The sequence below is a fragment of the Dipteris shenzhenensis genome, chromosome 27 (assembly GCF_047967505.1).
Source record: "Dipteris shenzhenensis isolate YYH24624 ecotype China chromosome 27, Dip_SZ_1.0, whole genome shotgun sequence".
Lineage (NCBI taxonomy): Eukaryota > Viridiplantae > Streptophyta > Polypodiopsida > Gleicheniales > Dipteridaceae > Dipteris > Dipteris shenzhenensis.
Window position 1 is genome coordinate 36,238,236 of NC_141622.1, and position 144,179 is coordinate 36,382,414.

A 144,179-nucleotide genomic window follows, 5' to 3' on the forward strand; every position below is an offset into this window, starting at 1 on the left:
ATGAAACTTATATCAGCGCAAAGCGCATCTCAAGTGCATCTCTTTGTATGATTGAATCTTTGATATCATGTGTCTACTGAAAGTTATAGGCCTCTGTGTCTAATGATAGTTTGTAGAGTGTTTTGAGCTAAGTATAAAGGTGTCTATGAAGGAGGTGCAATGTTTCCTCGGAATTTACCCATCCGGCCCAATCAGCCCCTTCAAACTCCTCGATATATATTAGTTCATGTCATGTTGAGCCACAAGATCTTCTTTCAACAACGTATCACTCTTCTCTTTGGCACAGACCGGCTCGCTGAGATTATGGCCTCTACTGATCCTTTCCTTCTCCCTATGCTTGATTACAACATCACTTGGGATGTTACCATCTTCATTCTCATCTGAGGGAGGAAAGTATGGTGTGGTATCTTGGCATAAAAGCTTCTTTCTAATGTCCCATTCTCAATGATAAATATCTTTGGCAGTCAGTTCGAAAGCAGGAGGAAGTAAAGAGGTGCGTGAAGTTTATTACCCCCAACTTCATGTCACATCTTTTGGTGGAGACGTCGGGTACACTTGGTATTGGATTCATCCCACCTTACTAAACGGTCTCGGGTGTACTTGATTGCATGTTATGCCTAGAAGAGGCATGTGTTTTGATGAGATAAAGGAGATGCCTAGAAGAACTCTATTAGAAGAGATTGCAACCCGTTTAAGAGAACTTGAAGATTGTGAAGGTGATGCTCAAGCTATTCGCACAATCACCATGATCATATCCTTTATGTTTGCACTGTTGAATATGTTCGTGAATCGACAACGTCGGCAGCAGGCACAATGATAGATTGGGGATTGTTCCATGTAGTGGCAGCTTGGTGTAAAGAAGAGTTGAGTCTTTGGGTAGTTTTCGACTATAACAGTGGAGTGGTGATTCTTAATGCTTTCAACTTCTTTTGCTATGCAAATGATGAAGAGTACAATATCTTGAAGCTTTTATGTGCACTTCCTATTGTGAGAAGGGTGATTCTAGAATGCATGTATACACAATGTTTTCATGGTGCTGGTTGGTCACTTATTTTTGAAGATTTTGTTGAGGATCACATTGTGGAGGGTTTTCAACAAGTGGTTATGCATAATAAGTTGGTCTTGGTATACTAAGGCTCAGTGGGATCTTGTTCAGATCTTGTTTGGGATATTATTTGGATCTTGGTGTTTCCTTTTTGTGTTTCATCATGATGAAGATTCCAGTGTTTCGAGGGACCCAAGGGGAAGACCTGGAGTCTTATCTTCGGGATTTTGTTCGAGGATGCCAGCTTTCTGGATGGTCCATGAAGGATCGGTCGGGCAGAGATTTTGCCTGATTTTCTTGAAGGTGTAGCCTTGAGTTGGCATGAGACCTTGCCAGACTCTACCAAGGAGGGCACCTGCATGTAAAGTGGCACACCCATCCCATAAGTACTTGTTAGGATAACACACTTGGGAGCGTGTTTTTTGACGGTGGTGCATAACACTAGAAGGAAAATGATGTATAATGCATGATCGACCATGCAAAGCATATCCGATGGGCACAATAGTTTGGACGCACCTCAACCTAGGTGGCATTGAGTTGCATGCAATGTGGCACAACCATCTGATAAGTACTTGTTCAGAGAACACCCCTAGGAGCGTGCTTTTTTACAGATGTGCATCACACTGAGGCAAAAATTGTGTTTGATGCTTGATCGACAATGCAAAGCCTATCGATGGGTACAATACTTTGCACAAACTTCAACCTAGGCAGTATTGTATTACAGGTGAAGTGACGCCCCCTTTTGATAAGTATTTGTTAGAAAATAATACACCTAGGACTATGTTTTTTTATGGTGGTGCATAACACTAAGGGGAAAACGGTGTATAACGCATGATCGACCATGCAAATCATATCCGATGGACATAATACTTTGCACGCATCTCAACTAGATGGTATTTACATGTGTGTAAGGTGGCGTGCCCATCTGATAAGTACTTATTGGAATAACACACCTAGGACCATGTTTTTATATGGTTGTGCATGACACTAAGGAAAAAACGATATTTAATTATTGATCAACCATTCAAATCATATGCGATGGGTACAATGCTTTGAACGCACCTCAACATAGATGGTATGGACTTGCATGCAAAGTTGTGTGCCCATACGATAAGTACTTTTCGAATAACACACCTAGGACCATGTTTTTTAATGGTTGTGCATGACTCTAAGGTAAAAATGATGTTTAATTCTTGATCGACCATACAAAGCATATCCGATGGGCACAATATTTTGCACACACCTCAACCTAGGTGGTATTGAGTTGCATGCAATGTGGCACGCCCATCCGATCAGTACTTGTTCGGGTAACATACTTAGGAGCGTATTATTTTACGGATGTGCATCACACTGAGGCAAAAATGGTGTTTAATGCTTGATCGACAATGTAAATCTTATCTGATGGTCACAATACTTTGCATGTGCCTTAACCTAGGTGGTATTGACTTGGGTGCAAAGTGGTTCCCCCATCCAATAAGTACTTGTTTGGATAACACACCTAGGAGTTTGTGAGGTCAGTAATTTAAAAAAAGGCGTGATTCAATGGATAGCCGATTTTGAGTAACAATTGACATTAGAAAAGTATTTGTGAGGTTAGTAGTTTCAAAAAACTCGTGTTTATTATGAAAATAATTGTGTCTAATTATTATGAAATCATTTGTGCTTAGTAGGATATGTATTAATCGAAGGAAAGAGAAGAGTGACATTAGAAAACTATTTGCGAGGTTAGTAGTTTCAAAAAAAGTGTGTTAATTATGAAAACAATTGAGTATAATTACTCTAGAACAATTGCACTTAGTATGAAAGAAAGAGAAGCGTGAAAGGAAAGGAAAAGGAAAAAGACTACTGAAAAGAAAGAAAAGGAAAAAGGAAAGAGAAGGGTAGAAAAGGAAAATCTTAATTTGCCCTAAAGAAGTATAAAAAGGTCTTCTTCTATTCATTCATTCTTATCTCAATCAATCGGAGCAAGAAGGAGCAAGATGAAGAATCAAGGAGAGTCTACATCCTATCTACAAAACCTTCAGCCAGCTTAGCTAGGTATGAAGAATTTATATTCATGTTTTCTTTTCTTAAATATTTAAGAAAGAGAAATTGAGAGAGAAGGGAGAGGGGAAATAAATCTTTTTGAGAAGCAAAGGGAGGCCATGGCCGACGGAAGAAGCAAGGATGGTAGGAAAATAGAAGAGAGGGAAAGGATGTACAAAGAGACAGGACTGAAGGGGATGCAAGAAAAGAGATGGGAAGGAGAAAAGAGATGGGAGGGGACGCAACGATGGAAGGAGGGTCACAACGATAGAAAGAGGGGACACAACGACGAAAAGAGAGGATGCAACGACGGAAGGAGGGGATGCAACAACGAAAAGAGAGGGCACAATGATGGAAGGAGGGGCATGAGGGAAGGAGGGATCCCCTTCCCTTATTCCCTGGCGACCGCAGTTGCCAGGGAATAAGGAGAGGGGGTTAACCCTCCCCTTCCCTTATGGTGATTCAGCAATGGCGATGGCAATTTTTTTAGATGGCGGGCGATTTGGCAATGGTGACGATGCGATGGCGGGTGATGCGACGTAAATTTGAATGTTGTGGCGGACAATGTGGTGGGCAATGACAAAAAATTTGAACGATGGAAATATTGAACGTGGCGGGCGATACGAGCAATGTGGCAGGCGAAGCTAGGAAATCGATGCTGTGGACATTCAATAAGGATGAAAATTTTGATGGATGGACATTCGAGCAACGAAGGGTGGGGACGATCGAATGGGCGACAGCTAAACGAGCGGGTGGAGGGAGAGAAAGGTGGGAAGAAATTGGGATGGGGAGCCAAGTAGAAGTACGATAGAAGGAGGTGGGAAGAAATTGGGATGGGGAGCCAAGTAGAAGTGCCATACTGTTAAAAATACAAGAGAGAGAGTGTGTCAGAAAGGTCTCTTACCAGTGTACTATTGTCGGGTAGAGATCTTGGGAAAGAGAATGTCGTGCATGTTCAATGAGGAAAGGATGAAAGAATATAGGATGGAAGAATGTTTAGGAGGATGCCAGGTCTTTTGTTTAGGAGAATGTCGGATCTTTTGTTTGTAGTTTAACTTCAAATCCTCCCACACTTTTTGTTTACGCTTCAAATTTAAATCTCCCGAGGAAAATTTCTCCTAAACTCTCTAGGAATTTGAATCCTTCTCATTTTGATTTTCACTTTCCTCTCCTCTTCTTCTCCTAATCTCCTCCTCCCCTAATCCATCATTGTCAACCCTAACAGGTAGAGATTTTACTCTCTCCTCCCCTTAATCGCCACCATTGCCTTTAGCTCCCAATCACCTCCCTTAATCGTCGTCGACCTCCTGAACTTCCGTCGACCCGCCCAAATCTCAGTCGCCTAGACGACGGAAGGAGGAGGTGCATACACGATGGAAGGAGGGGGTGCAGAGAGGAATGGAGGGATTGTATTGCCAAGGAATAAGGGGAAGGGGGTAGTAAACCCCCTTATTCCTTGGTAGTCGCAGCCACCAGGTAAACACCCTTCCCCTTATTCCTTGGTAGTCGCGGCCACCAGGGAATAAGGGGAGGGGTTATAGGGAAGGGTCAATTAATTTGTTAGTAAATTAATTAGTTAGTTAATTAATTAGCTAATTATTTAGTTGATTAGTTAGTTAATCAATTAGTTATTAGTTAATCCAGCATGAAGGGGAGAGGGAGGGTTTGATTAATTATTAGTTAATAAATTTGCATGTATTATTGAATTTGAATTTAAATATTTTTAAATAATGTATTTATATTATTAATTATTAATTCATTTTAATATAAATGTATATTTAAATTAACTGAATATATTTAATTTATTTTAAAATATTTTGTTAAACTAAAATAAAATTTGTTTATAACTCTTGTATTGAAGGATAACTTATTAAAATGTATATATATATGTATACATATCTATATATATGTATATATATATGCATACATACATATATATATATACATATATATATATATATATATATATATATATATATATATATGCATATATATATATATATATAAAAGATTAAAAAAAGAAGGATTTTTTTGGATGTCTACCATTTCACCATTTTATTTTCAATTATTTTATCTTAGTTTACAATTTATGTGTTTATATAATCTTTATTTCATTAGTTTGTATATATTTTTTATTTAAATCAAAATTACTTCTATATCTTTCTTAGAGAAGCTTGCATTCCATGGCTCCTCATTTTGCTCCATATCTTTCCTCGATATCGTAAGATGTAGCTCTGTTGATCTTTGAATGAGAAACCAAACTTTTCTTCCCATGTGCATGTGAGTCCACTTCCCTTCAAAGTTATCAGGGGCATACTCTTTCCCATTGAAATGTAAGGTGGTACTAGAGACAAAAGCTCTAATCTCTTGAGAGTGCTCCATAATAATTGAAAATCGTACATGAAAAATAATTCACAAGACTTTAGATATAATGCTTCAATAAAATAGCCAATAAGGCTTTAAAGTACAAACTGAAAGACAATATATTTTGCCCATCATACTGTAATGTGCCCAAGCTGAAAGACAATGCATTTTGCCTATCATACTGTAATGTGCCCAAGCTAAAAGACAATACATTTTGCCCATCATACTATAATGTGGCCAAGCTGTAATGTGTCCATTGATACAATTATGTGTATGTCCATTTAACAAAATCTTTGAATGGATGATCAAAAATAGCCTCAAAGGCTTTATGAGGCTCAATATATATCCATAAATTTAAAAATAATAGCCAATAAGGCTTTACACTGAGATGAGAAAAGATTTGTCCATCATTAACAATTACATTGTGCCCACTGAAACTCTGACTCTGATGTGTCATATGTCATTTGAAACTTTGCTCATAGGGTTGTGTTATGAGTGTGAAACCGCATGTGAACGTAGGGCTGACGCCGATTAGGAACTAGTCAAGAATTTTTTAGCATGGCTTTGATTGGTTGTTTTGGAGTTCTCTCCTCTATGGATAAACTAATCTATGCTAATCTAAGCTATACCAACTGTCGAATCGAAGAAAATGCAAGAAATAATTTCTTCTTCATATTCATTTTAATAGTTTACCTCCAAGACAAGAGTTATAAACAAAATTTGATTCTTTTCATATATAATTAAAGTATATTTAATTTAGCAAAAAAATTTAAACTAAATTAAATATACTTTAAATATACATTTAAACTAAAATTAATTAAAAATTAAAGATTAAATGAAAATTACAAACTAATGAAATAAAGGTTATGTAAACACATAAATTATAAACTAAGGTAAAATAATTAAAAATAAAATGGTGAAATGATAGACAAAAAAAATCCTTTATTTTTTTTCTCGTTTACGTATATATGTATACACACACACACACACACACACACACACACACATATATATATATATAATATAAATACATTATCTAAGATATTTAAACTTAAATTCAAATACACAAAACAATTATATATTAAATGTTGTGGGAATTACTATGGAACCAAAGAGCCCATAGTTGGATATTTTTGTGAAGTGTTCACAACCTAATATTGGGGGCTATCATTTTATCTTATCAAGAGGTCTAAATAGGTTCACAATGCCACCTCCTCCACCATCAAACTTTACAGAATTACAAACTCCATTATAGACTCTCATGGATGAATGGAGTACATTTTCGAATGCAGAGGCAAGTAGATTGTGTCAAAAGATTATGGTTGAGTACTTTAAGACATCATCAGTCAAGATAGACCATGAATTCAGTCAAGAGCAGGGAGGGCACAAGCAGGATCAGATGGATGCTAGTTTGGTTCAGAAACAAAGAGGACACAAGTAGGATGAAAGAGCTCCTAGTTTAGCTCAGAAGCAGCCTAGACAAGGAGCCCCACATCAAGGGTCTGCACACAAACTCTTTGAGATAGAAATAGAAGCAGATGCTAAGTTCGAACTAAAAAATGAAGAAGCAACACAACCATTGCAGCCTAAAGAAATACAAAAGATAGAGGAAGAGGAAGGACGAGCCACGGCCACGTTGGTGCAGCCTATCAAAGGAAAAGAAAGACATAAAATAGAAAAGATTAATACTACAAGGGCCATAGTTCCAAAGGCTGCTTTCACAAAAAGACAACATTCGTCCATTTAGAAAGTATAGGTAAAAGATAAAGAGGACACAACTCCAAAGGCTACTTTGAAAAAAAGGCAATGTTCCTTCGCTCAGAAACTTTACGTACAAGAGAAAGAGGAGGATAGAGAAAATATAGAGGAAGAAGAGTCAAATCAAGAGGTCAAGGAAGATCAAGATGAGCTCATGTCAATAAAGAATCTCAATTTGCATCTCAATGAGACCATCACACAAGATGATGTCAGATATATATGGGGACAAAAGCCCTATGCTGTGAATGCTCGAGATGTGGAGTCAGCAACTATTTTTACCAATAATAGGAATCTTGATATATCTTATGCGATGCAAATATTCAAGGCTTTGGTGGATGGCAAGAAACCCGTGTCTCTAATGTAGTCTTACATCCAATCATGTTCTGTCCAAATATAGGTAGCCATGACAATGGAGTTATGTTTGAAGGACCTACCCATTTTGAGGAGACTTTTAGCAAATTCTTCACACAAAGCCTTCGACAAATTCTGCATGAACAGGGTGAAGATGCAAATTCCGAGAAATTTTTGAAAGAGGCAAAGAGAAATTTCTTGCTGCATTGTAAATTTGAGCCGATTGATGGTTAGCATTATGCATATGCTTATAATGAACTTGCTAGACAAGCAAGGGACTCCAAAAGACTCACTGCAGAGAAAATTTCAAAGGTTCTTCCCTTCAATTTTTATATGGCCACAATATGTATTTTTAAGCATCCAACAAAATATTTGATTGAGTCCGAAAGACTGAATCATGATATTTTTGCAAAACATAAGATAACCTCGACATCGAAAATCCTAATGAAAGCAAGGTGGCTATGGATGACATTTGGTTCTCCAACAACACATTTGAAAAGAACTACCACAAAAGTGGACGAAGACACATTAGTCAATTTTTATACATGTTTAAGTGCATTTGTACCAAGGGGAAGTCAAGAACGGGAAGAATCTCTCACAAGCTTCAAGGTAGCGAGAGATAGATATGCTGACTACACAAGTATAATTTTTTGACCTGATGAGGTTTTTGAGGAAGTTGTGGTAGTTCTCCATGCATACGAGAAGGGTGAGGTTACTTATGAAGGTCCTTTGTTACTATCACAAAAGTCAAAGGTTGAGAAAAAAGAGGTGATAGCAAGAATGTGGAGGCCCATAAAGTATTTTCCAGATAGCTATGTAACAATGGAAACATAAAAACTCCTCAAGAAAGAATGGTTTTCTGACAGGAAGGACAAAAATCATTGCATGGAGGATTGCATCAACATACAGGTGAAACGTGATGCAGTGGATAGTGCGATTAGATATTTGCTCATAGAAAAAGATATCCAATGCAATATTTACTCTTATATTGTGACGCATATAGCCGCTTTATCCACAGCTAAGGAAAAGGCATGGGCACATAAGTGGATGAAGAATCAAGAAGATGGGGCCGAAGTAGTCACCTCATTCATGAGAGCCCAAATCCTACCACAGGTTATTGCATATGTTGAGAAGCTTATGAATGAGTATAAATTGAGAATAATAAGTGCACTCAACCACGGCTTTCAATTCAATGTGAATATCACTTCAGAATCTGGAAAGCTTGTAGCATACAGGGACATTTCAGATGAGGACTTTTTAATTGATGAAACCAGTTGGGGTAAGCCCCAAGTATTCTTTATTGATGAGGTTTCTTCCAATGATATTCACCAATTCATTGATAGAATACTATATACCACCATTAGTAGAGATGAAATTTGCAATATTGTCATTTTTGTCAATAAAGAAAACAAAGAAGAGATACATAACACTTTGGAGAAAGTTTATGCCTGTGATTTCAAGATCTACAATGGTGTGTATGCATCCAAGACAAGCAAGAGAGAATGTGGATTAAAGATCCAATGCCTCGAATCATTCCTCTTATGCATGCGGAGTCCATATCCTGACCAGTCCCTACAACATAACATAAGGGGGACTTCCAAGAGTTTGTGTCTCATGCTAGAGGAGAAAGAAATCCACAGGTCCTCTCATCATCAAGTGCACTTCAAAATCTATGAATGTCCTCCAAAAAGTGGAAGTCTTTTGATTAGTATGTTGGAATACTTACAACCGCCTAATTGGGAGGTCACCTTATTACGGATGGGATATGTTTTTGAAGATATTCTCAGAAAAGGATATTCCACTAATATCATTGAAAGAAAGGCTTGCATGGCACACTTCCACTTGCAAGCTGATCTAACTATCGGCTATGAGAAAGACGTGGAACATAAGATGATTGGAGATGATGACATGGAAGATCTTGACAGCTCCCAGGATAAAGACGAAGGTGATGCACAGATGATTGCAGACGATGACATGGATGATCTTCCTGGCTCACAAGATTATGCAAAGAAATCACGAACACATATCCTAGTATGACCCTTATACTTTTCTTTTACAAGAATTACATTTAATTATAACCTATCAATCTCATAAGATTTTGTATTTTTTACAGAGACGGCAAAGGGGAAGGAAGAAAAAATGAGTTCACGTAATTATGAAGTCAGGAAGGCCACAATATTTCCTTCAAGTTTAATCGATATGGGTATTGCTGGAAAAACTGAAAGTGAAATATTTAAGACAATAAAAGGATCACCTAACATAGAGAGTCAACTACATCCCTTATATGGGAACTCTAAAGATTTGTCTAAGCTACAAGAAATAGGAAGCAACTTTGATGTTTAGGTTGTGATTGGACAACGACCTCAATATCTATCATTTGGTGTAGAAGAGTTTCAAATCCTAAGATATCGAGGGAAAGAGGTTAATGATAAAGTTATAATGGCCGCCCTCAGGTTTGATACAAACTTTATCTTGGCTTAGTATTTATATATTGATTAAATCTAATGAGCTTATTTTCTAATGCAGTATAATGATAATGATATCTTGGTTTCCTACAAATTTTGGAAAGTGTGTATATGTCGTAGATTCCTTGGTTTCTACATGGCTCAATAATAATAAAAAGTCAATAGAAGATATTTGCACCTGGCTGCAAACTCTCAATATGGACAACATATGAGTTATCATTTTTCCATATTATGAGATGTAAGTGATACCACAACCTCATATTTACTTTTGCAAGATGTAAGATGAAGTCAAATAATAAAGATTCTTGATTGGCCATGCAAGAAACATTGGAGTTTGGTAGCTTTGGACCTATAAGCCAATAAATGCTATTTTGCTAATTCAATGCCAAGATATCATGGCAATGTGTTAGCATAAGTATACTCTTAATGCATTGTAACTTTCACGGTACACTTACTCTTAATGCATTGAAACTTTCATGGTATGTGTCTTTTGCGATGCACTTATTCATTCCCTTGTATTATATGATGGATAGGTCCACATCAAGGTTAATAAGTGCAATTAAACAAGTCACAAACTATGATGGTGACTTGCAAGAAGCAATGGACTTACAACAATGCGAGGTTGTAGAGAAAAATGATCCATACAGTTGTGGGAGGAGAGTGTGCTATAACAGAAAGTTGCTCCTCGATGAATCCTCAATGTCTACATTGAACTATATACATTTGTGGCTCATACCATTCGATTCATAATTGCTCAATATCCAATTAAAGTAATTGAGACACCCAACCTTGCATCAAAGACTCTTGAGGAAGTAGAGACTCAATATACTCCCAATCCATCATAGCCTTTAAAGGAGTCTACTCCCGAAGTATCACAATCGAGTCTAGCCACCGCAAAATTAGAGATTCAACATACCCCCGAGGAGTATAAACCCAAAGCATCAGAAGGGAGTCCACTCATGGAAGTAGAGACTCAATCTACAGCCAAAGCATCACACCATTTTGGGGAGTCTATGCCCAAAGCATCCTAGCAAAGTCCACGAGTGGAAGTAGAGACTCATTCTATGCTGCGGGCATCACACCCTCCCAAGGAGTCTATGCCCAAGGAATCACCACCTACCCCACACTCAAAAGAAGAGATTCAATATATTTCCGAAGAATCACAACCTCCACTCGATTCTACGCCTAAACCATCACAACCGACACACTTGGAAGTAGACAAATTCTATGCCCAAAGGAAGAGTCCATATAAGCATAAAGCATCAAAGCGTTGAGAGTTAGAGTCTACTTCCAAAGCATCACAACGGAGTCCACAGCAAGCATTAAAATCCACTTCATTGTGAAGCTTTATGATGGGGTTTAGCATGTACATGAGTTTTTTTTTAAGTAGAAAAATCTTTATTGGCAAGTGATGCATGTAAAAGTGCAAAGTCGCAAAACTTTGCATTTGTGATTTTGTTGCTCATATTGTTATTTTGGTTGATTTTTTTAAATGTGTGAATACATAATGGGCATTTATCATGTATACATATTGAATGTGTGACTTGTTTTCCTTGGCTCACAATGTTATTTTGGTTGATTTTATTAAATATGTGAATACATAAGGGGCATTTACTCATGTATACATAAGGGACATTTATCATGGATAGATATTAAATGTTTGATGATATAATAAATATCTCATGATAGGAATGTGATAATTATATTATTCTTGTCTTCAATCACTTTATTTCATAGCTTTAAATGTATTTAAAATCTATCGTCTCTTATGTCTCTCATATTACAGTCTTGCATCTTTTACTTCACTCAATCGATAATTCACCTCTCTGAATTTATTTAATTGGTTTCACTTTATTCGAAGTCTAACTTATTATATATAATAAACATCTCATGATGAGAATCTAATAATTATATCATTCTTGTGTTCCACCACTTTATTTTATAGATTTCAATGTACTCAAAATCTATCGCCTCATGTCTCGCATTACAGTCTTGCATCTGTTACTTCACAAATCTAGTAGTCTAGCATTCTCCAACCATCATCTTAGCGACATCTCAGCCTCTCCCAATTATTTATTCCAAATCTTTCATCTCACATGATGAGTCTGTAGTTCTATAAATCCCTCTCTAGTCGTTTGTATTCTACATCTCACCCACAACCTTTATAGCCAAACACTTCTTCCACTTTGCTCTCATTACCTTCCTCCTCTCCTCAAGCTTAGTCTGTCCATCTTGCCCATAGCCTTACAAACAAACACTTCTTCCACTTTGCTCTCATTACCTTCCTCCTCTCCTCAAGCTTAATCCTTCCATCTTGACCATAGCCTTACAGCCAAACACTTCTTCCACTTTGCTCTCATTACCTTCCTCCTCTCCTCAAGCTTACTCCTTCCATCTTGCCCATAGCGTTACTTTGGAACTCGAGTCTACTCCCATTATCACACTTGCACTCATCTCATAGCCTTGCTCTCAAGCTCTTTTTCCATCTCACCTTACTCCCTCACTATCTCTTATTCCTATGGTCCATATTCTCGTAGCTTAAAGCTTCATGGATCTTTTTGAAGTCATCAATTCCATGGAGGAAGCCATAAGCACCAACAAAGATTGGATTGCCAAGAACGAGGCGAACAGAGAGAAGAGAAGGCGACAATGAGCTCCGTTAACCCAGGATGAAAAGGACGAATTTGCTACTCAAAAGCGCCTAGAGAAGGAGGAGAGAGGGAAAATAAGTAGGTGTACTAGCAAAATAGATAGATTAATTTCATATTGGAGAGAGCGAACAGACTATCTAAGTGAGGTTACTTCACATGTGGCTCATTATGGGATATTTCCTCCCTAGGAAGCGCAAGCCATACGAAATCAAGAAAGTGCTATACAGGATAAAATTTATAATTCCTTAGTTCTGTTTGTAGTTTTAAGTACATCGACCATGATGAGATGGTCATAGCTCTTGAATGGGTTGAATCTAGGATATCAATTGCAAATATTAATGTCTTCTAGTGAGAGGCTTATTGTAACTTTTAGTGTTTATTAACACCATTATAAATATTGTGAGAGTTTGCTTAATATTGTAACTTTTGAAGGTGTTTGTTATCACCATTGTAAATATTACGAGAGTTTACAACTATTGAATCTTATCTTTTGGTGTAACTTATCTGTATCATGTTAAATTTTATAATTTTGAATTCATCTCCTTTAAAAATCTCTAAAAAAATACTTTGTTTTTATGTTTTCATATGTGCTAGAGAAGATTGCACATGATAGCTACTGGGTGAAGTACAACATCCAGGTGCATGCACTTGGGTGAGGTCCAAGCCGAAGGGTAGTGGAGCAAGGGCGACTGAGGAACGCGTGACACAACCTACAACATCTCCATAGGTTTTGGAGAGACCACCACAATCGCTGGAGCACCAAAGATCAATAGATAAAGGACATAATGAGTTGTGTGGAGGCCTTCATGGATAGCCAATCCACATAATCTGTTATGAAAATTATATTTTTCATATATCTTACTTTGGAAATTATTATTTTAGTCAAGTGTGACTATGGCTAAGTACTCCATAGGAGCGCACCAGATGTGGCACGGGTCCTAGTGGATACTTTGTGTGGTTAGTTGGGGATGCCTGACTAGCTTGACATAATTCAATTTTGGGCCCAAAGGTGGCTATGTAAAGCAAATCCCTCATTTTGGAAGAGAGGGATAATTTTGGCTCCTTGGTGCTTTTATGAAATATCATAAATACTCTAGATGAAGAAGTGTGAGCCACTCATCTAGGGGGGGAGATTATACCCAGTCTATTGTTGCTTTCATGGTGTGATTTGTGTTCTTCTTCTCCAATTGATTAAGTGGTGAATTTGTGTGGAAGAGTTTTACCTTTTGGTTTCAGTGGTATTAGAGCTTTGGTCACACTCTTGTGGAAAAATTAAAGAGAACCTCCTTCATGTGGAAATTGAAAGAGAGAGAAGTCTTGTGGAAGATTCAAGAGTACTACGTGACACATATGCAGAAACAGAGCTCATGGGGGAGAGAAAGTGTACATCGAGGGGCATTGCCATGCGTGTGTTTTGGAACCCCGTTGGCTACGCTATTCTCAAATCTCTACAGCTCTAAAGGAGTCTAAAGATCCCTTATTTCATACTAAAAAGGCTAAAGGCTCACTTTAGGCTTCGGAAATCAGCTTTGAGTTCTCAAAAAAAGAAGACGTTTTCTCCTTTTAGCGATCTACAACTCAAGTGCAAGGCCACTCCACTGACCAGCAAAGGCGTTTTTAAAAAAAAGAAAAAAAAAGAGAGCAAAGCTAAATCTAAGGAAGCTTGAATCAAGAAGGTGATTTGGAACCACAAAATCATCGTGCAATTAATTAGAGAGCAGTCGAGGACAAAGACAACTATAAGCGACATCATTGGTCACATATCTCCCACTCTAGTCTTTTCTATGTCCGATCAAAGAGCGAGATAAATGATTTCTTTTGTTTTATATTTCATACACTTAGTATCATCCGCCATCCGTTTCTTACCATACACTCAAAATCACATTTCTTCCATTTAATTTCTCATACACTTAGTACCCTTATTTTCCTTCACTTCGCTTTATTTGAATTTATTGCATTATCATGGCAAATCAGCCACAACCACCCACTCTCCAAGAGCAGTTAGATGCACTTCAGGCACAGTTGGTCGATGAGCATGAGCATAGGGAGAGATTGGAAAAGAAAATCAATGGTAAGAAAAGGAAGAGGCATGCATCTAATGATGAGTCATCCGGTGATGATTCCAAATATGATCCTATTATCTAGATAGTCAAAGCCACACTGAGAGCACAGAATTCGAGAAAGGGGAGTAAGATAAGTAGGATAGCTTTCTCATTCCAAAATTTTGATGCAAAGAAAGAAGCACACATTGTCTTGTCTTGGATCAGTCAGATAGATGATTACTTTTCAAGGGAGAGATTCTCTAAAAAAGATAAGATTAAATGTGCAACAAATCATTTAGTTGAGAGTGCTATACTTTGGAGGAACATCACTAAGCATAGTAAAAGGCGACCAAAATCTTGGAAGTCTTTTCAAAATCTAATCAAGAGATTTCCTCCCCTCACATTTCAAAGCAAAAACCAGACAATAGTGGGATACTTTCAGGCAATTTGATAAAGAAAAGATCTCCATATACACAAATAGGTTTTCGCAAACATTGATCTAGTTATAGTCCTTAGAGAAAGTGAGTGAGCGAGATCAATGAAGAAAGTATGTGGAAAGTCTAAAATCTAAGTTGAGAGCTGAGATTAACATGTTTCATCCTCGCTCACTGAACTCTGTGATTTCTCTTGCAAAATGAATTGTGAGAGGAAGAATGGGATCCCAAATGAAGGGGAAGATCTGGAATGGCCTGTACCCTTCCATTAAAAACAAGAGGTTTGATAAAAAGCCCTTCTTTAAATCTAAAAATGGTTTTGTTCCACAAAAGACAGATTCTTCTTTGAAGCCAAACGGTGGAAATTTTTAAGTGTTTCAGGTGCAACAAGGTGGGGCATATAGCAACTAAATGTCCAGGAAGAAAGAAGACCCCAACAGCGAAAGTGAACATGATCGAGGATGAAGCAGCCAAGCAAGAAAGAGGTAAGTATAATTGTCATGCTCTTCTAAAAATGAAAGGTCTGATTAATGGCAAAGAGGTTGTTATTCTACATGATGATGGTAGTACACATGATTTCATTTTGGAAAGAGCCTTAGCAAAGCTAAACCTAAGTCATTCCCATCTAACTATAAGGTCAAAGCTGCTTTTACCAAAACAAAGTATAATTGCACTTGAGAAGTCAAAAATCTTGAAATTTCAATCAAACCATACAAGGATAGATGAGACTTTCTAGTGTTACTGAGTTGATATCATCTTAGGAATGCCATGGAGACATCAATATAATCCTAAGATAGATTATGATTCACATTAAATGTGGATTGAGAAGGACAAATAAGAAATATGTCTGAAAAGTTCTATGAAACCTGAGATGTCCTTTAGTCAACCATACACAAGCCAAGAGAGCAATTAGGAAACGTGAGAAGACATATCTAATTTTGGTGAATATGGTAACGGCTACTCAGCGAAACACTAAGCCTACACACCAAAAGTGTCTTTCTCAAATTTTTGATTGTTTTTTAGAGGATTTACTGCCTGGACTACGATGTTCTCAACCTAAATATCATAAGATAGAAATCCTACAGAGCAATACTCCACCTTGCAAAGCTCCTTATAGAGTCAATGAGCTAGAGCAAAAGGAAATTCAAAAGCAAGTGGAGGAACTGATAGAGAGAGGATTGATAAGACCTAGTAATTCTCCTTATGGAGCACATGTCTTATTAGTAAAAAAGAAGAATGGAACCTATCAAATGTGTATAGACTATCGTGCACTAAACAAAATCACAATGAAGAACAAATACCCAATCCCTAGGATTGATTATCTTTTGGACAAATTGAAAGGGGCCAAGGTCTTCAATAAGATTGATCTTAAATTAAGTGCATATGGTAGAAGAGGATATATACAAGACTGCCTTTAGAACTCAAATGGCACATTACGAATTCCTAGTTATGCCTTTTGGGCTAACTAATGCTCCAGCTACTTTTAGTAGAATGATGAACCGAATCTTTCTTAAATACCAAGATAGTGTGGTGGTATTTTTCGATGATATTTTGGTGTTTAGCAAAGTCATTGAGGAGCTTAAGGAACATATGAGGCTAGTCTTTTCACTCTTGAAAGAAAATCAATTGTACATAAATCTTGAAAAGAGTAGTCTCTTTCAAGATCAAACAGAGTATTTGGGTCACATAGTATCCATCGATGGGATTCGAGTAGGTCCAAATAAGATTGAATGCATAGTCACATGGCCTAAACCTCGAGATATACACGAATTAAGATCATTCTTGGGATTGTGTAGCTTTTATAGAAAGTTTATCAAGAATTTTGCATACATTGCACATAGACTTCTTAGAAATGCTAAGCATTTCTTATGGACTGAGCATTAAGATAAATCCTTTGCAACTTTGAAAGAAGCTCTTATGCAAGCTCCTGTGTTGCAACTACCCGATTTCTCTGGACCATTCTTTGTAGTTGTAACCGATGCTAGTGGATATGGAATTGGAGCTGTGCTTATGCAAGATGGACATCCTATAGCATATGAGAGCTGAAAATTAAAACTAGTGGAATGTAATTATAGTACATATGATAAACAATTAACTGATGTTGTGCATGCATTACGAATGTGGAAACATTATTTGATGGGAGCTAAGTTTCTTATCAAAATCGATCAGCAAAGTATCAAGCATTTGTTGACCAGCCACCAGCCTAGAAAAGAAAATGTAGTTGTTGATGCTCTTACCAAAAAGCCAAGTATTAATCACATCACTGCTGTACAGACTTTGATTATTCCTATGCAACCCTAGGAACAAATATTTATGGATTTCATAATAGGTTTTCCTACTACAACGAATCAAAATGATATGGACGATAGTAGATCGCTTTAGTAAGCAAGCTTATTTCATCCCATGCAAGAAGAATGCAAGAAGACTTTAACAACTCAGCAAGCTGCATATTTACTCATCAAGCATATCTTTGTTCATCAGTGGCTTGCCAAAGGTCATAGTGTCTGATCGAGATTCAAAGTTTTGCAGTAATTTCTAGACTGCATTATTTCATAATCTAGGCACTTAGTTAGATTTCTCATCAGCTTTTCATCCAAAATCGAATGGACAAATTGAAGTCACAAATAGTACTATTCATGACATGTTAAGAGCTTATGTGGGAAGTCAACCAAAGACTTGGGACAATTATCTTCACCTCTTACAGTTTGCTTATAATAATACTCCTCATTATGCAACTAGAAGAGCAACCTTTGAGATCATCTATGGGAAGGTTTTACCTATTCCTATCACACGATTGACCCATAGAGTGGAGGCACCAAATGCATTTACCCATGACTATCAAAATATTCTCAAAGAGGTTCGAGAAGCCATTGCAATCACTCAAGAGAAGTACACAAAACAAGCTAATAAGAAACAAAAACACATGCTTTTTAAAGAAGGTGATTATGTACTTCGGATTGAGAAAGGAAGATTGAAGAGTGTTGAGTACCAATGGGCAAGATCTCTTTCTTGATCTTCATGTCGATCTTCAATAACTAATTGTACAGTGCATTGCTCAAGGAGACGACGGGTGGGATGATACACCATGGATGATTCAAGGTGAAGAACTAGTGATATGCTAGGAGGACTTTGATTTCAATTCTACTCATTGTGCGATGATCAAGCTACTTGCTGCTTCGAAGGTAATTAAAAGTGTGTCCTTCTTCAAAGGGTGGGATGCTCCCCAAGCTGGGGAGATTTGGCGCAACTGCCTATTAATTCCTGTGGATAAGCTCATCTTGAATGGTTTATTCTCAATCTCACTACAAAGGTTTTTAGGGCTCGACTATGGTTGGTAGTGTTTCGACCAAGGAATCCCTTTGTACCTAATCAACCCTTTGTGCCTAATTTTGAGCTTCAAGTTGTAACTCTTTTTGGTCTAAAGATAAACTATCAACAAAGGATTGCAAGTTTATTTGGTGCTGAATGTTTGGCTCAAGTATTGAATTCTCCCCACCCTCTCCTTCTACCTATCTTGGACTACTGAGAAACTTGGGATGTCTAGATTTTAGTCTTAGTGTGATGACATCTTGGATCCTTCAATTTGATGGAGCTTACAAACCTTCAACCAAGGCTGCTGGCATGGGTGTGAAGCTCACTTCACTGGGGTGGTGAGGAGTATTGTTATAGCAAGTCTGCACTTGCAAGTACTTGCAACCAAGTTGAGTACTCGGCACTCATTTTTGGGCTACAAAAGGCACAAGAACATCACGTCAAGCAACTTGAGGTGCAAGGAGATTCCCAACTAGTGTGTGAACAAGTTAGTGGAAGGTGGAAGGTGCGGAGCAAAGGCTTGGTTTCATGACATCAACAAGCATTGGAACTTTGCAACCAATTTGAAGAGGTGAAAATTCAGCATATCCCTTGAGCTCAAAATATAGTTGCTGATTTCTTGGCACAAGAAGCTTGTATTTAACCACGCATGAAGCGAGTGGAAGCACTGCCCCAACAAAGCTGCAAGCCATGAATGGGTGATCATTTGTAAGGAATGCAAAGGTTGTGGTCATCATGAAACTAAGTGTTGGGCATATTTGATACGAGTTTACTGACTTCAGAAGATCATCAGAAAGGTCCTCAAGGACATTGCTCAAAAGAAGGATGCCAGACTGCACACCCCTTGAAGAAATAGCATGGCGACTACAAGAACTGGAAGAAGCTGAAGGTGATGTGTAAGCTCTCCAATTGTTGACATTTGTCATGGCATTTTTGTTTGCCTTGATGAACAACCTCATGCAACGCCATGTCTCTAACCCTCGCTTGTAAAAATGGACGTGATATCATGAGGGTTGGTCCTTTTAAGATTATCTATGAGCGATTCTATGCTAAAGATTCTTCCCATGTAGTATTTCACAATACACCAGTCATGCCCTACCCTGCCTATGTATGCTTTGTGGATGTATCTTCACCTGATTTTCAGTTTAAGCTTCCTCTTTCTATTATTTGTCAATAGATAAGCCTCATTTCTCCTCTCTCTTTTCCATTTTCCAAGCATGGCTGACATTCCCATGTTCTGTGGATGGGTTGAAGAAAATCCAAATGAGTATCTTGTGGCCTTCAAGCACTGTTGTGTTTCTCTCAACTTTCTTACTGAAGATAGATGGCTGTTGGTTCTTCCCACATTTCTGGAGGGTTTGGCTCAAGTGTGGTATGAGAAGCAGGCCAACGACATTTGCCAAAGCTGGCCAAGGTTGACAGTAGCAATGATTGAGTATTTCAGCAAAGAAGAGGAGTCGGATAATGTGTACCTGCAGGTGGCAAACTTGTCAGAAGGTGAGACGGCACATCGACATGTGGATCGAGCAGCCGTGCTCCTAGACCATTTAATTCCCACACAGGAGGACAATGCCATATCGAGCTAGAATGACTCAGCATGTGCTAGGCTACCTTGTAGCAGAAGCAAGTGACGAATTCCACCTCAAGATTAAATGGGAGAATCCAGAAACTATGGTGCTAGCACATGAGATTGCTCAAAAGTTTAATAAAGTTCAATCTGACCCCGCTTCAAAGAAGACGATTGTCCCTCTGCAACCCCCTCAATTCTTGCAACAACAACCTGGGGGGTCTAACTCAGGGGCATACCCCACCCCTCATCAGGGATGTATCCACCGCCTCCACCTCAAATGTATGGTCCTCCCTTAGATGCTTACCCTCAACAAGGAGTATATCCTCAACCTCAGCCTCAAAAATTTCCCCAGCCTTGCCCACGAGCCCCCCTCTTTTCTACTCCCTTAGCCCCTCTAGCTAAAGAGGCCCCTCTTGCAAAAGAACCCGGAGTCAATGACCTAGCCAAGGCCCTAAATGATCTTTGGCTTGAGATGGTGGGCATCAAAAATCAATCCAATCACCCTCTAAGAGAACGTGCCAATGTTGTGTGAAGAATTCGGGACATGAGTATTTTGCAAACCTGCAACGTACTTGCTCAAGTCAAACTACCACTTAAGTTCCTTGAGATGTGCACAGTCCTTTACTCCTCAATGGCTCCAAGGCTCGGGCTCAATATCTTAATAAGTGTGTTGATAGATCCGATAGCAGCAACCAGCAGTAAGGAAAAGGGACTGAAATCTTCTCTATAACTCAAGTATCTTAGGACCTTGGACCAAGGAAAAAAGTTCATCCTCATTAGCAGAACATATCGAGCAGTGTGATGTTCTTACTCCTCTTGTTTAAATCTGTGCTTAGTGAATAGGTGTCCAAGTGGTGGTAGTGCCTTGATCAAACATCAAAAACCTAGTTATCGAGTCATGGCACAAGTATACCAAGGAGCACAAGGTTCCCATTCATATTTATCTAGCTATTAGCAAGACCAATGTTATAGCTATTATCTATTATCCAGCTATTAGCTATTAGCTATTAATGCAATCACAAGGTTCCCAATCATAGTCATCCAGCTATTAGCAAGACTAATGTCCCTCTTCCATGGCTCTCTCCCCTTGCCATCACCCAGGAAATCACCAAAAGATCCTCTCTTTTTACTAGACCTCCCCACTATAAGTGTGGTAGTACTAATGTCCTTAAGTGTTAAGCTTGGTCCTTGTATCAATTTTAGCTTATCCCATCAGCCAAGGGAGGCGTTTATTTTTTAACTTGATAGCCCCAAGGATTTCAAAGGTCACAAGGACAAAATTGTCATTATACATTCTCTAATAATTCGTCCTTTTTAAGGCAATTTAAGGGCCCGGGACCTACTTGCTTATCAAGCAACCACTTCAAGTTAAGACCTTCTAGTCTTATGTAAGAACACCCCAAGTTTTTAATGATAGAAGGGAACCCTAGTCCACTATTCTCTAGAAGAAAACATGTCTAAAGAAATAAAGAAATGTTAACTGAAAAAATCGAATGGAACATAAGCCAAGATCCTCCTAAATATAAACCCATATAATGAATAGTTTTTAGCAAATAAACTACTGCTAATCTGAAATGAAGAATCAATAAAGAGACTCTAAAATGCCTAAGTCTTTATCCCAAAAAGGCCTCTTAAGTCCATATCCCATAAAAAGTAAATTCTTCTTATGAAGTAATAAAGGCACTCTAAAAGGTTCAAAAATTTCCCCCGAAAAGGCCTCTTACATCTATATCCCATAAAAAATAAATTCCTTTTTTCGAAGGGGATACCTAGCTCCCAACTTTTGTCTAGTAATAAAGTACGACCAAGGATGTCATTATGAAATAAGTACTCGTGTAAGGATACGAATCCATGCATCTTAATTACCACCGGGGCTTTAAACGTCTTCTTCTCCTCGAAAAAAAACCTTTAAAATTCTTGAGAGAAATCTGAATATTTCCCAAAGAACTCCTTCTCATGTTATGTAGAATAATACAGGGTTATCTTATTGTGGTAGGTAGCCTAGAAGGAAGTTTTCCTTTTCTAAGCCCTCGTTAATCCATGTGTCATGATTATAGGCATTGATCTTTATGAAGATCCAAGGGTTTGAAATGTGCTTTCTAGAAAAGCAAAACTTTTGTGACCTCTCCTTAAGCCACGTGTACAATTTTAGGCCCTTGATGTTAGATTGATCTAAAGGACTAAAACACTCCTTCCAAATTTGACCCTTTATTCATTCTTCCCACATCTATTATAAAGGGGGGAGATAATTGCATATTTTCTTTCTTGCCATCACTTGATTGCATAATTGTTGGACAAAGCTCACGACCTTGCTACTGAAACTCCAATTGGATAATTCAAGTCCAATTTGGAGTTAGCCCCTCCCTTGTGCTCCATATGACTAATATAAGACCACCTCTAAGGAGGACTTCATTCATTCAATGACTTCGCAGTCGCCCTCTAAATGATCAAAATGAGGTAAAGCTTGAAGATACGTTTTATACTCGATTAATTTTTTCGTGCCTCTAGTTGGGTAGGTGCTGGTCTTTTGTTGACCAGATCCCCTCGACAAAACCGAGCCATGATGAAAGGACTGCCTACCACAACCTAGTTCTATTATAGGCATGCCAATCCTAACTCACTAGAGTTGGATCTCATCATGAGTAGGCCTCTATTTTTCATGTCTAGGTCTCAACCATTATTTCTAACAATGTGTGAATGCTTGTGAAGAGGGGTAATGATGTGACTATGTGCCGCCCTTCAAACAAGCTGTAGAATTCATAACCAAACAAACAACAAAGCTTGTCAACAATAAGAAGTAAAAAGTAGTGCTTAGTAGGGGGAATGCATACCCGTTGTATTGCAAGCAAAGAGCGTGCTCCTTGGCCAATGCTTACCATTGGACTATAAAAGAACTGTCCAATGAGGCTGTGAGTTGAGCCTAGCAACAACTAATAGTTGGTTCATAGCTTCGGGGTCAATCAAAGAAGGCACACATTGGCCATCTTGGTGTCCACTCTAGGCACTCTGCCTTCTGAACAAAATCCTCACTCGCATGTTATCATTGCATATATAGCACGAGGTCAATGGGGGGAGGGGGTTCCCGTAGCTTGTGTCCTAACGAGCAGAGGTAGCTCTTCTCTAAATGTTCCAAGCACTCACTTTGCATCATCACACTACAGATTCGATACACAAGACTCTGTCTCGATCAATAGAGGCTAACCCTGGCCAAGCTCACAACAATCGTTGTCCTTTAGCATAAGAAAATGCCAGATGCAGCTTAGCACATGGAAGTCAATGGAGCCAAGGACCTCTAGACCATGGTATACAAAGTTAACGAAATCACCATCTTACTAAGGGAGAGCTGCACATATAATCTCAAGTGTTCATAATGTTTCCAATCATAGTAATGAGGATGTGTATGCCAACGAAGCTAGGTGCTTATTGCTTCGCACTTCAACCTTTTCTGAGGCTGAGTAGGGATTGTTCTTTCCTGGTCCTTTGTCTTCTGTAGATGAGCTATTCTATATCCAAACAACAAGAGCTAAGTGGTAAAATGACCCACTCAGATGGGTCCTCTAATTGTAGGTCTACTAGTCATTCTAAGGCAGAGAGGCTTGAAGTGATTCTAGCATAAGAGGGATATGTCGTATTCTATCATGGATACTTAGGTCATTGCATGAGAGAGAACCCAGTTTTGAAAACATAAGTGTAACTCTATTCACCACAGAGCTACCATGACGAAAATACTTCCAAACAAAAAATTATAACATAGTATGCTCTCCAAAAGCATCAATAAGTGTATAGCGTGCACTCAGCCTGGCGTGAAGGGCCAACCACGTAGGATATGTATATGCTCCAAACTATGTCAAGACAAAGAAATGAGCAAGCACTTGAGCCAATAAGGCAAGACGTACTATCAACTCATAGTGGAACTATTACGTGAAGAGCATTTTGTATGTAAGAGCCCCCGTGATGCTAAACATATACTTCCATGGCAAACTAGTTTTCTAGTCTGGCCATAGATTTGATTGAGTCAAATCATGGAGAAACGAGTCATAGAGAAAAGGCAGAGAGTTTTGATGCCTTGAACAGCACCCATAAAACCTCAGGCGATTGGATGTATAGTATGACTACCTAGGGTCTCCAAAGTCATGTTCCCCATGGCACGTTGCCTTACTACTCTGCTTGAGTATGAAGCTGTTCCACTATCCAGGTCTCTCAAAGTCAAGCTCCTTGGTTCACAAAGCTACCTAACAAGGACGAAGAAGAGAAGCACATCCTTCAAAGCCCAAAGCATGTGCCTCGAACTGCACACACTCCTAGTGCAAAACAAGGTGGGGATCCCGCTAAGGCCCTGCTTTGGAGTGACATTATAAGTTTAAGTGTAAATTAGCTCCATAAATATTTCCAATAACTTGTAAAAGGGAAACGATGGGTGTAAATTGGAAGGAAAGGAAAAGAGAAGAAGTACTTGAAGGTGAAGGAATATGGGGAAACGTCAATGAGTGAAAGAGAGGAGGTATGTGGTGGATGGACCATTAGATAAAAGTGGGGACGTGCCTATTTTGGCAAGAGTAATATAAAGGTGGTGTCATACAAGAGACAAAGAGAGCCTCTATCTTTAGATAGAAATACCTAACAAAACACAAGAACATTTAGGACCTCCACAAGAAAACAAAAACCTTAAACCCTAAGCACATTAGAAGCTCTTAAACTACTACTAACGCACACTTAAAGCTCAATGCATGGTCAAATTGACCAAATGAGCTAACTTCAAAACTATGGACCTAAAAATCAAGACATCTCTTAGGACCCTTGCAAGGACCAAAAACATGTACATAGTCTCCCTCATTCTCCCTGGGTTTTCCCGCGTCTTCTCCTAAAAGCTCCATTGTCCAAGGTCATTTTCGTTTGTACCAAAGCTTTTAATCTCCTCACCAGCTGCATGTTATCCTAGCCATCCTGCAAGTGGTCCTCCTCTGATCTTATTGTTGCAACCACATATTTCCAATCATTATAATAACCGTTTTATCAATACCTCCCAAACAATGCAAAGTGTCTAAGTACAAATATATTTCAGTGGTGGCCAATCAGCAAATATTCCCCTTTATCTCTTTATTTAAGGAATGGTTCCTTAGTCCTATATGAGGATGAAGCACAACCCTTCCCAAGGAAATCGAGCAGCATGAGTCCCCAAGGGGGTTTTATTGATCAACTCATCAAGTATCAGGAAGACCCAATAAAATATAAATAATAAGGGTCCCCAAATGGGTGACAAATACCAATAAAGCACCCCAAGTTTTCATGTAAAATGCTTTCACGAACGTTTAATGGTGCATACCCTAAAATAACAAGGGATCCCGAGGGGAATTTACAAATTCTCATAGTAAACATGAACGGCCAAATTATTTCATGAAGTGAAGACCACCCACTCCGAGAGGGTAAAGTGGCATCCATACACGGATGATTTAAGTTATTTTCATTAAGAAGCTAATCTTTTAGATTGGTATCAAAAGTTTGTATGCCATAATAAAAATAAATGTTTGAAACATTCGTCAGGATTTGAAACATTTATCCAAAATAAAATTTAAGTTTCATCAAGATTTACATTTTTTCCTTCAAAATTCAAAAGAAAATACATAAAAAAGTACTACATTCCACCAAGATTGTGAAACTTAAAAAATGAGCTTGGAAACTTTTGCCAAGATTTTATATTAATGTATGAGAATAGCTTCGATAAAAACATCCCTACATCCATATCCCCTCAGTGTCACTGTGGCCTATCAATTATAGGCACACCCAAGGTTTACAAAGGTCCTCGAGGGATGCATTGTGTGTGTTGTTGTTGTTGTTGTTGGGGTGTGTGTGTGTGTGTGTGTGTGTGTGTGTGGGGCTACCTTCTGAATCTTTTCTTCATTCTCTCTATCATGCACAATAATGAGGAGTTTGTATTTATTTTATGGGATGCATGATGAATTCATCTTCTCTGCGTGCCTAGTCATCAGTGGCAGTTGGTGATCACAAATTGGATTCCTTTGTCTTTCTTGGTAAAGGTTTTTATTACGCATACACTTTATCAGTTAGTCAATATGGCTAGTGTACATAGTGTAGGTTTTTTTACTTATGTAATGCCTTGGGGTCCCCTTTTTGACCCAGCCAAAGCTCTCATGCATTTTTGTCACATATGGGTCACTCTCAAGGCCTTGTCAGTTCCTCTACTCTCACATCTGTCCTCTATTGCAGCTTTGTTGGGGAGAGTGTTGTATCTTCCTAAGATTTTTTGGTTTTGAGTAGGGACATCCGATTTTGTGTCTTGTGGGATATGGAAGAGCCCATTCCTTCGTGTTTAGATATTGATTATGGGTTTCCACATCCTTTTTGCATTCTCTTAAATTTTGCATCCTTCCCGAATGCGTGTCAAACAAATTGGTCATTTTGCTCAGAGTTGCCCCTCAGCCTCACGTCAATCTAATCTTATTAAGGGCACCTTAATAAAAGAAGAAGTAGAGGGACGAATAGAGCTTTGACATAAGTTCTTTGAGAGATTTTCATGGGTGGAAAAAAAACGTGAAGACAGATGAACATATTAATCAAAGTGGAATGAAGATAGTTTGCTAGATCGTGACGGGAATGCATTCTTTGAGAGCATGAAAGAAGTGAAAAGTTGTGGAAGAGAGAGAAACTGAGAGGGATGGTTTAGAGGTCAAAATTATAGGCCAAATGATTGAACGAGAATGAAAATCTAAGCATAGTGCTACTTAGAGGATAGTTTGGATGGGGGGAAAACAAGGAAGCCTGACATGTTCAGGCCAGGCATGGCAATGGCAATGTTTCATTGTGAAAGACCAATGACATTTTTTTAGGTGTTTTGGGAAAAAGGTGGAATTTTCCCTAGAATTGGGGAGCCTTTGTTACAAAGCAGTCCACATGGAATAATCTCTTGGATGGGTTTCGTATTCCCCTATCCATGCCTTGATATTTTTGTAATTCTCTAAAGGCCACTTTTTTGTCCAAAATTTTTGTAATAAAATGACGATGGAGTATTATGTGATTGCATGGATATCTAATTTCTATTTTTATATGGTTTCCTAATAAATTATGGAATGGAATCTATTATGAAGGAATGAATTTCAAGAATTCTTAGTTGAACATAATCCAATCGTACCTCATAGGAATACTTTTAAGTTGTTGAGTTTGAGAATGATGATAGTAGAGCGTCCAAGGTTTCAAAAGTAAAGTACGTGTGTGTTTGTATATGTTCCAATGGGATGTAGAATGAAAAGAATTAGTATTTACTTGTTAGTAAAGGATTCAGGAGAAAATAAAGGAAAATCCGAGAGCGTGTTAGCACCACATTTGTTGGAATCTAAACTATGGTTTCGGACTAGTTTTGTATTTATGGCAGTAGTTTACAGCTTTTCTCTTTCATAAACACAATGTGCACCGATGAATGAAAATGATTCAATTGGGTTGTATTAGAGGTTAACATAACTAAAAGCTAATGTTTTACTGAACACTAACTCTTGAAATCAGGATTCAGGCTGTTTTTTGGCTTGCCACTTTTAAAGTGGAAGCCTAAGGAACGATGGCTAAGCTTGGCAAAGTGAAATTGGAAGCTCTTTATTTTTAATTTTTAATTTCCACGTGTCCTCTCGTACTCTCTCTCTCTCAACTTAAAGCTAAATTTCTATTTATGCCCCCATCATTTTCTCCCCTTTTCTCTCTCTCTTTTCTTCTTCTTTTTCTTTTGGTGCTTCTTCTTCTCACCTTTCAATTTGCCAGGGCAGGCCTCTTGAATGTATTCAACTTGTTCTAGTGGTGGAAGTCATCTAGATTTGGTGGAACTCATCTAGATTTGTTGCTTTTTTTAGGCCGACAAACTTTTTGGAGGGAGAGAGCAAGAAGTGGGTATAATATGATTAAAGTATAGAAGAATAGACACACCGAAGGATTTGCTTATTTGCACTACGCAATATCCTTTGCCGAGATAGATTATCCCCGAGTGCTCTCATTGATCTTCGCGCTTGTAATGCAGAGGATTTGGTGCATGAATGTATATAAGAGCATGCCATGTGTGGCACAGGCATGTACAATCGAATTTATGTTCCAAGCCAGAGCTGCGTTAAGGGGCTCTTACATGAAGGTTTGTTTGTACGTTCATGGGTTGGGGACCAAGTGAGTGCAATGCTTTGCGTGGATTGTACACTCACAACTTAGTGATTGCGAACTCTAGTGATCTGCGGCTGCCAAATCTTAAACTAACTACCGGCCAACCTAAAGTGCCTTGCAACAATGCATAGCACGTTTTATTTGGTTGCACAGTTTTGATCAATTAATTCACTCGACCTAGGTTTTCCCAAAAGAATATCGTAAATCTCTCCATGAGCTGAAAGTATGCTAATCCATACATTCCCTGTTTTTGTGCTGGACTAAGTGACATATGGCCGCCTCAAACTCATGAATCCACGTCATGTGCAAAGGTCACATGCTTATTCTTTTTACTAATACTTTAAAGATCCTGGGATTTTCACATCATAGTTTACCACGGTGACTTTTTATGACGATACCATTGCTTCGAACACAAATAATTTTTGAATCTTGATGCCCCCATGGCGTGAAATACCCCTGATTTATCAAAGGGGTGTGAGTTTCACAGCTGCAAGGGATGCCCAATATTCTCAGATTCGTAAGAATGGGCCAACATAAAATTATATTTAAAAATATCACTAGTAAATATTGGACCCCACAATATTGCAACAAGAAAGGAATGTGAAGGATACATCTCAAATCATTGGCTCTTCTCAACCCTCGTGCAGGATTTTTTATTGATTAGGCCTTCTACAAGGATTGATTGCTTTCACTAGCAATCACTATAAATAGCCTCAAGTGTTGAAGAACTGGAAGGAAAGCATGAAGCTTGAACACGAAATGAGAATGCTTGCTTGCTTATGGAATGAAGAAAGGTGAGGTCCATATGTAGGCACCTCTTACATGAGCCACCAAGCTCCACAATCATCTCCTCAATCATCTCAATCATACTATGTGGCATCTACCACCACCTAACAGTGCTTATGGACACCTAACTATGCCTCTAGCACACACACATAGAAACCAAGGTGTACCTGGGGCATACACCTTGAGATATCCCATCATACCCCCTCTCAAGGGAATGCCTCAGGCTATGTCAAGGATACATCTAGTCTCATAGTTTCTCATGCCATCTCATGGTGGTCGAGGATAAATCTATGGCTAGGTTCTCATCCTAGCAAGGGGTTCCCAAGGGTGTGAAGTAAACAAAAGGGATACATAAGACCTTCCAATGGTTATCTCCCATGCATGTACATGCACACAATGTCTGCAGGAGGTACCATGGAGCAAAACACATACACATGGCCTACATCATATAGTGACCAAAGGAAATGATGCTTCCACTTGCATGCTTCATAAAGGTGGCTAAATGAAAGTATTCCAAGCAAATCCAGATATAGCAACTTAAAGAAAAGTTGTAGCCATAGTTGTACTGATGCTATTCAACACTTTAAAACATCATAAATGCTAAAGTAGCATCTAATGTAGCATCAAACTCATTGTCAAAACTGTCCAAAACAGAGGCTTGAACTTGAAGGGCTTATATCTCACTCTTCAAAGCAAAGAAAAGAGGGCTTTCTAGGTAGAAACAAAGCTGATATACCAGAGAAGAGCCATTGAGGAGGAGAGGCGAAATGCCGCATCACGTCGCCATAGCTAGCAGCTTGAAAGTCGACTGGTTTTTAGCTGTTTCTCCCTCCCTGGTGAGCCATTTCCCTTCAAATCTCGACGGGAGCTAGCTCATACTGTTGTGCAAGCTTGGCTCAGAGGAATTTTGGAATGGCTGCTTCAACAAGTCGCATTGCAAGAAAAGGCGTCAGGAGGAAGATGACTATTGCCCAGTTTCGTGGGCAGCATTCTCTAATTCCTCTGACGTGGAAGTTCGCCCATACACGAGGAGTCTACAGCTCAGAGGATTTTGAGAATGACGGAAAGACGAGGGAGAACAAGCTCTCTTAAGTTTGGGGAAGAAATGGTGAAGATGAAGAAGAAGAAGATGGAGAAGAAGAAGATGATGACATGGCATAAATGGGCTCAAGGAGGATCATAGTGCTCTGATACCATGTTGAAGAACTGGAAGGAAAGCATGAAGCTTGAACACGAAATGAGAATGCTTGCTTGCTTATGGAATGAAGAAAGGTGAGGTCCATATGTAGGCACCTCTTACATGAGCCACCAAGCTCCACAATCATCTCCTCAATCATCTCCTAGATTCTCTCAATCATCCTATGTGGCATCTACCACCACCTAACAGTGCTTATGGGCACCTAACTGTGCCTCTAGCACACACACATAGAAACCAAGGTGTGCCTGGGGCATACACCTTGAGATATCCCATCATCAAGAATACCTCCCGTCGTTGAAATCATGGGAAACTCTTCCCCTTTTACAATCTTTGAAACTACTATGAGCATTAGCTATCACCACACAAGAGGATTGTTTTTTTAATGGACAGGTGAGTTTTCACAGGCTGAATCGAGCAGCACAAAATAAAGCATCAGCTTTTCCATATGTCCACATTTTTCGTTTGTTCATCTACCATATCCTGCGATGGTGACCTTTACTTATACACAGATCTAAATCTCAGTAAATCTTGGCATTGCTTTCAGAATCAATTTTATCAGCTGCAACAAATGCACCTCACCATTAATTCCAATCTAGGAGTGCCCACATTCTTCTTTGCCCCTCAAGCCTGCATTTCTTTCCTTAACGTTGCTACATCATCCCACCTGCCAGCTGCAGCATATATATTAGAAAGAAGCACGTACGCTCCTGACTTGTTGGGTTCCAGTTTAATAACATTTTCAAAGGCATATCTCCCTAACTCTACGTTTTGATGTACTTTACAGGCACTAAGCAAGGCCATCCATACAGCAACGTCAGGTTGAATCTCCATTCTGTTAATCAAATCCTGGGCCTCAACTAGGTGGCCCCAACGACCAAGAAGGTCAACCATACAAGCAAAGTGCTCTACCGTTGCTCTGATGCCATGATCTTGACTCATGGAATCGAATATGATGCGCCCTTCGTCAAGCAGCCCTGCATGGCTGCATGCAAAGAGGACAGAAGTGAAGGTGACCTCAGTTGGCTTGATGCCCTTATGTTTCATTTGTTTAAACAACTTAATTGCCTCTTTCCAGTGTCCATGCTGGGCATATCCTGAAATCAACGCATTCCAAGAGACCACATTTTTGTCAGGCATTTTTTTAAATACTTGCTCTGCATCCTCTATGCTTCCACTTTTTGCATACATGTCTATAAGAATGCTTCCTACAAAAACATCAGACTCAAATCCCTCTTCCTTAATGCGTGCATGGACCTGCTTGCCTTCTTCCAAGGCTTCCAGGCTTGCACAGGCTTTGATGATGCTTGCAAATGTGACCTCATTTGGCTTAACACTTTCAGAAGACATTTGTTTGAACAGGGCTAGAGCCTTCTTGCCATGTCCATGCTGACAATATCCTGCAATCATTGCATTCCAAGCCACAACATTTCGCTCACGCATTTCATTGAACACTTGCCTTGCCTCCTGTACAGACCCACACTTGGCATACATATCAACAAGTGTGCTCCCCACAAATACATCTGTATCAAAACCTTGCTTCTTTACTTCAGCATGGATTTTCCTTCCTTCCTCCAAATCTGCAAGGCTGGAGCAGGCTTTGAGGATGCTCAGATACGTGACTCTATTGGGCTTCACATGTTCTTGTTCCATTTGTTTGAAAAGATCAAGTGCCTCCCTTCCAAACCCATGCTCGGCATATCCTGCAATCATTGTGGTCCAAGAGACCACATTGCGTTCACGCATCAGCTTGAACACACCCCATGCATCTTGTATGTCCCCACATTTTGCATACAAGTCAACAAGGGTGCTTGCCACAATAACATTTCTTTCAAACCCTTTTTTCTTCAAAATAGTATGGATCTGCTTACCCTGTTCCAAATCTCCCAGGTTTATGCATGCTTTAAGGACGCTAACAAATGTGATAGGGTCAGGCATTGCATCTTCATATTGCATTTTTTTGAATAGTGCAAGGGCTTCTTTCCCTTGCCCATGTTTAACATGTGCGGAAATCATTATATTCCATGAAAACACATTATGCTTAGGCATTTTATCAAATACCTGTTGTGCATTGTACACACTACCACACTTTGTATACATGTCTACTACAGTGTTCATCAAAAATATGTTTGATCCCAATTTACTTGAGACAATTCGTGCATGAACCCGCTTGCCCTCTGCAAGTAATTTCAATCTCATGCATTCTTTCAAAAGTCTAGCATAAGTATTTTCAGAAGGCCACGTGTGCTGCTCAACCATAAGGTCCACAATCTCCAGGGCTTCCTTTATATTACCTCTGTCGCATTGCTGCATCACCTTGACTTCAAGCCTATCCAATTGAACAAACACATTCTGATTGGAATTTTGTATATATAATATGAGGTATGGATTGCTGACACATCAAAGAAAATGTACACAAAACCTTTTGGAGTTTTTGCCTGCTCCTCGGTCAGAGCTAACAATTGGACTATAGTACAATCTTGACCCAAAGCTTGATCGAGTCGGGACTGATACGTTGAAGAATTCATGGCTTGAGGATTGGCTGAAGTTCTTGTGTGTGGGTATGATGAATGTAGACATTGCTACATTGATAGCAATGTCTACATTCATACCCAAACACAATAATTTCTGCCAATCCTCAAGCCATGAATTATTCAACATCTTCTGATAATCGTACTTTGGCTTTATCTATAAAAAGCAACATACTGTTCAGCTTCCTAGCCAAGGTAGCTTTTGTTACAACAGAACACAACGTGCCATACAGAAATCTCAAAAAAGCTTATCCATATGAGCTAGAGAAAATGACAGATTTACCTGACAGAGTTTGTTGTTCCACCATTGTAATGGGTCCATGAACAAGCACTTCCACAGCTCCTCAACTGTTAAGCCAAAACCACATAATGACGAAGACATTTTAATTCTCTCTCATTCTCTCAGAATTTTTGGATAGTGGTGTCTGTCTAATCCCATAGACCCTGAAGGGTACTTTAATGCAATCATCTCTCTCTCTCTCTCTCTCTCTCTCTCTCTCATATGCTATGCACTGAGTTCATTGCATATGGGATTAACCTCCTAGCCCCGATCTTAGGAAAGCTCTATGATTAAGCTGTTTGTTTGGAGTTTCCACGCACGTGGATCATTAACACTATCTCACCCATCCACAAGACACGGGATCCCATGAACCCGGAGAACTACAGGACCATTATGATTGGACATGTCATGTCCAAGGTTTATGCATCAATACTTGATTCCGAGGTTAGCAGATTTGCAGAGTGTCGAGGACTTAGAGCAACACGACAGGCCGGATTCTGGCGTGATCATGAAACCATGGACCACATTCTCACGCTCAAGGGGCACGGAAGCAAAGGGTTTATTGTTGCTTTGTGGATTTTCGCAAGGCATTTGACACGGTTTCGAGAGCCCGCCTCATATGGCACCTACAGGACATGGGTTATGACCAAAAGATCATTTGGGCTGTCATGGCACTTTACGAGAGAGTTTCAGGCAAAGTCCAGGCAGAGTCCAGGCAGGATCCGAGTGGACAGACGAGATCATGAGCACTATAGGGGTCAAACAAGGATGTCCTTTATCGCCTACCTTGTTTGGCCTCTACATTGACGAGCTTGAGACAGTGATGCAAACACAGGTCTCTTGCAGGCACGCTGATCCGGATATTGCTCTACGCAAATGACGTGGCTCTCTTGTCTTCCTAAGCAGAGGGACTCCAGAGACACCTTGACGCACTACAATCCTTTGTGACTCACGATTTGAAGGTCAACCTGGGTAAAACCAAGGTCATGATCTTCAATACATCTCGAGCCATCATGCGCCAGGAGCAGTTCAAATTTGATGGGTCACCAGTTGAGATAGTTTCATCATACACTTATCTTGGGGTTATCTTTTTTGGACCCATCTTCACTATGAGACCTGTGATGCAGGTACGCTTGAGCAGAGGGTATGCTTCATTGGCCAGACTAGAGAGGCAGTGCTTCCGCTCGCACTTTCAGGATCCACGTACCAAGGGGTTGCTTTGTGACTCCTTGGTTCGCCCAGCGGGGATGTACGGCAGTCCATGTTGGGGACCAGACTTGTCGGATACAGAGTGGGCCCGTGTGGAGCGGCTACAAGTTCTCATGTTATCATGGATGATTCATGGTAAGCCATCCGTTCCTCACAAGATCATTCAAGCTAAGTTTGGGTCACCTCCTTTGTAATGAAGGCCAAGTTAGTGAGGGTTAGTTCTGATTTGGCCTAGGGGATTTTTAGGCCTAGAGAAGGGCAAAAAGGAGATATAGTAGAGAGAGACTATATAAGTCCACCTCCACACTTTTGTACGGACATTTTGATGTGACATCTAATCCTATCTACTCTCCCTTCCTACGCTCACTCACTCTCTCTCTCTCTCTTCCCTATTCCCTCTCTTTCCTACCTCATCCTCTCTCTCCTACCCCTTCTCCTCCCTTCTCCCCCTATCTCTCTTCCCTTCTGCTAGTCTATCCCCCTTCTCCAAATCTGCCCCTATTGATATCAGAGCTCCGACCCTGGCACCTGATGTTTTTCCTTTCCATCTCTTGGGATTCAGTTGCACTGCAACGCTGCAAGCCATGATTGCCGCATAGCTTCCCAAGCGACAAGCCTTTTGGTAGCAACGAACCTAGGCCACCTGCACTTAGGCGTCAGCTCAATCAACCAGTTGCAGCCATGACTCACAGTCGCACCCTGAAGCAAGACAACCTTAGCGACCTACATACACAAGGAATAGCAAGAGTAATAGATACTATAGACGCCACGCCACTGCAATTGTTGCAGGAATAGATGCTCACTTGCACAACCATAGTGGTCTAAACAGCTACTGTTTCCAACAGTACTTGGGTGGATGATGGAAAAGATACGCATGGAAGTGCGATGGAAGGAGACCAAGGTAGAGCTACAGTTACGGGTGAGGCAAACTTGCCACAACACAAGTTGGGTATCGTACAGGACAAAGGCAATCAGCTTCTTTCTGAGAAGGGTGATCTCATACGACACGATGATGCTACATCCTTGTCTGTGGAGCACGAAGTTACACTCATGCATGTGGATTCTATCGCATCCCCACACAAGATGCAGGGTGGGCAGGTAGTAGACCTAGGACCGTCCCTTGTCATAGCTGGTACAATGATGAGTGCAAAGCTTTACGTCGTCAACTCACATTCGAAACCAAAAACCACCTCCCGAACAACCTAGAGACGCTACGCGAGTATCCTCGATTGGTACGTAGGAAGAAGCTGTATTTCGTCATCCAAAATGAGGAGGAACTACTGTTTAGTAACAACTCTTAAGGACTTTTGGCGGAGATTTCTAGAGGGGTGGTCCCGTCCCCTTCACCACTCACTGAGTATTTCCTTCATTGAATCTTGTTCCTTCAATGGTATTCAAAGGTAAGAAGGAGAGTGATCTTGACGACCAGAGGAGGGATCTTATCCACGCCTATGATAGAACCAAAGGACAGCGTTTTATTGTCCTTCTTGATATGGGAAGCTCAAAAGATGCCATCTCCCCATACTTGGCCAAGAAAATGGGGTACACTCTAGTACCTCATGACCTTGCCGTGGATGGGTTCACGCCCAAATTACCCGCTCAGATCATGCATAAGGTCATTCATTTTTCATTCACAGTTTAGAAGGCCTTATTTCAGTGAAAGTTCATTTTTACACTTTTGCTAGGGTGCGACATGATCTTACGTATACAATGGGTCCGCGAACATTCGTCAGTTACTGATTGGCAGCATGATACCTTCACCATCATCGAAGGTCTTCCTGAGCCATCCATCATTAGCGGAGATTGGAGTATTCCAGGGATTCCATAGATTTCTCGCATTCAAGCAAGTTGTGCTAGCCGCAAGGGCGCAATGTGTGCGCTTTATCTACGTCTATTGCCAGCAGAACGCAATAAAACCCGCTCCTCCCTTGAGGCAAGCCATGGTTGATTTACTCGAGAAGTTTTAGGACATTATGCTTTGCCACCTCAACTTCCATCCCACCGACCAGAGGATCATCGTATCGACTTGATTCCAAAATCCTTTCCTCCATTTTTTCTTTCTCAGTAAGTGTGCGCAGGGTTCATCAGACCGTATTCTTCACCATTTTCTGCTCCCATTCTTTTTGTCAAAAGAAAGGCTAGATTGCTCGAGTTCGAAGGTGGGAACGTGACTGAAGGAGGTGGTGCCAGGATAGATGGACCTATGTACCAGGATGGTGTGCGGAAGTGGAGCCAGACCTGGGGGAGCAGTAGCCACTGGAGGAAAAGCCAAGAAAATATTTTGACACTGACATGTTCCAAAGGACTTCAAGGAGTTACTAGAGCATCGTCATCGACGTGTTGGCATTGGGCCGAGATGTGTCGGTGAGAGGGGGTGTTGGAAAGGTCACGTCCCCATCTGTGAGCCCTCACATGAGGAGAGCTCCCAACTAGGCTGATTCACAGGCAGTAAGGTGGAGAAGAACACTCTGGACAGAGAGTCTACATACGCTCGAGGTGGAGCACGTGGGCTCAGAGATCTAGAAGTGCTTGACATCTAGTAGGAGAACCTTTTGCTATTGTATCCTGTCTAACTTTGTGGACGGATGGAAATATAAAGTGTTGCTTCTATATTCTCTAAGCATTGTCTATTTACTGGCTTGCACACCAAATGCACATTAAGTTAAGAAGTTTGTGATTCCACACCCCACACCACACTAAGTGAGCTCCTAGGCAATTCTATCAGTCTTCCGATGTGCACCCTCTGTTGGTCAATTTCTAACAACCCTCCCCCAATACAGGGGATAGTTTTCTTTAAACTTTGAGAACCTGAAAATACAAAAGACAGTCCTCAAGAGGGCACGAGATGTGACTCTGAGGATGACAACTTGAACACGGAGAGCTGACCTGCAAATCTTGAGAAACAGTCCAGCCACAACCAAGGCCTCAATGCTCCCCACACTGACGTTGTAGACCACTGTTCGAGGCTATCGAAGAGGCTACTGGTGTCCGCGGGCATGCCATTGAACTGCATGTGTGAGAGACGTGAACAGAGGTGAAACCGAGGACAGAAAGAGCTGAGACCTGAGATTTTACAGCTGAGTGAACCTGAGAGAAAGGGCTGTGAAAAGAGCTATAAAAGAGTTGTAAAAATGAGAGGAAAAGCTGCTGAAACAGAACTCAAACTTCCTTGATTGTGCTGACTCCAACCCCGAACTGTTGTGCTACCAATCACCCTCTCCTTGGTTCCCTGGAAGGCTGAGAACTGAATGAGGAAAGAGGGAGCAAAGGCCCCCTTATATAGGGGCTTGTAGGCCCGACTTTACCAGCCCAAACAGGCCGACCAGCCAGTCAGCTGGTTGGCTGGCTGGTAGGGCTTGATTTACCAGTCCTAGGGCCGACTTGGTAGGGGCCAAGGCTGCCTATAAAAGGCACCTTCTCCGGTCCATTAGGCCTTGCTTGGTGCTGCCTTTGGGAGGCTCTTTGGGGCCTACCATTGCCTATATCATAGGCGAGCCTTTGGGGCTCCTATCCTAGGCTATGACCTTGACCTATCTAAACTCTGAGACAGAAACACTAACCTACCCTTCTTCCGTGGGTAGAAGTAAACAAGAACACTAACCTAGACCTATCTAAAAGCTGAGACGGAAACACTAACCTACTGTTCTGGTTGCTCTAAGTTGGTCTAGATTGGCTACTCCACCACTTGATCGGCCCTACTTGGTCAGCTCAGCCTTGCCCTAGAATGAGCTATATAAGTGGAGGCTGCACCTCCACTCATTACATTCACAATTGACTCTTCTCCTCTTCATCACTTGAAGAAAGCAAGAGTGATCAAGCAGTCTGCAATATGGCACACGCGCACACACACACACACACACACAGAGGGGGGGGGGGAGAGAGAGAGAGAGAGAGAGAGAGAGAGATCCAAGAGCATGGCCAAACTCATTCTCTGAACACTCAACCCAATGTGCAGTTTCAGTCTCATGAGTAACTCGCAAGGTTGAAAACCATAAACTCCATCATGCAAAACAGAGACTAGCTACTATGACATCCCCAACAACGTCATCAGCGCCCAATGGTGGGTGTAGACCATAGTATAAACATATGCTCTCACACATACATATCCACACACCCACATACTTGAGCATCCATTTTGTATAACTTCTACCAGCACTCCAAAGGTGAGGGCAGACTTGGGAGTTTCTTCACATCAAGAGTTGTGCAAGGAAGACTACTGAAGTCCAGCACTTTTTCCCTTATGTAAGGTTTCCCCCCTAACCACAATTAGTGGTTGAGTTTAGGTTGTAGGATCGATAGGCAAAGAGAGAGTACAGGTAGCTAAAGAAGCGATGAGTTAGCCGTCACGTCAAATCTTGAATAATGAAAAATAGGAGTACAAGGTGCTTGTACCTAGACCTAGGACTAAGTGTCCTAGGTGTCACATAGGACTAAGTGTCCTATGTGGCCTAAAAGGCACTAACACAACAAGTGCCTACATTTATGCCTACAAGGCACATACCATGGCCTAAAGGGCATCACTAGAACCACCAGAAGATGGCCTACATAGGTGTGTGAGGGTTTCAACCCTATTTTGGGTCGTCCTAGGGTTTTGTCAGGTAAAACAACTCTTGTGCTCTTTCTTCATTCTTGCAACAATAGATATCATTTTGCTTTATTCTCATTCTCTCCACTCTTATCCTCCCCCCATTTCTCACATAACCGATCCTAGATCACCTTAATCTTGTTAATGAATTAATGCTCCTCACCTCTATCAGCTTCGATGCATAGAGTCGATTCCCTAAAGATTTAGAAACTTGTTGAATTGTCGATCCCATGCCAAACCTTTAATATCTTCCATAGTTCACGAGTGTTTCCTGCTAGATGAACTAGCTGGATCACATTGTCTTTGGTGGTCTAGATGGAGGCTGAAAACGCGTCTTATGTATTGTTCTTCCCACGCAAATACCCAAATCTGAAGGTGTAGCTGTGGCTACAGACTCCTGCAGAGTACCATCTGTAAACTTCCACTATCTCCAAGAAGTGACACGACTCTTGACTTCAACCTTCAAGAGTGGATAGTTAGGTCCATCAAGCTTCCCTCCCGGAAATTGAGATGTGAAGGTACCATAAGCTGGCCATCTCAGCTTCTTAACCTTGCTGAAATAGTCAAGATTAGACTGAGAGCTTGATGTCCCAAAAACAGCAAACTGAATTTACGTTCCTTGTCCTAGATGCCGTGTGAATCTCGGTAGATTGGACAGCAAGCAGAATCGCCTTTGGTATCCTCCTTTTTGCTGCCCCTCTTGCTTCTCCGGATAGCAGCTAGTGATCGCCTTGGGTATCCTTCTTTGTGCTGATGTAGACTAGCTCCCAACAGTCATGATTGTGGATGAAGTATACAATGATCTCTTAACTTTGGAAAGCTTCTATCATCTTCTCTCCCAAGTAAATCTGTTCTTCCAAGTGAGAAGAGTATTATCAATGTGTGCACAAGCACAACCATCGGAAGCAAAAGTAAATCCATGAACTCTTCACACATGAGAGTGAGTTAGAGAGAGAGAGAGAGAGAAAAGACAATGTAGATCTGTATTGGCGCTTCCCAAATCAGGCTGGAATAAAAGCTCCACCACAATTACAAACAAATGACCGTGCTCTTCCACTGGATGTCAATAGCCTTCCCACACACTCTTGAGACGAGCTTTGAGTAATGGGCAGAAGACCTACTCCTTGCTCTCAAGGTCTGTTTCAACCGGTCCTCCGTCTGGCTACATTTACAACCAATCAACATACCCGAGAAATCATATCTCAGGCACAAATCCAAATTACCTGGACCATCAAGCTCCATATATGGTTCTATACTGTTGTCCCCTCTAAGTCACTGCCTCCATCTGACCCTAAGTCCTCAGGTCCTGACAAAGAATTCCCCCTCTGCTTCAGCAACAACAGCCAAGCACCCAGATAACTCCAAGCACTCATCGTTGTCCATCACCTTCACAAAGGATCTTGACTGCTCTGCTGACCAAACCTCAATGTCTGGCATCCTCACAGTAACACCAAGGTCCATGCACCTAATCTCAGCAGCACTCGTAGTTGCCACCAAGAAAAGTTCCTCTGTCACCACCAGCTGAGCTGAATCCTCTGACTCTAAGCTGGCATTCTTCTTCTTCTTATCAACCTTCTTCTTTTTGCAATCCTTCACAAAATGCCATGGCTCATCACAGTAGAAGTACTTCTTCTCTTTCTTTCTCTTCTTTTTGTTGTCTTCGTCGGAAGAGTCCGCTCCTTCATCAGATTTGGGCTTGCCTTTACCATGCTTACCCTTGCCCTTGGCGTTGCTCATGTCCTGTGCTATTAGGACATTGTCATCCTTTTTTCCCGAGCTTTCTTGCTGTAGCAAGAGTGGAACCAACTCCTCATTACAATCACAAAACTACTATAGCTCTGAAAGTCACCAGCACCGCCTTGTGCCTTGTAGTCATTACAGTCACAAAACTACTATAGCTCCGAGGGAGCATTGCCAACAACAGTTTTGCCATCCTAGTCGAGCTCGTCCTTTGACCAACTGCTGCCAGTTGATCTCGCACCACGTTCATCTTGGTGATGTGTTCCTTTACCGATTTCCCTTCATCCATACTCATGTTGTACAGCTCTATCTCGAGGTCCAAGATTCTCGCCTTATTGTTGAGCTCATACATATCCCTCAATGTCGTCTAGGCCTCGAAAGAAGTGTAATCCATCTGAATATGCGGCAAACTGCAGTACCATATCCACTATCGTACCTACAATGACAAACAAGGCTTTTGCATCCTAGATATGCCATGCTCTCACTAAGATAGGGTGGCGTTGTCACCGCCACCGAGGATGATGTGACTGGAGTAGTCACAATGGCCTAAGGTATCAGCTCAGTCCTTGTCGCAATTCCCCACGACTCCCTCAACACCAAGTGGCTCCGGATCTTCATTTTCCACAACAGGTAGTTGTTCCTGTCGAGCTTGCCTGTCTCACCATTGTTTGGGATCTGGTATCTATTGGCCATGATAATGAACACCTATATGAACCTAAGTCTCCCACCTGTAGGCCATTCTATGGGCTATCCATAGGTGCCACTCATTCCTTTGTATGTGCCTTGTAGGCCTAGTTATAGGCAATTAGGACATTTTTAGTCCATGTACCAGTTAGTACAATTAGTACTAACTAGGACACCCTATCCTAGGGTTTTGTCATATTAGGTGTACTTTGTACTCATTTCTCTATTGCAGCACTACGGTTTTCCTTCACGACCACCCCGAGCCCTCCCTTGCTCATTGACAGCTGCTTGGTGGCTCATATACCTACTGTTCTGCACGCATTTCGATTGTGTGACCACACGTGTGGGCATTCAAGGCCATTCCGTACAGTTTTGACATGGGAAAACACATTTTTGGCTGCATAGCTGCCTACCATAGGTGCTCCATTGAGGCCCTAGTTCAGCATTTCGGAGACCTATTGCCGCCATCCACACCTGTGACCTGCATCAGTGTTTTGGAGCATCTCAAGGAGCCGCCTTGCTGTTTCAGAGCTTCCTACTGAGTTTGGGAGCCCTATACCAACCAACTTAATGTTTTGAAGCTTGCTGCTGCACTTTGGAGACCTCTCTTGAAGCCCTCTTGCACTCATTTGCTGTTTCTTTACCTCGGGCTGCGAGCTTGTCCCCTCAGGTTGCTGCTGTTCTCATTTTGAGGCCTTCTCTTGCTGGCCTTCACTTGTGGGAGACTCCACAAAAGCTCTTCACAATTGTGGAGCATATACTCTTGCTGTAATTTCATCTTCCACCTTCTTTTGGCACCCTCAATTGCCATTTTCTGTCCCTTTCACCTCTCCTACAAGGGTGACTATCTGTGCTCGAGTTTGGAGCCATTTTCTTGCTGTAATTTTGGTCTACATCACTTGGTAAGATCCTACTGCATTGACTTCTTTGATTTCCAGCAAAACAGTCCTTTCTTTGGTTCCTTGGAATTGTGGAAAGGCCCCGTGTTGCCTTGGAAGGCCTCCTGTTGCCTTTTGGGAGTCTTTTTACAGCAGGTACACTTTGTGACAGCCACACATTTGTAGTGAAAAAGCTTTGAAGCTTGTGCAGTAATTTACCTTTGGATTTGGGAGATTGCCCTCCTCTCATTTGCATTGTTAGTTCGTGCCTTTGCCTCGCATTTTTGCACTATGGCTCGCAATAAGGATGACTTGTTTGGGATGCTTTGGTCTGAGGACAAACTCGATGGCACAAATTACCCCATCTGGGCTTATATGATGGGGCATGTCTTGGTTGCCAATAATCTTTGGAATATTGTTGTAGAGCACCTAAGGTCAGACCCGGTACAGCTCTTGCTTCTAGTACATCTAGTACTACCTCTGGCTCATCTCGTGATGAGTCTAATGCTACTTCTGGTGCAGCTGCCTCTTCCACTACACATACTTTGCCTCCTACTTAGGAGCAGATTCAGTGGGATGGACGTGATGCCAAAGCACATGCCTTGATTTCTCTTTCAGTGAAAAGGGTTATTATCCCTCATATCCGTTCATGTAAGACCGCTAAGCAAGCACGGGATCAGCTTGCCTCCTTACATCAGGTGTAGAATGCATCCATATTGCCACCCTCTTCAAGCTTTAAGGCATTCAACTGTTTCCGGAGATAGGCTACTCTAGCCTCCTATCTTACCAATGTTAAGGATTTGAAAGAACAAGTGGTAAATATTGATGGCATAGTCCCGATTCTCAACTTGTAACCATGACACTTGATGGATTGCCTGATTCCTACCATGGCTTTGCTGGTACTTTGCGGTTGGTGCCATGGGCAATGCTAACCACTACTCTTTGACAAGCTGATTGCCCTTTTGTTACAAGAGGAACAAAGCCGTCTAATAGAAATGCTTCTATGGCTAGTGATCAGGCCTTTGCTACACAACATAAAAATAAGGGCAAGGGGAAAGTTTCAGCTGCTGGTAAGCCCCCTCATACACATTCTGGTCATTCCTCTAATGCATCTACTTCTGGAAAGAAGAAAAGAAAAAGAGATGAGGGCATGACATCACTTAGTGCAAAAAGCACATTGCATCTGAAAAGGAGTAGTCAGGTCTTGCAGTTTGTAGTGCTTCTAGTCCAAATGACAGGCATGAGTCAGCTAATTTTGCACATGGTCAGCATTGGGCTTTTCTTGTTACTTGTCAGTACAATCCCGACATTCATGATCCTTGCATGACACTTTTTGATGCTTCTGATGCCTGGTTCTTCAGCCTCATGTGGCATACACCATCAATGCACTGTGTCTTATACTGCTCAGCGGAATCACGTCCGTCATGGAGATGGCCAGGTGCATGCTAAAAGTCAAGCACTTGCCTAACAAATTGTCGTTGGATGCCTCAAACTATATTTTGAGCAGATGCCCAACCAAGGCATTGAAAACCATCACACCTTATAAGGCTTGGACAGGCCATAAGCCCAGGATTTCTCACATGGGGACTTTTGATTGCTTGGCATATGCACATGTGCCTTCTTAGACATGAACAAAGTTGGATGACAAAGCTGTCAAATGCATTTTTATTTGGTACAGCTCAGAAAGCAAGGGTTACAAGCTCTACCAGCCACGCATGGGCAAGAATTTTGTTAGTAGAGATGTTGTTTTTTATGAGTCGTCATCTATGCCTTTGCTGGACTGTCAAAACTAGCCCACAGTTGATGCTTCAGATATCTTTGATAGCTTGATGCCTTTATTTCAGTCAGACCCCCATGATGGTGTTACATCTGAGGTTCCTCCTCCTAATGGTCATTTACAGACACTTGTGCGGTCTGAAAATCAGAATGATTTACAGCCTGATATGCCTCCGATTGATCTAGACATTGTGCACAGAGCCATTGACCAAGAGAGAGCTAAAATTTAGGAGCCTAAAAGGCTTCCCCGTTGGCTGCTTGTAGTGTCACCAAAAAACGCGTTTCAGGGCACCGAAATGCGAAGAAACGTTTCTAGCATAAACATTTCTTAGAAACGTCCGAAACGGCCATTTAGGGCGAAACGCCTAGCTGTCGAAAATTTCGCGGCAACGGGTTTGGGGCCGAATTTGGCCGCTGTTTTCATTTTTTGGCTCCTCTCCCGCGCCGCTCCATTGCTTGCCTTGCTCCTAGTGCCTACTCCTAGCTCTAGCCTCTAACTTGATTCCTTTTGGTAAATTTTCAGAAAGGATGGCATATTAGGAATTTGGAGGAAGAGATGGGATTGGTTTCATAGGCCAATCCACACTGTTGCACATATGCTCCATCCCTTATGGAAGAAGCCTGCTAAATGGAATGATCGGGTGCTTGTGAATGGATGGACCCAATACTTAGAGAAAGTATGTGACTCATCGGTCCAGAATAGGTGAGGTAGCATGGCGTACAAGTTTGCAGCCTGCTCACTACTAAGTGCTTTGTATTATCATTTATGAATCATGATTTATGATTTATCTAATTATTTATATTGTCTTCTTCTGTATTGCCAATTGCGATAGCATTGAAGAGGACATAGTGGAGTTCCGCAATGACATGGGTCATTTCTCCCGTGCAATTGCCAAGGAAAGAGACAACAGGCTGTTGGCTCTTACTTGGTGGGAGAAATGTGGGATTTTGAATCCCTCATTGCAGAACTTAGCTCTCCGCATCCTCTCGCAAGATTGCACATCAGGTCCAACTGAGAGGATATGGAGCATATGTGCAAACATACACACCAGGAAGAGAGTTTAAGTTCGTTCTAACTTCTTATAGTTCTTATTTATAGGCTATAGCATCAAGCTTGTAACATTTTGAAAAACAATTCGTAAGTCGTAAGAACTGACTTCTTTATGCTTTGTAAACTATGTCAGGTTGAGCGTGGAACAACTCAATAGGTTGGTATATGTCAATGCCAACCTACATCTGCTTGAGAAGTATAGGTCTGCAAATGGTACCGGTAGCATCGAGTGGAAGCCCAAGGAAGTCAATCCTGACAAGATCAAGCTAAAACCTGTCGACATGTCCATCATCCAGCACAGTCGAGAGAATGATGATGCTTACGAGTTCTTACGACAGGATATGCTTCGATTTCGACGTCAGACACGTTCGATGGCTCGAGCTCTACACCACGAGTACGTGTTGCTGCTGTTGCAGAGGATACAGGGACACCTCAGATTCGTGGTTATCAACGTCGAGCACGAGCCTCATGAGGGGGATCGCAGGTATCTGTTCTTGCATCGTCATCCCGAGGACGTCGAGGCAGAGATGAGCCAGAGGAGGAGGAGGAGGCATTGGTAGACAGTGCGGACTCAGAGGACTCAAATCAGTTGCGAGCCCCTGCTTGGTTCGAGGGTGGCACTTCCTCTTTCTCCACAGAGGATGCAGATCCATCTGCTGATTCCAATGCTGATGAGCCTTGCTGATGATAACTTCCACCTAACTGACTGTCCTTCACCTTCACAAAGGTTCCCTGATCCTTCACACGCTCAAAGGGATCGACTAGAACTCCTTCCGAGAGCTACGGCTTTGGAGAACCGCTCCTTCGCATAATGCTTGCCGAAGCATCGTGTAGCAAAAGTAATGCCCGAGGCTTGCTCCGAAAACTCAGGACAAGAGGGGGAACACGGCTGTGAAGTTTGTTTCCAAAAGCCCTTTGTCTGGTTAGTTGGGAGTTACTAAATTTAGCCGGGGCTAGACTGTCCAAACCGCCAAAATGAACTGGCTCTACCTCCAGACTTAGCGGACTGTGCCAAAAGGATGGCCAACCGCCAAAACTTGAACTCAGGACCTCCAAGGAACTACGCGCAGAACCTCTCGTTGAGCTAGCCAAGTGGGCTGGTCTTAGTTAGTGTAACTGAAACCACCCACTTATATATATGGTATACTTCCTGCCACGCGCGTGTCCCAAAACTTCTGCACAGTCGGCGGAGGAGAATTCGAACCCACGACCTCCTACCAAGTACTCAAAGCGCCAACCACTGCGCCAACACTTCGTTGATGTAACTAGGTGGCGCCACTTAGTTATATTCTATCCTCGCCCGAACGCGGGCGCTCGTAAAATGATCGCGCACCACTGCGCTCGGGATTCGAACACAGCACCGCCGGGAAAGCAACCGCAGTGCCTATCATTGGGCTAGCCACGGAGCCAAGTCTTGGTTAGTGTAACCAAGCGTGGCCCCTTGGCTATATCGTGTACTCTATAGACTAGCAAAAGGGGGTCGGCCCCCTCGTCGGCTCACGCGTTGCCTCCCCTTGCCCGGACTCGAACCCGCGACCTCTGCGAAGATGCTCAGAATACCTCACAACCCGGCTAACCACCGGGGCCGTGGCCTTGCTTGCGTACCATTTCTATCCATATGCTTTTATAGCAACCTTGGGTCGTCGGAGCTATGGCGACCTCCCCGCCACCATGCACACGTCCACGAGCGTATCTCTGGCGTCGCACGGGCTCTTCAGGTCTGTGGGAGTGTGTATGGAAGAGGGTGCTCGCAATGGTGCACGCGATCGACCGTGAGGGCTCTTCTCGACTTTTCTGTCGTCTTCCGTCAAAGGATTCCGTCAATGGTCTAGAAGTCCGTCGAGCTGGTTCATGCAATCCGATGCACTGCTATGTTCATGGGCCCGACCCTATGATCTCGTTGATGGGGCGCCTCTGTGTACTCAAGGGCTCTCTGAATGGACCTTCAGAGCTCCTAGGCTGAGCCTTGACGACTAAAGCGTGACGGAACTGCAGTTCCGTCCGCTTCTGTCTGTCGATGGCGGAGTCTCAGACGGCCGGTTCTCGGTTGTCTGAGCTTCACGGGCTCTGCCACTTTGTGGAAAAGATATTCTGGAGGGTCTTCAGACCCTCACGAAGTTTTGGATCGAATGGTCCACAGCGCAGGTCACACTGCTCTCTCGATCGGCCGAACGATCTTCTGAGCGAACACCTCGATGAAGACTGTGCCTTCCATGAGCTACCGACCGGTCTACCACTTGGTAGGCTCCTTCCTTAAGCCAAGGGGAAGCCCTGGCTCGAAGGTGAGCTTCCAACACGACCTGCACGTTCAGAACTTAACGGAGGAGAGGGAACGATGCTGGCCATCTATCTACCTCAACGTTTGGAACAAAAAACACTCAGAGCAGAGACGACGAATGCTTTGTATTCCAAAAAGAAGAGGCCCTGTGGTCAAAATGCCACAGGGTAAAGATTACATGGAAGCATCTCTCAGATGCAGCAGAAAATCCTCACACTCTCTCAGGATTACAGCAGGAGCTCGCAGCTCATGTATCCTTCCAGTTCAGGTCTCCTGGATTTCTGATCCCTGTGTGTGTGAGTTGTTTTATTTTTTGGAGGGAGTATCCCCCTTGGTTCCAACATTCAGCCGCCTTCATTAAGGCTTCATTCCTCCTTTGGTACTTTTCTCCAACAGATACTTTGAAGGGCCAATCAATTCAAATATTCCCGTTTGAATTGAGCCCTTTAGAGCCATAGTTGGGAGTCCAACCTTACCATGGGCTGCTCCCCTTGGTTAGGTCCTAGGGATGTCAAAGGGTTACTCCCCCTTGACCCAAAAGAGGGCAAGGACTTCCTCCTTGCTGCCGATGTCGAATCCGAAGGTGATGATGAAGGAGGGGCGGACTGAGACTCAATCCCTTGTCAACGGGCCACCCGTTACATTCCCCCCTGTAGGCCATCTTTTGGTGGTTCTAGTGATGCCCTATAGGCCATGGTATGTGCCTTGTAGGCATAAGTGTAGGCACTTATAGTATTAGTGCCTTCTATGCCACATAGGACACTTAGTCCTATGTGACACCTAGGACACTTAGTCCTAGGCCTAGATACAAGTACTTGGTACTTGTGTTTAGGAACCTTATCTATCAATCTAAGTTTGACGTGACTTCTCTTCGACTCGTCATGTACCTGCACTCTCATTCTCTCTCTTCGTTTCGCATCTACAGTGGTATCAGAGGAAGTTTTGCTCTAGCCCTGCAGCTCTCCTCGGCCCCGAGCCTCCATTGCTCATTGGAGATTTTTCTGCCCTGCTGGTCGACAAGCAGGCGTCGTACAGTCCGTACCTTCCGTACAGTTTCTATGTCGTGCAGTCCTTACGTGAGCAGATCTACGTTGTCGCCGTACATCCGCATCGAGGGTCGCCGTACCCCGTACTGCAGTTGTGCATCACAGTACACTTCGCCGTACCTTCAATGTGTTGTCAACTGTACTCACGCCGTACATCCGCCGTACCCGTACTCTGCTCCGTACTTCGTGCCGTACATCCGCCATACCCGTACTCTGCTCCATACTTCGCGCCGTTTATTCGCCGTACTCGTATCTTCAATGGTACACCGTACAACCATTGTACAACTTAATTGTAGGACATTGAGTCTTTTGCAGGATATTGAGTCAGATTTGCAGGACATTGGGTCACATTTGCGAAATTCCAGCAAAATTTGGGGCTTTCCCACATTTGCCCTCTTTTTGGCCTATTTGCCCTAAATAAATTTGGGGCTTTTGCCAAATTTGCTGTTTTTGCATCAAATTTGCATACATTTCTCTAGGTTGGTCAATATTAGAGCATGGTTGATAGGAGGGACTGGATCAGCCACTTGTCACTTGCATGGCTAGCTGCATGGAGTACCTTGAGAGAGAGATTAAGGGCCGTAGTCTCTCCTATGATCACGGGTTGCTGGTGGCGCAGTTGTCTCTGGAGTTGGTGCACTTGATTATGCCTTGGAAGCCGATCGTGATGAGAGTGGCGACAGTCTCCCATATAGTTCATGGCTTGGTGCCTCTGTTGATCACTCGTTGTAGCTAAGTGTGTGTGAGTTGTAACTCCAACAAGCTCGGTTGAGCTGAGGAGATGAATAAAGTTGTCGCCTATGAATAAATGAGACTGTTTTTCATATCTTTCACTATTATTTCATGCACTAGTTGCTCAGCTCTTGGAATAGATAGCGATCTCTCTTTTTCTTACTACATGCAATAGTTTTATACGAGCTAAGATTTATCAATGGTATCAGAGCCAGAGAAGATGGAGAATAAATCTGAACATGCGGTGAAGCTGGTTACTTACAATGGCACTAACTTCCTGATTTGGCAGCTCACGCTTCGATTGTATATGATGGAGAAGGGCTTTTGGTCGATAGTCTCAGGTAGTACTAAGAAGAGACTGACCGGGAAAAAGGCACATGACTCCCCCGAATTGGTGGATCGATGGGAAGAAAGGAATGAGAAGGCTCTAGGAATTCTCGGGCGAGTACTTGGTGGAAGGTATAGCCACCATCTTGATCTCTCCAAGACGGCATGCGAGAACTGGACTGCAGTAGAGACTTTGTTTGGATCGAGGCTTCGAAAATCAAAGGTATTACTGAAGCAACAATTTTTCGGTTTGAAGATGACGGAAAATCAGACGCTTGGAGAGCATCTAAATTGAATGCACGCTATCCTTAGGCAGCTTACTGATCTTGGTGTTCAAATGGAAGATGATGATTCTAAGGCTGAACTTCTTTCCAGTCTTAAACCAGCTTATGACAATCTTGTCAAGATCCTAAGAGTTAACAATGATGCAAGTTTCTCAGAGATGATTTCGATGCTATTGGATGAAGAAAGGCGCAAGGTACTGACCATCGGTCAGGAACAAGCATTCGTAAGCAAGTTATCTAAAGCAAAGAACAAGGACGGGCAGAAATGTGGATATTGTGGCAAGCTTGGACATAGAGAAGAATATTTCTTCAAAAAGTGAGATGATATTGCTCAAAAGAACAAAGGAGAAAGTGCACATGTAGCAGAGGAGGTCGCGGGACTGTGTGTTGTAAGTTCAAGCGACGGAGATGAATGGGCATTCTGAATTCCGTGTTCATACGTAGTCGACAGCGTAGATTAGATTATTGATTTGCATAATAATAATAGCTAAGTTTGTCTTGTCCAAAGGCATGATGATTAGAGTTCTCTCTTGCTTTGAGAAGATGTTTACTTTCCGTTCACTTGCTGTGTGGATGATAAAAAACTTCTTGCTATCCCTAACTTGCTGTGTCGGGAAGCATTCTCTGATGTACATTGCCCTCCCTTTTGCTTGAGGGGGGTGTTGGTGTAAGCAAACTCTAGGTTGGTCAATATTAGAGCATGGTTGAAAGGAGGTACTGGATCAGCCACTTGTCACTTGCATGGCTGGCTGGATGGAGTACCTTGAGAGAGAGGCTGGTGGCGCAGTTGTCGCTGGAGTTGGTGCACTTGATTATACCTTGGAAGCCGATCGTGATGAGCGTGGCGACAGTCTCCCATATAGTTCATGGCTCGGTGCCTCTGTTGATCAGTCGTTGTAGCTAAGTGTGTGTGAGTTGTAACTCCAACAAGCTCGGTTGAGCTGAGGAGATGAATAAAGCTGTCGCCTATGAATAAATGAGACTGTTTTTCATATCTTTCACTATTATTTCATGCACTATTTCATGCACTAGTTGCTCAGCTCTTGGAATAGATAGCGATCTCTCTTTTTCTTACTGCATGCAATAGTTTTATACGAGCTAAGATCTATCAATTTTGACCTACATGCAAGGTGGGAGAGAGAGGGCGAATGCAATGTGGTAGAGAGAATGCTACGTGAGATTCACAATGAAAGGGTGATACCCTTTCATTAATGTCCCTTGAGATCACTCAAGTTCCATCTTCCCATTTACACCTACCCTTATCCTATGACCCATGCACCTACCATTCAATGCACTCTAATGCACCCTTTCCCTTTCCTATTGCCCCTAGGACCTAGACACATGTGTGCACATCTTTACTAATCATTGGCCAATGTTACATAGTTTTGGCGGTACTATTTACACCGCTTGATCGATCATAATTACAAACATATAACTGCACCATCAAAGTGGCGCCTAACAGTAATAAGGTTCCAATGACTATGAATTAACTGAATAATCATTTCTCTTGTCATGACACTAGTTAGGTCCGTACGTGTACAGACATTTTTTCTGTACGTCCGTACGTACATTATTATGTATGGCCTTCCGTATGAGGTTTTTTTTTTTTTTTTTTGGGGGGGGGGGGGGGGGGGGAGGGGGGGGAATCCATTTTGTACCTGGCCAAAACCTTGGAAAACGCATTTTTTAGCACTATTCTAATCCGTACTTCGTACACTGTTGGCCGACTTTGGTTGTGGTTGGCCTCAAGGATGGTCTCAAGGAGGAGGAGGATGGCACTGATGCAGATGATGAGGATGAGGAGGAGGATGAGCAAGAGAATGAAGATGAGGATGCAGCTTGAGGCTTGAGCCTCATCGGTTGTAACTTGTGAATCGTGATGCATTTCAATTTTCAGATTTATTTCCGGGCTGTGGCAGCCTTTTCATATATGATGTTTTGCCTTTGATGTTTTGGTGGAGTACCTACTTCCAAGTTTCTACTACCTACTACCTTTGATCATGATGTTTGGTGTAGTATTGATCTATCATTGACACTATGTATCAGAATTCAGATTCCAGATGACTCTGGTCTCTAGAGGCTGGACTCTTTGAACCTTCATGAATCACGATTCATGACTTTAATATTAATACAAGTTTGAAGTTTGAAGTTTCAAGTTGAAAGTTTTGTAGCTCTATGTTAATGTATATTTTTCTAAATGTTTTTGGGTAAAATCAGGATCACGAATGTTTCAGCCCTAGGGGCTGAACCATACTCCAAACATACTTCCATACTCGTATGACATATCCATATGGTAACGTATGGAAAAAACTATGGTGGGGCACATTCGTACTCCATCTCGTCTTAGGTTGTGCAGGAAGCTATAACAGAGGAGAGCGTGGTTTCCAAAAAATTTAGACATGGTAGACCTTCAGTATTCAACTTGATTGGGCTGTGTTGATATAGTTCTACATTTCTCTTCATCTCTCTCTCATATGTGAACTATTCTTGGTTAAATGTTGCTGACATTGATGTGTTGAAGCAGCCCTCCAAAAAGTTCAACCTCCCTTGATAGGGAGAAGTGTACTTTTGCCCAAGATTTGAATGCCATAGCCTTCAAGCAAAGTAGCTTCAAAGCAAGGAATATGACGTCATCGCTTTCATGAGTGAGTTGCTATGGTATGGGACACGATCTTAGTATCAAGTTTATCTTGGCTCTAGGATTTTCTAGACCTCACGCTCAAGGATGGTTCGACATACTAGCGACTCCACTAGCTCTCTCATATGTGATTCATGTTTATTTATTGATTGGTTTCACATATCAGTATACATTGGAGTCTACGTCACTCAAGGATGATCTAGGCCTAGAGATACGATCAGATTTTGCAAAGAATACACGTAAGTAGAATCCCACGATCGAGTGCCGTAAGGCCTTATGACATAGGAGGGGTTTCATGCGAAATTCTATTTCCCATATGCCAAAAGAGGTTCTTTAAAGAATTTGATGGGAAATTTGTCTTAAGTGGAAGGCTTTAATTTCCCACCTTATGACAATGGTGTCTTTGTGGGAAAGAGTGAAAGGCTCCTCATTATTGTTAGATATGCTCAATGCCCCACCCTGTTGGTAACCACCAGTGGTCCAAGGTGCTCAAGTTGTAAGGCCCCCATATGAGGAGAAGCCATGTGTGAGCCTAGGACACTGGATGGATCCTGACTTGCATGTCAGATGAGGTCGAGTTCAGCAACTACTGCTGCACTGGAAGCGGCTCGAGTTCAGCAACTGCTGCTGCACCAACAATCCAGGTGTTGAGGATTCGCCCACCAACCTTCACTGAAGGCAAGCTAGAAGGCAACTGTGGCCTAGAACATATTGAAGAGTCAGTATGAGACGCGGAATCAAACAAGGATACAGAACCTGGAGAATCAGCTCGGAGCAGAGAAGTTTAATGAAGGAGAGACAACGGAGGTGTTCATAACCCAAATCAAAAATCTATGTGACCAGATGGCTGGTGTTGGGATACAAAAGACTAGCGAAGAGCTAGCTCGACGGTGTCTCCGGATATGTCTGGAACCAGCGCTTAACACTCGGGTGAGACCCCAACCATTGTCATTTGAGGAGTTATGTGCTTTACTTATGGAGGAGGAATTGAGGCTTAAAGCTCGAGATGGAGGCGGCAATGGAGATGCTGCTTTCTCTGCCACTGCGAAAGGCAAAGGTGGTTCCTCCACCAATGGTGAGTCCTCTACTAGTGGTGACAAAAAGAAGAAGGGCAACAAGAAGAAGTTTCAGGGAGAATGCTTCTACTACAAAAAGAAGGGCCATATGATTGCAGATTGCCGGGTCAAGAAAGCAGATGAAAAGAATGGTATCCTGAAGAAGACAGATAAGGGGAAAGAGACAGCTAACACAGCGGAAGCAATCTATTTCTGGCCATTGAGAAAGAGTGTTCCTCAGTTCAAGAAGCTTGAACCACTGATTCATGCGTGTTGGATAGTGGTGCCTCCCGTCACATGACCTGCAAGAAGGGTCTATATTATTCCATGCAGCCTCTACAGGAACCCATCACCGTGACGGTTGGTAATAACGCAAAATGCCCTGTTGAGGGTACAGGTACGATTTCATTTGTTTCTGTAATGGAGATGTTAAGAAACTATCTAATGTGCTGTATGTTCCACAAATCAAGAGAAATTTGCTATCAGTTGCTTCCATAACTGACCTTGACCATGAGGTGAGGTTCAACAAGACAGGAGCAAAAATTCTGGATAGTGCAGGCAATCTTGTTGGCACGAGAGTAAGGAGGAACAACCTGTATGAGCTAAGTGCTCTTACAACCACCGCTGGAGTGGACACAAGCAAACTTTGGCATGAAAGATTTGGCCACATCGGATTTGCAGTGCTAAAGGAGATGCAAAAGCAAGGTATGGTTACTCACTTACCTGCAGTCACAGAAATCAAAGAACCGTGTGAAGCTTGCATGATGGGCAAGCAACAGAGAAAGGCATTCCCACAAGAAAGCAAGAATAGAGCAAACGCTCCTCTAGAGTTGGTGCATGTTGACTTGTGCGGTAAGATGCCTGCACAGGCCTTGGGGGGATCTTCCTATTTTTTATTGATTGTCGACGATTATAGTAGGAAGATGTGGGTGTACTTTCTTCGCGAAAAGACTCAAGCTTTTGGTAAATTTAAAGAATGGCTATAGCTTGTTGAAAATGAAACAGGGAGAAAAGTAAAGAAAATCAGGATGGTGGTGGTGAGTTTGTTTCTACAGAGTTTGGATATTTTTGCAAGAGCAAAGGGATCAAGCGACAAACAACGACACCACATACGCCTCAGCAAAATTCGGTTGTTGAACGCCGAATGCGGATCACGGTGGAGATGGGGAGGTGTATGTTGAAAGGTGCTGGACTGCCAAACCACTTTTGGGCTGAGGCTGTCAATACTGTGATTTACATCCTTAATCGCAGCTATACAAAGGCACTCAAAGGTAAAACACCACATGAGGCTTACAGCGGTAAGATGCCATCTGTCTCCCACTTCAGAACGTTTGGGTGTGAATGCTATGCGCATGTACTAGACAAAGAGAGAAACAAGCTTCAACCAAAAAGCACCTAATGCATCTTCTTAGGCTAATGTGATGAGAAGAAAGCCTATAAGTTGTATGACCAAGAGGCAAAGAAGATCATAGCGAGCCGCGATGTGGTGTTCAGGGAGCAGCCACATGCAGTGGAGGCAGAGAAGAGCTCTTCCACTTTATCATCAAGCGAAGAGGTAATTCACTATGGACCTATCCCAAGATCTATAAAGAAGGAGGAAATATCAGATGATGAAGGTATAAGTCACCAACCTGTTGTTACACCACCGGAAAAGCCATTGCCGCAATGGGTAAGGCAGCTCTACGACCATGATAACCAGATGCCTATGTCTGTTGAGCAGCATGCAGATGGACCAAGGCGGTCTCAGAGAATCAAGGAGCAAAGGAGGGCTTCTGCTCACATAGTCAATATGGCCTTGATGGCTGAGATTATTGCAGAAGTAAAGGTGCAGAAGTAAAGGAGCTTGCGAGTTTGGAGGAAGCACTTGCAGACCGAGATTGAAAAAATGCTATGCAAGTAGAATATGACAGCATCATGAAGAATGAAACTTGGGAGCTGGTAGATCGACCACCTAACAGAAAGGTTATTGACACCAAGTGGGTTTGGAAGGTAAAGTACAAGGCCGATGGGACTTTGGAAAAGTACAAAGCCAGATTGATTGCACAAGGATTTTCGCAGGTTGAAGGGTTTGATTTTCAGGAATCTTTCGCTCTGACTGCTAGAATGACCACTATTCGCACAGTACCATCGGTGGCTGCTCATAAAAAGTGGCCAGTTTATCAAATGGATGTTAAATCAGCATTCTTGAATGGTGACCTCAAGGAGGAGGTATACATGGCTCAGCCACCTGGGTTTGAGGCCCCCTATTCTGAGAACAAGGTATGTAAGCTGAAGAAGGCTCTGTACGGGCTGAAACAAGCCCCAAGAGCATGGTACCAATGGATAGACAAGTTCTTTCATAAATTAAACTTCAAAAGATGTGCCTCAGATGCTAACTTGTATGTGTACAGGAAAGGTGGAAAAACTGCTATTATTGTTCTGTATGTGGATGATCTCCTTATTACAGGTGACTATGAAGACATGATCCAGCAGACTAGAAAGGCGTTGAGCACGGAGTTTGAGATGACAAACTTCGGCTTGATGCACTACTGTTTGGGGATTGAAGTCTGGCAAGAGCCAAGCAAGATCTTCATCTCTCAACAAAAATATGCAAGGGAGATCTTGAAGGCATTTGGTATGTCCGAGTGCAAGGAGATAGCTACACCTATGGAGGTAAATGCGAGGTTGTCTATGGAGGATGCCTCACTACTAGTAGACATCGGAAGGTACCGGAAGTTGGTCGGCAGTCTCATCTATCTGTGCAACACCAGACCGGACATCAGTTTTGCTGTTGGCGTTTTAAGCATGTTCTCTAATAAGCCTCTCTAATAAGCCTCGGGAGAATCATTGGAATGCAGGGATGCGGGTGCTCAGGTATGTGAAGGGCACTCTTGATTATGGCATCACCTATGGTACGGGCACTTCCTTGGCTGGTCATTGTGACTCAGATTGGGCTGGAGATGTTGATTCCAGGAAATCAGTTTTTGGATATTGTCTCTCTTTAGGTTCAGGTATCTTCTCTTGGATCAGTAAGAAACAACCAACAGTGGCATTGTCTTCTACCAAAGCTGAGTACAAGGCAGCATGTTTTGCTACATGTGAAGCAGTGTGGCTGAGGAGGATCTTATGGCACATGGGAGTGCAAGAGGATGAGGCAACTGTGCTGAGGTGCGACAATCAGTTGCATGGCCATTGCTAAAAATCCAGTGTTTCATGCGCGCACAAAACATATAGAATTCAGCATCACTATGTGTGTGATTTGATCGCGGACGGGATAGTGGAATTGGTCTACTGTCCAACAGAGCAAAATGGAGTACATATCTTCACCAAGGCACTCGGGAAGGATCAGCTTCAGGGTCATCTTCAAAGACTCGGCATTGGGCCAAGAAGGTAGTTCACCTACGGGTGGACATTGAGGGGGGGTGTTAGATATGCTCAATGCCTCACCCTCCTGGTAACCACCAGTGATCCAAGGTGCTCAAGTTGTAAGGCCCCCATATGAGGAGAAGCCATGTGTGAGCCCGGGACACTGGATGGATCCTGACTTGCATGTCAAATGAGGTCTATCAATGAGACTGTTGATGGTAGAAAGGTGATTGTGGGAGTCCCTTATTCTTGCGGGGGCCTGGGGGCCAGCTGGGAGTCCCAGAGGGGCCAGCGGCCCCCTTGGTAGGGGTTTGGGGACGGGAGCCCCCAAGGCGACGGTATAGGAAATATTCCCTAAATATTCCATGGACGACTAGTCGGTTCCACCGACTAGGTTGACTGGTCGGCTCCACCGACTAGGTCGACTGGTCGACTCCACCAACTACGTTGATCGGACTACCGCCCTCATAGCTATAAAGAGGTGACCTCCCTAGTCCATTGTATCTGATCAGTTCAGATCAGATCAGATCTTCCAGCTAGTAGCTCTTCACCTAGTATCTATCTAGATCGCCATCTAAGCTCCATTGTGGGAGCGCACGGGTGGACGGAGCCATCATCTGTACTACATCAGTATTGAAGGAAAAGTTTGTTCCTCTCCAGTTTGCTGTGTACTCTCTATTCTTTGTTCAGTTTCTGTTCCGCTGCGCCGTGTAATTTAACAATTATGGCATGCAAATATGTTGTGGTAGGAAGTTTTATTTGTCAGATGTGGCCGATTTCCCACCATATCCTTATCCCTTTAGTGAAAATGCATTCTCTTGGGTTGAATAATAAACAACACCGATGTTCTGGTTAGGCCCCTTTCCTGATATAAAGCATTTCATTCGACATGGAAGAACTTGGTTAAATCATCTCGAAAACAAGTGGTATCATGCAAGGATCCAACTCAACCCAATGGTTTCGTTTCGCATAAAACAATTTTCTTAAAACATACAAACAAGTCGTATCATGCAAGGATTCAACTCAACCCTATGGTTTCATTTCACATAAAACTGTTGGAAAGGTCACCTCCCCATCTGTAAGCCCCCAAATGAGGAGTATTACTGTTAGGCGCCAATTTGATGGTGCGTTTATATGTTTGTAATTATGATCGATCAAGCGGTGTAAATAGTACCGCCAAAACTATGTAACATTGGCCAATGATTAGTAATAAAGATGTGCACACACGTGTCTAGGTCCTAGGGGCAATAGGAAAGGGAAAGGGTGCATTAGAGTGCATTGAATGGTAGGTGCATGGGTCATAGGATAAGGGTAGGTGTAAATGGAAAGATGGAACTTGAGTGATCTCAAGGAACATTAATGAAAGGGTATCACCCTTTCATTGTGAATCTCACGTAGCATTCTCTCCACCACATTGCATTCATCCGCCATCTCTCTCCTACCCTGATTAGTCGCACACTCCACGAGGCTGCCCTCCAAATCTTTCCCCACACCACACGGTCTTGGTTCTGTACCCTTCAACAATTGGTACGATGCGGACAAGGCTTATCGCCGACAGCTCCGACTTGAAACTAGATGTCACCTCCTGAACACACCAGACACGGTACGCAAGTACCGACGTCTCGTACGTCGGAAGAAGCAAGCTTTTCTTCCTCAAAATAAGGAGGAGGTGCTGCACATCTTGTACAGCAACAACTCTAAGGATTTTTTGCGGAGATTCCTTGAGCGTAGGTCCCCATCACCCCCCACCGACACGAGAGTCTGGCACACGTATGCACACCATCTATATGATGTCCCACACCAGCCCACTCCAGACCTCATACACACACCTCGTCCCACCACTTGCACGTTGTTCACCAGAGGGGGAGTCAAGGACGCGACATTGAAACTACACAATGGCCGAGCTAAGGATCACGAGGGGCTATGCACTGAGTCTATCGCATATGGGATCGACACGTTAGCCCCGATCCTAGCAAAGCTATTCAATGACGCTGTTTGCCTTGGCTTCCCCCGCACTTGGACACTCAACACCATCACCCCCATCCACAAGGTAGGGGATCCCATGGACCCGAGTAACTACAGGACTATCATGATTGGACATGTGATGTCCAAGATCTATGCAGCTGTATTGGATGCATCGGTCAGCCTGTTCGCAAAGATGAGAGGCCTCAGAGCAAAGGGTCAGGCCGGTTTCAGGCGAGACCATGGGACTATGGATCACATACTCACACTCAGGAGTGTCATTGAGTAGGCCAGATCATGAAAGGAGAGGGTATACTGTTGCTTTGTGGATTCCCGCAAAGCCTTTGACACAATACCTCGAGCTTGTCTTATCACACACCTACAGACACTGGGATTTCATCAGGACCGTACAAGCAGCCGTACAATCATACGTACGACAGTAGGTACATACACAGTAATCCGTACAGTCTGCATTTAATGACGACCATCCTCCGTACAGCTCATAGAAGACATCTTTAATGACCCGTACGTGCCTGTTCAGCCTGCAATCATGGCACCGTACTACCAGCCCGTACTGATCAACAATTACACCCCGTACAACCTCGTACTGCAGCCCGTACAAAGCCCACGCTTCAGATTCTGTTCCAGCCCGTATGGTTCTTTCCAGCCTTCAATCAACGCACGCCATCCGATGCAAGGCTACGCTTGTTCTCAGAGCTCGTATACTCAATTCCTGCAGTCGGAAACCTACACCCATCTCATCACGTACGTAAGCCTTTTTCTTCATAGGCGCTCAGCCCTTCACTTATGCACACACACACCCTCTTTCATCTACGGGCCTACAGTGTAGCCCTTCAACCAGCTAACAGTTGCGCTCCTTCAGCTGCTCTCTCCTCTTCACCCTACGAGCCTCCTACCATCGCAATGGCCTCCAACCAGCCCACAAGCTCTTCGCAGCCCTTCTCTCTCATTCTCTCCTGCCACTTCTCCCTTATCTGCAAGCCCAAGCTACGTACCATGCTTACTCATCGACCGGAAGCTTCCCTCTTCTATCACGTAGCCACATGCATGAGCACGATGCCTTCCCAATCAGTCCAGCCACCTCAGCCTAATTTGCCACCTCATCAGTGACATTTTACCACTCTCAAGACATTTTCCCCAAATCACGTTAAATGCACATTTTGGACCTTTAGTCACACAATCCCCACACACATTAGCATGCACATTAAAACTTGCATGCACCCCCGTACACACAAATGAAAAGCCCCTTGACATGGGTAATAATCCAAGTACACATTGACTCTAGAAAATATAAAAAAAACCCTTCATGACTTGATTTTCATGACCCCAAAAACATTTCACTTGACCACACAACACTGGACACCCTTGCTCTGGAAGTCTGGTACAACCACATTGCATTTCATCATTTCCCATGAAGTCCCTGCAAAACATACTTTATTATCTCAAAAAAAATATACATCAGTCCATCATGCTTGTGAAAGAAGAAATCCACAAATGCCAAAAGCCCACACCTATCCTGGATAACTATGTGCCTACCCACAGCTATATATAGTGCTAAAAAAACTTGATACAGATTTTGTCCCATCACCGTGTCCACTCTATCTCTGACATGTCAGGCCCCCATTGAGCAGTGGGCTGTGGGTTCATAGTATTCTGAGGCTGACTGTTTTCTGAGTTTTTTTTGGGGAGAAGTTCAGTTCTGAGTTCAGGTTCTGAGTTCAGTCTGTTTCGGGCTGTGTAGTCTTTCCCCTCTTTCAAAGAGTCTATGTGTGTTCTAGTCAGATTGTGTGGGAGATTGACTTGTTATTTGTGTGCTCTGGATATCTGTTCTGGAATCTGATTCATAAGCTCATCATCTACGAGCCCACGTTGCAGCTGATCCCTATGAAGTCTCACCTATCTGACGTGGTGAAGTACATAATTCCTGGTTGTCTATCCATATTTTTCCTTATCAACGGGTGGAGCGCTTGCAGATCCTCATGCTCTCACGGATAATCCGGGGGAAACCGTCTGTACCACATCACATCATTCAAGCCGAGTTTGATGCTTCTCCACTCCATCTAGATGCAGCCTTTCAGACCATCACATATCTACACCAGGTTAGATCATATGGGGACTGCACATCAGGGAGACAGAGGTTGCCATGGTTGGCTCTCGATTCCTCCATGAGGTTGGCAGTAGAGGGAGACGAGCGATGCTGGTATGCACGGACTCACAGATGGTTTGTGAGACTAGGGTTCCACATCGATGGGATACCTCCTTTTCAGTACAGTTTAGATGCCCCTCCGGTACTCCCACCCACCATCCCGATTGGGCCACATACCAACCAGGTCATTCAAGAGGATCTCCTACAACTACACACCTTTAGGACCTGGTTGGAGCCGAGGCAGCTTCCAGTGAAGCTGAGTTTCTACAGAGATTGATGTCTTCGCATTTCGGAGGAGGGATTCATCACACCACCGGGGTGAGCTTCATATGCCTCACTCACTACGGATCTCCATCGGACAGTTTCGGGTATCATCACACCGCCTCCGCATAGAGAGCGGCAGAGCAGAGGGGATTCCTAGGGAGCATCGCTTATGCATACTGTGTGACTGTCAGGAGGTTGAGTCGGAGGAGCATTTTATTTTTAAGTGCCCAGTGTACTACGAGATCCGAGGTCGCTACCACTGCCTCTTCAGAGACGGCTCTAGGCTCCTTTCGAGATTCCTCGCCTACCCAGATCAGAGATGCCTCGCGGCCTTCATTCACGAGGGAATCCGACATAGAGAGTACTTACTCAGGCGACGGGGCTTGGTCACATCATCAAACACCTCTCAGAGCAGGATCACAGAGTTCTTCCCATCGAGTGACATTGATCGTCCAGTCTCTAGCCGCTGACGTGACAAAGACCCCGACCTGACGATCGCAGCACGACACACGAGACATCAAGGGGACACACAGATCACTCTGGGGGACCTCCCGTCATTGTTTAGACCCGGGATACGTCCCACGGGAGTCACGGTGGCTCTGGTCTTGCGTTGAGCCTCGTCTAGGAGACCGAGACGCACGGCACCCCTTGACGGGCACCAGCGTCCCATCACCAGCTATGCACCATCTAGGGGGACATGACATACGGAGGATTCCGCTCCGCTCCAGTCCTTTTCTTTTCATTGTTACATCCAAATGTATTTGATTATGTATGATCAGACTTAGGATTCAGCACGGGTGATGATGCTCGTTTCAGTAGCTCCATCCTTACTGTGATTTGTATCAGGTTTTCTTTCAATCTCATAGACCCATCGGTCTTCCGAAGACTCTAATAAAATTTCTTTCTTTCTCCCACCTTGCATGTACGTCGAAATAGAAACAAGTACTCTCACGAGGGCGTTCTTTCCCATTGGAGGGCCCATTGGCATTCAAATTCTGCATGCATTGCACACATTTGCATTCTTGAAAAGTCTGGTTTTTCACATTTGGTATCAGAGCGGTGACGGTCCATGAGCGGGACGAGAAGAGGGCTACAGGCAGAATCGTGGCGGAAGCACTAGTGCGGGGAAGGCACGGCCTGCGACAGGTACGAACAACGGAAGTCGCAAGAGAAGGTGCAGACGAGGAGCGCGACAACGAAGGCTGTAGATGAGACCACGGCGGTACGCAGAGGCAAACATTTCGGGCTGCGAACACCTCCTTGCAGGACAACCCTGAAATCTCAAGGCAAACATCTCCCTCCCGACCAATCTCTGAGGTTCTGAAACAAGGGATTTTCCAAAAAAATTTTGGTCCTGAACGGTGAACGGGGTGTCCTAACGGGGTGACCACCCCCTCCCCCCCCCCCGGTGAATGTACCCTTAAAATCCTTAAACCGTGAGGAAAAGGGACCCCCCCGTTCTCCCCAACGGAAAGTCAAATCAGAATAAGATTTTAAGGGGATGATCCACCCATCAAGTACCCCCTATAATGGTATCGAGAGCTCCAATCCGCTCAAAACAAGTAGCCCAAACGGAGCATACCAGTTTACAAGAAGAAAAGCTTAAAAGAGAAGGAAGAGGAGGTCATTTTAAGTGTCTTCTCAACACAAACGAAGCGGGAGTCGGATAAGTACCACCAACTCTACAACACTTGACTTTGCTGTAAAATAAATTTCTTTTTTGAAATCACAGCAAGTCATTTTCTCTCTTGTATTACTAAAAGGAAGGGGAAGGGAGATATAACAACAAACTTATTCCTTTTCCTCCATTACCCCAAGGAGAGAGAGAAAGAACACCTTCACCCCACAAGCGGAGATAGATCTTATGCCGAGCAATTTTGACGATCTTAAGGAGTGAGTGAGAGAACCATACTCATACTTTGGCACTAGTATGAGTCATTCCCATTGGTGTTTACCTCGCCTATGGTTTTGCACCTTTTCTCAACTTGATACCAACATCTAGATCGACTTCCTAGTGACCTCACTAGCCATGGTGTCCACCTTGGGACCAAATGGGACCAATGGAGGTGTTGCCACAGCAATGGTGTCTTTCAGCTCTGGAGAGAGAGGCCGATTACTTATGTTGATCAATAACGTCCACATGAAGACATAGAAGTTCAAGGGACGACTGATCCCTGGCCCTTGTCGAAGCTGTGTAAGCCTAATCCCTCATGATCACTACTCACCTCCATTGATGAGACGTTCGAGCTTTGATTCTAAGAGTGAAACCATATTAATTAGAAATTAGATTGGAACTTCAAGAATAAAATAGTTTGAAAAGTAAGATTACAAGTAGGAGTAGACTTATACCGTGCGAGCAGCCACCTCAGCCCAATTGACGATCACTCTCAATGCCTCCTGCTCAATAAACCACGGCTTTGTTTCTACGCGAAATGCTCGTCTCGTCTCTGCATCTGTAGGAAGGCGACACATCATAGCTTGTTGTGGGTCCCCAATGAGCCGATATACAAAAGCATATATATGGTGAAGTATATGCAAACTACCACTAATACTACTTATACGAATCATCGTCGTCGTCCTCGTCCTCATCTTGTTGACCTGCTCTCTGGCCCTCGTGAGCTGCATCTGCTCCTTGGCCCTTGTGAGCTGAACTATATGAGGATGTTGAAGCACACGTCTGGAAGTTCCTAATGGCTTGCAAGGCCAAAGGGTGGAGAACAAGCATGCTTTCCTCCACATTTTTCCTTCTCCCTTGGAAGATGCCGCCAATGTTTGGTATAGGAAATTTATTTCTAATCATTTCCAAACATGATCAAGCCTCAAGGATGACTTCTTGCGAACCTGGAAAGTTTCAAAGATCGCAGTCAAGGAGAGCATTTTTTAGTTGTACACTTGCATGGAGGTTCTAGTTGGCAAAATGTAAGCCCTCCTAATGATGTCACCAAGAAGGCTTGGTTCTTGCGAGCCTTGCCCTCAATAAGATTGGATGATAAGCTGCCCCAACATGCTGCTCTCCAAGATTCTTGAAGCAGGTGGTAAAGATGGAGAAGTCACAACTCAGCTTTGATGCACCAAGAAGAACCATCTTTTAGATCTTCGATGGACGTGAAAACTTCAGAGTGGCAACACCTTAAACTCTGAATGAAGCAACGATGGACTTGCGACCACACCTTCGTGTCTGGTGGAGCAGCAGTTAACGCCATGCCAAGAATACCATGGTGCAATTGGTTTGATTCTCAACAGTTTAGGTTCACTTTCATATCAGAATGGCTGATTAATGGAAGGTTATGTCCCTAGAAGCTGTCAAAGGAGTTCCAATGCAGATTCGAGGGTTACCTTCCTCTCTAACTCTTTTGTGCTTGAGATGACAAGGGATGACCTCACGCATCCCCTCTTGCTGAACAGACCATGGTTCAAGTTCACAAAGGCTGTTTAAGATTGATATATTGATGAACTTAAAGTACCTCAGTGAGGTCTACATCCTTGCTGGTTGATATGATCATTGGCAACTCTTTCCATAAACAATTAGAAATGGGAGAAGAAGATTTTGAAGAGGAAGCTGGTGTAGAAGAAAAGCGGTGGGCACTTGGGGATTTACTATTACCATGAGGACATGTCGGCCTACATCAAGAACTCACCCTTCCAAGGTGAGGCATGTGAGATCTTTAGGGCGGTGAGATATTGACTTTTTGGATCAAGTTCTACATCCCTGGCTAACCATGGTTGCCAGTAGCTAGTCCTAGGGTTAGGGGATACCCTAGAGGGTGAGGCAATTAGCATGGAAGGCCGTACGTCTAAGGTTAAGAAATACCATCTGGATTAGAGGACAAGGCATTCATAAGTAATGGCATCAGGGCTTCAGCCATTGACATTCATTGATCAGCATCTGGTTTGTGGATCTTGTCCATAGGAATGGCAGGTTGGCAAGCTAGTCCACTACCTCCCTTGTAGAAAGAAAGAAAGAAAGAAAGTTTATTAAAGTCTTCGGGAGACCGTGAAGGTCTATGAGACTAAAGATAACTAATACAATGAGCATAACGGTGGTGGTCTCAAAACGGGCCAACCAACCGTTTCTACAAAAAAGAGGTTATGAAGGACTACGTGTCTAGTCCTGATACAAAAAATATGTGTCTACCTCCAGATGATACAAAGAAGAAGAAGGGGGGGGCACCAAAAATGGGGCAGAGGGGGGAGATACAGTATACATGTGCAGGTGGTGATCGTCAGAGACCAATCATAAAGGGGCCGTCAAATGGGAAGTCGGAAAAAACCCTGCGATAGATGATTGGCCTATGACGTCACGCGGCCTAGTCGAGTCCGGTCGTCGGGGGCGGCGGGTGGCCCTGTGGATGAGGGCAACGGTAACCCCAGTGGGGCGGGCCGAGAGCAGAGACGAGATGTCATGGACCTAGATGTGTGAGTCTATCCGCTGACGCAGCTGTTGTGGCTCTGACTCTCGCTCACGTCCGCGTCGTCGGCTAGACTGAGAAGAGGTATCATGTGACTGAAAGAAGTCAGTGATAGGCCGCTGGGTGTCCTCACGCTGTGTGTGCTGCTCGTGTCGCCGTGCTCAGAGAGAAGTATCTCGGTGGCGGGTCATCTCATGTAAGAAAGCGGCTAGGCACCGCTGATCCGGGAATTGTAGCATGTGTGGGAGGGAGCCGAATCTGTTGCGGAAGAGGCAGTGGTATCGGCCTCGAATGGCATAATAGATAGGACATCTGAAAGCAAAATGCTCCTCCAACTCGATCTCCTGTAAGTCGCAAAGTGAGCAAAGACGGTCCTCTCGTGGGATACCCTCTGCGCGTCCACTCTCGATCCGTAATCGGTGTGACGAGACCCTAAACTGACCGAGGGAGATCCGGAGCGCATGTGGTAGATGAAGTTGTGTGTAACCCGGAGGTGTGATGAGGCCCTCCTGTGAGATCTGGAGGCAGTGTCGGCGGTAGAAGTCGAGCTTCACAGGAAGCTCGGAGTGAAGAAACCATGTCCGCCAGGTGTGGAGCTGGAGTAGATCCGCCCGAATGAGCCGGTTGACCTCCTGGTCAGTGGGGGAGAGAGGAGATGGTGGAGCGTCGAGGCTGTACTGAAAAGGAGGCAACCGGTCTAAGTCGAGGCCCAATCGGGTGAACCAACTGGAAAGACGACTATACCAGCATCGCTGGTCCCCATCAACGGATAAGGCCATAAAGAGGATAGGGCTAACCAAGGTAGGCGGAGGCGACCGTCAGCGGAGGAGCCAAAATCCCTGACTCTGTGGAGGTAGGTGATAGCTTGAAAAGCCACATCAAGCTGTAGGGGTGAGGCACCGAACTCTGCTAGAATGATCTGGTGTGGTACTGATGGTTTGCTACGGATCATCCGAGCAAACATCAGTATCTGTAGGCGCTCAACTCGAGCCCACTCTGTGTCTTAAAGGTCGACTCCCCACCAAGGGCTACCGTACATGCCTGCTGGGCGGACCAAAGAATCAAAAAGGAGACTTGGTCCGCGGGTCCTGGAAGTAGGAGTGGTAGCACTGTCGCTCCAGCCTGGCAAGAGCGGCGTATCCCCGGCTGATCCTGGCCTGCATGGCCGGACGCATCGTAAAGATCGGGCCTGAGAAGACAACGCCCAAGTATGTGTAGGAGTCAACTATCTCAACAGGGTCGCCGGCGAAGAGGAACTGCTCTCGGTGCATAGCGGGTCTGGAAGTGTTGAAGATCATCACCTTGGTTTTCCCAAGGTTGACCTTCAAGTCATGTGTATCACAGAAGACCTAAAGTCCATCCAAGTGTCGCTGAAGACCAGTAGCAGAAGAGGAAAGTAGTACTACATCGTCTGCGTATAGGAGAATCTGGATGGCAGTTTCCGCAAGAGAGCAGCCTGCACCTCTGAGTGTCCTGATGGTGGTCTCGAGCTCGTCGATGTAGAGGCCAAATAGAGTCGGTGACAAGGGACATCCTTGTTTGACTCCGATAGTGCTCTTGATCTCTGGGGTCCAGCTGGTGCCAATCCTGCTGACCTGCCCCGTCACCCGCTCATAGAGAGCTACTACTGCCCAGATAATCGCCGAGTCGTAGCCTAACTCCTACAGACGTCTGATGAGTCAAGCGCGGGGAACGGTGTCGAATGCCTTGCGGAAATCCACAAAGCAACAATATACTCTCTGTCTCCTGTATCTGGCCTCCTCAATGATCCCTCTAAGTGTAAAAATGTGATCGTAAGTCGAGTGATCCGTCCTGAAGCCGGCCTGTCCGGATGCCCTGAGCCCCTGCATCTCTGCGCGAGCACTGACCTCACCATCTAACACTGATGCATAGATCTTGGACATAACATGTCCAACCATGATGGTCCTGTAATTCCCTGGATCCATGAGATCTCCTGCTTTGTGGATGGGTGTGATAGTGTTCAGGGTCCAGGCTCTGGGGAACCCGTGGCAGACAGCTTCATTGAACAGCGTTGCCAGGATGGGGGCTAGAGTTTTGATGCCATAGGCAACAAACTCTGTGCATAGGCCCTCATGATCCTTAGCTCGACCGTTATGAAGCTTATGCGCTCCGTGGGTGACTCCCTGGGTTGTGAAGAGGATACAAGAATTGGGGCGGGGGGTGGCTGAGAGGTCGGGAGGAGGCTGATCAGGGATATCATAGAGTGTGTGTGCGTAGGTGTGCCAGAGGGAAGTGTCCGTGAGGGGGAGGGGGATCGATGTTCTAGGAATTTCCTCCAGAAATCCTTGGAGTTGCTACTAAACAGAATGTTCAGTAGCGTATCCTCATTCTGGCGCAGGAAGGCTAGCTTCTTGCGACGGACTAGTCGACGATAATCCCTGGTGAGACGTGGGTTGGCCCTAGCGTTTCGTTGGGTCGTGAGTCGGAGTGTGCGGCGTAATGCTTTGCACTCGTCATCATACCATCTGTTGCAAGGGGTGGAGCCAACGGGTGGAGGGCGGGTGGACCGGGTAGTGGAAGGAAAGATGTGGCGGGCTGCATTGTGAAGGGAGTGGGTGATAAGGGTGGCTCGGTGATCTAGAGAGGGTATGGTGCCTATGTGTCTGAGGAGGGAGGCTAGGTGGGCTGAGTAATCACGTGAGAGGTTATGATCGAAGTGTATATCATGATAGGTAGTGTAGTGCGGGGTGTGGCTGGGAGGGGCTCGGGACGCAAGTATATGAAAGAAAAGGTTAGTGTGATCGGCTCCTGGGGGTAAGGGTGCAATGCGGAAGTCAGTGATCTGTGGGGCTAAAGCAGGAGATCCCAGAATATAGTCGACGACACTGGCTCCTCCGCCATGTGGGAAACATGTGAAACCAGAGGAGGCAGGCCACCGATCTAGTCCATTGTAGATGACCAGATCATGTATACGTCCAAGGTCCAAAAGAGCCTGCCCATACCCAGTAACGGGAGCGCGACTGTCAGCCGAGGAGCGAGGGAAGCCCGAGTCCTCTGTGTCCATCTCAGGTAATAGGACCGGATCTGAGTGGAAGTCCAAGAGTGATGTCTGACGAGCACCTGTCCTTGCGTTGAAATCCCCAACTAGGAGGACCTCTCCGCGTCTAGAGAACTCCACAATGTCTGAGTAGAGATCTAGATAGGGGGATACCCCCGTATCCTCGCGAAGCATCCGTGCGAAATGTGACGTCTCAGGAGGAAAGTAGCAGACTGCAATAAAGAGGTCGCGTGTGGAGGGGCGTCGGAATCGGAGCCATAGGTAACGGGCATGGACATCCCGTCTAACCACGGATGTCAAGCTCGTGAGCGCTGAGCGAAGGAGTACTGCAACTCCGCCTGACCCTCGGACCCCCCCAGTATATCTGGTCTCCTCACGGAATACTGACTCGCAGGTATAGCCACTGACCAAGGGGAGAGGGCGCTCGGGGCTCTCATGTGTCTCTATATAGAAAACGATGTCGCGTCCAGTGTATGACTCTGAGAAGTTCCCAGGGTCAGACCATAGGGTACCAATACAGTTCCATACGGTGCATGCCAAGGGTACTGTGTGCTGAGTCTAAGTCTCATAGACCATGTCTCCCTATTTGGGGGGGGAGTCTGCTACCGTGTCTGGAGTACCTGGTAGGGCTCGGCGGCGGGGGCCAACTAACAGGCGGCCATCTCGAACGACAGCCCACTTCCCCTCCTGACGGGCTACATCTCGCTACTGAAGCAGGGTGCGCCGCTCTTCCACCTGCATAGGTGTGAGATCCTCATCCATGAAGATAGTAGGGTGGTCCCGTAGTGTAGCACGCTGACTGAGTGCTGCAAGTCGAGCCTGAGTATCCCTGAATCGGATGATGAGTGGCTGTGGGCGCGTGGGGTCCCGTCGTGTGCACCATGCATGCTCAATCCCATGCTCGACGAGGCTGAGGGTAGAGGTCACAAAAGCAGTCGCGTCCGCTAAGGGGGTGAGTGAATCTGCGCGGGGGATACCTCGTACTCGGATGTTGAGAGCCTTACTGGCCCTCTGTTCCTGCTCAGCGATGGTGGCTGAGGCTGCTGCTTTGGGTGCCCGTCTCGCAATGTCCACCCATCTGGTAGTCTCCGCAATAGCAGTCTGGATAGTAGCGATCCGCTCCTCTACCTCTGGTGTAGTGCGCGGGGCCACTGTGACTGTAGCAGTGAGAGAGACAACCTCCTGACGAAGGTGAGTGATCTCCTGGCGCATGCTCTGAATAAGCTGGTCTTGTGCTACGGTATGATCCCGTAGTCGATGTAGCTCCGTAAAGATGTAATCTATCGTCTCAGGTGGGACACGGGGGGGTGCGAACTGGGACATGGCATATGGCTGTGGGGGCGTGGGCGATAGGCTAGCTGTATATGGCAGAGGAGTGGAGAAAGGCTGCTGGGTGAGGGGAAGGGGGGACATAAGAGTGGTGGAGACAGAAGGGAGCTGTGTGGGGGGTGAGGGACTGTGACCCTCTCCTGTGGGGGGCAGGCTGAGTGGTACAGTGGTGGGGGGGGCAGTGATTGGAGTAGAGATGATGGCTGCGGGAGAAAGAACTGCATTGGTATCCATTGCACCCGATGTTTTCAGGGCTGGTTGGCTGTCAATTGCTAATCCACTCCTTGAGATGCGCTTTGTGATCTCTCCCACAATTGGCTTCGGAGACTGTTTGGGTTTGTGGGCCATTGTAGGACTTGTTCAAGTGCACGATTTCCAGGGGAGGCAGATCTTGTTCAGCATTGCTGTAGGGGTGCACAGGCCTGCGCAAGGCCAGCGGCAAGCCAAGGCTTGCAGCAGACAAGGGCCCTCAGACCACGGGAAGGCTGCGGGAGGGTGTGGGGCAGAGGCTACGGGAGGGGGGGGTGGTGCAGAGGCTGCGGGAGGGGGGGGAGTAGAGTGGAGCTACGGGGGGGGGGGGGGGCAGAGTAGAGCTACGGGAGGGGGGCAGAGTAGAGCTACAGGAGACGGGGGGGCTGAGCGACGAGGGAGGGGGCGAGCGACGAGGGAGGGGGAGGCTGAGCGACAAGGGGGAGGGGGCTGAGCGACGAGGGGGTGGGAGGGGGCTGAGCGACGAGGGAGGGGGAGGGGGCTGAGCGGCGAGGGAGGGGGCTGAGCGACGAGGGAGGGGGAGGCTGAGCGACAAGGGAGGGGGCTGAGCGGCGGTGAGGGGGAGGGAGCTGAGCGGCGGTGAGGGGGAGGCTGAGCGACGAGGGAGGGGGAGGGGGCTGAGCGGCGAGGGAGGGGGCTGAGCGACGAGGGAGGGGGAGGCTGAGGGACAACGGAGGGGGCTGAGCGGCGGTGAGGGGGAGGCTGCGAGCGACGAGGGAGGGGGAGGCTGAGCGACAAGGGAGGGGGCTGAGCGACGAGGGAGGGGGAGGCTGAGCGACGAGGGAGGGGGCGAGCGACGAAGGGGGAGGCTGAGCGACGAGGGGGTGGGAGGGGGCTGAGCGACGAGGGGGTGGGAGGGGGCTGAGCGACGAGGGAGGGGGAGGCTGAGCGACGAGGGGGAGGGGGCTGAGCGACGAGGGGAGAGAGAGAGAGAGAGAGAGAGAGAGAGAGAGAGAGAGAGAGAGAGAGAGCGGGGGGGAGAGAGACGTTAGGCGAGAGAGAGAGAGAGAAAGAGAGAGAGAGAGAGAGAGAGAGGGGAGGGGAGAGAAAACGATAGAGAGAAGAGAGACAGAGAGAGAGAGAGAGAGAGAGAGAGAGAGAGAGAGAGAGAGAGGGGATGCCCATTGCATGAGACGTGGATGTCTATGGGGATAGGTTTAGGACATAGACCTTACCTGTGACCTCTATGTGCTCAAGGGTCTGCTGGAAGAGCTCTATGGTTGGGCGGCGAGTTTAGAATTTTCTCGTTCAATGAAAATGATCAGGGTCTCGTTCAATGAAAATGATCAGGGTAGCTAACTTGAGGAAGAGTTGTCTCAGTGCTATCAGAGTAGAACTTCGCCATGTGAACCTTCCAGTTGTGAGTGGCTGTGTCTTTCTTCAAGATTGTTTTTCATGATTTGGGAAGAACGAGTAAGCTTTGGTTTCCATTGTGTTAGTGGTAATAGGAAAAGCTTCTTCCATGTATGTTTACCTGAGCGCTGGCTAATTTATAAGTTTGATTGTGTCTGGAGTCCATCATGGGTGCTCAATAAATGATGGATTGTACAGACTAAGGCAGGGTTTTATTTGAGGCCCATATTAAGGGCAGAAGAAGAACTTTGCTGGAGTGGTGGAGTGTAATTGTGGCAGCCTCCTACATAAGAAAAGAAAAGAGAGAGACCAGACTCTGTACACAGTCTGGCCAATGATTGGACTACGTGTGCGGGGGCAAAGAACAGACTGGGGTGATTGGATAGACCAGAGCGTAGCTGGCACTTGGAGCAGCCTGATTCAGAGGATTTTGGTTCTGTGTAACAATGCGGGACAGAATGGTAGGACTGGGGGTGGCAGACCCAGTGTTGGGTCAGAATAGCAGACCAGGATCTGACAGCATAGGCAGTCTTAAAGGCCTGATAGGAGACCAGACGGGGGTCTGGGCATCTTGTACTTTTAGCAGAGTCGCAGATTCACGTGAGGCAGCCCAACACAAATATCTGATATATGAGAAGCCCGAGGACGATTCCTTCATTGCAGCTGCAGACCCCTGTCTGCAGATCTGGGTCAGGGAACCAGAACAATAGTCTAGCATGGATGCAATACCCAAATTTCCTAGGGCTCTAGATATAAAAAAGGCTTACATCTTGCTGCAGTTTTATCTGATCAGACCCACAGTCATGTTTTATATATATATATAATCAAATTTCCTAGGGCTCTAGATATCAAAACTGCTTACATCTTGCTGCAGTTTTATCTGATCAGACCCCCAGTCATGTTATCCCTTAGGGAATTGTCCTTTGGGGGTGAATTAGTGAATAAGTCCAAATAGGGGGCAAAGTACCCTTAGGACCCGAAGTTGGCCGTTGGTTTGGTTCCCATAGAGAGGGAAAGGGGAAAATAAACTTTAAATTGGTCATTGGAGTTGACCAGAGGGCCTAGGGGCAAATTAAAGACCAAGGGGACGTGGGCATGCCACGTGGCATTCACCAGGCCAGCCTCCTTGCGTGGATGAATTAAGCAAGGAAGATATATATACCTTTGTAAGACTAGAATAAGTCCAATCATACAAATTTAGAATTTTTCTTGTTCTAAATCTACAAAGAAAATAAAAGAGAAAATGAAAGAGAAGAAAAAAGAGGTAAACAAAAACTTTTATGAAAAACAAAAGGAGGACATACTTAGCAAGCAAAGCAACACTTATGTCATCATCAGTGCCCAAGCATAAGCAGCTATACAGGGTTTCTAAAGACCCGCGGAGTCTCTTGGGCAAACCCAGTGCTTACTAAAATACGTCAAATAAACAAAAGAGAATGAAAACAAGAAATAAAGAAGAAACGAAGTAGGTGACTTAAGCAAAAATAAACAAGCAAGTCAAGAAACAAAAACTTCCAAAAAACTAGAAACTCTCTCTCTCTCTCTCTCTCTCTCTCTCTCTCTCTTATTTAAAACATAAAAAGCTAAATGGCCCTTTACACTTATGTCTCGTTTCTGCAAAGAGGCAAAAATACATTTCTAACTTAGAAAGCACAAGTATACTCAAACAAACTCTCTTTTGAAACTAAAAGAAAAACGGGCTATTCAGCTCCCCGCTTTTTGTTTTCAGCTTATGTTCAATCATTCTAAACAAACCTAAGGACGAAACACCATAGGTAAAAGACTTCATATCTAAGAATGTGCGAACTTTTTTCATTATTTTCCTTGGATTATACCTCTTGTGTAATAGTAAAGTGATCAAATTACTACATTGAGTGATAAAAGACTCCTTAGTTGTACAAAGGCAGGAAAATCTATGGAATTGGGAAGAAATGACTCCATATTTTGCCAAATCAGAAATGTTTGAGTCAATGTGAGGCCTTTTTATAATGTGTAAACCACTATATTCAGGTTGTTCACGTTTATCGTATATATCAACCTCTAATCCTATGGTAGATTGAGAAAGTCTAAGATCTAAGAAAACACAAGAATCCCCTCTTGAAGTGCAGTTCAGTTCACAAGAGTCACGAGGATAGATTCCTTCTCCAAAAGCTCTAGCGTCTTTGTACATAAAGTCTTGAAAGTTAGGAACATCTGGTACAAATAAATCATCTATAAAACGCCTAACTTGACTAAGCTTATGTAATATGATAGGGCAGGTATTGATAGAAATAAGACATTGCATAAACTCAAATTCATAAGTGACAAGATAAAATTTTGCTAAAAAGACGGCACAATTAGTGCCCATAGGGATTCCTATAACTTGTTGAAACAAAGAATCACCTATTGTGATGTAAAGATTATCTAAAAGAAAATCTATCCAAGAGCAAACATCTTCTACACTTACTACCTTTGTGTATCTTTTCTTTTTAGAACCTATGTCATGATCTTTATTTTTTAGCCACAAAAAGTCAAAGCATAAGGCTGTTTTCTCAACTTTTAGCACTTTGCATCTATCTTTGTCAAATCTCAGCTTGAAAACTTCAGCCACTAGCTTTTTAATTCTAAACTTCAGGTCTTCTAGCTCAATCTTTGTGTAAAGGTTGTAAAATCATAGGTTTGAAGGAGAATAGGAGACTCTTTTTCCTAAATGCTTCGAGAGGAATTAAAAAATTTTACAACAAGAATCACTCCTACAGAGTCATTTTAAATCCAGCTTGAGTTCAAGGGGACATCTGCCTCTTTTAATAAGTCCCTCCAAAGTTCATGGACACTAGGCAACAAGGCTTTGAGGCAGTAGCTTAGCCATTCAGAGACATTCGTCAAAGTAGTCTCACAAGCAGCTGCAATAAATCTTGGCTTTTTTGGAGTTTTGTGAAACTTCCAAGCAGCACAAAGAAAAGGTATGCTTGGATTGCAAACAAACCCAGAAGACTCGCAAAAACTCTGATGTTTTGATATCAAATCCTTTTGAGAAACTAAGGCAAGGGCGTAAGTTTTGGCAGACGAGTTCACTTCTCTCAAAAGACATTCTAAGTAAAACTTTTTGCAAATAAAAACAAAGTTATTGGAACATTTGTCCACATAAGAAATGACAAAACTATTTTCGAACAAGAGTTTCATCTTCTTTAGAAAGATAGTTACTTTTCTTTGAGCAAATAACCGAAGGGACTTCTTCTAGTTTCAAAGCAACTTTCTTCAAAATCTTCCCTTTCCATTCTGATAAGATATTTTTAACTCCTAAACATTCTTCTAATTGCAAAACAAACTTTGAGATTCCCTTATCGATAGCTTTTAAAAGGCAAGACTCTTTAAAAGAGTACAATCGAAATTTTGTGCCTTTCATGAAAAGGTCTCTTAGGTTACTAGAAAGCAAAATTGAGGTATCACTTGTGACTACATGTCCTAAATCAGCATCAATAAAGCTTTGGAATCTCTTACTTTTACAACAACAAGGTTCTTTAAGGATAGAAGATTTTGAATGCTCTGAAAGCCTTTTACCTATCTCTCCATAGTTGAAAGCCTTTTGTCCTCAAGTTTTTACATACTTCCAAGCTACTACTAGATGCTTCCAAATTCTTCTCACAAAATGAGGGAGAGAATCCATTACTTCAGGAGACTTCAAAATGGAGTTTAAGCCTATCTTGTCAAGTGAGGGAGAAGTAAAAATACAAATCAAGAGTTCCTTATTTAGATAGACTTCTTTGCTTTGAAAGGAAGCTTTTACTTTTAAGAAGCGATCCAACGAAGTTTTAAGTTGTATATAATGGAGCTTATTTAGATTCAAATCCTCAAAAGAGAAGTTTTCCAAGGTGTATTGAAGTTTAAAAAGAACTTTAACATTATATTTTTCAAAAACTTTTATTGAAAAAAGACCCAGTGACATTAATCTATCTAGGTAGAGTAGTCTTCTTTTATAGTCTTGAGAAGCAAAACTCTTGGAACTCAGGAAGTTAAAGGAACTAAAGGAGGAGGAAGTGGAGGAAGAGGAAGTGAGGGAGGCAACTCACGAACTACATGTGAGATTGCAGGAGAGCTCTCAGCTAGGACAACCTCGTAACATAACTTTAGGTTTCCATACGATGTTAGGTGTATGACTATGTTGGTAATGATGAATGTTAAAGGGCTTGATATGAGTTCTCCACATCAAAGGGTTCTTTTTAGAGGTTCTTTTATTTTTACGAAGAGTTGATTTTCCTTCCAAATTAAAACCTCTTGGGAAGAAAGTGTGTAAAGTTCTCATCCAAAACAATTCACGAGGATGAGCAGCCTTGTAAAAGTCCTTGGCATTATTAAAATGGGATTTGGATGGCCTTTGTGCAGGAGAGATTGTATAGTTGCAAGGCTCTCTATTCAATAAAGAAATACTGAAAGGGGCGCCAAGTGTTTGGGTCCAATCTGTATCCTTCCTCATGAGCAAGAGCACTCTAGCTCCCAATCCATGTCTAACGTAGTTTGCTAAATATTTTTAATTGAAAGCATTTCACCTCCTTAAGAAAGATGGTGATGTCCCGGCAACGGAATCATGAGACTGGTCTCCAAGCCAGCAAGAGGGCGGTAAAAGACAAGCCTATGATTATCTCTGGTGAAGTATTGCCTACTGTAATTGGATTACAGCAAGACAAAACTCAACAAATATCTCTCACAGATAATGATTGGGATATGGAGGGGCAGTCCTCCCAAGATGAGCAAGAAGAGCAATCTGTGCATGAGGGAGCCTCCCAAGATGACCAAAATGTTGAGGCACAGCAAGCTGTAAATTCTTTTGGTGTGAGTGCCTCCCAGTCAAAAGGGTCAAAAGAGGCTGAGGATGCAAAGGATGCTGATGCTATGTTTAAGGCACAGTTAATGAGCACTATGGGAACACTCACGCAGCTCATGCAGGACCCACGGTTCTTGGACCTTTGAGGTCTAAGGAGAAAAAGAAGCATTCTCATGCAAGAGAGCCTAGTGGGGTCCAAAAGCAGTCACTTGGCATGATGCCATTGGATAGAAATCCTCCAGTAATGCCAAATGTACAAGTACTCCAGTGCAGCAGCCCTTTCAAGAACCTGTTATGGATATGCATGGCCAAGGGACTGATTTTCAGAATTTAAATCAAGGGCAGCAAGCCTTTCCCCAACCCTTTTTGCATACAGGGCATTTTGGTGGCGATTCAGTATTTCAAGCAATGGCTGGTCAAGCTAATGATGGTCAAGAAATGCTTGGAAATTACCTTGTTGGTTTTCAGTTTGGGATGTAAGAAATGCAAGGCAATGTATCTGGGGATATGTAGCTTGCAATGCCTAACATAATGTGTGGCAATATTGGCATGCAGCCAGGAATGAAAAGTGGAAGGTTATGGACCTTTGGAGCTCCTACAAGTATGTTTGGTATGCTTGGGGCTGGTTTGGCAAACCCTTTAATGGGTAGTGGCAGTGCAAGACATGCTGGAGCAAATGCAATGCAACCTCCATTTTTGCAGCCACCTGTGTATGACAATCTGACACCCATAGGAAAGGTAAAAGATTACAAAGAGGGTGGGGCAGTAGTGAAGTTTGAGACCTTTAATGGGGCTCAAGACAAGTTGAAGGCTTTAACTTTTGTACAGGTTGATGCAGCATTTTCAGGGGGAAACTTCACTGAGTCCTCAAAAATGTGTAAGGCAGCCACCTTCCTGAAAGGTAATGCTCTACAGTGGTGGACAAACTTGCTGCTCTAGAATAGAGCACCCACCAGTTGGGTTCAGTTCAAGCAGGTGTTTTCAGCTACTTGGTTGACCACTACCTTCGGGGTGGATGTTATGATAGATGGCACAAGTTGGATGCAGCCAACTGTCATAACTTGAAAGAGTACAATAAAATGTTTTGGGAAGCCCTCTTGCTAGATAGCTCTTATCGGCATGTGCCTTTGTCAGAGCAGATTGAGAAAATATTGTGGTGGGCTGCCAAAGGAAATTAGAGACTATTGCACAAAACCAAGGTAACCAACATGTCTCAGCTGATTGAGAATGCTACCACATCTGATGCATTGTTGCTTGGAAAGACCAGCAGGTATAAAAAATTAATTCTAAGAGCTTCAAGGAAGCAAGGAAGCAATTCCAAGTAGCCATTTGACAAAGGGAAGAAGCATGACAGGCCAAGCTCCAACTGGCTGTCACGTGAGGAAAGGAAAGCCTTGATGAAGGCCAATAAATGCTTTTAGTGCAAGGAAGAGGGGCATGTGGCATGGGACTGTAATGGAGGGAGGAAAAGGGCTATTTTAGAGGCCCTTTATGTAGGATAGCTACCACATGGCAGCCTCCTACTGGATACGCCGAGTCCGAGGGGGTCCCATGCCCTCGCCTCCTAGCCACGCTTAACCTCCTCCAACCCCCAACAAAAGGCCGGCGGGACTGAAGGAAGGTCTACCCATTACTTGCTTATACATCAAGGAACATTCATTATTCTTTTTGCATATGGGATTTCTCCCCAATATTCCACCTGTCACATGCGCATCAAAGGGCCTCAATACCCCTTTAATATTCACATATCCAAGGTGTTAGAATTATTATTATAATTCAGCAGTGACCAATGTAATGTAATGTAATAAGTAGGTTAGGGGCACTTTTCCCTCATTTAAAGGTTTTTCCTAACCACAGTTAGTCCACTAACTACGGTTAGTGAAGGATAAGGTTTTGTCACTTAGACAAAACCCATCCCACTCCTTGTATTAGTCACTCCTTCTATTGCAAGCACTACGTTCAGCTCTCTTGCTTCCTGCTCTCTCACTCTCTCATTTCTAACATTTGGTATCAGAGCAAGATCCTACTCCTAGCTTCCGAGAGCTACCTACCTGCGAATCATTCCGTACAGCCATAGTTGGCTGTTCCGTACTAGCTTCCGAGAGCTACCTACCTGCGAATCATTCCGTACAGCCATAGTTGGCTGTTCCGTACAGCTCGTTGGCTGTTCCGTAAACAACTTCCATACCAGCGCCAATCTGCTCTCAGCTCCCGTCCATACAGCAGCCCACGCTTCAATTCTTGAGGTGCTGTACACCCTGCGCCGTACGCCTGCTCCCTGCTCACTAATTTCGTACATCTGCCGTACAATCAGCCGTATTGTTTGCCGTTGTACCGTACTGTTTGCCGCCGTACGTACTTGCAACGTCGTCAGTCGCCGTACTGATTCCGTACATCGAGCGCCTTCCATACAGTCGACGTACATCGAGCGCCTTTCGTACAATCGTCGTACTGATTCCGTACATGTTCCTGATGCATCAGCACCGTACAGCCCATACAGTTCGTACATCTGCCGTACAGCTGACATCAGTTGTCCGTACAGCTGTAAAGTCTGTACTGTACGGACTGTTGCTGTTCTTGAGGTCAAGGTGCCTTTACATGGTACTCTAGAAAGGTGGTTGTTAATGATGACGATCCTTAAGTGCAAGTCTACGAGAAAATAATGATTAGATAATGATTAATCCTTAAGGCGAAGGTATTGATTGTGACAAGTTGCCTTTCCAGTAGGTGATGATGGCGAGTTCTGGAGGTGCAAACTTGACCGATGTGTCAAACCTCTAGAATTGAGTCTGTCAATGGTCATAAAAACCTAGAGAGGCTCCATTAGTAGACAATCGCGCTAGGCAATTCTTGGCATCTCGAATAGTCAAAGGGTCATATCTGATGGCTATTGAGCCATATTGGACTTAGTGTGATTTGATGTTGAGTTGTAGGAAATAACATGTGGCAAATTTGGAAGCTAAGTTTTAATGAAAATGTTTTTTTTTATAAAAGAAAATGTCAAATATATTACAAAAGGGGGTCAGCTTTGCCAAAAAAGAGGGGGATCATATTACAAAAATTGGCTCAAGAAGGGGCTAGCCACTCGAGCCTACGTTGTGCAAGCACTAGTCACCCATCTAGAAGATAGGCCCCTATGTCTACAAGGGCTTGGCTCACCACAGGGTCTCAATCAGCGTTCAAACATCAAGTGTAAGTTGGTCTTAGATCTACGGCCATTGTGGCTTGAGTCAAGATGTATGTGACGGATTTTGGCAGGCTATGGGCCAATGAAAATGTTTTATCATATATCATTGCTTTTGCTACAGTCTAACTCATTTCTAATTGAGATATAGACTCATAAACAGAATCTTGAGTGAATGTGCATTCCTCTATTGCAATGTGTGTGCTCAACAATACATGATAGGCCTCTTATAAAGAGAGTTCCCTTTGAATAGTCAACCATGTGGGATCCTCTCATCCACATCTGTCCTTGTGGATATCCTCAATCCACATCTCCACATCATGTAGTCCACATCCTAGGGTGGCTACTTTAATTCTTTCCTATACCATACCTTAGCCTCTAATTATGTGCTCATGGCACCACAACTCTCAACACCTCCCCTTGGTGCCATGATCCTTTGGCTACTGCAAGGTAGTCAGATGTGAGTTACAAATCCATCGCAAGAAGGGGTATGGAATGTATAGCCAATCTTGGTATTCCGCAAGGTAAGTAGTAAAGTGCTAGATTTGTAGGGTTTTTATTTCAATTCTTGCAACAGTACAATTCACCAATTTTGATATGCATATGCTCTCAAAGTTTCATGTAACTTGGATATCATTTGCATGGTTGGGCAATGTATATTTCCTAGCTTTTAATCATGCATCATGCATAAGTGCTAAAAAAATATGCATCGATATGCTTATACCATGTGTGTATGTGTCCGATGGGTATGATACTTTTCCTAAGCCTTAATTTGACTATTATTCATGTTCTCACAAAGTTTTATGTGCGTCCCATGTGGGTCGGATATCTAAAACATGTGTATTTTCTTGTATTTTAGCATGCATCATGCATGTGATAAAAAATATGCATCAATGTGCTTCTACTATTTGTAGAGGACTTAATCTGAGTAAGATCCATGTGCACACAAAGTTTAATTGGTTCGAATATCAGTTGTATTCTAAAACATGCGTAATTTTTTATTTTTTATTATGAATCATGCACAAGTATTAAAATGTATGCACGGTTGTGCTTCTATCATATGTGTTGGCACCCACAAAGGATGCCTAATGTTACAAACAATGCACCAGGTGCGAGGTATCAATCTCTGCCTCATAGCCGCATAGAACCTTGTCTACATCCCAACAAAATGGCAGTGAGATGTTCAAGGAAGGCTTCAATCTGCTCTTATATCCAAGGTCCACTTAAGCCCAACATGTCATATGTGCATACCATCAATTCTTGCACCAGCCACCTTCACATTTCAACAAAATTATTGTAGTAGTCCGCTCTGAACGTTTGAGCGACAGACTGCAGTTTAGCCCCCCGCACATGTAATCTTTATTGTATCCACAATAGTAGTCACCTTTAGAATGATCATCACAAATCAATGCACACGCGGGCACCACATCCTACACGTGTGAGCAGTCCGCTGCCGTTGATAGTTGTCATGTGTAGTCCACACAGGCCGCAAGCCATTCCTTGCTCTCTTACCAATGTTTGGCACCCACAGAACATGCCACGTGTCACAAGGTATGCACCAGGTGTAGAGGTCCCAATCCGCATAGCCACGTGCTCTACATACCAACAAAAGGCCGACCGGATGTTTGAGGAGAGGTTCAATCTGCCCTTATATACAAGGTCCACAATTTGCATCTTTGTATATGGGACCAATTAATCTCCCCAATGCCACATGTCACAAGTGCACGAGGAGCCTTATTCGCCTATTTCAATTCAAATGCCTGATGAGGGGATTGGCCCTAGTCCACATGTTTCAATAGTCCAATGGGTATTTCATGGTAAGACTTGAATATTTTCGTGTTTTTTAATCATGCATCGTGCATCTTATATTCCTTAAGGAAGAGTTTGACGTGTCAATCAAAGGTTGTGCCACATGTCCTTCATTTACCCTCCATTCATTGCAATGATGAAGCAAATTAAAATATAGGGAAAGGAGGGGAAGAAATTACTCTACCTGAGGTGGGAGGGGAGGACAGTAGTCACAATATGTGGATGAGGAAAGCTGAATTACCTTTGCGGGTTATTGCCATCCTCCAACGATAGCACCAAGTTTTTTGGGAACAGATTTCCTGTGTAGGCATCAATCATGGTGGCTATCAACACCACCAACAAAGCTGTATTTATTACTGCTACCAACAAGAATGCCAAAGCTCTCAAAATCAACTAGCCAGACGTGGGCATATGCCATTATTGTTGCCATGGCAGTAGCCGCACTGGGGAATGTGTTTGCCCACCAGAGAAGATTTATATGAACATTTACAATCCCATCTACAAAAATGTGAACGGGACTATAGCCGAAGAGCAAAGCATCCTATCTACCTGAAAGCAAAAGCTCACTTCTACATCATTGTGTTCCACTTCCTCTATTACCGCTTTAGAGCCACCTCTGTACCGTCCGATAGAATGCCTTTGTATATGTAGTTGGTCGTCCCAGCTCCAACTAGGTTGTTGAAGTTCTCGCGGTATTTCTTGACATCATTGAATGTGAAGGCCCTCATAGGATCTACAACACAGAGTTCCTGGAAATCTTTTTCGTACGTCTGTTGGAAAAAAAATTAAGCGACTAATATTTGTCTAACGAGTAGAAAGAGAGCACGAAGAAGCACCTTCCATGTGAGCCATTTGTGCCTGCGACATTTAGCCAGAGCAAAGAATTGGTCATTCTCGGCTTTGGGTTTTAGTAGAATTTGTTTTGTAGCTAGCTTTGTTGAGGTACTTTCTAGGATGACATCTATATACAAGAGCAAGTGTTGTCCTGATTAAAAAGGAACTCTTGATGTTGATTAAAGGAGTAAGTCTAGACTGCATTATCTTCCCTCAAGAGGACATGAGTACAGCAGGGAGTGTAAAAAATCAGGTGGGCTTTATGAGAGAATGAGAGAGTATGCATATAATATTTACAACATAACATTAGCATGCTAAAACATGTCTCAAAATCTAGGACCTTAAAAGAACACATTGTCTTTAAAGCCTTCAAAGATCAAGAGTCCTATTGAATGTTTAGTAGCAAGGCAATGTGCTGAAGCTCTCAAGTTGAAATTGAGAGGGAGAGAGGGAGAGAGTATCGTTAACACTCGAATAGTGGAATATGATCTTCTTGCATGGGAAACTTCTTTTCTATTTCAATAAGTTGGTACTAACATGGAAAGATAAAAGAGTATAAGGGAAACTAGAAATAAGGACATGGTCCACACATGTAAGATTTCCCATGATAATGAAATTTAATGCAATCCTTGATAGATCCTTGATGTGTGTAAAACATATAACAAGGTTGGAAAATGTTGAAAGTAATGTAAAGCACAACCTGATATACCTCGAAAAGAAGAAACTCTTCTCTTGTTCTCTGGCACCTCCTGCACGCACAGTTGCAATCTATACAATAAAACAACCGTACGCCTTATTTTTCCCTTCATGGCCAAAACATGCCACTATTATGACAGGGGATGTATAACACTCCAACCTGAAGCTGAAAAATATAAATATTTAAGAGGAGAATGATCTTACAACTTTAAGTTGCACTACACCACCGGGCCTTAGGTCTGGTACAGCTCTTTCAACTTTTGCTGCAGCAACAGCTTCCTTGTCTAAGATCTGGGTAATCAATAAAACCAACTTATGAATGTAATACACATTAAAAGCCAGCAAGTTAAAGCCTCGTATCTAGGTTCACGGGTCCTTCAATCTACAGCAATTCAAAATATAAGCACTGCTCACCTGCATAATATAAGCAGCTGTTTTAGTTAGCTTTTTTGATTTCAAGTATTGGGGTTTTTCTTCCAACATATGCAAGACTTCTGTTGATCCAACAGCAATCTGAAGACCCCGTGCTGACATGGTGAGTGTGCCACCATAATCTACTATCTTTTTTATGGTCTGTGAATTCAAAAAGGTTCCCCCATTCTTGCGTACCTGCAAAAGCCTCAAAATGCCAGGCACGCCTTTGTATCATCCCGACTATATATTGTAAGAGTAACTTCATCTAGAAACCCAGCAGCAGACTACAACAGAAAGATTGAAACCAACCTTTTCCTCATAAAGGCAAGTGTCCAATATATCTGAAACTAGACAAGAAACTTAATAATATATTGGAAATCTTAACCTTCGCTGTTTGATTTGGATTCGCTTTCTTCTTTTTCAGTCGAACAAGTAGGTCATGTTGTGTTTTAGATATTAAATTCTTTAAAGTGCAAGCGAAAGAGCACTGAATTAGCATCCAAAGTGGCTAAAAGTACTAAGAGGAGGTAAAGGAGAAACATACCTGATTCAAGAAAGAAGGGCACCGTGTTCTTAAGCTTTGCATGATGGAGGAGTGCATGAGAGATGGAAATCAGAGCTATGATGCCTGAAGAAAGAACACAAGGAAACGTTGAACTTTGATAAACAGCCCCTCCTCATCCAGCTCTAACAGACCTACACAGTCAGCACCACATGTGACTTGAAAGGCATAAGAAGATTCATTGTGTTGCATGATATTATGATGCAAAAACAAATACATCCCATGCACAAATTAAACTTCAACCTGAAAGGTCAAACATATTACAACAACAGAATGCCAAATCCACAGGTTTCTCTAAAGATTGAAGCACATTGCCATGCCAATTCCTCTAAAGCCCTCACAAAGTTTCTCTGATCAGACACCAAAGCTGGGAGTTTTGCCCATGGACAGAAACAATAGCAGCTAGTAGAATTCAATACAACCCATTTTATTCCCAGATTCATAGCTCAAAGTGAGCCTTGCGGTAGCATAGCCTTGTTTTTCGAGAAATTGGGAATGACACAGCCTGCTAATCTTATTTCCCACACTTGTGAAGGTCACGCGCTGTTTCCTTCTCGATCATTAAGCTGAAGGTCTTGAGAACCATTGGCATTGGCTCAAGGACTTTGTAGAGCTAAAACAGGTGCCACAGCAGTCTAGGACTGCTGCGAGTCCAGAGAGCACTTCACAAGATCTTTTCAAAGCTCACTAATAAGTGCAACTTCCAAGCAGGTAGTAGCTTCATCATTTGGTCCTTCTTGTGGTTCCATGTGAAGTCCAGAAGTCAAGATTCTGTGAGAATAGGCATTCCGTATTTAAATGCTCAGAGGTTGAAGGGCTCCAAACTTAAATTCTTGAAGCTCATCAATGAAGAAAGAAAACTTCACTCTTAAGGAGGACTTAGAAGAGGACAATTACCACAAGCTAGAGGACACTTACCACAAGCAGAGCTCCAGCCAAACTGGAGGCTGTAGAGACACAAACAGACACAAGTCTCAAGGAAGCCTCAAGCTGCCTATAGATTATCAAGAAAGGTAAAAATGCCTCTGCAGTCCAGCCACCAAAGAAAAGGTAGAAGGAACTCATGCACATGTTGTAAACACGTCAGGAGACCCAATACAGCATAGGGAAACTGTTAGAAAACAGAGACGGAGATTGCTTGCTGTAGTCAACACTCCTGCCAGCAGAAGAATATATAAACGCAGCCCAGCAAATACACGGTGCTAAAATCAAATATCGCTCATTTCCCTCATGCACACATGTAGATAGAGATAGATACAGACAAGCTCAATGCACAATATATATAATAGCAAAACATTTACTGAAGATTGCTCCAAAGATGGACAAAACCTAATTAAAAGGTGTGCTCAGTGTGCCACCATCTAGCAGATAGGGTACTGCCCAGATGTGGACAAAGCTTAGAACTCAAAATTTTCCTATGGATTTTTGTGTGTTTTTCAAAGTTTAAAGCTAAAATGGAGAGTTCAAAGCTGTAGAAAGTTAGTCTTTCAGATTCTAGTATGGTTCAACATCTAAGGTTTCCGAAACGTTCTTGTTCCCTGGTAAGTATGGGTGCAAGTTGCAATGATGGGATCCTCCGATTACACTACAACCAATATTGCCCATCGACATCCTGTTGGCTGTTACAACTTCCGAGTGTGGGGTTCCCCTCAAGACCAGCCCTTGTTCAGGACTGATGCTATGAAACTTAAGTTACGGCAGCTCATAAGACAGAAGAGAAGCGACCCTTTCAGAAATTAGAGAAAGCTGGAATTCTGAATGTAAGCTTATTGATGGTGAGGTGCTCGATGGGGAGGTTGTCGAAGGAGAGACTTTGGTAGCAACCATTGATTCTGTTAGGCTATTCCGAGCATGGGCAATCCCATGACTGGCTCTTGTTAATTATTGATGCTACAAAATACAACGTAAAAGTATATTCTCTCATTTTGTAGTTACTTCAGTTGTAAAACTTGCGCCCACGCAAATCACCACGTGTTTAATAGCTAGACCTTTTATGCAACGTGATAGAGAAATGAAGGAAACATAGCTTTACTGGCTGACAGAAAGCAAAAGCGATGACAAGAGGAGTGTGGAGGAGCCTACACCAGCTACAAGACAAGTTTTGAACACAATCCGCAATTGTTGTCGAGAAACAGTCGAAGCAGTTGGTGATCACATGGTTCCCTTTTGAAAAGTCGAGCACTCTAACGGGTAAAAGCGCTCATATTGGTTTCTCATGAAAGATAATGTAATGTGTTCATGAAGGATTTAAGTCAATGGCTTGAGAAAGGCTTTGAGGTGTAGGCTAAGAAGAGGAATTGTGCTTGGGTCACATATTACCTTGTTTTTGGCATGCCATAAGCGAATGCCTTCCTCTCTGTATCTATGGGGATTGTGCAAGGGCCTTAAATGAATGCTATCAACCTCAGAGGCGATTTAAAGGTTGCCCTAATCTAAGGGCGAGGTTGTCCTGAAATGAATGCTATCATGGAAGGATAACTTGATGGGGATTTAAAGGTTCTCCTAATCTAAGGGCGAGGTTAATCCAAGGGTCAGGTGTCGGATCTCCTTTGGCACGCCTAGTGAAAATTTCACCTTGTTCTTGATAGAGGGTCATATTGAACCCCATGAACCTATAAGCTCACCTCACTCGCACGCCTAGTGAAATTTTCACCTTGTTCTTGACAGAGGGTCATATTGGACCTCATGAACCTATAAGCTCACCTCACTAGACATGGGAACATATTTGGGCCTCATTTCACCACCTTGTTCTTCATGGGGGACCTCATGAATGGATAAGCTCACTTCATTAGACAATGAGAAAATATTTGGGCCTCTTGTATGGGTGAGCTCATATTTGGATGACATGGTGGACCTCATGAAGGACTTAACTTAAGGTCAGGATAGGACATTCTCATCCCTCATTCGTGTATAACAATCATGTTGATGTTATCTTCTATGCTTGAAGCGACAAATCATCTTTATTAACAAACTTGATTTTAGTTTCATATAGGACCTTTGCATTGGTTCAACTTTGTTTTAGTGGTACCTAGTTGAACATTGCTCATGATGAGTTGAAAAAACAAACATTGATGGCTTAGTGATTATTTTTTTAGCCATCTACATCTAATTTATCACTATTGCCTTTCCCTTAACTATTGGTGTTGGTACATTAAATGTTTGCATTAGAGCCGTTGTAATTATGTTTTTGTCAATTTGAGTCTTTACCAAGCATATTATTTGGTCAGTTGCTTTTGGATCTTCTCAAGGTTCTTCATCCATAATGGTATTCAAGGTTGGTGTGCCCTTCTTACTAACATAATAATTTTTTCTTGCTATAATCCAATGTTCCTTAAGTTCAAATGTTTTTGTACTTGATAAAGGTTTCTAATTAGTGGGATCCCAATGAGATTCTATAATCTAAGTCACCTATGCCAACAAACAAACCTCCAAGCTATCCTTTTAGATATGGTTGGTTCACACACTTAGACATAGGGGCTAGCCTTCCCATGTGATATGGTTAGTTCACACCCTAAGTTGATGAATACATTGGCATGATAGGGTATCACATGGTTGTCTACTCACACTAAGCTTATTCAACCTATATATTAAATATATGGTTCTAGTAGCAAATGCGGTGGTTAAGGATTGTGATCTTATAAGAATATCAATGAGAAACCCTTTTTATAATAGTGAGCATGTCATGCACACCACAATGAATTTGAAGAGAAGATGCAGCTTGGTGCCATATGTAAAAGTTCAAGTCAGTAAAATAGTGTGTATCGTGTACATCACATGGAATTTGTAGAGCAGATACAGCTTGATGCCATATATAAAAGTTCAAGTGTGTAAATGTTGTGTAAATGTAGGATAAGAAAAGATATGGGCAAGCACCTCCGAGGGAAGAGCATGTTATTGCAAGGCAAGTGCTTACACGTAGGGCAAAATGAAGGGTGTGGGGAACTAAAGAATGTGTATACCAATGAGGGCAAAACAAAGTGCATGAATCCTTTAAAAAATGTATATGAGGATTTGTTTTGATGGAGTAGAGGCTCCTTATTATTTTTCCATACTATATGCTATAGGTGATAGAGACCAAAGCTCAACCCGCAATACAAGGACTCATTGGCCCCATAGAAAAGACATGGTTTGAGTCCACAACCAAACCTAAACCTCCCTCTCTTTACCACTTCATATCTGTCAATCCTCAAGCACTCATTTGCATCCACTTTATGCTAACCTACACCCCTTGCGATCACAAACTCTTGCTCTCAAACAACCTTACTTTACCCCTTGAACTCCCTTGACCTTTCACTCCTCATACCTCTTGCATTTAGATTCCCCCTTTCTTACCATTCCCTCCCCTTACAATAGACCCAAGTTATTTTAGCCACGGTTCCACATGTCTAGAGCATGTGACTCATTATAAATGGCAACAAGAATCAAAGCTTCTCTTGGACATATGTTGGGAATGCATATAATATTGTGTTTATCTCTTCCTTTGCAAGAAGGAAAGGAGAAAAGGAATCCTGAACTCTAATGTCAATAAAAGATAGGTAAGTAGAGGAATGATGATTGAAGATGTTAGAAGAGGCACAACCATTTAAAAGCCTATTTTTGATGTTTACAAACAAGACATGCATGTAGACATTGTCTTACAACATAGAGACTATTGGATAAAGTATTATCCCATTTGTATCTAGGGATCTTTTGTTTTTTTCATGATTTCACAAGCCCGATCTTGTTTGAATAAGGGGCATGCTCCATTGGATTTGTCAGTACTTCTAGTCACAAATTGAGGAACCAATCTAGAATGTATGATGATTGTGGGGGTTAAAGGTCACTGTGCCTTAACCCCAGTTATGTACAATACTCAAACACATATATAAATGAATGAAAAAGAAGATTAGGGTGGTTCTGCACCCACCAAAACTTGTGTGGCTCTCTGTCTCTCTCTCTCGCTCTCTCTCCCTCTTCCGTTCTTGCTTCCGTTGAGAGCACTCTCAACTGGTATCAGAGCTCGGGTGATCTAGCTGAGCGTGCGTGAATGCTTGGAAGCTCAGCAGCTCTGTGGGAGGAAGGAGAAGCTTTGTGGGTGACTTTACTTGCATCCGAGTGTGCAGAGACCTTGGAGGAACCTTTGGAAAAGTCACTTTGGCTTTGCGAAGTGGTTTTGAGAGCCTGTTAAGAGCTTTCAAAGAAAAAGTCGTTTTTTGAGCTTTTTCCTATTCCGTTCGATGACAGAGACTCCGTATTGACTTGTAGAGGCAACTATTGCTTGCTTTTGGTGTCCACATTACTTCAGGAGCTTGGAAACACCTTCATTCTTGAATCTGGGATCATTTCATTGGATTTCTGAGTCACTGTGTCAGTTCCTGCGTTTTTTGCCCGGGTGTTGGAACTCAAGTTTGGAGCAACCATTTGCAGATCTGTCAGTTCCGGTGGACTCAGGAGGTCCTAAAACTTCTATGTTGCTCATCATTCGCACTCCGGTGGAGTTTACAGATAGCTCTGTTTCCAAAAACGTTTTTCAGTCCGTGTGTTGGACCCAGTGATTGAGGCCACGGTTTCCAAAACCGTCTGTCCCATTGCGTTCCGGACGCCCAAAAACCCCTACCTATCAGTTCTTGCACGATTCGGTGGAGGATTTTCAGAGTTATAAATCTCTGTGTATTCGATTTCGTCTCTCTGTTATGCATTTTTCATACTAAGGTTTTGAAACCTTAGATTTATGCCACATGGCAGTGGATAAGTGTTGACTCCCATTTCTCACTCATCGGTTGGGATTTTGGAGTTCTGGCAGAAGAGAGATATTTGCAGATTTTCTTGCTGATTCCGATTATGCAATGGCGCCCATGTTTTGAGGCATCTCAGGTTCTATTTTCAGTAGCGCTCATTACCGTGGGACTATGATTTCTTGAGCATACCTTATGCAGATCACTCTGGTTGCAGTTTGAGCAGTGTGCGCTCATTCGTGGTGTGCATTGGGTTGCAGTGGATGATTTATAGGCCATTTGGATGCATTGCGGTCCTTGTTGGATGCGCTGATAGGCCCAAATTACCTTGTGGGATGCTAATTTTTATGGACGCTTTGCATATGGATGCTATTTTATGCTGAGGGACAGCTTTGAAACATTGTTGGTGATGCACTGATAGTGCTATGCTCTCTTGGATGAGACATTATTGATGCATATGCAGTGGACGGTGTTTATGCTTGAGTCATTTGGCACTTATTGGCATTTTCTTTTGGGCCAGATTTGCTCATATGGATGCATAGTATATGCACATGAGTTAGATGCTTTGAGCTTTGAGTTTTGGTGATATTTCACTCTATTGTGGCATACACATTTGGGTGCACCTAGTATTTGGTGTGATTCTCTCTTGCAGGTACTAGCATTTGGGATTTTGTTTCATTTGCATCATGGCATCCTCTTCCACGTCTGAAAAGGAGTTTTTCAGCATTAAAAAGTTTGATGGGACAAACTTTTCTTTGTGGAAAGAACAGATAAGGGATGTGCTTATTCAAAAGAAGCAGATTAAACCCTTGGCAGGGATTGAAGCTAAGCCTGCAAATATGTCTGAGGATGATTGGAATGAGTTGGATGCATTAGCAAAGTCTACTATTAGACTCCATCTTGCAGAGTCAGTTTATTTCACAGTAGTAAATGAGCAGACTACGGAAGATTTGTGGAAGAAACTGTGTGCCACTTATGAGAAGGAAACTGCCTCTAATAAAGTTTACCTCATGAAGAGGTTGTTTGAGCTGCAAATGAAGGAAGGGGTCTCCATTGCTTCTCACTTGAATGAATTCAATATTATTTTCAGCCAGCTTCAGGCTCAGAAAATGAATTTTGATGCGGAGACTAAGGCAATATTTCTCTTATGTTCATTGCCATCCTCATGGGATACCTTCCGTACAGCTGTCAGTAACTCTGCACCTGGTGGAGTACTGAAATTTGATGATGTTGTGGGTAGCTTGTTGGCCGAGGAGATTAGACGGAAGTCTATGGATGGCAACAAGCAGGATGCAGCCTTAAATGTGCAAAGGGGCAGATCACAGTTCAGGGGGAAGTCCCAAGAAAGAGGGAAGTCTCGTAGCAAATCCAGGGCACGGAACATTGAGTGTTACCATTGTGGCAAGAAGGGCCATATGAAAAAGGATTGCTACAAGCTGAAAAGAGAGCAAAAGGATAAGAAAAAGAATGCAAATTGGGGTGCAAATCAAAAGGAAGAGAGTCCAAGGGAGGACAAAGGAAAAGTGAAGATCGAGGAGATCAATGCAGTCACACATGATAGTGACAATGATGTTCTCTTCATGTCTAGTTTATCTGCAGAGTTGCTTACCACTTCAGATGATGCATATTCCCAGGATTGGATTTTGGATTCTAGTGCTTCATTCCATGTTACTCCCCATAGGGAATGGTTCTCCACTTATGATAGTGGAAAGACAGGTTGTGTGCATCTTGGAAATGACTATGCATGTGACATAGTGGGAGCAGGTGACATAAAGTTTTCTTTTGCAAATGGGTCTGCATTTGTTTTGAAACATGTGAGACATGTGCCTAAGCTGACCAAGAGTCTTATTTCAGTGGGTCAGCTAGATGATGCTGGTTTTCACACCACTTTTGGCTTTCAGAGTTGGAAAATTCAGAAGGGCTCTATGCTTTTGGCCAGGGGTGCCAAGTGTGGGACTTTGTATCCCTTACATGTATCACGGGTATTTGATCATGTTGTTGCAATAACCGAGCAGCCAAGCACTTCTTTGTGGCATTGCAGGTTGGGGCACATGAGCCAGAATGGAATGAAACTCTTATGCCGTTTGGGTTATGTACCGCATTTGAGTTTCTCTGATTTTGAATTTTGTGAGCATTGTCTCTATGGGAAGCAGACTAAATCAGCCCATAAAAGAAGGGGAAAGAAAGAGTTTGAAATGCTTGATTTGGTGCATTCAGACGTATGTGGTCCCATGCCTACACGGTCATTAGGCGGGGCTGAATACTATGTGACATTCATTGATGATGCAACTAGGAAAGTGTGGGCTTATGCTATAGCTCGAAAGAGTGATGTGTTCCAGGTATTTCAGAAATGGCTGGCCTTGGTTGAGAATCAGTCAGGTAGAACGCTTAAATGCCTACGGACTGACAATGGTGGAGAGTATCTCTCTCATGACTTTCAGCATTTCTGTGATACTCGTGGGATTAAGAGGGAGCTTACATCCCCTCGTACTCCAGAGCAAAATCCAGTTGCAGAAAAGATGAATCGTACCATTCAAGAAAGGTTGCAATGCATGCTTTCCAATGCAAGTCTTTCTGGTGGTTTTTGGGCTGAGGCAATGAAGACTGCAGTGCATGTGATCAATAGATCACCTAGTAAGAGTTTGGATGGTGGTATTCCTGAAGAGGCATGGAGTGGAAAGAAGCCCTCTTACTCTCATTTGCGTATATTTGGGTGTGAGGCATATGCACATGTGCCAAAAGAGCTTCGAAAGAAGCTAGATCCTAAGTCTAGGAAATGCATCTTTCTAGGTTATGGTGAAAGTGGAGAGATGGGCTATCGTCTTTGGGATCCAGAAGCAAAGAAGATCATACGCAGCCATGATGTGGTCTTCAATGAGAAGAAGATGCATAAGGCACCCATGAGGGATGTGGAAATGAGGAAAATCACTTTCCAGGATGTGAATCCACCTGCATATGTTGATAGACAGCAAGCTGTCCATTCACCAAATGTGCAAGAAATGGTACAACCAAGTACTCCCACAGGTATACAATCAAGGGTAGATGATGGATCATCTATTGGTGGAAATGATGTGCCAAATGTGGCTGATATGCAAGTGGGACAGCAAGCTGAAATGCCCTTGAGAAGATCATCTAGAGTGTCTAGACCGCCTGATAGGTTTGTTCCAGGGGTAGACTATGTGATGCTTACTGATTGCGGGGAGCCTTCTTGCTACAGAGAGGCTATGATGCGTGAGGATCAACGCAAGTGGGAGTATGCTATGCAATCAGAGATGAGTTCACTTATGAAGAATAAGACTTGGGACTTGGTTTCTTTGCCACATGGAAAGAAAGCATTGCCATGTAAATGGGTCTACAAAATGAAGGTCACAGGTGATGATGTGCCTAGATACAAGGCCCGTTTGGTTGCTAAAGGGTTCAAGCAAGAGAAGGGTGTGGACTTTGATGAGATATTCTCTCCGGTTGTGAAGATGACCACACTTAGATGCATGCTTGGACTAGTGGCAGTAGAGGATATGGAGCTTATGCAAATGGATGTCAAGACAGCTTTCTTGCATGGGGATTTGCATGAGGAAATTTACATGGTGCAGCCGGAAGGCTTTGAAGAAAAGGGCAAAGAGCATTTAGTTTGCAAGCTGAAAAAGAGTCTCTATGGTCTTAAGCAAGCACCTAGAGAATGGTATCAGAAGTTTGATGCTTTTATTCGGTCCCAGGGTTTTAGAAGGAGTGAAATTGATCACTGCCTCTACACTAAAAGGGCTAAGGATAGTAGCCTGATAATCCTGGCACTATATGTGGATGATATGCTATTGGCTAGCAAGAATACTTATGAGCTAGATGCATTAAAGGCCAAGTTGCATGAGGCCTTTGATATGAAGGATTTGGGATTTGCAGGTCATATTCTTGGTATGCGCATCACGCGTGATCGGAGTAGGAAACTCCTTTGGCTTTCACAAAAAGAGTATGTTACAAAAGTATTACAGCGTTTCAATATGGAGGGGGGGAAGGCAGTGAGTACTCCATTGCCTCCATATGTGAAACTGAGTCATACAGATAGTCCCAAATCAGATGAGGAAAAGGCCATGATGGCCAAGGTTCCTTATGCATCAGCAGTTGGGAGTCTTATGTATGCTATGATAGCTACTAGACCAGACATTGCATTTGCAGTGGGAGTTGTTAGCCGGTATATGGCTAATCCAGGAAAGAGGCATTGGGAGGCAGTTAAGTGCATCATGAGGTACATGAAGGGTACCAAGGAGATGTGCATTTGCTTTGGTAAAGGAGACATGCGTGTACTTGGGTACACAGATTCAGACTATGCAGGGCATGTGGATAGTAGGAGATCCACTTCTGGTTATGTGTTCACCTTTGCAGGTGGTGCAGTGTCGTGGATGTCTCGCGCACAAAAGTGCGTTGCTTTGTCTACCACAGAGGCTGAGTATGTTGCAGCCACAGAGGGTTGCAAGGAGGCTATATGGCTTGATCGGCTAGTGGGAGATTTGGGGATTCATACAGGTGTACCGACATTGCATAGTGATTCCATGAGTGCTATTCAGCTAGCACGGAATCCGGTCTTTCATGCAAAGACCAAACACATTGAGGTAAGGTACCATTTCATCAGGGAGGTACTTGAGGACAAGCGCATAGAGCTTGTCAAGGTTCATACAGATGATAACCCTGCAGATATGCTGACGAAGAGTCTACCTAGTCAGCGGTTTGAGTATTGTCGTGTATTGATGGGCATTGGATAGTATGCTCACTGGTTGTTCTCCCTTAAAGGCACATTGTCCTTTAAGTGGGAGGTTGTGGGGGTTAAAGGTCACTGTGCCTTAACCCCAGTTATGTACAATACTCAAACACATATATAAATGAATGAAAAAGAAGATTAGGGTGGTTCTGCACCCACCAAAACTTGTGTGGCTCTCTGTCTCTCTCTCTCGCTCTCTCTCCCTCTTCCGTTCTTGCTTCCGTTGAGAGCACTCTCAATGATAGCATGACTAGTTAGAAGCACACTTCCAATTTCATTAAGCCATTTGGGTTGAGATTGGAGCATCAATTATTTAGCTTAACACTACATTATAGACCATCCCAAAGAAGGAAAGGCTACCTTTATTTCGTCTATGGCCTTCCTACAAATCCAAAATATGCCTTAGTTCACTTCATTAGGCTCTAGGTTGGATACGTGAGAATCACCTAGTTTTTTATAGCCTAGGAGCCCCAACCATGCACCCTACAAGAGTTGAATATGACTTCTTTTTCAAGAGCATTATAATACCTCGGTTCTTGATGATTGGTTGAGAAGCTTTAAGGTATGGATGCTAAAAAATGGGAAGCCTTTAAGACTAGTTCTCAAGAATTTATTGCCTCTAAATTTTTCAAGGAATGGGAGTCGCTCTCCTAGAAAGAGCACGAGAAACTAGAGGCATATCATACACTCATTTGGAAGGTTTTCTTCTCATGCAAATCAAGGAAGAAGATAAGATGCAAAAGCTCAAGGCTAGAATTCAATGATGTTAGCCCCATCCTCCAAGATAAATTAGAGGTATATCCTCATGGTTCTTTTAAGAAATTACTTCTTTCAACCTTGGCTATGGTGGCAATTTTTTTTCTTCAATGAGAAGCTTTGCTTTCTTCAGTATCTGGTGATATTCTGTGGGATTTGCTTCAATCATTTACGCTAATATCACTTGTGGACTCAATCAAGTGGGGTCGGATGCTTTCCAAATAATCAGCAATGCACTTATCCAATTTCCATGTCGCACTAATATCATGTGTGGACTTAGTCAATTGTGGTCATATGCTTTCCAAATCATCTGCAATGCACTTATCCAATTTCCATGTCGTATCTTGCTGGATGAAATCAAGGAGCTCCCTTTGGTGCCCAATAGACCTTAGCAACAAGGCTCCAAGGAAGTGGAGGTAGGAAGTTGGTGATGGTGGTGCGCTTGGCAGTCGATGGTGGCCAAAAACAAGAAGGCAAGGGAAAAGCATGATGAGAAGGAACAATCGATTGTTCCGATACAAACAATACAATTACGGAATGGGGAGATAGGGCAGGAAAGTGTGTCGATATATGAACTTGTGCAATACAAATACGAATATGAATTGGGAGGATAGGGCAGGAAAGTGCTTCAATATATGAACTTGTGTGTGATTATGCATGGATGGATGGTTATTCTTTCTTTTTTTGGGAAAGCATGTGGTTAGCATAGCAGTGCTTGAAGTTAGTGTTTGGCTCCATGTGGGGCAAGTTGCATGTAGCCTAGGCTACACGCAACAAGCCCTTTGGATAGGCCAAGTTTTGTATGGATGGCTGTCATGATATGTCGAGGATGACCTCTCCACCCACGTGGACCTCAACCAAGGAGGGTTAGTAGACCCCTAATAAAGGGGAGTTACAATAGTATGTAGTGGATAATTTTGTAACTATCGAGACAGTTATAACTATTCCTAATAGCCAGTAGTAGTGGCCTTATCCACCACATCATTCTTGTAACTATCTCTGTTTCTGATTGTTTTTTACTGAAGTCGGATCACTATCAGATGTTGTTATAAGCTGGTCTTCATCTCTTGCATCACGGTTGTTGTTGCCATCTGCTGAAATACAAACTATTTGCAATATTTCTACGGTACAAATAGTTGTCTCAGTTCTTTGTATGTTTTGTACTATCTTTTTCTTTTTTTGACGTTAGTCAGATTTAAGTCTGACCCTGCATTTCCATTGCCAGGAGTGGATATGTGTAGGTGTTTTTCAGTCTTTTGGAGACACCACTAACACTATTGGCGATCGTCTACTACGTTCAAACCAGTTACTGCTACATAGCAATTCTGCAAAAGAGTGAAAACTATATGATCTACAACCACTATAGGAAAAATAGACTAGCAGATGCAACAACTCCCAAGAAAATCAAATCAACAATGACATATTGTTGCAAAGACGACGTCTAGCAAATTAGAAACAACATACAATCATGTTCAACAAGCAAAGTCATTCAGAAATCACTTCACGCTAGACCATTGTCAAAATTCCTTCAAGACTTCTGTAAACGACTTCCTCACAAAATGAAAATCAGCTGGATAGCTGCCACAACACTCTAGACAAGTGAACACACTACAAGAGTGAGGTGTCTACAAAGTTGTGGCTTGGAGTCAACAATCAGCAAGAAGCGAATTGTACTCTGACTCGTTTTCGACCATCCAAGTGTGCAACATCAGTAAGACAAGCCAGCACATAATCATTGGATTACCAGCGGGGACAGTCGTCTGACTACACAACGATCATAATCAAATACTCAAGGCGACAAGATCCAACAAAGTGCTAGCAGATTCCTTATCAAATTGCACTATAGGCAACTCAATAGTAGCCAATGACTACAGTGCTCTATTTCTCTCTTACATGGCGAGTACCTTGGTCCATGTTGGTTAACTCTCAAGAGAAAATGTCACCTCGCCAAATTGGCTATGCCTACTTCACAAGAAACCATGCTAGACTGGAAGCGAGCACACAAACAAATGATCAAGATGACATTTTCCACGATCCAAATTACACACCAAGTGGAACAAGTTCTTCTAATAATTATGTGCATGGCACAGAAAATTTGTTCAGGCTCAAAGGAAACTCGACTTCAATCGACTACCTCCACCTCCAAAAAAGAAACTACAAGCTCCAGCTCAAAGACAACAACAACAGCCAAGAATGCAGAATCCTTTGGTGAAGTCAAGCAAATTCACGAGCAAAAAAGGACAAAAGATCCAGACAGTCATGTCAGACAATTTGAAACAAGGTGGCTGCAAGCGGATTCGAACAACTTCTGGACCTCACTGAAAAAGAGCAGTTTGCAGCAACTTTTAATGGTAAGGCAATGATTTGGCTTATGCAGTATGGTGTAGCTCATTTTGCCTCTTATGATGAATTAAAAACTGCATTTTAAAGCCATTTTTGTAAAGAAAAAACTCTAGAAGATATACTCAAGAAGCTTCGGAATATGAAGCAAAAAAATCTGTTAGTTGAAGACTATGCACAAATGTTCAGAAATCTGAACAAGAGGTTGACAAACAATCAACAACCCACTGATGAGCAGTTGGCAGATTATTTTTGTAAGGGACTAAACAAAGAATTATGGACATTAGTAGCTGGCAGAGATTAGCTTGGAGGAGTAAATGATTTTAACAACATGGTTGATGCGGCACAAAGAGCAAAACAAAGACTAGGCATGGAGTCAAGGTCTAAAAAACAAAAGAAGAAAAGGCATTCCAACTCTAACACAGATTCTAAAACATGGACAGATATACTGATGCAGAAGACGAGGAAAGTGATGCTATAGAAGATGATACATCAGATGACAAGAGTGAAGAGGAAGACACCTCAAAGAAAAAGAAAATATAGAGCAAGAACAAAGAGCAATCCAAAGGCAGGAAGAAAACAAATAAGCTCTCTGAGTTAGAGCAGATGATTAAAGAGCAATTGGAAACTTTAAAAACACCCCCACCCCCACACAAAGTTATCATGAGAAAGAGAGTGCTGGTATAATCCAAATTATAGAAGGAGAGCCCCTCGTCATGTGCAAAATTCAAACAATGAAGCTCCACCTGTGGCAAGCTAATCAGATTGCAGTAGGCAGGCAAGGACAATAAAGATTCAATAGAGATTCACCACCAAGGAGACCCAATTAGAAGAATTGGGAAAATCAACAAGGACAAAACCATGATCAAGCATGCACATATTGTGGTATGGAAGGCCACAGACAAGGTCCTCAATGTGAGCTTTGGTAATATACAAGCACTAGTAGCGATCAGATCTAAAGGTACAAAGCCCATGCCCAGCCTTGGAGATGCACTAAGAATGACAGCCAATGAACTGGCCTAATCAAGCACAGGTCCGAAATAAAGCTCTACATCAAATACTTGAGAGTAATGCAGCAACAGAAGCAAGAGCATCACAGCTCCAAAACAAGGGTAAGGCTCAACTTGACCTCGAACAAATCCAAACATAGTCCGACAGTCTTCCAACGAAAAATGTCCGAGATCAACCTATAGGTAATCAACTTCAACAAAGCAACATCCAACAACTTAACAAGGTTCCAGATACACACACAATAGGACAACCTTCTTCCAACCAGAGATATATTCCCAAAGAAAAAAGTGATTTGCTGGATGGAACCAGCTCGGACTCAGTAGAACAAAAAAACAGTGGTGACAAGGTCAAGCTGATAGAAATCAAAGAGGAGCAAGCCGTTCAAATTGCAGATACCACACTGAAGAACAGAAGTCAGATATAGGAAAAGGCCAAACATGAACACGAAGACCCCACACTCTTCTTTAAATAGCTTTTGGATTCCAAAGTTCAGATAACATTGGATCAACTTCTCAATCTTGTCCAGCATTCAATAATCAATTATGTCAAAATTTGCATTTTACTAATGTTTCTAGACCAAAAAATCACCCACAAAGTGATGATGAAGAGGAAACACCTGACATTTACACATCTAGCATTGAATATGTGGATTATCAAGTCCCACTCATAGATATGTATTATAAAAGGCAAAGAATACCAGAAGTATTGGTAGATGGAGGATCAGGAGTGAACATCCTCTCTGAGGATCTATTTAAGAAATTTTGTTGCAATGAACTTGCACCAGCACCGTTTTAGGTCAGAATGGCTAACCAAAAAAGAATACAACCTCTTGGAATACTAAGAGGACAGGAAATTACCATTATGGGACTATCATTCACAATTACATTTGTAGTACTCAAAATGGAGGAAAGAGATTGTGCCTATTCCATGTTATTGGGGAGACCATGGCTAAGAGCTACCAAAATAAAACAAGACTAGGGATCAGAAGGAATAAGGATCAAAAAAGGGAAAAAGAAGTTTAAAATCAATCTCTCTTCAAAGAGAAGCTTCCCAAAACAAATTCAGCCATTACAAGCAGAGGGCATCAATATGATAGCTGAATTTGAGGAAGATGAGGAGGAAATTTTCCATAGGAGAAATCCTATTGTTTTCCCCATATTTGAAATTGATGTAATCAAAATCATTGATCAGTATACACACACTCAAATCAATAAACACAACCACTTGACCTACATCCCACCACAGTAAAATAGAACACGATCGGAAAATAGTCGGAGGCAGATTCTATCAACTATAGTATGACAAATGACAATCTTGCCCACACAGATGACACCCTACAAGAAGACAATAAAAAATCAGTTGCACAAGCCATCCCAGAAGCTGAAACTCAATTTGAGGAGCATATGCAAAAGAGTGCCATAGTCCGATAGGATGACTTAGAAGAGATGAACCTTGGAGACCCCGACAACCCCAAGATAGTGTTGGTAAGTACAGGTCTTCCTCCACCTTTCAAAATGGCATTAAAAGACTTATTGACAAAGTATAAATATGTCTTTGCTTGGCATTATACTGATATGAAGGGGCTAGACCCTAAGTTCTGTCACACAAGATCAACTTAGAGCAAGATAATGTCCCAGCGATTCAAGGAAGATATAGAATGAATCCCAACTATGCAAAACAAGTCAAAGAGGAAATTAATAAGTTGTTGAGAGTGGGTTTTATATATCCTCTCACCCATGTTACATGGCTTTCACCTATTGTCATTGTGCCCAAAACGAATGGAAAACTTAAAATATGTGTGGACTACAGAAAGCTCGATGCTGCCACCATTACTGACCCTTTTCCTCTACCATTTTGTGATTCCTTACTAGATGCTGTAGCAGGTCATGAAATCTATAGTTTTCTTGATGGTTTCAATGGCTACAACCAGATAAGAATGGCACCTAAGGATAAAGACAAAACAACATTTGTTACTGAATGGGGAGTATTTGCTTCTAATGTCATGACATTTGGTATTAATAATGCTCCTCCAACCTTTCAAAAGTACATCCAGGAGGTATTTGCTGAGTATCTTACATCTTTTATCAAAGTCTTCCTTGATGACTTTTTAGTATTTGGGAAAAGAGTGGAACTTCTACAACACTTGAGTTTATGTTTTGCCAAGTGTAGAATGGCTGGTAAAACCCAGCCAAATGTGCATTTGCTATGAGTAGAGGAATCCTCCTAGGGCACATTATCTCACAAGATGGAATGGAAATAGATTCAAACAAAGTGTCAGCCATACAACATGCCAAACCACCCAAAAACATTAAGCAGCTTCAAAGATTTATAGGCCAAATTAAATGGAACTGTAGATTTCTTAGATACCTTGCTGACATATGCTATCCTCTCACAAAACTCACACGGGAAACTGAGCCATACATCTGGGGTGATGCACAACAATATGCTTTTAATATCCTGTAGAAAATGTTGATGATAGCTCCTATACTACAACTCTCTAACTGGACTCTTCCATTTGAGGTTTTTGTTGATGCTTTTGATGCAGTACTAGGTGCAATGCTTATGTAGCAAAAAACACCTAAGTGGCTCAGACCAATTTACTATTGCAGCAAAATCTTAACAAAGCATGAAAAGAACTATGCAGTCACAAAGAGGGAAGCACTTGGAATGATCTATGCATTGCACAAATTTTAACATTATTTATTGGGCAACAAAGTGAATTTTCATGTAGTTCATCAAGCTCTCATTTACTTAGTGATGAATAAACTGCAATTGACAGGAAGATAGGCTAGATGGATGCTCTTGTTGCAGGAATTTGACTATAGCATTGTGCATAGGCCTAGAAAGCAACATGCCATTGCTGATTACTTGAGCAGGTTGCTATTAGGAGAAGCTCCAATAGGTATACCAAATGGACTTCGTGATGCAGGCATTTTCATGGTAAGAATTAAAGAACTACCAAATTGGTATGATAAATGCTACTCTTTCTTACTAATGGTTTGATCTCAGAAACATTAACTAGGGATCAGAGAAAGAAACTTGTTTTATAGAGTAGACCTTTCCTAGTCATTGCTGATGTTTTGTATAGAAGAGGAATTGACCAAGTAATTAGAAGGTGTGTGCAAGATCATGAGCAAAAAGCTATCCTAGCTGAAGCCCATGGAGGACCAATAGGAGGACCCTTTTCTGGAGACATTACAGGTAAGAAGATTTTGCAAGCTGCTTTATGGTGGCCCACAGTTTTAAAAGATGCTCATAATTAGGCCAAAGCATGTTTGCCATGTCAAAGAGATGATAGACCACTTGACAATGATAGGATGCCCCATCAACCAATTCTCCCCTTGGGACCTTTTCAGAAATGGGGACTAGATTTTATTGGACCCATCAAACCTCCAGCAAAGTTTTTAGGTAATCAATATATTTTGGGTGCCACTGACTATGGTACAAAATGGGTTGAAGCTGTAGCACTCAAGACATGCAAGGCTAGGACTGTAGCACTTTCCTTAATCATAACATTGTCACTAGGTTTGGTGTTCCTATTGAAATAGTGTCAGATAGAGGGACCCATTTCCTCAACAAAACAATTAGGAAGATGACTAAAATGCACATGATGTTGCATAAAAAGTCTACAGCCTATTACCCACACAAGCCAATGGGTAGGCTAAAAGCTCCAACAAACTGATGAAAAAAGTATATAGAAGAACAGTGTAGATGATCACCTAGAGGATTGGGATCAACACTTGGATTCAGTACTATAGGCACTTAGAACAACACACAAGGTTGCAACTAGATTAACACCTTTCAGGTTGGTGTATGGATGTGAGGTAGTAGTACCTATGGAATTTCTGGCAGGTAGCCTAAGAGTGGCAATAGATAATAGATTATTTCCAAAAGATTCCATCAATGCAAGATTAAAACAACTTCTACAATTGGATGAGGATAGGCTCACAAGTTCACATACTGCTAATATTATTCAAACTGCTAGTATCCTTTGAGTGGACCAAGGAATGCCAAACATCCTTTGAAACCGTCAAGCTAGCTCTAGCCACTGCCCCAGTACTGAGGTCTCCCGACTGGAATGAAATATTCCATGTCCTCATTGATGCCTCTAACTTTGCCATTGGAAGTGTGTTAGCTTAGCCTGGGGAGCATAATTTGGATTACCCGATATACTTCGCTAGCCATCAACTAAATGAGCGAACAAGTTTGTCTTCTTTGTGGACCATCAAGCACTGTTGTACTGCTAATCCTATTAGAATTTGACTTTACAGTCGCGGTGTGCAAGGGCAAAACCCACGTTTTAGTCGACCACCTATCAAGGATCCCTAATGGCAAATCTCTGACTAGAGTAGAAGATGATCTTCTCGATGCTTCCCTCTTCTTCCTCAACATCATTCCAGAATGGGCCGTCGAGATCAGCCCATTACTTGGCCAACAGCCCACCCCTAGGCCAAGACCTTAAGAAGGATAGGGCTCGTAAACTCATTAAGGATGCAATGCCATACCAGCTGATAGCAAGCCAACTCTACTGCGGGTAAGGATGGCATACTGCGAAGATGCATGTGCAAGCATGAATACATCGAGGTGCTTGAAGAAGCACACTTAGGAATCACAGGAGGCCATTTTGCCGCTGAGGTTACAGCATGAAAAGTGCTGCAACTGGTCTCTGGTGGCCAACGTTCTTCGAAGATGTGTCCGAATTCGTCAAACGATGTGACCCTAGCGCATCTAAATCCCACACAAGGCCGACATGATGCCCCTAACCAGGATCCTAGCTGACCAACCCTTCGAGAAGTGGGGCAGCAATTTCATTGGTCCCATAAGCCTAGCTACCACTAAGGGGATCGGGGCTCGATACATCATCCTAGCGACCGACTACTTCACCAAGTGGGTAGAAGGAAGAGCCATAGTAAAGGCTGATGCAAGATCCACCGCCAAGTTCTTATATGAACAAGACATCACACGGTTTGGATGCCCATTGGAGTTAGTTAGCGATCGAGGAACTCACTTCCTCAATGAAACCATAGCAATCCTAACAAGCGAGTTTATGATCATTCATAGGAATCAACGCCCTACTACCCTAGAGCAAATGGCTTGGCCGAAAGCTCCAACAAAACTTGCTGTAAGATTATCACATGTACGGTAGAAGCCACTCATACCGGCTAGGCGTATAAGTTCATAGCAGCGTTATGGGCCTACAGGACCTCCTACAAGGTGGCAATGCATTGTACCCCTTCAAATTAGCCTTTGGGGTAGAGGCAGTAATGCCAATGTAGTATGTGGTGCCTAGACTCCATCTTGCTATAAAGGAAAGACTCACGGAAAATGCACTAGTCGAACAACTAGTCGACCTCGAAAAGCTAGAGGAGACAAGGTTGCGAGAGTAGCCTACGCTCTTCGAGTAGAAAAGGCCCGATGTAAAAAGTGGTTCGACTACAACCTCAAGAATAAGGACTTGGCAGAAGGAGACTTGGCACTCCTGTACAGTGTCCGCAACACCAAACACAAGCTTAAGTACCGAGGTATGGGTCCTTACCGCATAGTTGCAATCACCCCCTAAGGGGCGTGCCGAATAGCCACCCTTGATGGGATAGAAATGGATGGCTACCTAAATGGGAGCAAATTGAAAAGATACTACGGACCACTCACTATCCCTACCCTTCAAGCTGTACATAGAGAAAAAGAGCTCAAGGCAGAGGTAGCTAGAATGAAGCGCCAAGCCATTGAGGAAGCTAGAATCCATAATGCTAAGATCCGATAGCATAGACAAATGACCCTTTTTAAGGCAAAGAATGAATGGATTCAACTAACAGATGAGCTAACAATAGAGCCAGCTAGGTTTCTAGGATTGATGACAGGGCAACCTCACGAGGTTGCTGATGTGGCAGTTGCTGAGGTGATGACATGGCTGATCAGGTCTACCACGTGGCACCAAGTCTAAGGTTGACCAAAATCTTGAAGATTCTCTGAAATCTACGAAGATTTCGTCAACTGGTCTTTGCAACTACTAGGCTAGCTACTGGGTGCTGGCTAGCGACGTTTGGAGTGGGTTGTTGTCACTGGAGAGCGTCGACTGAAGGAGACGGTAAGCTCACTGTATAGCTGAGGTGTGATATCCCGTCGAGGGTGAGTGCACACAGAGAATGCTGGGTGCTACGGTTGTTGAAGGCACTGTGGACGGAGGTGGCCCATGAAGGAGGCGATGAAGCTGCTGTGGTTGTTGTCGAGAGTCTTGGAGCCTTGGAGTGCCTTTGCTATAGATTTGGTGAAGAGCCTTTGCGGCTGGTCGTTGTAAAGGAGCCCAGGAGATCATTGGCCCCTAGAGCACTAGAGTAGTCTGTGCACGAGTTGTAGAGAAGAGGCTTTGCATGATTATCATGGAGGTCACTGGAGAGCTGTTGTAGTCCGGTTGCTTGGGCAAGCATCTGTGTGTTGGTTGATGGCGGATCTACAGACCGAGCGTTGTAGGCCTAAACGTTGTAGAGGCAAGCCCACTACTGCTATACATTGATAGCCTGATTGCTTGGATGGGCTGCCGGTGGAGTCGAAGCTAGAGTTTCTTTGTTGTTGGAATACCAAGGAGCCGCTGGAGACTATGCGGCTACTACTTGGAGGCCTGATGCTTTCTTGGAGCCATCAATTGGGAGTTATTAGAGAGATACTAGCAACTGCAGTAGAGAATCAATCTCCTCATGGGACTTTTGAAGTTCCAGATATACTGCTCAGGCACCAAGCTTAGTTTCCTGAGCAATCTCTTTGCAAAGAACCTTCTCGATTTTGAGCTCTCAAAAGAATCAAGGCAATGAATAACTCTCACAAATCTCTCTCTCTCTCTCTCTCTTTCTCAATCCAAGAAGAAGGAATTCTTGGAATTCTCTCAACGGAATCAAGTGAAGAATGAATCTAAATCTCTGTATGACCAAAATCTTTCAATGCAAACCTTAATGGAATGAAGAGTAATCCTCACAAAGAACTCAAGCAATGAACGAAAAACTCTCTCTCTTTCAATAGACGGAAATTCCTCACATGAACGGAATTCTATCTTTCATCAACAGAATGAAAGGATGCTTAATCACTCTCAATCAATCTTGATCTATCACTCTCTCTCACGTGGATCGCAATGCCTCAGCGGAAGGCAAGGGAGCTCTGATACCATGACAAAATATGAAGAGGGGAGAGGAGAAGAGTGGAGATGAGGAGAGAGGGCACAGCTAGAGAACACACCACAAATGACTAACTATACACTAGATTTAGTTGAAAAAATAGAATATATACAAACCCATTTAGGGTTAGGGTTAGGGGATCTAACCCTTTCCTTTATAGCACTCTATAAGGTTAGTGCTATGCACATATGATCACATGATGGTGCTATGCACACATGATCACATGATGTTGAGCGTGAACTCTCAACACCCCAGAGCCCAGTCCTTCTGCTACTCCTCGCTCCTTAAGCGCTTGCACCACTGCTCTACTACTCCCCCGCCCGAGGACCTTTACTATGAGGTTACTATGGGTCGAGAGATAGTAGAAAATAAAAAGGGGATGCAAGCGCCATGAGGCGGTTGATGAGCCACCATTTCAAGAATGGCATAACACTTGACTACTGCTAGCTCCAAGATGACGACAAGAAGAAGGTAGCCTTGCAGGAATTGAGAAGACAATTCCCTAACCCCCCCAAGTAAGAGTTTGATGAGCACTACATGCGAGAGTGCATGTGTGGTGTCTTGAAGCATCAAAAGTCAGAGTTGCGAGATGCCATCGTGGCAAAGATTCTTAAAACCAGCTGGGCAGATAAAGGTTGAGTAGAAGCTTTTGATGAAGGAGCTGAGGGACACGCCCACAAAGTTTGACACAATGAGAAGAAGGTTCTGATGAGACGATTGGACACCGTAGGTGCTTCGCACCTTGGCAATGGTAGACGGGCCGCGTTTGAGGCATGGGTGGTAAGTCTAATTCTCATTTAATTTATTGTTTTATTTGTTTTATTACATATTTCATGCACTTTATCTAGCTCTCATAATTTGGGTCCACAACAATCTGTAATTGATCGCCATCCCACAGACGACGAGCAGAAATGTGCATTCCACATAGGAGCAAGGAAGTGGTTCTTTGAGATGGAGGCACAGGGAGTGGTAGTCGATTGGTCTACGGTTGCTGCTCATGGGGTATAAATCTACTTCAACTCATGGGGTATAAGTATACTCCAACTTGTAATCTCACTTTTTAAATTGTTTTATTCTTTAAGCTCCAATCTAATTTCAGATTAAAATGGTTTTACTCTTACGGTGCAATATCAAACGTCCCATCAGCGGAGGCGAGCGGTAATGATGAGGCAGTTCTCAGTGGATTTGGCATAGACATCGATGAGGGACATGGATCAGGTGGAGGTCAGGAGGGCCAGGGATCAGGTGGAGGCCACTAGGGCTAGAGATCAGACACACTTGTATACAGGGAGGGCGAGGTTGACGACGACGACGACGACGAGTCGGATGAGCAGTAGTAGTAGTAATAGTAGTTTGTATATACTTCGACATGTATATGCTTTTGTCTATCGGCTCGTTTGAGCAATTTTGTATCACCCTTTTCAAAAGGAAAATTTTGTAACAAACAAGGTTGTATATACTTGAGCATGTATATGCTTTTGTTTGTTGGCTCATTTGAGCGATTTTGTATCACCCTTTTCAAAAGGGAAATTTTGTAATAAACAAGGTTTGAGAGTTTTATTTCACATGTTTGCTTTCAAACATTCTTTTGTATTGCCAAAAAAAAAACATTAGTGGGGCAAAATGGGGCTACAACAAGCCCTGTTTTGCCCCACAAAAAGAAAAATTGTGTTCTGTTAAAGGTCGGTATATGGCGATGGTTATTTGATACAAAGTTGGTATATATCGACCTTTACCACAACACTACCAGTGTCTGTATATACCGACGAATTTATACCGATGCACATTTTTCGATACTAATCCAACATAATTGCCGACCTTTTTACCCTTTAATTTTAAAAAAATTAGTGTAAAAAGGGCAGTGTTTGTGTTGGAAAACGGCCTATACCTTGTAGTGATTGGAGGAGAGAATAATATGCTAGACGATGTGGTATGTCAGGATGGTGTAAAAGACGTTTCTTTTTAGGCACATCTGCATCACTATTAGTACAACAAAGATATGTGACACATGTCAAAGATGAAAGGAATAGATGCCAACACGGTGACTGGAAGGTTAACTGCACATATGCAAGCTTGGTGGTGCTATCCAAACAATCATGAGCCATCTTCAATTAATAAAAGTTCAAGCCACATAAACAACACCGATGTTCTGGTTGAGGCCCCTTTCCTGATATAAAGCATTTCATTTGACATGGAAGAACTTGGTTAAATCATCTCGAAAACAAGTGGTATCATGCAAGGATCCAACTCAACCCGATGGTTTCGTTTCACATACAACAATTTTCTTAAAACATACAAACAAGTTGTATCATGCAAGGATTTAACTCAACCCTATGGTTTCGTTTCACATAAAACAGTTTTCTTAACACATAAAGAAGAAACCTTAAGTTAGAAAATTTATAAGTTTTAATAATAAGATGAATATCATCCATAAGGCCTGACCGAGATCGAAAAAGAAGACGGATTGAATGTGCAGCATGGAAAAGGGGGAAGAAAGCTGAGAGAGAGAGAGAGAGAGAGAGAGAGGATTTGAAGGGAAGAAATTAGCAATGAGAGAGGGAGAAAGAGAGAGAGGATTGGAAGCGTTGGTGTGGCTCCACGTGGTGGGAATCCCAAAAAAAAAAGAGCTTTCTGAAATGCCCATGGGCGTTACTTAAGCCTCCATATATGGCAGGCCAAAAAACATAACAACTAAAATGACTTGCCATTCACACTCGCTTTTTGAGAACATTAGATGGAGGCAGGGGTGTCGTATCTGTAAACGTCCTCGAGGTGGCTCGATGCTCATACTATTGCTTTCCAATTGTTCTCCTTAGCCATTGTGGAGGACTGACTCTCTAAACAATCCTCAAAGCTGATGCTTGGTCTTGTTTTGGATAGTTAAATGGGGAAGTCGATCAACCTTCGGTGCTTTGTCATTTGCCCTCCTTGGACAGCCTCCCGTTCACCTCCATCGGAGTGTCACTTGGTCTGCACTTCTCCATCCGGTAAGACTCAAGAATCTCCTTGGAGTACTTCTGTTGTGAAATATAGATCTTATTCATCTCAAACTCTGGAATCTCCTTAGAGTTCTTCTGTTGTGAAATGTAGATGCTATTCTCAATGCTGAGACGTAATGCGACCTCCCAAGGTCACTCACCTCAAACTCTATCGTGACTAAAACTTGACGATCTTTTCGCATGGTCCCCTGTCATGATTAGATTGGCAATATAGAATGAGTACAACTCTTTTGCATCCCTCCCAAAAGAGATGGAGGTTGGCGTTTGAAGTACTGCTGAACAATTTACTTCACATTGCTGAACAATTTATTCCATGTGAAGTAGTCATCAATGCGCGTGTACCATGCTCTTGGGGCATTGTGGAGTGCCTCATTGAGTCTGCACACTGTCCCTTGGAACAACCTGAAATCCTAGAGATTATCCCACATACACCTCCTACCCCAGGTCTGTGTTTAAGAAAGCTGACTTCACGTCAATCTCAAGTACTGGCAATGTCTGATGTGTAACAAAGTGCAAGAACTGTCTTGATCGTTGTCATCCTTTTAGTTGGAGCAAATGTTTCCATATATTTGAAGCCTTCTACCTACGTGTATTCCTTGCAAAATCTGATCATATCTCTAGGCCTAGATCATCCTTGAGTGACGTAGACTCCAATGTGTACTGATATGTGAAACCAATCAATAAATCAACATGAATCACATATGAGAGAGCTAGTGGAGTCGCTAGTATGTCGAACCATCCCTGAGCGTGAGGTCTAGACAATCCTAGAGCCAAGATAAACTTGATACTAAGATCGTGTCCCATACCATAGCAACTCACTCATGAAAGTGATGATGTCATATTCCTTGCTTTGAAGCTACTTTGCTTGAAGGCTATGGCATTCAAATCTTGGGCAAAAGTACACTTCTCCCTATCAAGGGAGGTTGAACTTTTTGGAGGGCTGCTTCAACACATCAATGTCAGCAACATTTAACCAAGAATAGTTCACATATGAGAGAGAGATGAAGAGAAATGTAGATCTATATCAACATAGCCCAATCAAGTTGAATACTGAAGGTCTACCACGTATAATATTTTTGGAAACCACGCTCTCCTCTACTGGATGTTATAGCTTCCTGCACAACCTAGGGCTGAAACATTCGTGACCCTGATTTTACCCAAAAACTTTTAGAAAAATATACATTGTACAGATTACATTAACATAGAGCTACAAAACTTTCAACTTGAAACTTCAAACTTCAAACTTGTATTAATATTGAAGTCATGAATCATGATTCATGAAGGTTCAAAGAGTCCAACCTCTAGAGACCAGAGTCATCTGGAATTTGGATTCTGATACATAGTGTCAATGATAGATCAATACTACAGCAAACATCATGATCAAAGGTAGTAGGTAGTAGAAACTTGGAAGTAGGTACTCAACCAAAACATCAAAGGCAAAACATCATATAAGAAAAGGCTGCCACAGCTCGGAAATAAATCTGAAAATTGAAGTGCATCACGATTCACAAGTTACAACCAATGAGGCTCAAGCCTCAAGCTGCATCCTCATCTTCATTCTCTTGCTCATCCTCATCCTCATCATCATCTGCATCAATGCCATCCTCCTCCTCCTTGAGACCATCCTTGAGGCCAACCACAACCACAGTCGGCCAACAGTGTACGAAGTACGGATTAGCAACGTACGGATTAGAATAGTGCTAAAAAATACATTTTCCAAGGTTTTGGCCAGGTATAAAATCGATCCCCACAAAAAAAAAAAAAAAAAAAAACTCATACAGAAGGCCATACATAATAATGTACGTACGGACGTACAGAAAAAATGTCTGTACGTGCACGGACCTAACTATGTGCCCCACTTGCACAATGCCTAAATACTTTTGCACAACTCTTGAGGCAGGGGATGAAGAGACATATGAGTGTGATGGAGAGTGGCGGTGCAACCGTGACTATTTATTGCCCAAGTAATGGGCAGTGTTGGGCTGGCCAGCCCATTGACCTAAACGTAGACTTGGGGCTGATCAAGAGCCAACCTGGGAATAACATGCCATGTTCCATCTGTGCCATGTCATTGTTTGCCACATCATCTTTAGCACTTGACAACGGCTGCCATGCCACCCGTCGACTTGCTCGTGTGGTTGTTTTGCCACTTCAAGAATGTGTTGTGAATGCCACATAAGGCCACATCAGCATCTCGGGTACCTCTTGTAAGCTCTCTCTTTGCTACTAATAAGATTTCTCTTTCATGCCTCTATTCTAATCTCAACACACTTTGGGGGACTCGAGGTTGAGGGGGAGGAAGGGGCTAGAGAAGGGGAGGGGCGGGGGGGGGGGGTTTAGAAGAAGCTATTCGTAGGAGTGGAGCTGAGGGAGAAAACTTTTGGAGAGAGGTTGCTATCTTTGAAGGAGTGTTCAAAGGGGGAGGAGAGGATGGTAGTCAAGTGCAAGAGGAGGAGGGTATTGAAGCCTAGTTGAGCGGCTTCTCAATGTAGTGGATCTCAAGAGGACCTTGCATCCCTTGGTTCCATAAGCCCACACACCCGGTCTCATTCTACTTGAGTGGGAGGAAGTATCTAGCCAAGCCAAGTTGGGCGCCTTGTTGAGGGTCTATGCAATGTGTGCATCCTTAGAAGCGTGTGCACACCTTCGCCCTATCGCCAAATTCCTTGTCATTGGCCAAGGGTCTGGGAGCATCTTATCGTGTGGCACAACTTGCCTTCGCTCAAGGTCTCTAGCATGATCTTTTGAGGGGGGGTCATAGGGTTTTCAGCACCATCCTTATTGTTAACGTCGCAAAGCCACATTAAAGTTATTAAAGGTTACTAAAGGGTTCTTCACCACTGTTCTCATATTCAAAGCAGTAGTGAGCAGCATTTCCCCAAGGACGAGAGAAAGACAAAGAAATGGAGGACGGAGTGAAAATTTAAGGTGATTGTGAGAGAGGGACGAGCAAGGGGGGAAGAAAGCAGGGACAGTCATGGGGCTATGCACTAGGTTGGAGGGTGTTAGGAAGGGGAAATCTGTTAGGAAAGAGCAAGGGAACGAAGACCTATGCATCGATTGAATAGCCAATTGAGAGGTTTGGGAGACAAGGAAGAGGAAGAGAGAGCATGAAGGGGGGGCATCGCAGTCAATGGTTGGATGGCAAGAGATGAGGAAGCAGGGGCTGTGTGGAGGTAATGTGAGGAAGGGATGTGGCTGAGAAGGACAGGTTGAAAGGGACATGGAGGAAGAGAAGGTGGAGGCGAAGAGAAGAAGGGTGGCGAGAGGCGAAGCGAGCGGAGGGGGGCACAGCAAGCGGGCGGGGAGGCAACAGATGTGGGAGAAGAAGGGGCGGGCGGGAGCACAGCAACGGGTGCAAGAGCAAAAGAGGAGGTGGGGAGGGCGGGGGAGTGCAGAGGGAGAGGATGCAATGGGATAGGCAGGGGCGGCGCGGCGTCACGAGGAGAAGCTAAAAGACATTCTTCAAAAGGCATAATCTTCATGAGGTTTATTTGAGGTTGACAAGACTGAGCCAGATTGGGTTGAGCCTAAAGGGTGGGATGTGAGGGGCAGCACGGTGTTGGAAATATAGAGGTCACCTCTGCATCTGTAAGCTCCTAAATGAGGAGAGCATTGGGGGAATAAACCTAGTGTTTGAGGGAATGTCACATGGGCAGCAAACAGGCTGCCATGTGGGCAGCACGCCTGGCTTGGAAGGGAGGCTTGAGGGTGTACAGAATTTCAACACAGGGAGTATGAAAGCTGCAGCACAGATCTTGTAGCTGCAGGACAGTGCTGAGGTGGTGCAAATGTACGCCTACATGCCGGGATATGAGGAGGTTGGAGACGCCAGCAAAGGGGCAGGTATTGGGCCTGCCTTGGACCCCGACTGGAGCACAAGAGAGGAGCAAGGGAGGGCTGGCCCCTTGCCCTTATATAGGGCTGGTTGGCCTGAGCCAACCAAGTCGGTTGGGACAGCCAACCAAGTCGGCCAGCAGGAGGCAAAGAAGTTGGCCCCTAGAGTCGGCCATTTGCCCTAGGGGATCGGTCATTTTTGGGGCAGGTTTGCCCTATAAAAGGAGGGCCTATTGGCCTCATGTTACATTATCTGGACAGGAGTAGTAAGAAGGGGAGCCTTGGGCCTATACACAGGAAGTGAAGGTGACCGTGAAGGAGCTGCAGACTGAGCTTGAGTGGCAGCCCACCTAGGCTAAGGTTCCGGACAGCAAGGTGAAGAGATACTTTCTCTCCATATGCCTAATGGAGCACGCAGGCTTAAAGATCTAGAGGTGCCAGGCATGTAGTAGGAGAACCCTTTTGGGATTGTATATTGTCTAATTGTGGACGGACTGAAATATAAAGTGTTGTTCATTTGCTCGGAGGAATTAGCTTTGGTGTCTAAAGGATTGTACCCAGACGGGGGGCTTAGGTTCAGGTAGACGCCTGAAGGATCGTACCCAGGCTATGTAGATTAGGGCAAGTGATGGAAGCAATGGAGGTGGAAGCAATGAAGGAAAAGTCTACTGCTGTAATAGATTGCTGCAATATAGAAATGCGTACAAAGTACACCTAATATGACAAAACCCTAGGACAGGGTGTCCTAGTAGTACTAATTGTACTAATTGGTACATGGACCAACTCTATGAAGTGTCCTAACTGCCTATAACCATGCCTACAAGGCACATACCAAGGAATGAGTGGCACCTATGGATAGCCCATAGAATGGCCTTCAAACCCCCCTCCATGGTATGGGCTGAAGTATCCTGGAGACATCTCAGAATATCTAAAGAACTAATGTCATGGTTGCACATGTTCATCCTGTAGGGATATAGCAACCTATGACTGTACAGAGCATAACATATCAAGTCACTAAGGGTTTTAAGTTCAAGCTTGCTGGAAAGCTTCAAACTTAGGTCGAGGAAGAGCCTTTGTAAAAAGATATGCCAAGTTGTCTTCAGTGGGAACATAAGACAACTGAATATCACATGTTGATAATCTCTCTCTGACACAGTGATAGTGAACCTCAGTATGCTTTGTGCAGGCATGGAAAACTGGGTTCTGTGCAACAGCCAAAGCACTTTGACTATCAGTGAAGATGACGGTAGGAGCTGTCTGACATACATGAAGATCTGCAAGTAACTTCCAGAGCCAAACACACTCCATTGTAGCTGTAAGAGCTACTGTGTACTCGACCTCACATCTAGAAGTAGCGACTGTAGTCTACTTCTTGCTGAACCAAGAGATGCATGAAGTACCAAGCATGAAACAGTCGCCACTATGTGACACACGGGTGTTGGAACAGCCAGCCCAATCATTGTCAGTGAATCCATGCATGACACGTGAAGATTTGGCCTCGTAGAGAAGGCCCAAATGCTGCTTGCGTTTGAGGTACCTGAAGACATGCTTCACGGCCTGCCAATGGTGTATAGAGGGTCTGTGCATATATCTGCTCAACTGGGAACCAACGTATTGAAGATCGGGCCTGGTATGGCATAAATAAGTCAAACAACCAAATGACTGCTGATAGAGAGTGACATCACATGCACCACTACCATCCTTAGATGAGAAATGAAAACCAGGCTCTAATGGTGTGGATATTGGCTTGCAATCCTTTAGATAGGTCTAGGTTAGTGTTCTTGTTCACTTCTACCCACTGAAGAAGGGTAGGTTAGTGTTTCCGTCTCAGAGTTTAGATAGGTTGAGGTCATAGCCTAGGATAGGAGCCCCAAAGGCTCTCGCCTATGATATAGGCAATGGTAGGCCCCAAAGAGCCTCCCAAATGCAGCACCAAGCAAGGCCTAATGGACCAGGGAAGGTGCCTTTTATAGGCAGCCTTGGCCCCTACCAAGTCGGCCCTAGGACTGGTAAATCAAGCCCTACCAGCCAGCCAACCAGCTGACTGGCTGGTCGGCCTGTTTGGGCTGGTAAAGTCGGGCCTACAAGCCCCTATATAAGGGGGCCTTTGCTCCCTCTTTCCTCATTCAGTCCTCAGCCTTCCAGGGAGTTTTCCAGCCCTTGTGCAGTCCTAATTCAACTCCAGCCAGCCTCCATACAGCAGCCCAAGGCCACCATACAGATCAGGCCCAAGGAGAGGGTGATTGGCAGCACAACAGTTCGGGGTTGGAGTCAGCACAATCAAGGAGGTTTGAGTTCTGTTTCAGCAGCTTTTCCTTTCAGCTTTACAGCTCTTTTCACAGCCCTTTCTCTCAGCTTCACTCAGCTCTAATCTCTCAGGTCTCAGCTCTTTCTGTCCTCGGTTTCACCTCTGTTCACGTCTCTCATGCATGCAGTTCAATGGCATGCTCGCAGACACCACTAGCCTCTTCGATAGCCTTGCACAGTGGTCTACAACGTCAGTGCGGGCATCATTGAGGCCTTGGTTGTGGCTGGACTGTTTCTCAAGATTTGTAGGTCAGCTTTCCATGTTCAAGTTGTCATCCTCATAGTCGCATCTCGTGCCCTCTTGAGGACTGTCTTTTGTATTTTCAGGTTCTCAAAGTTTAAAGAAAATTATCCCCTGTATTGGGGGAGGGTTGTTAGAAATCGACCAAGAGAGGGTACGCACATCGGAAGACTGATAGAATTGCCCAGGAGCTCACACAGTGTGGTGTGGGGTGTGGAATCACAAACTTCTTAACTTAATGTGCATTTGGTGTGCAAGCCAGTAAATAGACAATGCTCAGAGACAAATATAGAAGCAACACTTTATATTTCCGTCCATCCGGAAACTAGGACAGGATACAATACCAAAAGGTTCTCCTACTAGATGTCAAGCACTTCTAGATCTCTAAGCCCATTTGTTCCACCTCGAGCATATGTAGACTCTCTGTCCAGAGTGTTCTTTTCCACCTTTCTACCTGTAAATTAGCCTAGGTGGGCAGCTCTCCTCATGTGGGGGCTTACAGATGGGGATGTGACCTTTCCAACACCCCCTCTCACCTACACATCTCGGCCCAATGCCAACACATCGATGGCGATGCTCCAATAACTCCCTGTAGTCCTCTAGAACATTTCAGTGTCAAAATATTTTCTTGGCTTTTCCTCCAGTGGCTCCTGCTCCCCCAAGTCTGGTTCCACTTCCGCACACCATCCTGGTACACAGGTCCATCTATCCTGGCATGACCTCCTTCAGTCACGCTCCTACCTTCGAACTCCAGCAATCCAGACTTTCTTTTGACAAAAAGAATGGGAGCAGCAAATGGTGAAGAATACGGTCTGATGAACCCTGCGCACACTTACTGAGAAAGCAAAAATGGAGGAAAGGATTCTGGAATCAAGTCGATATGATGATCCTCTGGTCGGTGGGATGGAAGCTGAGGTGGCAAAGCATAATGTCCTGAAACTTCTGGAGTAAATCAACCATGGCTTGCCTCAAGGGAGGAGCGGGTTGTATTGCGTTTTGCTGGCAACAGACGTAGATAAAGCGCACACATTGCGCCCTTGTGGCTAGCACAACCTGCTTGAATGCGAGAAATCTATGGAATCCCTGGAATACTCTAATCTCTGCTAATGATGGATGGCTCAGGAAGACCTTCGATGATGGTGAAGGTATCATGCCGCCAATCAGTAACCAACAAATGTTCGCAGACCCATTGTATACTTAAGATCATGTCGCACCCTAGCAAAAGTGTAAAAATGAAATTCCATTGAAATAATACCTTCTAAACTGTGAATGAAAACTGAATGACCTTATGCATGATCTGAGCGTGTAATTTGGGCGTGAAACCATCCACGGCAAGGTCATGAGGTACTAGAGTGTACCCCATTTTTTTGGCCAACTATGGGGAGATGGCATCTTTTGAGCTCCCCATATCAAGAAGGACAATAAAACGCTGCCCTTTGGTTCTATCATAGGCCTGCTGGATAAGATCCCTCCTCTGGTCGTTGAGATCACTCTCCTTCTTACCTTTGAATACCATTGAAGGAACAAGATTCAACGAATTCTCAATGAGTGGTGAAGGGGACCACCCCTCTAGAAATCTCCGCCAAAAGTCCTTAGAGTTGCTACTAAACAGTAGTTCCTCCTCATTCTGGATGACAAAATCCAGCTTCTTCCTACGTACCAATCGACGATACTCGCGTAGCGTCTCTAGGTCGTTCGGGAGGTGGTTTTTGGTTTCGAATCTGAGTTGACAACGTAAAGCTTTGCACTCATCATTGTACCAGCTATTACAAGGGACGGTCCCAGGTCTACTGCCTGCCCACCCTGCATCTTGTGTGGGGATGCGACAGAATCCACATGCATGAGTGTAGCTTCATGCTCTGCAGACAAGGATGTAGCATCATTGTGTCGTATGAGATCACCCCTCTCAGAAAGAAACTGATTGCCTTTGTCCTGTACGATACCCAACTTGTGTTGTGGCAAGTTTGCCTCATCCCTAACTGTAGCTCTACCTTGGTCTCCTTCCATCGCACTTCCATGCGTATCTTTTCCATCATCCACCCATGTACTATTGGAAACAGTAGCTGTTTAGACCACTATGGTTGTGCAAGGGTTGCTTGCCATCATACACCTTCTCAAAAGTGTCATAACAGGCATCTTCCTTCTGCTGTCCATTGCCATAACAGCCATCTTCTTTGTGCTGTCCATTGTCTTCATAATTTGGGCTGCCATTTCAAGGTTGTACCATGTACTTGCAGGTTTTGTCATTCCTAGTAGTCATGAACGTATGCCATCTGGTAGTATCCCAGAAATCTGCATGCTTGGCCTGGTTTCCATTCCTACCATTAAGTTTAGTCCCATTCCTACTAGTCATGAACGTATGCCATCTGGTAGTATCCAAAAAATCTGCATGCTTGGCTTGGTTTCCATTCCTACCATTAAGTTCAGTCCCAGATGAATGCATCTCTATTGTGTGCTTCATAAACATGTCATTTAAGTTGAGCAGCTCAAGTTTTGATTGCGCTTTGAAAACTTTGTTCTCAAATTTTGAAAGTGCCAATACATGGCAGGAATATTTATGACATGCTGCCCTTGCATTTACAGCACTCATGCAAAATGCCTTCATTCCCATTATGGCTGCTAAGTATTGGAGGCAAAACTCCGAGGTATACTCATTTAGTGAGCAATAGTGAAGGGCATTATTCATGTGGCTATCTTTCCCACTGTACTGCTCCTGAATGTGTGGTGATGCAACGTTAGGGATTAAACCTGTCATGCATATCTTGCTCTTGCTGCACAATCTGCTTCTTAGTAGATTTGCTTTGGCATCCTTTGTTATCATCACTGTGGTCTTTAATATTTTTTTCCTTAATGGAGACCATAGTTGCATCCGTATGCATACGGTCCTTTTTTTCGTATGGATTCCGTATGGCCGTGACTTTTTGGGGGGGGCAAAAAATCGGGATGCGTACCTTATAGTATTACTTGGCTCCTATTTTATAATCCGTACGACGTCCTTGTGAAGGTTCCCGAATCCCAAGAAAGGCCGTACGTACTACAGTCTACGCCCATGAACCGACTCTCTGCTTGCACACCGACCTTGCTGCCTCAAGAGCCTCTTTAGGCAGCCGTTTGCCCTCTTCTTCAGCACCTTGCTGCCCTCTATTTAGGCAGCCCTTTGCCGTCTTCTTCAGCAGCTTGCTGCCCTCTATTTTAGGCAGCCCTTTGCTTTCTTCTCAAGAGCCTATTTAGGCAACCCTTTGCCCTCTTCTTCAGTCCCGACTCCCAAGTCCCCTCAACCCTTCACTGTTCTTCAGTTTGCCCTCTTCTTCAGCACCTTGCTGCCCTCTATTTAGGTAGCCCTTTGCCCTCTTCTACTTGCTTTGGAGGTGAGTGGTCACCGTACAGTTGCAGCCCGCAGCCTACCTCTACGCTCTACCTGCTCTAAGCGTCAAGGTAATTGCAATGGTTGCTCTTTTTTCCGGTTTTGCAGCAAGTGCTCTCTCTTTAGTTGATGCCATTTAACAGTGCAACCTGCAAAGGCTTCAAGCCCTTTTCTGCCCAATGCCTTATTTGCCCTCTTTTGCAAATTTGCAGCTTGCAGATCTGCAAATGGGAAGACAAAAAGGACCAGAGGATAACGATGCAGCTTGAGGCTTAAGCCTCATTGGTTGTGAATTGTCATGCATGCTTTATTTCCGGGCTGTGGCACACTGGCAACCTTTTCTTTATGATGTTTTGCCTTTCATGTTTTGGTGTAGTTACTAGTACCTACTTCCTTTGATCATGATGTTTTGGTGTAGTATTGATTATTGATCTATGATCTATGATTCCATCATTTGACAGTGGACACTATGTATGATGTATCAAAATCTAGAATCCAGATGACTACGGTCTCTAGAAGTTGGATTCTTTCATGAATGATGAATCACGATTCACGACTTATGAGTGATGACTTTAAAATTAATACAAGTTTCAAGTTTTAGTTTAATACCTCTATGTCAATTTAATGTGTACAATGATCAATGATCAATCTATATTTTTCTGAAAATTTTTGGGTAAAATCAAGGTCACGTATGTTTCAGCCCCAGGGGCTGAACCATACTCCAATCATACTTCCGTACGTCGTATGACGTATGCGTATGGTAACGTATGGAAAAAACTATGATGAAGACCATACAACGCTGGATACTCACCTCCTCCTCAAAAACCTTGTCCTCAAAGTTTGCATGCCTAGACATGTCAAGTGCAAGTGCATCCACATCCTTATCTTGCTGGTCAACATCCGCATCTTGATTTCTATCACAGATTTGCTCAAAATTTCTTTTCTCATCATCTGTCTTTTCAACCATTTGGCCTACTTCCTTGTCACTGTTATGTAGGCTTCTGCCATCACCATGCATACATGTATTCCTTCCATTGGTATGCTGAACTGCTAGGGCATCGTCTGGAGCAATGTATCGGTCCTGCAAACTAATACACCAGCATCCTTGCTGTCCATATTCGTTTCCATCATGTGGGCTGCTGCTTTTATTTGAGCAGTTATCCCAACATAACCCTTGTATATTTGCAGCAGTAATAGCTTGGAAACAACCAGATTTTTGTCCTAGATATTGAGACATTTCCACGGCTTTGAAGCATGATTTAGCTGCGTACTAGGGAGACGCATAGCATGGCTGGGCTGCATGACAAACATTGGCCTGGCTGCATTCTCCTCAGATGTTGGGTGTGTGCTCTTATAGGATTGCATAGCCTTTGGCATCACTCCCCTCGGAATCATAGTTCCAACAACTTGCTCTATGGCATTTGTATCTAGACATTTAGCATAGGACATCGCTGTCAAATCTAACAGCTGAATATGTAAGGTACAACCACCATCATATATATCCCGACCTTGCAAGCTACTTCGTGCTTGCAATGCACTAGCCTATGAGGCATAGTGTAGTTCAGCTTGTAGACCACCTGAAACCGGATGCATGACAATCTTATCAATACACCCAAAAGGATAAAATACTTGATACAACACATCCAATGTAATGGGGTACACCAAATTGTGGATGGTAATCAGAAGGACTCCATTGGGCTGTAAATTTTCCCCACGTTGAGGCTGCCCTAAGCTTTTTGCATGCTGCATAGAGCCCTGCATAATCTGTCCAAAACTAGAGGCATGTCGTCTCATTTTCCCTTCATTTGCATGCGGCTGTCCCATCGTGTGCATTAAACCTTTGTGGCTGCCCCACTTTCTGCCTGTCTCAAGGCTCAAAATGTGATGGAGAGGCTCGGAAGAAAAGTTGATGAAGATGCTCGGGAGGAAGGTTGTTGAAGAGGCTTCTGAACGGGATCCAAATGAGCCCAAATAGGGCTGTGGAAAGCCCCTAAAAGAATTTGTGGGGAGCACACTTGTTGATATGTATGCCAAGTGTGGGTCTGTACAGGAGGCAAGGCGAGTGTTCAATGAAATGCGTGAGCGAAATGTTGTGGCTTGGAATGCAATGATTGCAGGATATTGTCAGCATGGACATGGCAAGAAGGCTCTAGCCCTGTTCAAACAAATGCCTTCTGAAAGTGTTAAGCCAAATGAGATCACATTTGCAAGCATCATCAAAGCCTGTGCAAGCCTAGAAGCCTTGGAAGAAGGCAAGCAGGTCCATGCACGCATTAAGGAAGAGGGATTTGATTCTGATGTTTTTGTAGGAAGCATTCTTATAGACATGTATGCAAAATGTGGAAGCATAGAGGATGCAGAGCAAGTATTTAAAAAAATGCCTGACAAAAATGTGGTCTCTTGGAATGCGTTGATTTCAGGATATGCCCAGCATGGACACTGCAAAGAGGCAATTAAGTTGTTTAAACAAATGAAACATGAGGGCATCAAGCCAACTGAGGTCACCTTCACTTCTATACTCTTTGCATGCAGCCATGCAGGGCTGCTTGACGAAGGGCGCATCATATTCGATTCCATGAGTCAAGATCATGGGATCAGAGCAACGGTGGAGCACTTTGCCTGTATGGTTGACCTTCTTGGTCGTTGGGGCCACCTAGTTGAGGCCCAGGATTTGATCAACAGAATGGAGATTCAACCTGACGTTGCTGTATGGATGGCCTTGCTTAGTGCCTGTAAAGTACATCAAAACGTAGAGTTAGGGAGATATGCCTTTGAAAATGTTATTAAACTGGAACCCAACAAGTCAGGAGCGTACATGCTTCTTTCTAATATATATGCTGCAGCTGGCAGGTGGGATGATGTAGCAACGTCAAGGAAAGAAATGCAGGCTTGAGGGGCAAAGAAGAATGTGGGCACTCCTAGATTGGAATTAATGGTGAGGTGCATTTGTTGCAGCTGATAAAATTGATTCTGAAAGCAATGCCAAGATTTACTGAGATTTAGATCTGTATATAAGTAAGGGTCACCATTGCAGGATATGGTAGATGAACAAATGAAAAATGTGGACATATGGAAAAGCTGATGCTTTATTTTGTGGTGCTCGATTCAGCCTGTGAAAACTCACCTGTCCATAAAAAAAAACAATCCTCTTGTGTGGTGATAGCCAGTGCTCATAGTAGTTTCAAAGATTGTAAAAGGGGAAGAGTTTCCCATGATTTCAACGACGGGAGCTGTTCTTGAGGCTATTTACAGTGATTGAGAAGGCCTAATCGATAAAAAATCCTGCACGAGGGTTGAGAAGAGCCAATGATTTGAGCTGTATCCTCCACATTCCTTTCTTGTTGCAATATTGTGGGGTCCAATATTTGCTAGTGATATTTTTGAATATAATTTTGCGTTGGCCCATTCTTAGGAATCTGAGAATATTGGGCATCCCTTGCAGCTGTGAAACTCACACCCCTTTGATAAATCAGGGGTATTTCACGCCATGGGGGCATCAAGATTCAAAAATTATTTGTGTCCGAAGCAATGGTATCGTCATAAAAAGTCACCGTGGTAAACTATGATGTGAAAATCCCAGGATCTTTAAGGTATTAATAAAAAGAATAAACATGTGACCTTTGCACGTGACGTGGATTCATGAGTTTGAGGAGGCCATATGTCACTTAGTCCAGCACAAAAACAGGGAATGTATGGATTAGCATACTTTCAGCTCATGGAGAGATTTACGATATCCTTTTGGGAAAACCCAGGTCGAGTGAATTAACTGATCAAAAGTGTGCAACCAAATAAAACGTGCTATGCATTGTTGCAGCACAACCTTGTGTGAAAATGTTACACCTATGGTCATGAGGTGAACCTAAGATTGCAAAACTGAAAGCACTTGAGATCAACTTCCAAGGTTGGTGGAGTCTTCTCTTATAAAATCATAAGAAAGACAAGTTTTGCTACTGAACCTTCATCCACATATGAGTGTGACCTCACTTCTTTTTGCATTTTCTCTGCATCCTCCTTGAGATGTGTAGGCTCAAGATTAGCAGCCTTCGTCGATGCCTCATTGCAAACAGTAGCTACCTAATACCTATCCTCGTGGTGCAAGGCACTCCAGGTTGGCCGGTAGTTAGTTTAACATTTGGCAGCGGCAGATCACTAGAGTTCGCAATCATATTAAGTACAAACCAAAGTAGCCTGGCAAGCTTCCTAGGGAACACCCCAAAAAACTTCAAGGACTACTTCTCCAATGCTACTTGACATTTTTTTCAAGGAGCAAAGATCCTCAAGATGAAGTCTGCAAAGACTTTGAACCCACTTTTCCACATTGATTGGTAAACTTTCAAGTCTCGAAGAACTTTTAATAATGAGGCCTTCTAATTCAAGGTTCCAAATGCCTGGCAGAGGTGCTTGATTGAAGAATAGTGTCTAAGTTCTAGGATTTCTAGACTTCTCAGCAGTTCTCCTTCGAGTCTTACAGGCAGCTCTTGTTCTACAAACATTTGGCCTTTGAGCGTTATGACTTCCGATTTGCCTGTGACGTGAGCAAAGTCTTACACGTTAATTTGTGCATCTTGCTGCTACTTTTGTTAAATTCTTCAGGAATCTGCTCACTTTCTAATTTTCAAGCACACGGAGGGTGCTAGAGAGCTGCATATCAAAGAACCATCGGTAGAATGAGTTCGCGTCACCCCTTATCTTTTGCAGAAACTTTGAAGACTATAAATGGAGTTCCTCACACAGAATATTGTGACGGACTGGGCAGCAAGGTAAGTGCACTTCATGGCCAACCTCGCAATGGAAAGTTGGGACATCTTCTAGACTGTGGCCTTGATGATGACTGTTTTATTGATGCCTCCTACCTTGTTGCCGATGATTCAAAATATTGCACAAGTTGTGAGCGTGCAATCCACGCAAAGCATTGCACTCACTTGTACAAACAAACCTTCATGTAAGAGCCCTTCAACGCACATGCGGGAACATTTGCCATAGCTCTGGCTTGGAACATAAATTCGATTGTGCATGCCTATGCCACACATGGCATGCTCTTATATACATTCATGCACCAAATCCTCTGCATTACAAGCGCGAAGATCAATGAGAGCACCCGGGGATAATCTATCGTGGCAAAGGATCTTGCGTAGTGCAAATACGCAAAACCTTCGGTGTGTCTATTCTTCTATACTTTGATCATATTATACCCACTTCTTGCTCTCTCCCTCCAACAAAGTTTGTCGGCCTAAAACAAAGCAACAAATCTAGATGACTTCCACCAAATCTAGATGACTTCCACCACTAGAACAAGTTAAATACATTCAAGAGGCCTGCCCTGGCAAATTGAAAGGTGAGAAGAAGAAGCACCAAAAGAAGAAGAAGAAGAAGAGAGAGAGAGAAAAGGGGAGAAAATGATGAGGGCATAAATAGAATTTTAGCTTTAAGTTGAGAGACAGAGAACGAGAGGACACGTGGAAATTAAAAATTAAAAATAAAGAGCTTCCAATTTCACTTTGCCAAGCTTAGCCACCGTTACTTAGGCTTCCACTTTAAAAGTGGCAAGCCAAAAAACAGCCTGAATCCTGATTTCAAGAGTCAGTGTTTAGTAAAACATTAGCTTTTAGTTATGTTAACCTCTAATACAACCCATTTCATTCATTGGTGCGCATTGTGTTTATGAAAGAGAATCGCTGTAAACTACTTCCATAAATACAAAACTAGTCCAAAGCCATAGTTTGGATTCCAACAAATGTAGTGCTAACACGCTCTCAGATTTTCCTTTATTTTCTCCTGAATCCTTTACTAACAAGTAAATACTAATTCTTTTCATTCTACATCCCATTGGAACATATACAAACACACATGTACTTTACTTTTGAAACCTTGGACGCTCTACTATCATCATTCTCAAACTCAACAACTTAAAAGTATTCCTATAGGCTACGATTGGATTATGTTCAACTGAGAATTCTTGAAATTCATTCCTTCATAATAGATTCCATTCCATAACTTACTAGGAAACCATATAAAAATAGAAATTAGATATCCATGCAATCACATATACTCCATCGTCATTTCATTACAAGATTTTTGGACTAAAAAAAGGGGCCTTTAGAGAATTACAAAAATATCAAGGCATGGATAGGGTATGAAACCCATCCAAGAGATTATTCCATGTGGACTGTTTTGTAACAAAGGCTCCCCAATTCTAGGGAAAATTCCACCTTTTTCCCAAAACACCTAAAAAAATATCATTGGTCTTTCATAATGAAACATTGTCGTTGGCATGCCTGGCTTGAACATGTCAGGCTTCCTTGTTTTCCCCCCATCCAAACTATCCTAGATCTAAGTAGCACTATGCTCAGATTTTCATTCTAGTTCAATCATTTGGCCTATAATTTTGACCTCTAAACCATCCCTCTCAGTTTCTCTCTCTTCCACAACTTTTCACTTCTTTCATGCTCTCAAAGAATGCATTCTCGTCACGATCTAGCAAACTATCTTCATTCCGCTTTGATTATTATGTTCCTTCATCTGTCTTCACGTTTTTTTTCCACCCATGAAAATCTCTCAAAGAACTTTTGTCAAAGCTCTGTTCGTCCCTCTACTTCTTCTTTTACTATCACGACCATTCATTCTCTACTTGCCTCTCTCTCTCTCTCTCTCTCTCACACACACACACACACACACACACACACACACACACACACTTTTATTATTATAGTGAAATCTTTTATTTCTTTGTGGGAAACCTCAGAAGAGGTGAAAACCCACTAGGAAGTACAAAATTAAAAAGACTACAAGTAGGCACCTGGAAAAGGCCAGGAGGCTACCTGAAAAGTAGGAAAGTGAAAATGTTTACAAGCCACTAGGGAGCATCCAGTATGATATTCTCCACACACAGAATGAAGATAACAAGTAACCCAAAGACAAAGGAGGAAAATATGAAATTACACGCCTCCAGGTGGCGACATAAAGACAATATCCTCCAAAGTGATCCCCTGTTGTACCAGAAGGGCATTGAGTGAAGTAGTAGTACCATCAATAAAATACAATTTCTTTTGACCTTTGTGATTTTTCTTGACATAAGCAGGAAGGCGAAAACGTTGAATCATTGGATCAAAAACTTGTTGCAACATAGGATGCATATCCTGAAGATTGACGATTCTTTTTGGTAAAGGACAAGTATCCTGAGTATCTTGAGCTCTCAAATTCACAGTTTGTTCCATTGTATCATCATCAACCACCTACAACTTACAAGGTGTAGATTCAGGGACTAGAGTGTCCGACGGAGACGCATACTGAACTGAAGAGGGTTCCCGAGGATCAGATATATCAATAGTAGAAGAAGTTGAAATAGTAGAGGAAGAGGGAACATCATGATGAACCATTTCAGGCATCTGCAACTGAGTATCTGACATAAGAGTATCACAGAAATAAAGAACCTAAAAGGATTTGACAAAGGAATCGAAGAAGACATTGTGACTGAGGCTTTCCCTTCAAGGTGCACCCTTCTCCATTCTTTTTTATGCTTAGATTGTTGATCCAATTTTTCAGAGCAAAGAGGAGTAGAAACCCAAGGGGGAACCAAGGTGCCCTTAATAAGATTAGATTGACGTGAGGCTGAGGGACAACTCTGAGCAAAATGACCAATTTGTTTGCATTTGTAACACACATTCAGGAAGGATGCAAAATTTAAGAGAATGCAAAAAGGATGCAGAAACCCATAATCAATATCTAAACACAAAGGAATGGGCTCTTCCATATCCCACAAGACACAAAATCGGATGTCCCTACTCAAAACCAGAAAATCTTAGGAAGATACAACACTCTCCCCAACAAAGCTGCAATAGAGGATAGATGTGAGAGTAGAGGAACTGACAAGGCCTTGAGAGTCACCCAGATGTGACAGAAATGCATGAGAGTTTTGGTTGGGTCAAAAAGGGGACCCCAAGGCATTACATAAGCAAAAAACCTGCACCATGTACACCAGCCATATTGACTAACTGATAAAGTGTATCCACATCAACGCAAAGTGCGTAATAAAAATCTTTACCAAGAAAGACAAAGGAATCCAGTTTGTGATCACCAACTGTTGTTGATGACCAGGCACGTAGAGAAGATGAATTCATCATGCGTCCCATATAATAAATACAAACTCCTCATTGTTGTGCCTGATAGAGAGAATCAAGAAAAGATTCGGAAGGTAGAGCCTGACACACACACACACCCCAACAACAACAACACACACACAAAATCCCTGGAGGACCTTTGTAAACCTTGGGTGTGCCTATAATTGATAGGCCACAGTGACACTGAGGGGATATGGATGCAGGGATGTTTTTATCGAAGCTATTCTCATATATTAATATAAAATTTTTTAAGTTTCACAATCTCGGTGGAATGTAGTACTTTTTTATGTATTTTCTTTTCAATTTTGAAGGAAAAAATGTAAATATTGATGAAACTTTTTTTTTGCATAAATGTTTCAAATCCTGACGAATGTTTCAAAAATTTATTTTTATTATGGCATACAAACTTTTGACACCAATATAAAAGATTAGCTTCTGAACAAAAATAACTTGAAAAAATCATCCATGTATGGATGCCACTTTACCCTCTCGGAGTGGGTGGCCTTCACTTCATGAAATAATTTGGCCCTTTATGTTTACTATGAGAATTTGTAAATTCCCCTTGGGATCCCTTGTGATTTTAGGGTATGCATACTCATACCCTTGGGGGAACCTTTAAACGTTCATGAAAGCATTTTACATGAAGGACTTCGGGTGCTTTATTGGTATTTGTCACCCACTTGGGGACCCTTATTATTTATATTTTATTGGGTCTTCCTGATACTTGATGAGTTGATCAATATAACCCCCCTGGGGACTCATGCTGCTCGATTTCCTTGGGAAGGGTTGTGGTTCATCCTCGTATAGGACTAAGGACATTTTGATATTCATTCCTTAAATAAAGAGATAAAGGGGAATATTTGCTAATTGGCCACCACTAAAATATATTTGTACTTAGATACTATGCATTGTTTGGGAGGTATTGATAAAATGGTTATTATAATGATTAGAAATATGTGGTTGCAACAATAAGATTGGAGGAGGACCACTTGGAGGATGGCTAGGATAACATGCAGCTGGTGAGGAGATTAAAAGTTTTGGTACAAACAAAGATGACCTTGGACAATGGAGCTTTTAGGAGAAGACATGGGAAAACCTAAGGAGAATGAGGGAGACTACGTACATGTTTTTGGGCCCTGCAAGGGTCCTAAGGGATGTCTTGATTTTTAGGTCCATAGTTTTGAAGTTAGTTCATTTGGTCAATTTGACCATGCATTGAGATTTAAGTGTGCGTTAGTAGTAGTTTAAGAGCTTTTAATGTGCTTAGGGTTTAAGGTTTTTGTTTGCTTGTGGAGGTCCTAAATGTTCTTGTCTTTTGTTAGGTATTTCTCTCTGAAGATAGAGGCTCTCTTTGTCTCTTGTATGAAACCACCTTTATATTACTCTTGCAAACCACCACATACCTCCTCTCTTGCACTCATTGACATTTCCCCATATTCCTTCACCTTTAAGTACTTTTTCTCTTTTCCTTTCCTTCCAATTTACACGCATCGTTTCCCTTTTACAAGTTATTGGAAATATTTATGGAGCTACTTTACACTTAAACTTATAATGTCACTCCAAAAGCATGGCCTTAGTGGGATCCCCACCTTGTTTTGCACTAGGAGTGTGCGTGGTTCGAGGCACATGCTTTGGGCTTTGAAGCATGTAAGGAGGGCAGCTTCGTGAACCAAGGAGCTTGACGTTGAGAGACCTGGATAGTGGAATAGCTTCATACTCAAGCAAAGTAGTAAGGCAGTGTGCCGTGGGGAACACGACTTTGGAGACCCTAGGTAGTCATACTATGCATCGAATCACCTGAGGTTTTGTGGGCGTTGTTCAAGGTGTCAAAACTCTCTGCCTTTTCTCTATGACTCGTTTCTCCATGATTTGACTCAATCAAATATCTGGCTAGACTAGAAAACTAGTTTGCCATGGAAGTATACGGTTAGCATCACGGGGGTTCTTACATACAAAATGCTATTCACATAATAGTTCCACTATGAGTTGATAGCACGTCTTGCCTTATTGGTTCAAGTGCTTGCTCATTCCTTTGTCTCAAGACAATCTGTAGCATATACATATCCTATGTGGTTGGCCCTTCACGCCAGGCTCAGTGCATGCTATACACTTATTGATGCTTTGGGGGAGCATACTATGCTATATTTTTTTGTCTGGAAGTTTTTTCGTCATGGTAGCTCTGTGGCGAATAGAGTTACACTTTTGCTTCCAAGCTTGGGTTCTCTTTCATGCAATGACCGAAGTATCCATGATAGAATATGACATAAAAGACTATGGGTGCCATCTCTCTTATGCTAGAATCACTTCAAGCCTGTATGCCTTGGAATGACCAGTAGACCTACAATTAGAGGACCCATCTGAGTGGGTCATTTTACCACTTAGCTGTTGTTGTTTGGATATAGAATAGCTCATCTACAGAAGACATAGGACCAGGAGAGAACAATCCTTGCTCAGCCTCAAAAAAGGTTGAAGTGCGAAGCAATAAGCACCTAGCATATGCATCCTCATTACTATGCTTGGAAACACTATGAACATTTGAGATTTTATGTGCAGCTCTCCCTTAGTAAGATGGTGATTCCGTTAACTTTGTATACCATGGTCTAGAGGTCCTTGGCTCCATTGACTTCCGAGTGCTAAGCTGCATCTGGCATTTTCTTATGCTAGAGGACAACGATTGTTGTGAGCTTAGCCAAGGGTAGCCTTTATTGATCGAGACAACGTCTTGTGTATTGAATCTGTAGTGCGATCATGCAAAGTGAGTGCTTGGAACATTTAGAGAAGAGCTACCTCTACTCGTTAGGACATAAGCTACGGGAACCCCCTCCCCCCATTGACCTCGTGCTATATATGCAACGATAACATGCAAGTGAGGATTTTGTTCAAAAGGCTGAGTGCCTAGTGTGGACACCAAGATGGCCAACGTGTGCCTTCTTTGATCGACCCCAAAGCTCTGAAGCAACTCTTGGTTGTTGCTAGGCTCGCCCTTGCACAACTCACGGCCTCATTGGACAGTTCTTTTATAGTCCAATGGTAAGCACTAGCCAAGTAGCACGCTCTTTGATTGCAATACAACGGGTATGCATTTGCCCTACTAAGCACTACTTTTGACTTCTAATTGTTGACAAGCTTTGTTTTTTGTTTGGTTACGAATTCTGCAGCTTGTTTGAAGGGCGGTACACAGTCACATCGTTAGCCCTCTTCACAAGCATTCAAACATTGTTAGAAATAACGGTTGAGACCTAAACATGAAAAATAGAGGCTTGCTCATGACGAGATCCAACTCTACTGAGTTAGGATTGGCATGCCTATAATAGAACTAGGTTGCGGTAGGCAGCCTTTCCAGCATGGCTCGGTTCTGGCGAGGGGATCTGGCCAACAAACGACTGGCGCATACCCAACTAGAGGCACGAAAAAATTAATCGAGTATAAAACATATCTTCAAGCTTTATCTCATTTTGATCATTCAGAGGGTGATTGTGAAGTCATCGAATGAAGAAGTCCTCCTTAGAGGTGGTCTTATATCAGTCATATGGAGCACAAGGAGGGGCTAACTCTAAATTGGACCTGAATTATCCAATTGGAGTTTCAGTAGCAAGGTCGTGAGCTTTGTCCAACAATTACACAATCAAGTGATGGTAAGAACGAAAATATGCAATTATCTGCCCCCTTTATAATAGATTTGTGGGAAGAATGAATAAAAAAGTATGCTTTTGGGTTAAATTTGGAAGGAGTGTTTCAGTCCTTTAGATCAATCTAACATCAAGGGCCTAAATTTGTACACGTGGTTTAAGGAGAGCTCACAAAAGTTTTGCTTTTCTAGAAAGCACATTTCAAACCCTTGGATCTTCATAAAGATCAACGCCTATAATCATGACACATGGCTTAACGAGGGCTTAGAAAAGGAAAACTTCCTTCTAGGCTGCCTACCATAATAAGATAACCCTGTAGGGATAGAGACTTTCATTCAGTCCCCCAAAATCCCCTAAAAGGGCCATCTTTTGCCTTATCTTGATGTAAATCTAAACTCAAACTTTTGCTTTCCAAACTTCTCTGGTGTAGAAGCAATCCCCATAGAATATGCATATAAATCCCTAAAGGAATTGCATAAGGGGCAGATTGAGCTAACATCTGTTTTTCACTTGGCAATCCTTTCTTTCTACACAACATGAGAAGGAGTTCTTTGGGAAATATTCAGTTTTCTTTGGGAAATTTTAAAGTTTTTCTTAAGGTTTTTTTCCGAGGAGAAGAAGACGTTTAAGGTCGGTGGTAATTAGCATGCATGGATTCGTATCCTTACACGAGTACTTATTTCATAATGACATCCTTGGTCGTGTTTTATTACTAGACAAAAGTTGGGAGCTGGGTATCCCCTTCGGAAAAAGGAATTTATTTTTAAGGGGATATGGATGTAAGAGGCCTTTTTGGGGGAAATTTTTGAGCCTTTTAGAGTGCCTTTATTACTTCTTCATAAGAAGAATTTACTTTTTATGGGATATGGACTTAAGAGGCCTTTTTGGGATAAAGAATTAGGCATTTTAGAGTCTCTTTATTGATTCTTTATTTTAGATTAGTAGTAGTTTATTTGCTAGAAACTATTCATTATATGGGTTTATATTTAGGAGGATCTTGGGTTATGCTCCATCGGAGTTTTTCAGTTAACATTTCTTTATTTCTTTAGACATGTTTTCTTCTAGAGAATAGTGGACTAGGGTTCCCTTCTATGATTAAAAACTTGGGGTGTTCTTACATAAGACTAGAAGGACTTACCTTGAAGTAATTGCTTGATAAGCAAGTAGGCCCCGAATCCTTTAATTGCCTTAAAAAGGACTTATTATTAGAGAATGTATAATGACAATTTTGTCCTTGTGACCTTTGAAATTCTTGGGGCTATCAAGTTAATAACTATACGTCTCCCTTGGTCGATGGGATAAGCTAAAATTGATACAAGGACCAAGCTTAACACTTAAGGACATTAGTACTACCACACTTATAGTGGGGAGGTCTAGTAAAAAGAGAGGATCTTTTGGTGTGATGGCAAGCGAAGAGAGCCATGGAAGAGGGACATTGGTCTTGCTAATAGCTGGATGACTATGAATGGGAACCTTGTGATTGCATTAATAGCTAATAGCTAATGGCTATGACATTGGTCTTGCTAATAGCTAGATAATATGAATGGGAACCTTGTGCTCCTTGGTATACTTGTGCCATGACTCCATAACTAGGTTTTTGATGTTTGATCAAGGCACTACCACCACTTGGACACCTATTTGCTAAACACAAAGATTTAAACAAGAGGAGTAAGAACATCACACTACTCGATATGTTCTGCTAACGAGGACGAACGTTTTTCCTTGGTCCAAGGTCCTGAGATACTTGAGTTATAGAGAACATTTCAGTCCCTTTGCCTTACTGCTAGTTGCTGCTGTTGGATCTATCAACACACTTATTAAGATATTGAGCCCGAGCCTTGGAGCCATTGAGGAGTAAAGGATTGTGCACATCTCGAGGAACTTAAGTGGTAGTTTGACAGGAGCGAGTACGTTGTAGGTTTGCAAAACACTCCCATCCCGAATTCTTACTCCTACTTTGAAGGAGTAGGGAAGGGCCATGGGGATGCCTTTACCGAGAGGAATCCAGTAGGATTTCGATGACTGGCCGGTAGGTCGGATTTCGATCGGGAAGGCCGACACATGCCCTTCCCGACCATCAAGGGAAGTGGGGAGATGGCTGTGGGTTTTTGGGAGATGGATTCCACCTTTTTAAGAGGGCTTGATCCAATGGTGGAGATTGCATCTCCACCAATCCGACCGGGAAGGCCGACACATGCCCTTCCCGACTGTGAAGGGAAGTGGGGAGATGGCTGCGAGTTTTTGGGAGATGCATTCCACCTTTTTAAGAGGGCTTGATCCAATGGTGGTGGAGATTGCATCTCCACCAACCCATGACCTTGAAGGTCTATCTATGTTGGCATTCAACACTCATTCTCAAGAGTCCATTACAAAGATCTGCAGAAAACTCAAGTCCCATGAGACATTAGCACAACTTATACACACTGTTGTCCTCATGAAAGCTTGTAGGGCTTGAAAAGGCTCGCAGGACTGAATGGAGAGTGGTATAGACTATGTTAATCACAAGCAATATGCTATGGCTACGATAGCCAATGGAACCTTCTTGACGGTCTTAACCTTGAGATGTAAGCGATTCCCTAAGTCTGGCAATGTTCAAAAGCAAGATTGGGTTATGTTAAGCATGTTCTCTTTACGATATGCAACCTAGAGGGAAGTTTCCTCTTTGTGAGCTCTCATCAAACCACTTGTCACAATCTTAGGCCTTGATAATGAAGAGATCGAAATTTTCTTTATTTTGAGGTGTGTTTTGATTTTTGCATGTCGAGTGCTTTTTTTGAGAGGTTGATGATTAAGAGTCAAGCGAAAATGTACATCCAAAATATTATAATTTTACAAATCTGGAACTAAAAAAGGTGAGAAAACAATAAAAGTTAAAACATTGAAATGCGTAAAGTACATTGGTTCGTAGATATCATCCCAGGAAATTTTCTGAAAAGACAAGAGAAATAGAGAAGGCTTTAACAGCAGACATTTGCCAAGTTTAACATCAGGATTCACCAAACCAAACTGAAGTTTGCCCTCTACACATTGGATAGAAATAATGCAAAAGGCTTTTACAGCAGATTTTTGCCAAATTTCAAGTCATAAGACCAGGGTTGCGTCAGCTAATCTGCCCCATGTTTGCCCTGTACACTGAGATCTAATAGGAGGATGATCCGTAGGGAAGTCTATTACGTCTAATGTAGCTCTTTAGTGCTTCTCAAAGATAAAGAGAGCCAAGAGTAGATCTATCTCAATTTCGTTCAACTCGTGGCAATTCCGCATTCCTGAAAAGCGAGTGAAGCACCCATCTTAGGGGCTTAGCACATGGGAAGAAATAGGATGGGAATGGGAATAGGTGGTCCCAAGTGGTCCCATGCATATTTCTATCCTATTCCCATCCCAACAAAAAAAGAAATAGGGATGGGTTTAGGAGGAAGAGGACACATGGCATCATTTCATGTGTTTAGGAGGTGGGGACCACTTGGCGACAAGGATACATGTCATCCTTGCATGTTTTTGAATCCCTAAAAAAGGGGAACCCATTCTGGCTGCCAGGGTCTAGAGGCCATGGTCTAGGATGGGAGAAAAAGTGGCTACTCCCATTCTAAATCCATCCTAGACCACTTGGTGTAGGATGGGAGTAATGATGACAAAAAGATTCCCATCCTAAACCCATGCTAGCCCCATCCATGTGCTAAGGCCCTTAGCCTTGGGGAGCAAAGGAGAAGAAAAGACGAAGGGAGAGTAGCCAGCATGGCAGCAAGGAGGAGGCATAGGTGGAAATCTAGATGGAGATAGAGAAAGGGACGATCGAAAACTTTCTCCTTGGCTGATTCATGTTCACGACCTTGCTTTTGGTTGAGCTCTTGGTCTCGGTTCTTCACTCAATGGTCCTAGTACTAGACTTAAACCTTGGATCTGGTCCACAATAATCGATCGCATTCTAAACTGGATTTTGTCCTTCTTCATCGACCTACAATTCCAAATCCAAGCTCCGTCAACCTCTCCATTCTGAAAAAATAAGATCTGTAGAAAACCTTTGAAAGAGAATACGAGCACCGTTGTGTAAAACACTCGAAGGAAGTACCTCTTAAAAAACTTGAAAAAGCCCTGGAATATTGAGGATCGCATTGACCACTCATACAATATCTCTTTGCACTTGTGCATTGGCAGGCACAGTAAACTATTAACAAAGAGGAGTTTTCTCGTTAAGCTAGAAAGCTCGCCGAGAAGGAGGGTTCCAAAACGTGTGGATAGTAGCCATGAGATTAAGCGAATCCGTGGCACAATCGCAGGCCGAAGAAATTGCATCATCATGCCTACCACCAGTAGCAGTCGGGATGAGAAAATACCAAAGTATTGCAGGTGAAATTGCCTATTCTGGAAGGCCGAAATCAGACGCAGATAAGCAATAAAATGCTGAAATTTCCTTGGAAAAGCATTCGCTGCAATGTGGGCCGGAGATGGAGACAAAGGAGGAACTACATTATCACATACGCTAGACAGAACTTGCATTTGGGCAGCGGAGAGCTCATTAAGCACGAGGTCCAAAGTGCAGCTCTAGTCGCAAGATTTGGAGATGTGCACATAAGTCATTGAACTTACAGAGACAGTTACGGATGATATATAAGCAACTGAGCAATGCCAGCGACGAAAAACAAAGCACATGGCCGACAACTACTACTATAGAAGTGGGACAAACAAAAATACAATAGCAATGGAGACGTAGACTACAGCAAAGATCCAGACTCAGCTATTAGGTAAGGAAGCTTGACAATAGCTTCGACGCCAGCAACCAGCAAACAACCACAGACTCACGGCTAGCAGAGACGACCCCAAGATGACAAGAAAGCAAACAACAGCAGTTACGCAGATTTACATTCATCACAGACAAAGGCAATGCCAAAGAAATTGATGCTTGATGTAAAAACAAGCTAAGCAAAGAACGCACGGCGTCCATAGACCTTAACTCGTTTTCCTGGCCACATAAGAGGCATATATGAAGTCCCTCTTGCTATATATTTTGTACCTCTATTTTGAACTCTACGATTTTGGGCACCAATGCTCTCTTTCACCTCCAACCAATGAGATGCAAGCATCTCACACTGACAGTAGGATGAAGTGTTTTCAATGCTCCAAGAGAGGTACAGGTTTCATTAAATGCTTCAAGTTGCCTCAAGCTAAGTGAGCTATTCTAGTGTGGGAACGAACTGAAGAAGGGCACCTGTCACGCATTTTTGGTACCTGTGCACTAATTCTTAGCAACAAAAGGTAGACAAGCTCTCAATTCGCCAATCTCAAATTTGATGCCTGTCTCTAGCAAGCTCAAGCCTGTCTCTTCTTCGACTCTTTAACAACTAGTCTCTCCTATGTTCAAGCCGAGGCAGAGCGTTTTCTCACCTTGATGGTTCTTGTTTGTCTACAGCAAAAGTTGGAGCAAAAAAAGTATTAGCAGTCACTCATGGTATGACTATTGACATTCAGGTAATATACCAATATCTTATCCATTCGCGAGACTTATTCTCGGCGCTAATATTCTCGATGCACGAGGAAGGGCTCATTCCCTCGGATTATAACTCTTTAGGGAAGGAAGCGCGCCGCCTCCCTGCCCACACTATGTGTGGTTATAATACTTATATATGTAAATTATCATATAAGTATTTTCAATCGCTCATCCATTCAAAATTGTTTGTTTTCAATTTAAATTCTTACAACATTCCTCTCTTTTGATGCATGTTCTCAATGCGAGGAAGCAAGAAAATCCAAGTTGGAAGCAAGATCGAAAGATATCGAAACCTTTATTCATATGATTGTAGTCCATATGACAATATTGTATAGACTACAATGAGGATTAGTTATGACTCTTGTGAGCATTGCCTTATTCATGTATTTGTTGGGCTTTAACTCCCAAAATGCACAAACAATATGGCCAAGTCAATAATAAATCACCAGCCCTGACATTTGCAAGGATTATTGGGTCCTAACGGACCCTGTGTTGTGTCTCATGTCCACATTAATGGACCTTGAGTCGTGTCTCATGTCCCTAGTTACGGTAGGCAGCCTAGGGGAAAGTTTAGGTTTTTGAGCTCTCCTTGAGCCACGTGTTCTAATTACAAGCCCTTGATTTGATTTTGATCTAAAGACTACAACACTCCTTATAAATTGACCAAAAATCAAAAGCTTTTAAAATAAAAAAGGTTAGATGCTTTTCCTATGAGTGTTTTTAAATCAAGCGTAACAAAAATCCTGAGCACAGCGCGAAAGATCAATGATGGAGATGGGGAGTGGCAAGCTTTCTTTCCTTTCACTAATCATACTTCTCTTCCAAAATTAGCTGCACAAGACTTAGAGGAATTCCTGCCTACGCCAACAATTCAAGGGGGTGAGCGGAAGATTCTTGATGAGTATCACAATCATCACATGAATCTCATTTATTTTGCAGAAGTGGTTTACGCATTTACTATTGGCATTATTTTTTCATTTTGTCACTTATAATATAGATCTACTTTCATTCACTTATTATCAGGTTTCACATGGTGGGCTTACTCTCCACCATGTGTTCTTATCCTCTAGGTTGGGGGTGGGACACACACACACACACACGTGCACACACACAGACACAAAAGAAATTTGATTAGTAAATGTGTCTTACACATACAAACACTTATTTCTTTACACATGCATGCACTCACACATAATAATTTTGATTAGTAAATGTATCTTACACATACAAACACTTATTTTTTTACACATGTGCGCACACATGCGCACACTCTCACACATACATGTATACTGTATCAAAACTATGAATTATTCTTTTATGTATTCCCCATCATATCTCTTCTTTACACTATCTTTTTAACCACCCCATACACCAAGCACACTAATCCTCCCATTCCTCCTCTAATCCCTTCTCAACCCATGCACTCATTCACTCCTTACTCCACTTGTGACTTAAATTTTTTTTAAATTATATATGGTTGTCTATATTCCAGGTAAAATGATAATACATCGGGGAAAACATGCACTACCTGTCTACCAAAACGTAATTATGATGTTCAAACACTTGACCTCGGAATGATCATAGTTAGAACATCATAGGTAAGTGGACCCTGACCTCGGAGTCTGAACTGTCGAAGGATTCGACATCTTTCTTAATATTGTGTTTGTCAAACTTAATATTATTACATTTTTTAAAATTTGGTGAATTTTTTGCGAACTCTAAAGTTGTTGCATTTTTCAACTTGGATGTTTCAATATTCTTTCCTTATATGTTCTCTTTTTTTGACTTCTTATCCAATTGATGGAACTAATTGTATGGCTTACTTATTGATGTGACTTTTAATCTACACACACACACACACACACACACACACACACACACACATATATATATAGAGAGAGATCATATTATGAACTAGAGGGCATACTTAAGAATAACTACCTTCTTTATTTGTGCAAAGATGTAGGGAAAAAGAGAAAGAAAAAGAGAGAGATATAGATTGTGAATTCAGAGGGATATTTTAGATGAGTACTATGTTTGTTTATGGGTGAGAAGTGAGAGAAAGAGAGCTATTGTTCAAGATGTGAACTATGTTTATTAATGGGTGAGAAGTGAGAGAAGAGAGCTATTGTTCATCAGATGATATAGGAACAAAGACTATGGATGGAAAATGACAGATATTGAGGTAGTTTACAATCTGTTGTACTAAAGAACATAAGGATGTGTATGAGGAACATATTTTTTAGTAAGAATACAAGAAATATTCCTAGATCACAACAATGAAACCCACTAATCATGGATGTTATAAAGTAAAAAACATAATGCATGGTACCTCTCTAAACATTGGAAAGGGAGAATCATAGATTTTGAAATTTCTCTTAAAAGTAAGACAATCGCTCGCATATATATCCAACATCTTTCAACCAGCAAGATAGTTACTCATGTATACATTTGACATGTTTTCATCCATGTATGTATATGCATTGGGATGAAGTCTTTCCATGTCATAAGCCTAATCGCATTTACTTGGGTTATGCTTAAATGTTTTTGCATTTAGTTGGGAACACTGAGACAACCTTTTTATCCTTTGTATTTGTTTGACATATTTGTATCCCTCTAATTATGTAGAGTGAGAGCTTGTAGCATGCATAACTTGGGTGTTCCATATCCTCCATGCTGAGATTGATAGTGCTCACTATGGTCGTACACCATCATAGCTGAAGAGATGTGACCTTTTATGACTTTGTGTTCATCGTGTCAGATAAAAAAGGCTAGTATGGAAGATTATAACTTTTCCCTTGCCTTCCTTTGATAGTCAAGAGTGCCCAATTCCAAGCATAGATCAGTGAATCATATAGAGATAGAATTTTCAATGATGTTAGAAATGCTATGAAGCCAAGTACTAGTGAAAAAATTGCTAGGTTGAGCTGGTTTCTTGAATTCTCATGCTTTTTTTGTTTTTTTGCTAATTGCAGGCAATTGAGAAAAACAAAAATAACATATGCTTGGAAGAGCTTAGAAACGAACTCATTGTGTGAATTATTCAACAATGGATGGACAACAAGGACATGTGATAGTGAATATTTAGTACAATGTCAACTTGAACATTGTGGATGTGACATTTTGGTGAGTTTGCATTACAATTCTTGTTTTATAAAAAATTATAATGTTATAGAATAGTAGGTATTTCAAGATTTTAATTTTTGCAGGTATATCGTTGGAAGAAAAAATCTTTGCATGTCTTTCACATATGCACCCTAGGGGGTAGAAGCTTCAGTTAAGAGGGTTTGGAAAATGGCACAAGGAATGAAGAGAACATAGCTTAGCAAATTCTGAAGAAAAAGGAAGAGAGAGCTTTAAAAAATGGAGGTGGTGAAGAAGATGATGAGGTGGCACCTTCAAAGTGGATTCTCTAGAACCAATAAGCTTTGATACCAAATGAAGAGGTGAGTGGGATAGAAGAGGTGCATAATGACACAAAGAGAGAGCTCAAGTGAGGCAAAATCAACGTATATTGAAATGAACGAAGAACCTCCATTATATAGAGTGGAGAGGAAGGTGTCCTAGATCATAGGCACCTCCCCTACATCAGTGGCAATCAGCCCCTACATCATATAAACTGGCTAAATCAAAGGAACCTCCCATGTGGGGGCCCTTGCACTTACATCATCACTTATGTCATGGTCTAGACACCTCATAGCACTAGGTGTGCTTCTACTACACACACACACACACACACACACACACACATTTGACTCCCCTAGATGCACATATGCACCTTAGAGCAAGTCCTTTATCACATTTATCCCAACAGTAGCTAAATTTAGAGAAAAAGAGGTTGCTGAATTTAGGGATTGAGATGAAGGGGGGGGCCAAATTTAGAGGATAGGAGAAGGGGGTTCGTTGAAATTAGAGGATGGGATGAAGGGGGTTGCTAAAGAGAATGGGTTGAATTTAGGGGATGGGAGAAGGGGCTAGTTTCTCTCTTAAAAAAGAAGGGGTTGGCTGAATTTAGAGGATGGCATGAAAGGGGGGGTGGGGATATAGAGAAAGGGGGAAAAGAAAGAACGGGGTTGAATTTAAGGGATGGGATGAAAGGGGGGCTTGAATTTAGGGGAGGATTACCAAAAAGCGAGCGACAAAAGCGACTAAGCTAGAAAAAGAGAGCGATACAAAACAATAAAAGGTTTATAAATCCCCTATTTGAGTAGCAACAAAATATAATTTATTCAAAAGTCCATATGTTTCCTGAATGCTAGAAGGTTTGATATGTATATAATTTTAAAGCCATTAACACTAATTTGACATCACCCATAAGAGAGTTGGCATTTTTCATTGCTGAGTCATCATTAATATCAAAGACAAACCCTACTGCAATCAAGTTTTCTCTTTCCACCATAGTAGTTGATATGATTACCACACAAGTGGGGTGCTTCCAAGGACTTAGTCTAGATTCAATGTATATATAAATGCTTAACTTTTTTTACTCTATTTACCCTTGGAACAAAACCCATGTTTCTTTGTCACTGCAAAAACATCTCTCTCTTACATCCCACTAATCCAACTAGTGCAATAAGTTAACCACAAATTCATATTTTGGTGCATGAAAGTTTACTAGATAGTGTAAAATGACATGATAATCATCTAAATCATGCCTTGCCATTCAATTTGATATATAGCATGACCCTATTTGGACTTGTAAATCAAAAGATATAAGGATGTTGCAAGTTGTTAAAACTTGGTTGTTTTGGACCAAAAGATAAGTTTTTGACATTCTTGCATCTTTTGATTGCCAAATCCAAATGACATAATTTTAGATATCAAATCAAATGACAAGGCATGATTTAGATGAATGTCATGCCTTTTTGCACCATCTAAAAAAATTACCTGCATCATAATATGAATTTTAATAATTTTTAGCCAATTTGTTGCACCAAATTTAAAGCAAGGTTTTCCATAATAGGGAGTAAGAAGACGCTATCTATTTTAGCACAAAAAAAGAAGCCAAACATCCTCTACCTTTTGATTACGCTTGGGGGGTCACCCTTCATAAACCCATAAAGCACGTTGTGTGAAGATTTTTGAAAACCTCAAACTCGTCTGTACATATGTACATGTGTGATGTTCAACCTGTGTGTGTGCTTGTTGGCGTTCAATCAGATTTTGTGTGAGCAACTTTCGAGCACTTCATGGTATCCAGGGACGGGATGGTGTTCATCATATGTGGATGGTCAGTGGGCAATCAAATGCTAATGACTGGTGGCATGCAATTGTGTGCACATAGTCAATGAATATGTGCTTAAGTGCCTTGGTGTGTGATTTGAAGGAAAGAGTGGGAGAGTGGTGAAAAAGCAAAAGGTGATGTGGCCATAATCAAAAAAGGTATCCATGCAGGTGGCTACGTGACGACGAGGCGAGGAGGTTTTGGAGGGCGAGGTGGCGACTGCAAGTAGCATTGCTACGAGGAGAAGAAGAACGGTGAAGGACTAGCAGGGTGGTAGGCACGGACCTCGTGTTAAAGTGAGGACTGTGTGAGCTTTGAAAGGAGGAGCTGCTGCTTGTTGAAGGGAGTCGCAACTGCAAGGTGGGAGATTCCTGGAGGAGAAGCATCGCCAATATACGTGCTGGAGAACAGGAGAAGCAGAGAGCTTCTATGTACAAGAGAAGCCGGAGGTCGGTGTGCTCGGTGGAGGATGGGAGGTTCGTGAGCTCTGGAGCAAGGAAGAGGGTAGCTGTGGCGATGCGATTGCAGACTACAGAGTCTGGAGGGAAGCCAAGAATGTGCGTGGGGGAAGGAGCTGCTGCTTGGGTGAAGGATTCGTGATGAGAGGGGATCTTTGAGGAGAGGAGGGACGTGGGCTTGCAGTCTGGAAGGAGGAAGCACAGGAGAAGAAGCTGAGGAAAAGGGAGGACGGCGTCGATATTAAGCTGGGAGGACTTTGCGAGCTCAGAGGCGGTGGGGGTCGTTTGGTTCTGAAAGCTGGGGATCTGATGGTGGCAGGAAGCTTCGGAAGTTGGCTAGAAACATGACAGCGCAAAAGAAGGAGGGAGCTTCTGAGATGAAGAAGGAGCGGTGAAGGTCCGTTGTTACTTTGGAGGGAGCTTCTCGATTTGGATAGGCGTCGCTACTACACAGGAGGAGTCCCTTGGATAAATGAAGGCTGGTGGAGAGTTCGTGGGCTGTGGCGAATCTATATGCACAGGCATTGGGACTGGTCGAGGTCAGCATATGCAAACACGAGGTGACCACTTAAGCTAATAGGATGATGAATAACTGGCTTGCTAGCCAAGACGTCAAAGAGCCTTGTTTTCATGTCTTTGAGCAGTTCGGGATGGGCTAGTTAGTCGTCAAGTGAACACACAATTGCTTCAAAGCTGAGGGCAGAGAGGCTTTTGGTTAAGCGGGTGCTTTATGAAGAGTAACAGAAGTGCCGGGTGTTGACAATGGTCACGTACATGAAGGGTTGTTGCTCTTGTTGTGAGGTGCAGAAACTTGGCCCTAGGTGTCACTACTATATAAGGAGGATAAAGAGTGAGCACGAGAATAGCCATGAGGTAGCTATTATAGATTGAAGGCAGAGATGAGCAAGAGATGGCGGGCTGCATCATTTCGAATGGTTGTGATGATCTATGGGAAAGATGGAACAAGATTTCTAACTGAGGCCACTTTGTGGGTGGTTGCCCGATGAGTTGTGGGATTGGATGCAATAAGAGTCTGAATGCTTTGTGAGCTTGAGCTGAGTCATCAGTAGGAGCTTGTGTTGGGCTGTGTAGTCCATTGGGTTTTTGTTTGAGGTTGTCTGGCTTCTGGAAAAAGTGTAGCCAGAGTGTGAGTTGTATCAGAAGATATGTGAAGAGCAATAATGTTGAATGAATTCCTTTGGCCTTGTGATAGTGTTGTTCGGGTGTTTTGAACGTGGATGAGAGTGGCTGTGAAGGCGGGTTAGGCTCTACTCTTTTTGTCCATCCACGTTTTGGTGCCTCCACGGAGGAGTTCACTTCAGTTTACAAGATTGAAGGAGCAGGTGTCTAAGACGTGTTGCAAGCAATGGGGAGAAATCCACACATGAGAGTGATACAGTGTGAGTGGTGTGGAAAATGTGGTCACAGGAAGGACAGATGTATTGAAGTCCAGCTACGTGTGATCCGACTCCGAGCTAGAGTGCAGAGAGCCTTGAAAGTGCTTGCCCGTAGGAAAAAGAAGACTCTTCGGTTGCAAAGTGAGCTTCTTCAGTAGTGAGTTTATTTTGTTGCCTTCCAATTTTGTTGTGGTTGAGAAAGCCAGGGTGTGTGACAGTTGAAAGATTGTGAGGATGGCAGAGGACTTTCCAGAGTTTTGGGGGATGCCATATGAGGATGCAGTGAGATTCTTGGAAAAGATGGAATTCACAGCACTTATGAAGGATAGGGCAACCCCTCAGATTTTGTCTCAGATCATGAATTATTGTTTGCAGGGAGATGCAAAAGCATGGTTGCTGACTCAAGTGGCTGCCTTCAGGACTACTCATCCTCAGCATCAAAATCCGGAGTATACAGTGGTGAGAGCAGCTTTTCTTACACGGTTTGCACAAAGCAGGAGCCCTAATGAAGTATGGAAGGAGTTGTGCAAAATTCAGCAAAGGGATGGTCAGGATGTGGATCAGTATCTGATAGAGTTTGGTAGACTGTGGAGTCTATGGTGTGAGGCTTTGATTCCTGAAGTACCCCCGCAAATGATAAAGAGAGACCGGTTTGTGGCTGGTCTGGAGCCTTCACTCCATTTAAAGGTGGAGCTGAAGAATATTGATAGTTTTGAGGATGCAGTCAGAGTGGCTAGAGAGAAAGAGTGGAAGGTCAAGAGACTGAGGCAGCTTGGTATGCAAGAGGAGCCTAAAAACCTGGTCAGTAGGCCAGAAATGATCAAGGCATATGTAGAGAGAGAGCCGGTGTCTATTCCTATGCAGGGTGATTCCCTGAGAAAGGAATTGCATGAAGCTGTGGAACTGATGAAAACATTCAGCCTAAATTGGGTGGAGACTGCAGGGAGAAGCAGAGGTCAAAATAACAGGAGAGTTGCTATGGATGGAGGAGAAGGAAGTTCAGCTGATGCAAGGAGAGAACCAGATTATGTGATGAGCTGTCGACTGGAATTGGAAGAGGAACTTGAGGAGACAGTCACAGATGAAGAGATAGATCTTTTGAGTGAGATAGAGGAAGAGAGCATCTCATCAGAGGAAGAGAGTCAGTTGTCTTCACTGCTGAAGAAACCGGATGTTGATGATGTAAGGGAGCTGGATATCATTACACTTATGAGTGGAGGCTTGTCACTTGCTATGGAAGAGGGTGTTGCTCAGCTAGATCTGTGTGAGGTGGTAGAAGAGAGCCCGAGAGAAGGGGTTGCTACCATAGATGGCAGAAATGTTGAGAGCCCATTAAAGGCAGCTAAGGATAAGTCTGTGTGTGTAGATGATGATCATGCTCCAGTGTTGTGTGGTGATGATGTGCATATGATGGCTGAATGCAATCAATTTGTGGTTGACACTGTGATTGTGCATACCGAAGAAGATGAGATTTCAAGTTCAGCAAATGAGGAAGAGAGGTGTGAAATTAGTAGTGAAGATGAGAGCTCAATCATGTGTGACAGTGATGAAGCTGATGTGGCTATTACTGATAAAGTAAAAGACCTACAGTCAGCAAGTGTTGATTGTGTGCATGCAAACTGTGATGAGTATGATGAGGTTAAGATTCAGTGTTTACAAGATGATGGTGATTCAGAGGATGAGATGGATTGTGTTCTTGATGATGCACTGGATGATATGTTAGCATCGA

The 144,179-nt window shown here is 42.9% G+C and overlaps 2 protein-coding genes across 6 annotated transcripts; one reads left to right on the forward strand and one right to left on the reverse strand.

Annotated features, from left to right (window-relative positions):
• Positions 1 to 30,562: 30,562 nt before the first annotated feature.
• Positions 30,563 to 86,003, reverse strand: LOC147884235 (pentatricopeptide repeat-containing protein At2g13600-like). 5 transcript variants are annotated; one of them, XM_087398945.1, is made up of 9 exons: positions 85,744 to 86,003; positions 85,427 to 85,551; positions 83,644 to 83,727; positions 83,100 to 83,294; positions 82,890 to 82,976; positions 82,690 to 82,738; positions 32,964 to 33,028; positions 32,572 to 32,837; positions 30,563 to 32,478 (listed from the first exon to the last, which is right to left on the reverse strand). In XM_087398945.1, exons 3-9 carry the CDS (start codon positions 83,698 to 83,700, stop codon positions 30,774 to 30,776), a joined length of 2,424 nt encoding a protein of 807 aa, XP_087255071.1. In that variant the 5' UTR covers positions 83,701 to 83,727; positions 85,427 to 85,551; positions 85,744 to 86,003; the 3' UTR covers positions 30,563 to 30,773. The 5 variants fall into 5 exon arrangements, with proteins under 5 accessions (XP_087255071.1, XP_087255069.1, XP_087255070.1 ...); XM_087398943.1 differs by lacking the exon at positions 85,427 to 85,551; XM_087398944.1 differs by lacking the exon at positions 85,427 to 85,551 and having other exon boundaries at positions 83,644 to 83,795.
• Positions 86,004 to 120,163: 34,160 nt separating this feature from the next.
• Positions 120,164 to 121,033, forward strand: LOC147884236 (pentatricopeptide repeat-containing protein At2g13600-like). The gene has a single exon (XM_087398166.1). It carries the CDS (start codon positions 120,164 to 120,166, stop codon positions 121,031 to 121,033), a length of 870 nt encoding a protein of 289 aa, XP_087254292.1.
• Positions 121,034 to 144,179: the final 23,146 nt, after the last annotated feature.

Bases quoted from the DNA above. Each gene is read 5' to 3' on its own strand.
- LOC147884235 (XM_087398943.1), bottom strand. From the start codon at position 83,700: ATGCACTCCTCCATCATGCAAAGCTTAAGAACACGGTGCCCTTCTTTC. The intron at 83,295-83,643 runs GTATGTTTCTCC...AGGCTTTTGCAG, and splicing joins GCCCTTCTTTCTTGAATCAG to GTACGCAAGAATGGGGGAAC. The intron at 82,977-83,099 runs GTGAGCAGTGCT...TTGATTACCCAG, and splicing joins CAGCTGCTTATATTATGCAG to ATCTTAGACAAGGAAGCTGT.
- LOC147884236 (XM_087398166.1), top strand. From the start codon at position 120,164: ATGTATGCCAAGTGTGGGTCTGTACAGGAGGCAAGGCGAGTGTTCAAT.